The following is a 144,179-nucleotide window of genomic DNA, read 5'->3' on the forward strand; positions in this document are numbered from 1 at the left end:
CCTGCATTCCTCTTGGACATCAACTTATTTGTATCTGCTTCACCTTTTTCTCTGCTCCAAGCACGTTTTGAGTTAATCAAATTTTAATCGTAGGCTAAAACTGCCTCTTTCAGGGAATCCCAATTTTGTTCATTCTTCCAATTATTTGGCAGTCTGATTGTCCTTGTCCCACATTCATTTATTATCGGAGGTAAGACCTTGGCATCGGGCTGCTCAGACTCATTCTATGACTTTTATCATTCCCAAATGTTTCACTTTTATTTCTAAGTCTTTGACTCGGTCTTTCTTCGTACATTTAATCTGTTTCAATTTACCTTCTAAATCCCCTCTTAACATTTTGAGCTTAGCGGCGCTCAATGAGCCGTTTTCAGGAAAACCAAACTCCTTTGACCAGTACATGAGGTATTCTAAACACCCGTTTCCATATTTCTGTCCCATCACATCCACTATCGGACCCGAGGGCTCCGCGCTCTTACTATCTTTACCACCCATCTTTCAGGCGTGGATACGTTAACGTTACCTTTACAATACAACCGTCGTCGTATGGCTTAATTTCTTTCCCAAGGAAAAAGTTTGCAAAAACCTTATTTGAAGTTCACGTTTAATTATTTGTCACGATCTTATTCTATCAGTATAGAATTCACGTATTGGCGCACAAATCTTATTCTATCAATTACTTGAGTAGAATTCACGTTTAGCGCATAACAACGGTCTTACAACAAACCTATATCTGTAGTCAAGCGATCTGTGTTACAATCTCAAAATGTTTTTATTCTGAGTTAAATCATCACCGTATAACACAATCCTGTTTTCTACATAAGAAGCGTGCAAATAGTGATATGCCAGAAAATGAAAAAGGGAGTTTACATGAACCACATTCGTAAAACGAAACCACGAACGTCAAAAACAATTGTTACCCAAATAATAAAAAAAATAAAAAAATTACTACTTGACCATTCATCTGTGTCTATTAAACCATATGACCTTCGTATAATTTTACCATTACTTTTACAATTGGAATTTTAACTTTCTTACCTGTTTGTAGAAATTAATTCTTTTTCGTTGGATTCGCGTGCCGTCAATCAGAAACTCCCTCAGGTCTGCCGGTTCTCTCTCTCTCTTGTCTAATGAGGTATAAGACAGGAAACTTCAGTTGTGGATTCCTGGGAGAGGCCTCTTTCCCCCGGTCAGTCCTTCTGGAGCTCTGATAGACAGTCAGCGAATCCTGCCGACAACGCCAAATTGTTGTGGAATATTTCTATGAATAGTCGGGAGAAGAGTGTAAAATGTTTCTTATCAATGTCAAATGAAACAGAGTCTGGATGAACGATCAAAGTTGTAATAGTCAATTTATTTGCTTGCAAGCAAAGAGAACACAGTCTCACAGATACATCACCGTCATCTGCAAGAGGTGCTCTGACGACACATTCAAATGCATGGACATTTATACCCAGCAGCATGCTGTTATCTTGGTTCGCAAACAAGAATAAACAGAAGAAGGAAACCAGTCAAGGCAGATGTTTTTCTTTGAAGCATAGTGTCCTGTCTTTACGATACCCTGAAGGCGCTTTTACGGCCTGTTTACAAATCCCTTTGTTATCAGTTTGCCCCACAATAAACCATGGATACACCCAGTCAGATGCGTCCTTTGATGTCACTGTGACCTGGTCAAAGAGTTAAGTCACAGTATTGCAGAGACGGAATAAACCTGTGAACCATCACACATCATATATGCCTGCAGAGGGTCATGCCCTTCAGCTGATGCCCATCAAGGGAAATACCGCAATCATGACCCCTGTGTGTGTCCCCGTCTTTAAAGACAGAAACAATGCACAGGAACAAACAGATAACAAGATAAACAAGGTTTAGTGCCTGCACTTCTAAAACTTACATTCTTTAACCCTAAAGCAGTAGACTGACATATTTTCCCATAACAATAGGGAGCAGTGGGCAGTGATCGGCGCCCGGGGAGCCAGGGGTTCAGTGTATTGCTCAGGTACACTTCGACACGTGACACGTCCCAGTCGGGGATCGAACCGTTGACCTTCCGGTTCCCAGACGAAACTGGAAGTCGATGCGGCTCGGAGGCGGCAACGGCAGGAACTGGTCAGACTGCTGACAGGACACGGGGGAGCTGAAGTCATCTGTGGCCCCGCGGAGGCAGCGGCCGGAACTGGAACCCGCTGTGGCTCGGTGGCGGCAGCGGCCGGAACTGGAGCCCGCTGCGGCTCGGAGGCGGCAGTGGCAGGAACTGGAACCCGCTGCGGCTCGGAGGCGGCAGCGGCAGGAAGTGAGCAGAGTGAGCAGAGAGTAATGAGCTGACGAGGTGGGTTGACTGGCAGGTGCACTGAATAAACTGATTAGGTGAGTGAGAGATGGCCAAATTCGATAATAGTGGCAGAGCTGTGACACATTTAGCAGCTGCAACTCTGTTGCTTTTAGCCTGGATTAAATGTTGAACTTCTTTGTATTTGTCTAATAGTTTGCTCTTTGTTTGTAAAATATACCGTTTTGCCGACAGCAGACTTGTCTATGTTTGCGAATGGTCACATATTGCAAACGCATAGCTAGATTGAGAAACCCTGGGTTGATTTACCAGATTGACAACCACTTTCGGAGGACCGCTTATTGGATTGCAGGTGTTAGGGTTATTTAAGCCAGACAACGAAAATATACCCTGGGTAAGTTGAACTCGCTTCGTAGTACAGGCCCCAGGTGAGCAAGAGGTCTTGTTAGTGAAGGGCTAATGAGGGACAGGTGAAACTAATCAGGGTGAGGCAGACATTCAAAACTGGCAGGAAAACACACTAAGACAGGTAGTGAAACGAATCGAGAGAAGAGGTTATTTACAAAATAAAACAGGCCACACTGAACATGAGTGATATGAATAAAACAAAGAAAAAACATGGAGCAGGGCAGATTATCACTCAACAAGCATGACTTTATAAAAGTCTTGGAATGAGAACTTGGCTGTCACAGGGTTGACCATCACTCTTGTTTGTAATAAGACTGAAAAGAGTTAAAAGAAGTTCAAATGAAGACACACAAACAGTCATACATATTTCAATCAAATCCCCAGGCTCGTTAGAAAATGAAGGTTAATTGGGGAATTTTTTCTCAAATTGTCAAATTGTTTTGAGACCCAAGTTGTTATAAACCAGAATCATCCTTAAACACCCAAGCCAGGTGTCTACGTAGGCATTTCACTATAGGGCAGTAACATTAGATGCTGCATTTAGGCAGATGCCTCTCTATCCATCTCTGTTTCAGCACTTTGTTATCCGTCTCATATAACTCCCTGAGGTTCAATTCAATTCAATTTATTTTTGTATAGCCCAAAATCACAAATTACAAATTAGCCTCAGAGGACTTTACAATATGTACACGTTTGACATCCTCTTGTCCCGGGACCCTCACATCGGAACAGGAAAAACTCCCCAAAAACCCCTTTAACGGGGAGGAAAGAGGAAGAAACCTGTGGGAGAGCAATAGAGGAGGGATCCCTCTCCCCGGATGGACAGAAGTGCAATGATGTCATGTGTAGAACAGGATAGTGAATTACAACACATTCAATGTAATTACAGCACATGCAATGTATGACACAACCACGAGAGGAGGCAAGACCTGGTCCAGGTTTAACCCGGATACACAGGAACCTGTGAGGTGAGAAAGCACAGAGACTCTGGTGAAGAAGCAGGTCAATAATGTGCATTAATGGTATCGGTAATATGAAATAGTAATGTGAGTAATAATAAAAGTGATATTAGCAGTTGGAGTCAGCAGGGCCATGGTAGGAGGAAGGACCAGGGTCCAGATGAAACCATGCTCCATGGAAACCTGTCAGGAGAGGAAGTACAAGGACTCCGGGGAAGAGACAAAATCAGGACTGTGCATTAATGGTATCGGTAATCGGATTAATAATGTTAATAATGAAGATCGTAGTGTTATGTGGGAGTTCGCAGGTAGGACCCAAACGCAAGACCACAGGAGACAGAAGTTACTATGAACAGGTTTTATTTCAAATGTGTGAAGGTGTGGAGCCCGTGGTCCGACACCAGAGTGGCAGAGCGACGGTGTGAGGCCCGTGGCTCGACACCGGAGGGCTGGCAGCTTGACGGCGAGAGTAGTCCGTGTCACACAAGGAGGGCAGAGCGGCGGAGTGTAATCCGTACATACAAGGAGGGCAGAGGACGCCACGGGGTTGACGCGGGTGAAAGACGGTACGACCTAACAACCCCAGACTGCAGGGCCAGAGCTTATGTAGTGCCAGGAGACTCATTAGTGGGCCCTGAGTCTGGTGTGTCAGGCAGCAGGAGGTGATCAGCTGGAGTGTCCTCAGCTGTGCACACTCAAGGGTGTGGCCATGGGAGGCGTCAGGTCAGACAGGGATCCTGGATCCTGACACGTAGTAGGTGTCAGCAGGGCCATGGCTGGTTGAAGAACCAGTGTCCAGATAAAACTGTGGTCATCCTGTGAGGCGAGAAAGCACAAATACTCCGGGGAAGAAGTAAAGTTAGTAATGAGCATTAATGGGACATCAATGTATACAGACGGAGGTGAAGAAGAGGAGGAGAAGAAGAGGAGGAGGAGAGAGGTGCTTGTAAGAAATTTGAGCAAAAAACTGTGGTTAGTAGATATAATAAAAGTGTTTAATAATTCATAATTAAGAATTCATAATTGGTCATAATCATAAGGGTTTTGGGAATGCATAATTAAGATAAACATAAAGTGTTGTAAGATTAGGAGCTAATAATACATGAAGCTTCTGCCAAGTTGCAGAAGTCTAGCTTTTATACTGAAGGATTATCATAGAAGGAATTAAGCCATAACTGAGGATTTGAACGTGTTAGCTGCTCAGGGAGAGAGAGATGTGGAGATAGGCATTTACAGAAGTGCGTAGAGTAGTTGGCCAATAGAAATTGAGATAGACGGGAGGGGAGGAGTCGCGAACGAATATGTGGGCGGAGATAGAAAGTGTTTTTCTGCCTCTTTTAGCGTGTGGTTCCCTGGGACGGCTGTCCTGGGACCAGAGGTAGTTTTTTCCAAAGTGGGTTAATATTGTAATATTTCATAGGAGTATGTACTCCAATGTTTAACTGTAATCGTACTTGCATCAGTGGAATTAAATTCCTTATAATTGTAAACCAGTCTTGGTAGATTTCTTATCGCAGCGTGTAGACTGTGCAAAGCAGCGGACACACGTGCTCTGGCCTTCTCCCTGTGGTGTGAGGTCTTAGCCTCCACATGCTCAGTGTAGGAAGTCCCCCTGTAGTTTTTGCCTATACCAGTTTGTCCATGGGCCGGTTCAAGGCAAGCCAGAGCCAGCCCTAACTATAAGCACTATCAAAGCGGAAAGTCTTAAGCCTACTCTTAAATGTGGTGACTGTGTCTGCCCCCCGGACTGAAACGGGAAGCTGGTTCCACAGAAGAGGAGCTTGATAACTGAAGGCTCTGGCTCCCATCCTACTTTTTAAGACTCTAGGAACCACAAGTAACCCTGAATCACTGGATCGCAGCTCTCTAGTAGGGCAGTATGGTACTATAAGCTCTTTACCATATGATGGAGCCTGACCAATTCGGGCTTTGGAGGTTAGTAAAAGGATTTTAAATTCTATTCTAGATTTTACAGGGAGCCAGTGCAGAGAAGCTAATACAGGAGTAATATGATCTCTCCTCTTAGTTCTTGTTAGTACACGAGCTGCAGCATTCTGGATCAGCTGGAGAGATTTAAGAGACTTATTAGAGCAGCCTGAAAATAAGGAATTGCAATAATCTAGTCTAGAGGTTACAAAGGCATGAACTAATTTATCTGCATCGCTTTGAGATAGGATGTGCCTGATTTTTGAAATATTATGTAGGTGAAAAAAGGCAGTCCTAGAAATAAGTTTTATCTGAGAGTTGAAAGACAAATACTGATCAAAGGTAACTCCAAGATTCTTGATGGTGCTGCTGGATGCCAGTGCAATGCCATCTAGAGAAACTATATCATTAGATAACTGATTTCGGAGGTGTTCTGGGCCTAGTAGAATAACTTCAGTTTTGTCTGAGTTTAACATCAGGAAGTTGCAGGTCATCCAGGTTTTTATGTCCTTAAGACACGCTTGCAGTTTAGCAAGCTGGTTGGTTTCGTCTGGTTTGATCGATATATATAATTGAGTATCATCTGCATAACAATGAAAGGTTATAGAGTGTTTTCTGATAATATTGCCTAAAGGAAGCATATATAAGGTGAACAAGATTGGTCCAAGCACAGAACCTTGTGGAACTCCATAACTGACGTTGGTCTTCATCGAGGCTTCATCATTTACATAAACAAACTGAGATCGATCCGATAAATAGGATCCAAACCAGTTCAGTGCGGTTCCTTTGATGCCAATATAATGTTCCAGTCTCTGCAACAGGATGTAGTGGTCTATAGTGTCGAACGCAGCACTAAGGTCTAACAGGACAAGAACAGAGACGAGTCCTTTGTCTGATGTGATTAGAAGGTCATTAGTTATTTTTACCAGAGCTGTCTCTGTGATATGATGCTTTCTAAATCCTGACTGAAAATCCTCAAATTAACTATTGTTACACAGAAAGTCACACAACTGATTTGCAACTGCTTTCTCAAGGATCTTAGAGAGGAAGGGAAGGTTAGAGATCGGTCTATAGTTGGCCAACACCTCTGGATCCAGAGTGGGCTTCTTAAGAAGAGGTTTAATCACAGCTACTTTAAAGGACTGTGGTACATGACCTGTTACTAAAGACAGGTTGATGATATCTAATAAAGTTGTGCTAATTAATGGTAGCACTTCTTTAAGCAGCCCAGTCGGTATAGGGTCTAAGAGACAGGTGGAAGGTTTAGACGTAAAAATTGTTGAAGTCAGTTTGTCAAGGTCAATGGAAGTAAAGCCATCTAAACATATATCAGGGTTTACAGCTGTTTCTAAGGTTACTCTATTTGTGGAAAGATCGGTCGAGGGCAGGAGATTATTAATTTTCTCTCTAATAATAATAATTTTATCATTAAAGAAGTTCATGAAGTCATTGCTACTGAGGTCTATAGGGATACTCGGCACAACAGAGCTGTGACTCTCTGTCAGCCTGGCTACAGTGCTGAAGAGGAACCTGGGGTTGTTCTTATTTTTCTCTATTAACGATGAGTAATAAACTGCTCTGGCATTATGGAGGGCCTTCTTATATGTCTTAAGACTGTCTCGCCAGAGTAACCGAGATTCTTCCAAGTTAGTGGAACGCCATGTTCTTTCAAGTTTTCGCGATGTTTGCTTTAATTTGCGGGTTTCAGGGTTATACCATGGAGCGAATCTCCTTTGTTTTACCAACTTCTTTTTTAAAGGAGCAATAGAGTCTAGTGTCCTTCTCAGTGAGCTTGTAGCACTGTCGACAAGATGATCAATCTGGGTCGGACTAAAGTTAGCACAGGAGTCCTCTGTCACATCGAAGCATGGTATCGAGTTAAATACAGACGGAATCACTTCTTTAAATTGAGCTACGGCACCATCAGATAGACATCTAGTGTAGTAACTCTTGCTTAACGGTGTACACTCCGTTAGTAAGAATTCAAAGGTTATTAGATAATGGTCCGATAGAAGAGGGTTCTGTGGATAGACTATTAAATCTTCCATGTCAATGCCATAAGTCAGAACCAGGTCGAGAGTGTGGTTAAAACAGTGAGTGGGTTTCTGTACATTCTGACAGAAACCAATCGAATCTAATAATGAAATAAATGCAGTACTGAGGCAGTATCGACATCCACATGAATATTAAAGTCACCTACAATAATTACTTTATCTGTTTTAAGGACTAGACTTGATAAAAACTGAAAAAATTCCGATAAAAATTCAGAATACGGACCTGGGGCCCGGTACACTATAACAAATATAACTGGCTGTATTGTTTTCCAGGTTGGGTGTGAAAGACTAAGAACCAAGCTTTCAAATGAGTTATAGTCTAGTTTAGGTTTAGCGGTTAATAATAGGCTAGAGTCAAAGATGGCTGCTACTCCACCTCCTCGGACGGCGCCTCGAGGAATGTGAGTATTGATATGACTTGGAGGAGTTGATTCATTTAGGCTGACATATTCATCATTACTCAGCTAGGTTTCAGTAAGACAAAATAAATCAATATGATTATCTGATATTAGCTCATTTACTAGTAGAGCTTTAGATGACAAAGATCTGATATTTAAGAGTCCACATTTAATTATCCTATTATGTTGTACTGTTGCGGTAGTTTTAACTTGGATTAAGTTATTTAGTTTCACTCCTCGATCGTTTATTTTTGATTTAATTCATTTAAGTGGCCGTGGGGCAGACACAGTCTCTATGTGGTTTTGCATGAGTAACTGCTCTAATGGAAGCTCAGAGGAGTGTGTAAGACTGCAACTCTGCTTCCTGGTCTGATCTCTGGGTTGCATGTTATCACCTAACAGACTGAAGCCAGGAAGAAATGTATCAATCAATATCATTCTGTGGTTTCAGTAATCCCTGCCTAAGTGTAATAGGCTGCAGAGATCCATTTTTTCTACAAGCTGACTCAGTCAGATAAAAAGACCCACCAGGCCTTTTTGGTTGCTCCTTCCTTGCTGTGCTGCCCTTGATCAGCCCAAGGTGGTGGATGCACACAGGGACCACCCCGAGATTAAAAGAGCGTATTGCTGCCTTGATCAGCAGGAATTAACTCTTGCATGTCTTTTAAAAATATGTAAATGCACAGAGAACTGCAGATGAACATGATTACATGTACATAAACAGGAGGTAACATCATATGGCAGAATAATATGAATCTAATTTGATGACACAAGAATACACACGAATTGAAATAGCTATCCATCACTGAATGTGTGTACACATTTGCTGAGACATGTGTGCAAAAGTATTGCCAAATAGTCACACATGTACATATTTCAAGGAGAGACGTCATCAAAACATAAATTAGCAATCCCCGTTCATCACAAATGCGCCAGCACACAAATAAAGAAACAGAAAAAGCCAAAAAGTTAAAGTAGGAATGACCCGTCATTAAAACCAGATCCACAGAGTTGTGTGTGTTGGTTTTTTCGAACCACTGGTGGTGATGAGGGATAAGCCGACACCTTGAAGTCGTGATGTTGCTGTCGTCAGTGGGCGGCAATGTGCGTGCCAGATGAGTCCGGCCATTCACTCAGTATCACTACCACATACAGTAAAACTCCCACAAGACCCTCTGAGACACTTCCTGTCAATCTCCATCTGTCTTTCTCCTCCTCGCTCCCTCTCTCGGCTGTTGCAATGGTGTGCAGGAGGGCGATGGAGAGCGTTTGAAGGCTGGCGAAGAGAAGGAGGGGCTGGACAATGGATGGGCGTGAGAGAAAGGAATGGGGCCGTGGAGAAAGATAGGGTCATCCCAATCTTTCTCCATGGCCCCATTCCGTGGAGAGTGAGGAAGGAGCAGGTAAAAAAAGGAAGGAGCAGAAAAATAATGGAGAATGAGAAATATGAGAGGAAGGGAAAAAAGGGGAGGAGAAACCAAAGAAAGGGGATGGTGGGTGTTTCCTCTTTTGTTGTTTCCTTCGAAAATAGCTTTAGACCCTGAGCTTGGCTGATAGCACTGCTACTGGCAAACGAACACCCATTATACATGCATACATACACACACACAGACACGCACTCCTTTTGCTTGCTCTACATGGGAATCATCATGGTAACAAAATGTACAGAACACAATCGGGGTGGGATATTTTTAAGTTTCAAAGGCATGGAAGCAACAACACGGATGACAAAGGGAGAAAGAGATGAGAACTGGGGAGAGAGAGTAAGAGCAGAGACTTAAAGAGCGAGAACGAGAGTTACGGCAGTCTAAGTGCAAGCGTGTGCGTGTGTGTGTGTGCGTGTGCGCGTGCACGTGCGTGCGTGTCTGTCCAAGGTCAGCCCAGAACTATCTGCATGGGTAAAGGGGAGAATAAGGGAAGGATGATAAAAGTATAGGAGGACATGGTGGAAAACACATGAAAGTTTTGGTTTCATTTGTCGAGGTTTTGAGATCTCCAACTTTAAGATTTCTGCCTCCACCGCATCATAATGGCAATGAATGCACATTTAATTTTATTTGTAAATTTGCAAATCCCCTATCTTAGAAGTGATTTTACAGTTCTGTTGTGTCTCAGTCATCTCCCACTCCGCCAGTGGCCTTGACGTCTTGAAAAATGCAGCTGCAGGGAAGGCAACTGCAAACTACGCTGTGTCTTTATGTAAGGATAATATGTAAATATGTAATGTAACGATACTAATATTTGTCCTGTGTTAAATCATAAAATGACCATCAGAGATTAAGGAAATATTGGCTTCTCCGACAACTATGCTACAGCCACGATGTTCCTAAATTCCCATTCAGAACGTTATTTTGTGTTGCCCTGTGTGATCCCGCCCACTGCCCATTTCGACAGCCAATCGGTCTACTATTATGGAGAATTCTGTGCCAGTCAAATTTACATGCATGCGCACGTTGGTTTACACAGCGACACAGACAGAAACTGACTATTATCACAGACACCCACACACAGACATGCGTTGTGACCAGTTCCTATGTGCACAGTGTGGGCATCTCTCCTCTTGCTCCATGTGCAGTCAGTAGGTGTGGGACAGGCAACAACATTTGAGAAAACACAATGACGTTTCACAATCTGTGAATTTCATCATCTGTGAATACGCATGGTCTGAGAGAGAGTTCGAAATTTGAGAATAAGAAAATATTGATGAATCCCGGATTTGAGCGTACAAATTTCTGTTTAAGCACAGTGTGCACCAATGTGAAAGAAGTAATATTCACAGAAAGAGCCAGATCCACATACTTCTCCTTTTTTAAATTCAACACATTTTCACTCCCAACTCGTCAAATACCGCAGCTTGGAGAATGGCCCTACACTTCATAAATTTACGCTCTACGTACCCCTCTAGCATCAGGTTTGGCTGTATTAGGGACAGCGTGTCAGTTTCCACTTGTTACATGCAAATTGTGTCTTTTCAAAATAAACTTCTGATGTAGGTTTACTTAGTTTGTAGATTTACTTGGTTAGGTATAGACAACTAAAGTACTTGGTTAGGTTCAGGAAAAGATCAAGGTTTGGTTTAAAATAAGCATATCATTAATTTATTGATGTGTCTTCTATACGTATCAGACTAATCAAATCCAGAATTTGTGAGTTGTGCTGTCGGCATTCATGTAACACACACTGCAGCTTATGTACATGCACACACATGTGCATATATGCAGATAAAGTGTTCAGCATGTAAATGTGCCAGCACAGCTGTACACACCAGAGCTCAACTGTCCCATTAGATGTAGTTGTAGGAACATCACCCATTAGTTTGTGGACTGCCATTTTGAAGCCTTGAGTTTGGTATTTTGGCCATCGCCATGTTGGATTTTGGCCATCACCATCTTGTTTTTTTGCAACCAGTGAACAGAAGTGACCATATTGGCGTGTGGATGAATGACGCCATGCTAGAGGCGCCGCGCACTGCTCTGTTAGCGATCTGTCAATCACAAGGTAGCCACACCCAAAAGCATACCCTGCTTTATCGTCTATTTTACTTACATTACATAATTTACTGGATGAACAGCATATTTTATTGAAGAAGACTTGAAACTAGCAATTCAGACCATAAACTTTAAAATGTTTACTGATGTATTAAATCAAGTAAGAATTAGGGACATTTCCTCATAGACTTCTATACAATCTGACTTATTTTTGCAACCGCAGGAGTTGCCTCTTGATGGCCAGTAGAGAGAATGCAAGTTTAAGGCACTTCCGCAATTCATTCATGCATCCTTTTTAAATAGATGGTGGTGGTGATGCAGTGACTACTTGCACTCTCATAACACAGTTAATTCCTGGAAACGTGTCACAACTCCACTTCTGTCCGATGACTGCAGTCCTACTCCAAGTCAGCTCCATCAAAACAGTTTGCAATTCTTCACCCAAATAAGTGTAAGCTCTGTGTGTAAAAATCCCAGAGTGAAATTAAACAATGCACTAGTGTGCGTGATTGCATCGTCGTGACTCCTCGTCTGAGAGCACACACAAAAATGAATATTTCCAATCATTAGGTCCTCATGGTGAGCTCAAAGTGCCGAGTGTAAGCCCTCCTTGTGTAGATCTGGACTGAACTGACAGAAAGGAGGCGCACAAGTCCCCACAGATCTCCAGCTTGACTTCTAACATCTTCATTTTTGGACCAATGATCCAAACTGAAGACGACAGACCAGCGTTGTGTGCAGCTGCAGATAGGGGAGGTTGAGCTCCGCATGCATGTGACTTTTACCATGACGATATGCCTGAAAAGATAATGTGATGATCTATGTGTTTTGCTGCCAGGTTAGCCCACCATCTCCTCCCAACCCCTCCTCCTCCAGTTCCTTCATTGGCGCTCTAACTTATTAATTTCTGTCAGCTGGTTTTCCCTGCCATTTAGAGATACTACCAAATCACATTATGTCTGTCATGGATTATATGTACAGGCAATACATCTCCTTGAGGAAGAAAGGAGAGAAAAAAAAGTATCAAAGATGTTCTTACAATCACCTCTAAGTGAATAGGTGGACGTGTTTGTGTGTGAGTGTGTATGTTTCCATAACACATGTGATTTACGGTAACAAAAATGTGTTTCGCTTCACTGACAATCAATCCCCACCCCATGTTATATAATTATCAGGATTATTAATCGTTAAATACTTTTTTTATTGAAAGAAACGAGAGATGCACGTTTCAGATGTTACCTAACTGAGCCGATGAGCCCAGAATCTGAAGGGCTATAGGGACATAGGACATAGGCAGGCAGAGGATTTGAAGCTGTCACTTTGTAATTACCTCAGCAAATACAGGCTTGAAGAGAGTTGACTGAAGTCTTCCAGTTGGACAGCCCTGGGAGAAAATTTGAAGTGACAGACCACATAACACAGCGTGGGATGTAAATAACTTTAACTCCCCCCCCCCCCCTCTTTCTCTCTCTCTCTCTCTGTCTCTCTGTCTCTGTCTCTGTGTCTCTGTCGTAAAAACATGGATGATACTTCAAGGATTTTGAAAGAGGAAGAGATGAGCCGAAATGAGAGAATATCCCTTGCTTTCATCTTCAGAAAAAATCTCTGACATCCTCTCTCACTTGGTTTGATGAAAGTCTTTGGTTTTTTGGTGTTTTATCCTCTTATACGAGGTGTATATATTATAGTCTATGCAACACGCATACACATGCGCGCGCACTCACGTGTTTTGATGAACACTGGCACCCAGTGATATCATTTTTCTCACCAGAATGTGAGTAGGTGTCATGAGGTGTGTGTGTGTGTGGGGGGGGGGGGGGGGGGGGGACTTTTCTCAGTGCCAGTCTGCGTTGGAGGGCCTGCATTTTTCATTCTGCGTCCTCGTCAAGTACAAAAGATATGTTCTTCCCACCGGCCGCTCAGCTTCATTTTGTTGTCCAGTACTTATTTCACCACCCCGCTTTTCTTTGAGCTCGCAGCAGGTTGTTACTGAGAAAGCAACGCTGTTGTTACAGCATGTGTGTGTGTCAGTGTGAGTCCAGCATTGATCACTGAAGAAACACTTCCATCCATCTGTATGTTTTGTGGTATATCTTTAAAGATATTTTACTTAAGTAGAAGTAGCTATACCACAGAGTAGAAATACTATTTTACAAGTAAAAGTACTGCATTCAAAAAAGTATTTGCATCAAAATATATTTAAAGTACCAAAAGGTAAAGTACCCATTATGAACAATGGTCCATTTCAGACTAATATATATTGTGATATATTATAATTAGTGATGCATTTATGGGTAAGCATTATTAAAGCTAATTTTAGCTACTTTATAGACTGCTATGTAACTTAATCCATGATAATACATCAAAATGTATTAGATTCATATTTTGCATTAATAATCTGAATCTGCAAAGTAACCTGTAACTCATTTTGTCAAATAAATGGAGTAAAAAGTAAAATTTTGGCTTTGGAAATAGATAGAAGTTGAATTAAAGGAAAACAAGTACCTCAAATGTGTACCTAATGTACTTACATTACGTTACATTCCACCACTGACGTTCACACACACACGCATACATACATACACGTGCACTCTTTCAAGCTGCACCATCGTGCCTCTGGCTCTATACCACCAGTTACTCACTTCTTTCTCTCTTCTCCCACTCTCCTTGCACCTCCAACTCTCTGCCTGGCTCGAGTCCAGCTATAGATTGTTAATTATGGTTTGCACGTGATGCTCCGTCTTGCCTCCAAATACTACAGCGGTGTTCTTTGGCAGACATCAAAGTGTCTGTGTTTCATTCCACGGGGATTAGTGATGGTAGTGTGTGATAATGCCCCTCCCTGCTCACTGAATTAAACGCCCATGGCTGGACGCAGGTACTGGGAGTCTAATGAACACACACTCACACAGGCAGTCATACACAGTACATATCATTAAACAAGGAAAAAGAAAGATGCAGAGACATGACACAGGAAAGAAACAATCCGTACATGTTACAAACAGAGTAAGAGCATGCTGCAAAGAAAACAGACTCATTTCAGAAAAATACTATTCATCCGTCATGATTAAACTGTGGACTACACATCCAAGCAAACTCTCATTCCTTTCATCTGTCTTCCCTCAGAAAAAAAAAGCTGTATGTTGGTCAATATGCCCACAGAGATCCGCAGTACATTCACTCATCTCTCATCTTACACACCCATGGCAAATTGGAGTTTTAAACGGCTTGTTTTTGATCATTCCCCGCACTGATAATTGACTGTTGGTTGCTGTCTCTACTCTGTCTGTTTTCCTCTCCTTCCACCAACAAACTTGATGAAACCAGAATTGGTGAAAAGAAAAAACAGAACATACAAATAAAAAATATCTGGTTCAAGAGCAACTCTCGCCATGATTTGTACAAAGGACAAATGACAAGTGTTTATAGGGCTGCGGAGAGTTTTAATGTTCAGTTTGTGTTTTCTCTCGACCGAGAAGGTCTCGGGAGACGGCAGGAAAAACAGCCATGAAAGGAAAATTACAGAGACAGACAGAGGGAGAGGCCGAAGGAGAGAGAGCGATAGAAACTCGTCCTTGGTGATCAATGCATGTTCTATTGTCTGTTCTGTTCCTTTGTCCACAAGGACGAAGGCAGAGGAGAGGAGGCAAGTGATGCATATGAACAGTGTTTATACTTCCTATACCACAAGCTGGGTATTAAAGTATATGCACTTCTGCTAGCATGTCTGTGTGTCATACAGGACATATTACACTGTACGTATATATAATAATATGCTGACATTTACTTTTTGCTCTTACAAAACACTATTAATCATCTCATAGCCTTAAAGGATCATTTCAGTCTACAACCTGGGTCTTACTTTTGTTATCTTCGCCATTTCCACAGGTAATAAAATTGTACTGACCATTGATGAGATCTGGGAACACGTGACATCGCTAAAAATAAGTAGGACAGGGCAAGAAACACAAGCCGTTAGAAGATCAGTATTCCTTTGCAATCTGGACGTATTGCTGACATTTCTGATGTTCTGACTCTTGGTTTTTCTTCTAAATAAAATAGTTCAGATTCAGCTGTAATTGTCGGCCGATATTAGCTCATGACGGATATATTGGGAACAAAAACTACACCAAACAAGTCATTTAACCCTGTAATTTGATCCTATAAAGCCAGTATTAAGAGATTATAGTTATATTGACCAAATGGGCTAGTGATGTGAAGCAGGTTTTTTTTCTAAGAAAGAACGTAAACATAGAGCCAAACACTTGCTTGAAATTAAAAAAAAAGGGATAAAAGAAACAACTGTTTGCCTGTTAGGCCAAGTTAGAGGAACTGTGGAAGTGTAACCTGAATCATTTATGTGATTATTTCTGCTCTTCACAGGCTTTAAATGTGTCTTGCTTACTGACAACACTGTAATGCTCTCATCTGTTTGTTGTCATGACATCCCCATCAGTTGAATGACATGATTCTGCCGTGTACAGGCATTCACGGTCACTGCCTGCTTTTGGTGACACAGTGTGTGTGTGTGTGTGTGTGTGTTGGCGTCTATATAGCGTGTGTATATGTGTTGGGGGGGGGGGGAAGACTAGAGGGAGAAAGACACAGCCAGCCAGATGGACAGAGACAGAAACACCTCAACAGAGAGATTACCTTTATTTGTCCTTGTGAGCTGGTTTAACAGGACACGGTGGTAACAGAAAGATAGATAAGGATGTCAACAAGAAGAAGAGAGGGAGTCTGAGGGAGATAGTGAAAGAGGCAAAGATAAAAAAGGGCATACAGGAATAACAAAAAAAGAAAACGCCAAAAAACGAGTCTTAGTAGCCAGACAAATACCTCTCTCCACCTGTAATCACCTCCTGCAGGTCAGCTTCTGCCTCACCCCGACTCATCACAATCCCCCAACTAACACTGAGCCAAGCCATCAAACAGCTATCTCTTCTTCTACCTCCCCTTTCCTCATTTCTCTTCTTTCTCTTTACACAGACTGAAAAGACCTTGATGTTTTTCCAATAATTGGCAGCAAAGGTTGACTTTTTTTTCTCCACCCACCCTCCCTCTTTTTTCTGTTTATCTTTTTCTCTCTTTTTTTGCTCTTCCTCTTCCTTTAGAGATGAATACTTGGCCCGGGATCAAAGGCAGACCCAAACCGATCACTCTGGCCACCACAAAGGGGCGTTGGGGCGCTGGCGTGGGGCCAGGTGCTGCACATGGCCACATAGCCAGGGACAAGCCATGCAGATGGGGCCTGCAGAGCCCTTGTCGCCTCCACCCCCACTCGAGAGGTCAGTGCCTAAAGTATCAGAGTGTGTGCTTCCTGTCAGATGATCTAGTCTTATGCGTCTGACTCCCTTTTTGTCTCCATCTGTCTTTTTCTTATATGTGTTTCTCATAGTTGGTTTGTTTACTTCCTGCAGCTGCCTTGTGTTTGTTTCTTTCCTCACCTATCGCACACTCTTCTTCTCTGACTCTCCGTGTTCTTCTTTGCTGTTCCAGAGTGCGGATCCGAGAGAGACTGGCGGCCTGTGCAGCGGGAATAAAACCAGCTGAGGTAAACATCTTTCCCCCACGGACAGAATCCTGTTTAAATGTTTGAGAAGACCCGACTTGAGTTTAGTCAAACACTTCCCTCTACCCTCAACAGTCCTTGTTAAAATATATAAGTGTTGCAGCCAAATACAATGTCGCTGAGGCCAGTACAAATAAATCGCAGTGGAGGACACAAAAAGTGGGATAGATAAAACAAATGAACAAGCCCACGTAGTCCAAATATATATGCAACACCCAGCTTGCTTTTCAACTGACACGTTTGCAGAATTCCTCTGAGGTCAGTCAACATGATGTTACTGAGTCAGAACAGGAACATTGGACTCTTGCGTTACAATAAAAGATTCCTGGACGTGATGACGTGAAAAGACCCTCGTGAGAACCTTTGTTCAGAACCTGTGCTCTTCAAAAAAGAACAATATTTTGATTAAACATTTCCAATACAGCTCTCATCTGTGTTACAGTTGGGGAAGGAGCCATTTATAGACATAAGAGCACACAGTTTACTCCCATACAGCTTTTTGTGAGTCTCTGGATCCATATTTGTTTGGACAAACCTTTATCAGGTCTTGCAAGGTCTTCAAGGGAATCCGTCCACATTTTGTTGCTTTCTGTAACAAACTCCTGTACTTCTTGTTAAGAGATTTCACTTTTGCCACAGTTTATGTAGTACTCTTACTATCCTGACCAACTTAAAGAGAAGTGCAGCAGCTAAATATTTGACTAAAAGTGAGATATGTTATAAAATTATTTGGAACAATTTTCAACTTAAAAAAGGTGTCCAAATGTCTGAAACCAGCAAAACATCCAGGACGTAAAGGAGCATACATACATTTTTTGGAGAGAAAAAAAAGACAACAGCAGTATTTTTCAACACTCTGCTGTCATGCATGAATCCCCGGCCATATGTTTAAGATTAGATGTACTTTTTTGTTAGACGAGAACACAGTCAATAAAGTTCTGCTGCTTCCCCGCTGGTCATGAATCAACTGGGCTCTGTCCACACCCTCTCCTTGTGGTCTTAATTATATTAAGCACAAGACAGCAGCCATTACACGAGTGAAGAATAACACAACATTTATAATATGAATGATGGTATTAATCACATTCGTTTTAATGTTTCTCATCATGTATGTGTTAAATCTGTGTATACCTGGAAAGAACAGATTGAGGTCAAATTGAATGCTCTAATGTGTTATGTGTCGGTGTCTATATATTTCTGTTTCTCTCTTTAAATTAACTTCTTGTCCTATGCTAAAGCAGCACAATGCTAGCATTTGGTATGAAGCCTCTTTGAGGTAAACACAATTTACCATCCAAAATTGAAATCTGCCTTAATTCATTTTTGATCACTAGAGGGCAGCAGATCAAGATGCAAACACATATTTCATATTACTTTATAAAGCTGATGGCTAACATTTTAGCAAACAATTGACTATTTACAAATCCAAAAGCCACTTCGCAACATTGGTATCAATTTGAAGCTGTGGTCTGTCCACATGACCAATTAGATATTCACACTGTGATAGCTCCGTGTTGGTATTTATCAACAGCAAAATATAGCTTGCTCTTAAGCTACTAAATGCTCCACAATGTTCACTGTCTAGTTGCTAACTTTGTCTGTCTACTGATGGGTGCTGGGCAGTCAGTTTATCAGAACCCTTTTAGCTGAAATCATCTGAATGCGGCTGCTGAATATGAATATAAAAACCAAAGCAATGACCAACTAAAAGATGTCTGTAGAGTCGAGGATGGTATTATCTGTGGGTTTGTCACAAGGAACGACCCCTTTAATCCATCCATTGTTTTTGTAAAATTTTGAATTCCTGTTTTATTTAAATAATTTTCTCCCAGGTATCCTGTATCAAGACATCTACCCAATTGATATAATTTCTGTTCACTTCTATTTATCTTCAGTATATGTGTAACTCTAAACTATTTGGCTTGAGGGATGACATTGTTGTTTTATTAAGCTACATTCTCATCAGCTTCTCATCACTTTAATTTGCTTCAATAGGGAGCATGGTACACAATATACTTACCAAACATTGGGATTTTATCAATGTGATTATGAACATTTTAGCATGCTTTAGCTTTTAGCTCTAGTGTAAATCCAATCTCACAGAGCGGTTAGCGTGGTTGTTGCGTGAGTTTCTGACCTAGGAAGACCAGGTTCCCGTAAGCGTGCAAATCAATATACAGGTCTGCCTTAAATCCCGGGCCAGGTTTGATGATTTAGTGGGGTTTTTTGCTTTTAGCTCCATTTTTAAAACTTAGCACTATTAGAATCCATTTCAACAAACAAATATCGAAGCTGACTACAGCCTCGTACGTATTACTGCCGCCTCTCACGCTGACATGGGCGAGTGATATTCGATTGAGTGTTATTGTAACTGCCTCATGATGTATGGCTTCAGCCAGAGTGGGATATAACCATTTTTATATACTCTGATCGTTACTAGGCTATATAACTGCAATAAATACACCTAATGTCATGCAGTAAATGTGAAAGACCACAAAACATTAAGCTACCAGCGATAACAGGAATTGTAGATCGTGAAGATTTGGAAAGATGTCATGTTCCTGATCCTTTATTCGGCTCAAATTAAATATATGAATTTGACAATCATTTGATCTTTAGTTGCTTTCAAAAGACTGTGAAAAGCATAGGTTTCTGTGAGTAAGTCCACTGTGTGTAGTGCAGGTAATGCTAACCCCCTGCTATGTAGAGGTAAATAAAGCCAACTAAATAAAAGAACATGATAGGCTTAATGTGACCATTATGGAAAAAGCAGTTAGTTCCAACCCAGATAATGGCCCATTTAACACTGAAAGCTCACTAATTAAAAGAGCATAAAAAATGATAATACAGCTACCTAAATAGGGTCAACTGGTTGGTTGTTTAGCTTTAGTGGTAACTCTTTGGCTGTTAGAAAATTATGAAAAGAAGTCTGATGTTGTTTTTCTGTAATAATGGGCATTATTTTCACTTTTATGTGTTCCCCCAACAGAGAAAATAGGCCTGATCTCTCCCTTTGTGGCTGCTCCAACTGCTCACTTTCACCACCCACACAGCACATTTTCCCAGGCAACAATGTTCCTCCAAAGTTTACACACAATAAATAACGATATGCCCAAAGCAGTTAGCAGTGGCCCCGCTCTCCGTTTCCTGGCTGGAGTTGAAATGAAATGGTAATTTTGACTTGAGGAGGATTTCAAAGGGATGGCCTCTACTTTTCATCTGGGTGCATACCACGAGCTCGCCGACACATTCACGCTGGGATTTGACCAAAAGAAGAGAAAAAGAAAAAAAAGAGAGAAAAAAAGCAGAATTTTAAGTTTTTCTGTGAACTTCCTTCTTTCTTTTTTCTGCCATCTCCCCACAGAAAAGGAGATGTAACAATGCTGAGATCTCTCCCCCAGATGGACAGCGTTTATATAAACAACCATGTTCAGGGAGCATTTGATTGATGTGTCATTGTCTAAAGATTGTTTCCAGGCATTTGAATAGATAATTCAGAGTATTTGATGTAGACATGTTTCTTCAAAGGTCAGCTGTGGGGGAAGAGCAGGGGTGTCCTCTATCTCTCATGCTATTTTTGCACCGAAGGCTCCAACTAGCCTGACGGCTTTTCACGGGGGAGATTGACTGACACTTGAATCGTCCTTCTGCTCAAGATTACAAGGTGGTTTCCAAAACCCCGTCCGAGATCTATTCACAATCTCTGTTATGCAAAATACATTTGTCTGTCAAACAAAAAACCTCAACACTGTGTTGATGTGTCCTGTGCCTATTTTCTGTTTTCTAGGTCTGCCTACAGTTTTGCAGTGAGATTGGATCAAGACCAAAGATGCAGTGGAGGGATTGGCCAAGAACTCCATTATCTCAGCAACAAGGAATGAGAAAGGAATTAAAACATCCACAACAAGGTCTGTCACACACCAGCCGCACTGGCTCCTATCTTCCCATGTATATAACATCTTATGCCGCACAAAATCCACTTTGAAAATCAAAACAGCCTCCCACTTTGTACAGTGTCTTATTTCCTTTCACAGCGCTGACCCAGCAGCCACAGCAATATCAAGGGTACACTTTCCCTGAGTCGGCCGATCACATTCCATCGTCAGTCAGCCATGAGGGAAACGTCCGTGTGACAAAAACAGGGTGTGGAAAAAAAAGAGCAAAAAACAAAGTGGTGTCTTCATTATCTCCAAGCTCCGCCGCCCGTGATCGAGGCCAGGGTTAATTGCTGTTGATTAGACGTCAGTACGCATGGCTGAGTGAGCCCACAGATCTCACTGAGGGGACCACAGAGGGAGAAGAGGAAAGGATGAGGTCGCTCACAGACAATGATGTGAAATCAGTATCAACTGTTCCTCCTCGGTGGGTTCAGCTGGTCGGGAAGTAGATAAGGAATGTAGATGAGGCAACATGTGATCGGCCTCTGTGTGTGATTACTTTGGCCCAGTTTGCTGGTTGTTGCGTAAATTAGGAATTTTGTGACTCAAAATTTGAGGTTGGAAACATATGCCATGAAGAAAAGAAGGTAACCATGGGCATGAAATAATACTCAAACATGCTAAAATATTTTTGTTGTCAGATGTATTGCAGTTAATAATTTATTCAAAGATCAATAGGGATGTTGGTGTGCTGGTCTCACGGTCAGTCCACCATTTTGGTCCTGATTAAAATATCTCTGCAACTATTTAATGGATTGCCATGAAAATGTGCACAGATCCCCGAGGTGCCCAGGAAATGAATGCTAATGAGTTTGTTGATCTGCTGACTTTGTTTTCCTCAAGCGCCACCAGGTCAAAGTTTTTACTTAAACTGTGAAATATTTTAACATCTACTAAACATTTAGCACGGACATTCATGGATCCCAGAGGATCAATTGTACGAACTCTGATGTTCGCCCGACTTTTCCTCTAGCACCACAGTCATCATGGTGATTTATTCACAAACATTTAAATTCCCCTCAATACGATAAGACAAGCATAACATTTGGGTTCATGAATGCATACCTAACTAATGCCACTCCCATCAGCTTCAGCTGTACTTTGTGTTTAGTGCTAATTAGCAAATGTTAATGTCTGAACGCACAAAACTAAAATGATGAACAAGCTAAACATTATAACTGCTTAACACCTGGATGTTAGCATTGTCCTTGTGAGCATGTTAGCATGCTGATAGTATTTCGTTCCAAACACCTTCTTTTGTATCTTAAGTCCGAAGTCCACTGATGCATTGATGTTCAGAAATTCACACAGATTTACAGACCCAACACTTTCTACTTATATGAAATGAAAACCGCCATCACTAAGACTTTAAGGCTGGCATGTCGCCAAAGTGATGTCTGTCTCCGTTTGTGTGTTATAGATAAACAGGCCCCTTGGTCAACCCCTGGTTGTATTCATCTTTAATGCATGATTTCTATCGGTCTTTTCCTTTTGTAGCCATAATAATAACGACAATAGAGGTGCTTCAGACAAAGGCAGGAATGATAGGCAGACAAGGGAGGGCAGTAAGTTGTAACCTTCACACCCTTCGCAAAGTGTGAGCTCGCTCTGTTTAAATGTACAAGATCAAAGGGTGCGTCGCAAATTCTTGTAGCTTCCACGTCATTTGATGTTTCGGGGAGGCAAATTATTGTGGTGATTACAGTAGCTGTACACAACCGGTGGAGCAGGCCAAACAAGGGTCCTTGTTGTGACTCTCAATTAGTGGTGTGACATCTCAGCACCCACCGTCTAAAAGCCATCCCGTAATGAGAGAGGCTGTTTGGGCTGATAAAGTGATTTGGCTTGGTGGGCCCTTTCATCTGCACCGCAGTGGGGTATTTGAGGCTTCTGGGTATTCTCTCTGCATATCCTCACACATTCCCTTTATTGTGACAATAGTGCCACAGTGTTCAGCGATTCAAAGAGGCTATAGGCCTACTGCACTGTGAACAACTTTAAGTCGATTGTCATATAGACGTGTCACTATGACTTGGGTGCTTCTATAGATAGCATTTACAAGGATATACTAAAAAATGCAGGCCTGTATGGGTGGCGCTTTAAATCATATAAAATCATATAGACTATTTTATTCGTTTTTCCCTGAGCACCTGTACTCTGAACAGTTTTTAGTTATCACGCCATTAGCAGTATTCTCATGTTGTCTGAATATTCAAACACCCAACCATCACTGTAGTTGACGACGCCGGCGTTGTTTTTTTGTTTTGTTTGTGTGTTATTGAAAGCCACAGGGAGTTGAAAGGATAACTTTGCCTGTGGGAAGGACGGAGCACCAGAGGATCAGGTTCAGCTCTATTTCTGATAACACTTTGCATTCTGCAGGCACCAGTGACAGCTCTGATGCCTCGTTTCATTGTCTCTTTCATGTCTTCAGTATAAGCAGCAAGGCCGGGATGGTGGTAAAGCGATGGCTAGCGGACTACCACAGCAGTGAGAGATTGAGATGTGATGCGTTTCTGCCAAGGTGATGAACAGAGGCACAAGAAGGATGTTAGTTTTCAGAGACTCCAGGTTGTCTCTTATATGTAAAAGAGGTAAAACTATGTCATGTACAATTAGCATCATGCCAGGAATCTTTCACTGTGGTTGTACTGTATGTGTTAGAGAAGAGCTGGCTCAATATGAGGGTTGTTATAAAACATCAACTTTGTAGAAGCAAGCATTACTTGAAGGATAAGTTTAGTGATAGTCTATATTTTTCTTTTTGTCAAGGAATCCCAAGAAACAAAAACAACAATCAATTGACCAAAAAGTATTATATCCAAAACCTGATATATGTTATTCCCAACCCAGTTGCCATAATACACTTTTGGCATTGTACATTGCTGCAAACCATGGATACTTTGCCCTGTTTCTAAAAATTTAAGTTTTATTGAGGGACAGACTTTCACGTCGATTTTGGTGTTATCACGGGATTTATTGACAGTAAGAAAATGAACAATATTGTCAGCTTTAAAATTGAAGTGCATGTAAATACTGTGATTGTGAGCTCAGCAAGATGAAGCTCAAAGACAGGGTTAAGTTCATCAACACAATTTTGTGGGTTCTCTGAGCTCAGTACCAGAGAGCACATCTCACACTCTGAAAGAAAGTTTCTAAACCTGCAATGTCCCTTTCCTAGCTTTATTCCACTCTATGCAGGGCATTGTGTTGACCTGGAAACAGCTATTCACTGCTGTGAGAAAGCGGCCCCTGGAACGCTCCTTCTCACTGAGAGAAACATATAACAGTATTAGATCTAGTTTAATTACACAGGGGCTTGCGGATGGGCCCCTCTTTTCTTTCGGCGGTGAAAATGCTTTGCGTTTGTTGTCGGTTCAAGGCTCTCTAAAGGATGTGCTGGCATGTGTAGGGTTCTGGCAGAGAGGAAACTTGCGGTGGGGGGGGGGGAGGGGGGTGGTGAACTGTTATTGTTTGAAAAGCGTGTAAGCGGCCTTCACAACACAGCATCCACGGAAATGAAGCAAAGACAGCGAGAGAGAGAGAGAGAGAGCAAGAAAGAAAGAGGCAGAGAGAGAGAGCAAGAAAGAGAAAAAAACTCTTGCGCAGCTTTGACTGATGACTTAACAGGCGAAACCGAATTTGTCTTTTGCTGGGAGATGTCAGATGCCTTGCCAGTGAGAGAGCGAGATGGAAAGAGGGGGGGGGAGAGAGAGAGAAAAAGCACACCACAGAATATCTCCTGCGTCTTTTTTGCCCTTTCTTTTCTCCTCCGGTTTAAGACGGCTCGGTGAATGCAACAACATCAAAGGCATAGCACTCAGAATGTACATTGTTGTTCCAGTAACCACATGAAACAGAAAGGGAGCATTGGAGAAAGGCTGGGAGAGATGGAGCAAGTTTCTTTCTTTCCTCGTACAGAAATAGGGAGCTATGGAGGGAATCGGTTTAGAAACGGTAGAAGATTAACTCTTTTATCTCTTCATTTCAAACGTCCTCCATATCCACATCCTCCACCAGCTAACAACTGTCAGGATCTTCATGCCTGACCAACACCACTACAAAGCAGAGGTGTCTCCTGTATTAGGACACATATAACTCCTCCACAAACAGAGCTGATGAGAGTATAAATAGAGCCAAAGAGGAGGTTTATGTAGCCTCAGTCCTGACTCATTGTCATTAAGAAAGCCCTCTGTAATCGGAGCTAAACTTAGAAAGCTACGAGCTCTTACTTTTCCACAGGCATTCCACAGTTGTACAAAAGAGGAGCATAACGAAACAGTCCCAAACTTGTGCCTGAACGTAACAGGCTTTATTCCTGCCTGGCCTTATCTTCACACAGACCACCCAGGAGCAACAAGTCAGTTCTCACCTTTAGAGTGTGTGCGTGCACGAGAGTTGTACTTTATAAGCGCAAGTGTACGCCTGCGTCTGTATACAGTCCTGTGTTTGTGTGTGCGTCTGTGAATGAATGTGTTTTCTGTGTGTGTTTCTACCTCCCACCATCTGGGCCCTGTTTGGAGAGATTTTCTGTAAAAATCACAGTCACGCCGTGGCAGGATTACCACTGTGAAAAGCAGCACCTGGAAGAAACTCAGTGCTCCTGCTCCTCTCCCTCAGATGCTCAAAGAAGTTTCTGGCTTCCCAGCTTGAGGCAAAGGATTTGTTTTTGACCTACATGGGCGTCCTAGGCCTCATGTTCCCTTCAAAAAAAATCAAAAAAGCAAAGAACACATCTCAAATTCACACTAGGCTACATCCAGCAAGGTTACAGTACCACCATATTACAGTAGATAAACGTGTGTGTGTGTGTGTGTGTTGTTAGATCCTGGGATAGTTCTGGCCCGATACAGGGCTACTTACTGACTCAGCTCTCTATTAAAAGATTGTCGAGCTGGTGTTCTGGCGAGGGAACTCGCCTGGCTCCGCTAACTGCCGTTACTCCCGACGTCTACCCTGCTTCCTCCGGTCTGAGCGCGCACGGCCGAGAGACCAGTCCTGGCCCCGGGCGCTCCCACCAGTCGCGTCGGTTATGGCAGCTTCTCTCTTATGGATCCGTGCTCTTGGTAAATGCCAGGTTAGGTTTTAACGGCTAGGATTACTTCTTTCTAAAACCGTAAGGGGTTGTTAAGTGGATTCGGTCGCTAGGATAACCTTACAGAACTCAGTTGTTAGACATACAATGGCTTTAACTTTTTACTGCCACGAGGAACTTTTTACTACTTGAGCAAATGAATGCACTGGAGAAATTTACTTTAAATGCAGATTAGATATTTATTGCAGGTTATATTTAGTTAGTTTGCAAGGGTTAAGCTATAGCTCACATAAAATGTCACTACACTTGATTCGTTACTTTAATTTTCTTCTTCGATTATACTCATTAGTTTTAGATGCCGAGACGGCTCGGTTGGAGCTGGATTTCCAAAGGGGCGATGAAAAGGTTCTTTTGGAGTTGTTAGGAGCGAAGGTCCGGCCAGACCCTCGGTCCTCCCGCTCTGCAGGGGAGTCCGCTCAACAGTCCTCAAAACTCTTCTTGACACCCCCTTCTTGAGGTCTCAGGCTGCCGCATTGTGCCCCAAGTAATCCTCTAGGAACTCATCGTCGTCCTCGGCGGTGATGATGAGAACGTCGTCTTCCGGTGATGATGGCTCTGATCCTTGTTTCCAGCTGTCGATCACCACCAGGCCATCCAGGCCTGGTGGCTGGAGATCCAGGAAGGTGTCGTCATCTTTGGCATCCCTCAGCTGCTCGTCCAGGCTCAGTACTAGGGCTATCACATTCTGGTCCAGAATGCTGTCTGGGGAGAGGGAAGCCGGGGTAGGGAGTGGGCTGGTTGATGCTTCGTCCTCGGACCCGCGATAAACCGCTAATCTTTCAGGGATAACCTCCACCAGCTCTCCGCAGTCCTCGTCGTATCCCCACATCCCCATCAGATTTGGTATTATTCCTACGGTCTCCGTCTGGCTGCCCATGTCTCGGTGTTCCACACTTGTGATGCTTGCTGCGTCGGTATCTTCTTCTGGAGTTGGTGCGCGGTACAGCACCGCTGGCAGGCGTGGTCCAATGACGACGAAGCGGCCATCGGTGAGGTGGGTGGTGGACACTCGGGTGCCATCAGGGTACTCCCATATTTTTGTATATACTGGGCAGTATATACCATCAGTGTAGAGCAGGACCCCTGGTGAGGTTCTCTCAGCGGAACTCCACACGGCTTTTGCCTTTGTCTCTACTTCCATACAGTCGACCACATTCATTGCAGGTATATAAGGGGTACGTCCCTTGCAGAAGATGCCGCTGGCTGCTCCTATCGGGAATTGCCCCAGGTAGCACTGGGTGCACCATAGGGCCTGGGTTACCTCCCACAGGTGCAATATCTGCTCCGGGAGGATCCCACAGCAGATACAGCGGGCATCCTCCTGAATGATGTTGAACACAAAGACTTCATTAATTATTACATTTTCAGCGCGTTTTTACAAGCAAAGCTAGCAAGCAGGGGGTGGTCTTATTTTCATCCTTTTTTAAGGCCCCCTCTCAGCATTGGAGCGCTTTGTAGAGCGCCTTTCAGCCAGAGAATGCAGCCATGGAGACGCCAACACCATTGGAGGAGGTGTTAGGCCTGGGCTTGTAGGCCCATCCCTTCTTGGAAACAGAGGCTCATACATCATGAGCCAAGCTGCTATCCCGATCGATGATTCCGAACCCGCCCAGTAGATGGCGACAGTTATGCCCCAACCTATGCCCCAAAGAGCAATGGCGCCAATCTTGTGGAGCCAACGCCCTCTTCCTCTTTCCTTTATAGCCATGGTCATGACCACGAGGTACGCCAGTTCTGAAAATGCCATCATGGCCTCGACGATTGCCGAGACCAGCTTCAGTGGGTTGTATAAAACTGCAGCGACGTCAATCCCCAACCAGATGATCACCATTCCGGCCTTTACTAGACCGAAGCGAGTGGAGTCGATGTGGACTCTCCCCAGGAGGTAAGTAGCGAACCAGGACAGGGTGAGCCACATTGATCCTCGATAGATGTTTTCAATCACTGTTTTCAGACACCCTACAGCTAGGGCTAGTATTCTTAGCGGCTGATCTACGGACCATTTGCCCATGCAACAGTAGAAGAACCATATGATCTCAAGGACCCAAAAGTCCAGTTCGGTTAATCGGATCACTGGCCTGCAGATGCGTGCTGCGTCAGAGGAGTTCAGTTATACTCACTCCGAAGGTGGTCATTTCTGAAGGTTCAGTGGTTGTGGCCTTGGTGGCGTTGGTCATCTTGGCTATTTAAGATTATTTGTTCTTTTTTCAGTATGAGGCTCTTGGTTGTGGTTCCGGGTCTGCAATGGCTATGGCGCTCCAGTGGTTCACCCTTTATAGGTGGGTAGACTCCTCCCTTGTCCGTGGGAGGAGTCTCTCCTTTACTTCTCCTTTTTCCTTCAACTTCCCCTTAAAGCACGAGGCAACAGTGGCTGCTACCCCGCCCTTAATGGCGGCACAGATTATTAGGCCCACGATCACAATTCCAACGATCATCATCAAATAAGGCCAAAGCCAGGAGAACAAACTCCCCATCCAGCCCCTTATGACCGTGAATCCTTCTCCAATCTTCCCTGCCAATTCTTCCACCACGATTGTTGCGGTCCCAACCATGGAGGCTCCTGTTAGTTCGATCCAACTGCACTCGTGTTCTCGTCGGCCGCTCCCGCAACTCAGCCAGTGTTCTTCTGGCTCGTAGCACGTTCCATTCCCATAGAGGCGGTTAGCCCCTACCCATTCAAATCCTTTGTCTTCTTTACCCTCGCAGAGGCTTTTCCTGAAGGCGTGGCCCTCAGCTAGAAAGACTGTAGGGTCTGTTACTGGGGGAATGATTTGGCCGTTCACATTCACTCTGTCTTTCATGCGATGGACCAGGATTAAGTTGGTACAGCTGCTGGTTAGAGGCCCTGACCATCTCCATTTCTTGTCTTTATCCTTCACCCAGGTTACCTCTTGCACGTGGGTTTCATATTCAGCTCCATAGTGGTTCTGGCAATGGTCTTTCCATCCTGGCACAGTCTCACAATGTCCCCCGGCCAGGCTGATGTTGCAGGTCGTGTTTCCTCGGTTGCATTCCATCTTCCAGGGCCGCGGGCCTATATATGGTTCTGGTCGGCTCCAAACCCCAGGCCAGATGTCTCTTTCTTTCGAGTATACTGTAGCTAGGTACTGATACTTCACCCAGTAGTTTGTGGTTTGAGTTAGACATGGCACCACCCATTCTAACACTTCATCCTTCTCTAGGCCCCACCAGGTTGAGCTGTCGTCCCTGGTGTGTGCCTCTTTCCATGCCTGCAGGGTTCCTTTGATCGTCTGATTCGTTGTCAGGCCCGTGCAGTCATATAGCCATGTTCCCCAAGCCCGGTACAAATCCCCTCTTGGGGCTGTCATTAAATCCTCGGGTTTCGGCAGCTTTTGTACATACATATCGGTTGTCCTTGGTCCCAAAAGGCCGTAGCTTGCTCTGGAGTATCCCTGCGTGAAGGCCCCCTTGAAATGCGTTAGCGGGGTTATCCATATCCATGGCAGGGTGTTGTTGCGCCACTCCTCGTGCTGGGCATTAGGTAGGGGTAGATAGATGTTCTTATGAGCCTGATACTGTGGTTTGTTTACCGGAGTTATCACGAAGTTGTTCTGCTTTTCGCAATAAAATAACACATTCCAGAAGCACTTATCTAGGAGAGGGAGCTTGTTCGTTTTACAATGCCTCGTCCATATCCTGCTCCTATTTCTCCGAAGACTGTCACTCGGCTTGAATTGTGGCGGCGGCTGCCATTCTTTGTCCTCTTGATTGTCCCCTTGAGCCGTAGGTAGTACTTCCTCTTCTTCCTCCTGCGTGACATTGTCGGCTCGGCTTGTGGTGTTGTGCTGCTGGTGGTTGGTGGTGTTACCTAGTGGCCTCACTTTACTTTTAAACCGCCGGGGTTTACATCACGGCGGTGTGGCCTCACAGGTGAGATTGTAGTGTCCCCAGAACATTCCTTCTGCCGGTAAAATCGTCAAACACGTATCATTGCGGTGGCTCGCTGCATATGTTACCTCGGGTTTCCAGTATCCCTCGTTCCCTTGCTCTGCCCATGAGACACATGCCCATGAACAGTACCAGCCTGGGACACCGTTTTCGGGGTAGATCCAATTACACTGTGCCCTTTTTTCTTCTTCTGCTTTCTTCATCATTATCGTAATCTTCATCTCCGCTCCCAGCGTAGATACGTCATGTATCCTCCATGTCGAATTCTCTATTACCTTCTGGAATTCACCTGCCCAATCTGCTCCCTCACCCGTCTCCTTAATTTTCTGTTCCAAGATAGTCATCCATGCGATGATGGTAGCGGTCAGGTTCGGTGCCGTCCCACCCCCTTCTTGGACTTGACTGGTTGCATTAGACCCAACCTCAAGGTCCAACTGGGGCGAGGTGCTCCTCCATACAGTGAGTTGGGAGAGAACGATCGTTCCAGATTCAACCGTCCAGCATGTCTGGTCGAACCTCTTTGTGGTAGTGTGGGACACCCTTACATGAGTGAGGGCCCATGGGACACTATCATAGTAGTACAGTATAGCCAGGACGATGCTTAGTCCTGTTAGTACTGCTACTACTTTAGCCATTAAAGCAAATCCATAGTCGTTTTCCAGTCCGTAGTCGTTTACTTGATTGTTCCAGTCGCTTGCCTTTTCGTTTTAATGATGCGGGGGTTAAGGTTGAGGAGCGCCTAAATTCTTGAACCCTCCCATGTAGAAGTGGGAGATCCATGGTGCGCGACGCTGCAGTGTGGTGACCGGTAGCACCGGGTCCAGAGGCGGAGCGGTACAGCCGGAGCTGTGGCTCGAGGGAGAGTCAGGATCGTACTGAACAATCTTACCCTTCAGGAGCTGGTGATATAGTACCGATGGGTGTCGGCCAATGCTGAAGTCCAGCCCCCTCCACACCCACTTGTAATAGGTGACTACTAACGAGAAGGGGCGTGGGAGGGGTCCAATGCAATCCCCGTCCGCATCAGCACTCAACCCAAGCCATACGTACGCCTCCATGTCCTCCGGGTGGGCGAGGTTCCGGACTTGAGCGAGAGCTGCGTATAATGGCTGGCCGTCCTCCATCTGGAGCTCCGTCACTTTAGCCCACAAATCTGAGCGATTCACCTGCGCGTGCATCCAATTCCGCGATTTGGTAGGAGGCAAATCCCTCATGCGCAGGCCCGGGTCCGGGTTCGGTGGGCCTCGGCTCGGCAGGTGGTAACTCACTGTACGCAACTGCATGTCTTGGTTCTCAATAACACAGCGCGCTCTGTTTTTCACGTGGAGCGCTGTGCGGCGCTGCATGATCGGGCTGTTGGTCCAGATCATATTCTCACCCAGCCAAAGATCAACATATTCATCTTGCAAATAATCAGCATAGTTAGGACCCCACCGCAACTTCAGCATTTAGCTTTTCACGTTGATGAAAGCGGTATTCAGGATCCAGGGGGACAGGTCAGGACAACAGAGGACCGGCTGCATCATCCATGGAGATGTCCACCGGACCATGGCTCTGTCGTACTGGAGATCCCATCCTGTGCGAAACGTTCTCTGTAAATCCAACTTCCCTGGTACACTCAGGTCCGGGGAGCGCTTATATTCACCATTGCCGCAGAAATAAGCGCCGGATCCACAGAATCCTTTTCGGTATGCAAAATCTCTTAGGGGTTTGTATAAATAGACTTTTTCATTCGGCAATTGCAGATATGGCCTTTTTCGTGGTCGGAGAGACGGAGAGACTCTTTTTCTTTTCCGACCTTCTTTATTTGGTTGGTTTGGCAGCGACATGTCGACAATCAAGTTCTGTTTTCTAGCAACGATTCTTCTTAAGCGCTGCTACTGCGAGCCTTTCCACCCCGCTGCAGTTTGCGGAATGACTTCCGTGCCCAAGCGGTTAAACCCCTTGCATCTGTGCGTGGGTCTGGAGGAGGCACCGCCTCATCCGCTCTGGTCAGCTCCACCCCAACGGAGTATACACCGTCGAATGGGACCATCACGGTCCTCAGCGTCACCATGACGCGCATTGTGTGGGCCTCCCATGTAGGCGTTGCCGCTCTGGCCGCCCAAGAGCCCGGTAGTTGCAAAACACCGTCTCTTCGCCACCCCTCGGGGGTGACCGTGAAAATCGTACTCTTCTCCTTTGTCCTGGCGCCGGTGTGGTAGAAGGCGTCCAGATCCGTGATGTTATACAGGAGATTCGTGCCTCGAGCACCAGCCTCTGTGGGCACCGGGGCAAGCTCATGTATTGGCACGTCTGGATCACAAAACACGTCTTCTATTAACAGGTGCCAGGTCGTAAGTTCCCAGGGCCCCAGCCACCCCTGGCGCGTCGCCATTTCTAAGCGGCAATCGGGTAAGTTTGCTGCGGTGGCGGCGTACCCTGGTGCATCAGGGTCGCGGTAGACCCTGAAGGCCGCTGGGATCTGTACGGAAGCAAGGGGCGGGTAGGTAACCTCGGCCTGAGCTGGGCTGTATGGCCAGTTCCTTTGCACCAACTCCTTCCAAGATCCCCTGGGGCCAGCAATCCGGTTTCCTCCTGCTTCTTGTGGGTCGCCATCGAGTGGGCTCATAGATGGTGCAGAGGGTTTCCCAGTCTCCTCGTTGTGAGACATTTCAACAGGAGCTGCAGCACCTTCACCTTCCCATGAGGCGGGTGCCAGGGTTTGTATTGGCTGAAGAAACTTTCTCACCTGCCATCCCTCGGCGGTTCCAGCTTGCACCATTAGTCCATTTTGCTGGAGTACGGAGCAAGACGCACAGAGGTGCAGCCTGTGTCCATCCCATTGGCAGACACAGTCCTTAAGGTTCAGCTTCGTCCCCCGTAGATCCCACTGGATGACGAAGAGCAACCTTGGTGACATCTCTATACGGCATGAACCGCATACATATGCATCCATAACCTTCATTGGTTTGTGGGTCATACGGTTAAATTCTTTTCTTCTTCCTGTGACCCGGAGTGGTTTCTTGTTTCCGGGTCCCTGCCATGCGATGTCTAGGGTGGTCGGCAGCAGGCAGACCACACAATCGTTCTTGATTTCTCTCCATGTCAACACTTCTTTTTCTTCTGAGAGAAATCCTTTCTTTGCATATCCTAACTTCTTCAGGGCTCTTCCTGCCCAGAGCCCCGTAGTACTCCTTCTCATGTTAACCACCCCTTTGACATTGGCCACTCTGACAAAGGGTGGTGTTGTGGAATATTTCTATGAATGGTCGGGAGAAGAGTGTAAAATGTTTCTTATCAATGTCAAATGAAACAGAGTCTGGATGAACGATCAAAGTTGTAATAGTCGATTTATTTGCTTGCAAGCAAAGAGAACACAGTCTCACAGATACATCACCGTCATCTGCAAGAGGTGCTCTGACGACACAGTTCAATGCACGGACATTTATACTCAGCTAGAATGCTGTTACCTTGGTTTGCAAACAAGAATAAACAAAAGAAGACAGAAGATAATAAAAGATGTCAAGGCAGATGTTTTTCTTTGAAGCACAGTGTCCTGTCTTTCTGATAACCTGAAGGTGCTTTTAAAGCCTGTTTACAAATCCCTTTGTTATCAGTTTGCCCCACAATAAACCATGGATACACCAAGTCAGGTGCGTCCTTTGATGTCACTGTGACCTGGTTAAAGAGTTAAGTCACAGTATTGCAGAGACGGAATAAGCCTGTGAATCATCACCCATCATATATGCCTGCAGAGGGTCATGCCCTTCAGCTCATGCCCATCAAGGGAAATACCGCAATCATGACCCCTGTGTGTGTCCCCGTCTTTAAAGACAGAAACAATGCACAAGATAACAATTCACAAGATAACAGATAACAAGACACCTGGATCCGAAATTTACTAGAATCATTTAGAAGACACAAGGTTTAGTGCCTGTTCTTCTAAAACTTACATTCTTTAACCCTAAAGCAGTAGACTGACATATTTTCCCATAACAGTGGTAAAGCTTGTATGTTAGTGGCCATTCTTGAGTTCCTGGTTTTCTCCTAGTACGGAACCGGCTTCAGCTGCCCTACTCCTTGGATTCCTTTATTCTTAAGTTGAACAGTATTACTGTCCAATATCTTGACAACTATGTCGTATTCATCGTACTTGGCTTTGACTGCAGAGTTAGAAGCACCGACCTGAGCCTTGATCCAGACGCGCTGTCCTACTTGAAGTGGCACCTTTTGCTCAAGCTTGGGTTCTTTATCTTCTAAGCCCCGCCCCACCTCTTGTGACGTGAAGGGGCGGCGCATCAGCTCCTCCGCAGGGGAGGGCCTGTCACTTCGGTAGCGGTCGTTCAGGGCTTTGGCGATGTCCAGGGTCTTAGTGCTCCATTCTCTCGAGTTGGCATTTTTCCCAATCCAACTTTTCACCAAGCCAATGGTCCTTTCCACCACCCCGTTGGCCTGGGGGGTGTATGGGGGAGAGTAGATCCTCATTACGCCATGCTGTTGGCACCACTGGTCCACCTTTGCGTTGCGAAAATGCGTTCCGTTGTCAGTCCTGAGCTCCTTAGGCACCCTTAAGTAGCCACAGACTAAGTAGCCACAGACACTGCCTGCACCACCTCCTTCACATTCTCTTCTGGGACTACCCGTCCTTTGGGCAAATCTTCCCACTTCTCGATCCCAACAAAGACAATTTATCTCATCTGGACGAAACGATCCACTTCTTCGTTTCCTTGCCAATGAGTTCCTACTCGCGTGTGGGCCCTCTGGTGCACCACTTCGAGCTCCATTGTTAGCCGCAATTCGGCTATTTTTCTCCATAGGTTTTCGTGAGCTACTTTCTTGTTTTTAGCACTCTCAAAACCATTTTCTTCCCATATGTACAGGTCTTCGTTAAGGGCCTGAGCACAGTAATAACTATCAGTTATGACTCTAGCTCTTTTCACCCTTCTTCGCTCCAACTCGAGCAAACCTTCCAGTATCGCTGTCACCTCCCCGGTCTGGGCACTGCCGGGGACTTGGCCTCGTTGTCTGGAGCGCTCCTTCTCATTGTGCTTGAGAATGAAGCCCCAGTAGGCGTTGTCGTCTTGTCCTTTTCGCGATCTGTCTGTGTATAGAGTCCACTCTAACGGTTCGGATGGCGTTTCGTCCTGTGTCGTCTTTTTCTTACTCACGGGTTGTGCAGGGCCGATTTCGAGGTCTGGGTCCAGCAGGATGTCTTCCCAACGCCCCCACCTCGCGTTCGTTGCCTTCGTGCTCTCTACCGTGGCTTTTCTGAGGAATCGATGGACCTGGCTTTGCGTGAGGACCCTGATGCCCTGCCCCTGAGCAAGGTCTTTCAGGGTGCTCCAATACCTTGCCAGAACTGCCAATTCCTTCTCTTCTGCTGGATATTTCTTTTCCACGGAGGACAGGGTGTAGCTCCACAAAGTGACTATTCCCCCGCCTTCGTTGCACACTTTTACCACTGCGTCGTCGTCGTTGCAACTGACCTCTGCCACCAGCTTCGTTGTCAGGCTTCGTGGCTCCAGCCGCAAAGCTTCTTTAATGGCTGTCCGTAGGTTTTCCAAACTGTTTTGATCCGTTGCAGTCCATTCCCACTTCTTGTGGGCGTCTTCTGGCTTTTCTTTACTTAGTTTTACATACAACGGTCTTGCATACTTCTGGTAGCTAGGGACATGGTCCCTAACGTAGTTGCAGAGTCCCAGCACCTTCTGTAGTTCGTTCAGCGAGGTTGGCGGGTCGATCTGCTCCACTTTCTCCCGGAATCCGTCCGAGAGTCCCAGGTCGTTGGAGACCTGGAACCCCAGGTAGTTCACTTGGAATCGTCCAAATTGGCATTTTTTCAGATTCAATTTCAAGCCTGCCGCTGTTAGTCGTTCTGTGACTTTTCTCAATTTTTGCAGATGTTCTTCTTCGGTGTCATCTGCAATGAATACATCATCGATGTATATGGTTGTCTCTAGGCCGTCAAGTAGGTCCATTACGGCCGACTGGAAAACATTCGGAGAGTTTTTGTAGCCATGCGGTAGCCGTTCCCAGACGTACGCTTTACCTTTGTGGGTGAACGCTGTCTTGCCTTGGGAGGCTTTGGCTAGCCTCAGCGAGAAAAATCCGTTTGCCAGATCTATGCAGGATTTGTACCTTTTTAGTCTCAGTGTTTTCAGCGTCCCTTGGGGGTTGATCAGGCTGGCTCGGTTGGCGACAGTCCTGCGGTTGAGGGCCTTGAAGTTGATAACAGGTCTCCATCCTCCTCCCGATGACTCAGGCTTTTTGACTGCCTGTATTGGGCTGTTGGTGATGGGATTTGGCTCCTCGCGCACCACCCCTAGTTCACTGAGCTCCGTGACTACCAGGTCCATTTCTGCAACTGCCCCTGGATTCAGGGGGTATTTGGAAAGTATGTCTTCAAGCATTTCTTTTCCCTCCGGGGAAAAGTCGCTTTCTTCGATCTTTTGCTTGGTCACTTCTGGAACGTCCACTGGTTTGTGCCACTCCTGTGATAACGATCCCATTTGGATTAGTTTTGCCCGAGGATTTCTAGTCGCTGTTTTATTGGGGTTCGATTTTCTGGGCTGCTATGCAGCTCTTTTAGGTCCGATATTGTCATTAAATTGTAGGGTCCTAGAGCCCATACAACTCCTTTCCAGACGCCAAACGGAATCTTTTTGATGGTTCCGTCGGCTAGTTGAACAGTCAGGTGTCCTTTTGTTTCAAGGCATTTGCGGGTCATCGACACTTCAGCACCAGTATCTACCTGATAGGGCAGGGGTGTCAAACATACGGCCCGCGGGCCGGACTCGGCCCGCCACGTCATTTTATGTGGCCCGCGAATCCGCCAGCAAAAAAAAAATAATAATAATTTTTTTTTTTTTTTTTTTTACAAAAATTTAAAGTTAGATGTGAAAATAAAAATATCCCCATGGTCGAAATTATGAGATAGAAAGTCGAAGTGATGAGATGGCATGTTGTCTGTGTGCCGACATTAAAACTATCACAACAGGTGGACAGGAGATGCAACAGCCCATAAAGAGGATTTCCAACAAGTTTCTCAACATGCGTACTTCTCTGTACTGAAACGCCATCAGTCTCAGCCCAAGTACTGTTCCAATTCAAAGTTCACATCGAGCCAAGCACGGTCCTAATGCCCGGATGTGGCTCGCTCTGCCCATTTTACCCGGGATGCATCGGAGGTGACTTGTCTGTACTTGGGACAGCCAAATATCCCAGAATGCATTTTGCACCAGCAACAGGAAACAATGGCGGAGGAGAAATCACACAACTGGAAGTACGTGTTGTGGAAGTCACAGATATCCCGGGAAACTAAACTAACTATGTTAGGAGTAACGTAGTTACATTTACACCGTCTTACATTTACAACCGGCCCTTTGAGGGCGACCGTGATGCTGATGTGGCCCCAGAGTGAAAATGAGTTTGACACCCCTGTGATAGGGGATTCCATCCACGTTGGTATATATGTCGTCCCCCACCCAATAGGCATGATCCACTGTGACCCGCGCCCGCTTAGCCATTACTTTCTCTGCCCTTCGCTCCCAGCTTCCATGCGGGAGACACAAAGGGCCTGTTTCTGCTCTGTTGTCAGCTTGTTGTAATCCTCGGAAGAGAGATAACCGCTCTTGTTCGCTGGTGGGGGCCATGGCCCCTCCTGTTGTTGGTCAGGCGGGGTCCTGTGGTAAACGCCCTGCCTCTGATACCCTTCTTGCCTTTGAGCACCCTGCTCCCTTTGGTAGTGTCAAGAAGAGTTGAGCCCACAGGGCTGCCTCGGTGTAACATGTGGGCACATTCAAGGGAGAGTCAGGATATAAAAGCACAAAGCATATACTCAGAATAAAGTGTAATCAAAAGATAAAGTGTATGAATTATATAACGAAATGTTTAATCAATATGTAACGAATGTGTAATGCATAGAGTGATTTAACAATTGTAATAAGTGTTTAACAAATGTCTTGTGTAACCGGAGCTGCGATAAAAGTGTTTGTCAGGATGACTTGGCAGAAAATAGGAAACAGATGTTATGGGTGGGGTTAGGAAAAGACTGTTGCAAGAGATGAGTCATAGAGGCATGAGTCAGGATGAAGCCTGGACATGTCCGGACATGTTCGAACCCAACGCCCTCTCCAGAGGGTGGGGGGATGAGATCATGTATTGAACAAGGGGGGCCGACAAAGCCCGAATGATGGATAAAAGGAGACGTTTGCAGGCAATACACTGGGATTTCAACACGGGTGCCGTCCAAGTGCACCGATGAGGAGATACGGACGATCGCAACTGATGTATTGAGGACTTCGTCTCTGTTCACGGAAAGAAGACCGCTGTTCGTGGACAATAAGATTTAAAGACGGAGGTTTCCTCTCCCCACTGCTCGATTCTTAACAACTGGACAACGGAGAAGACGCAGCAGCCCTAGAAAGACTTTGTACTGAGTTTTGAGGACTGTTGAACGGACTTCGCTGCGAGAGCAGGAGGGCCGAGGGTCTGGCCTGACCTTCGCTCCTAACAACTCCAAAAGAACCTTTTCATCGCACCATTGAACATCCAGCTCCAGCCGAGCCATCTCGGCATCTAAAACTAATGAGTATAATCGAAGAAGAAAATTAAAGTAACGAATCAAGTGTAGTAACATTTTATGTGAGCTGTAGCTTAACCCTTGCAAACTAACTAAATATAACCTGCAATAAATATCTAATCTGCATTTAAAGTAAATTTCTCAAGTGCATTCATTTGCTCAGGTAGTAAAAAGTTCCTCGTGGCAGTAAAAAGTTAAATCCATTGTATGTCTAACAACCGAATCCACTTAACAACCCCTTACGGTTTTAGAAAGAAGTAATCCTAGCCGTTAAAACCTAACCTGGCATTTATCAAGAGCACGGATCCATAAGAGGGAAGCTGCCATAACCGACGCGACTGGTGGGAGCGCCCGGGGCCAGGACTGGTCTCTCGGCCGAGCGCGCTCAGACCGGAGGAAGCAGGGTAGACGTCGGGAGTAACGGCAGTTAGCGGAGCCAGGCGAGTTCCCTCGCAAGAACACCAGCTCGACAATCTTTTAATAGAGAGCTGAGTCAGTAAGTAGCCCCGTATCGGGCCAGAAGTATCCCAGGATCTAACAGTAGCCTTGCGGACCCCTCTGGAATCCTGGCTCACGCTGGTAGCCTTGCGGGGCTCTTTGGAATCCTCCTGGCTGCCTTCTTGGTGTCTGTGAAGGGCCGGGTCCCTCGGTGGGCCTCGCGTTGTCATACGAGGGCCTGGGAGCCGGTGGCTTCGGTTGGTTTCCTTTCTCTCTTTTGTCTTCCAAGTGCTTTTTCTTCAAATCCCACTTTCTTACTGTTTCTTGGATTTGTTCTGTGGTGCTTTTGTTGATGTTTAGGGTCACGAAATCGATGTCATTCATTAGGCCCTTCGTCAGCTTCCTAAGGGCTTGCACACTTCTTTCTGGCGGAATCGCCTGTTGCAAGGCGTACCATGCCTGGGTGAGAGTTTGCCCTTTTTCTAAGCTTTTTCTTGCCTTGTCGATTTGTGACTCCTCATCTTCGCAGTCTTCCAGCACTAATCTTCGGTAGTGCTGTTCCGCGGTTTCTTCGGGACCCATCGGTTGGTCCGTCACATGGGCCAGCCACAATCTTTTCGCCTCGTCGTTTGTGGAGCTGGATTTTACCATAAGCCATTTTTGCGTCAGATATTCTTGCACCGATTCTTTTGGGTCTCGGTTGGCCACCATCGCCTTGATCTTTTTGAACTCACCAAAGCTCTGGGTGGAGGCTTGCATCTTTGTTATGCCGTCATTGTCTTCAGCGGTGGTGAGGCAGCTGCTTTGTGCGAGGCCCTGCCCTTGAGATGGCTGTTCGTCTTCGCTGTCCGAGATGTCTTTTAACAGCGCTCTTTCTTCCTCCGCAGCCAGCTTCCAGGCTGCTTTCTTCAGGCGTCGTAGCATGACATCGTACACGATCGCCACAAAGCCCGTGCGGAAGTTACCCGTCAGCTCCGTGGCTTTTGCAAGGGAGCCGTAGGTCGGGGTCATCAGAAAATTCTCCCATTCTCCATTTGTTGCGTAGACCATTGTTCCCTTCATTCCCTCGAGGTCGTGCAACCATGTCCCTGGAACATCATAACTTGTTTGGCTGACCTCTGGAACATAGGCTTTTCTTCCGCCTTTGGTGGTCATGGGCCCATATTGGTCATCTCTGGCGATTCTTTGTGAAGCCGAGAACACTGAATGAAGGGGCAGTGTGTTCTTCTTGCCTTTTCTGCTTCCCTGCTTCAGGTCTGTTACTCCTCCGGGAGCCTCGTATTCGATTGAAGTCAGGCTTTGCACCGTGTCTTCTTCGTCTGAACTTTCAGCTGCGGTTTCTCCCTCGCCCTCCCTCTCTGGTCCTTCGGACGGTGAGGCCGGCTGATTTGGTTCTGGTGTTCTCTTTGGAGTTCTGGGACTTGCCCTGCTCCCGTCTGGACTTAGGAACCTTATGATGGACCCTTCTCCTCCTGCGTCGTAGTGCATTCTCTGCAGGCCGACAGAGTCCGCTGGGCTGGTGATCCCACGCTGTGATCTTTTTGGCACGGGGGTTTCCACATCGGTCTGCACCGCTACTTCTCGGGGAGAGGTGATTGGAGTTTATTTTTTCTTTGGAGGTTTCTCCTGGCTTGAGCTGACTTGTGGACGTCGCTCATCTCGTCTCGACGGACCGGGTGTCGATTCCTGGTAGCCCCTCTGTTCTGCCGCTTCTTTCTTTAATCGTGCTGATGATGGGAGCCGTGGCAGAACTGCTTTCACAGCTGGGGCGTTTTCATCCTCGTATTTTGGCTGTCCTGCCCGCCAGTTGTTTGGTAGGGTTTGCCTGCCTCTTTCACCAGTTGCTTTCTGAACCGGGAGATATGAGGCTTCAGATGTGAGTTGGTTAAGACAACCAGTTCATGGCTGTCTATGTCCCAAGGCTCTCCGTAGTGGTTATATGCGGTCAACCCTGTCTGGTTCGCATACTTTTTGGTACCTTCGGGCATCTTTCTTAATATCGGAAGATAAGCTCGGGGAGCGAGCATGTCTTTTCTTAGACTGAGCTTTCTTGAACTACCCTGCCACTGGGTCCTTGAACTCCTTCAGGACCTTTCTTACTGCAGCGGGAGTCCCGGTTTGGAAAGAAGGCGGGAGCCGCTGGTGCCTCTCGCCTTCGTTCAGCAGTGAGTCATCCCCCTCCATTTCGTCCCCGTTTTCACTGCTGTCTTTGTCTTCCTCTTTTTCGGACCCGGAGGATGCCTCTGACCGCGAGTCCACGGAGGCCTCGGTGTCTTGAATGCTGATCCGATCTTCGCTGATAGCCTCAGTGTAGCATGGTTGTTTGGCTATGTATGCTGCTATTTCGTCTTGCTCTTTTTTATTTTCTTGGTAGCGGGAGGTGGCTTTTACTTTCTGCTCTATAGTTAGCCACCCCGCTCCCATTTCTGTGGCCAGCATCTTCACGACCGAGTCGTATTCTTTTGACGGGCTAATTATGGTGACTATTTTTCCTTTAATGACTTTCATTACCACGAGCCACCAACGTAGCCACTCTCCCACTTGCTTCTTGCCCTTCGGGGGTCCTTCACACCCTACTACTGCTGCCACCATTCCTGACGCAAGGGTGAGGGGAGCGAGATAACCCCCCTCCTTTGTGCAATAATCTTCTACTTTTTCTCCCACCTTCTCCTTATCTGCTTCTTCATGCAGGTCGATTAGGTGTTGTTGGACAGAATCGTCCCACGTGGCCCATCCTTTTCCATTTAGGATGATCTGATGTGGGACGTTGCCTCTGTCGTCTTGATCCGGCTTCGGTCCTCCCGATGCCGCTCCGCTTGCTCCAGCGCCGTCCTCCGCCTGGTCCTCGCTGCCGTCCGCTGCTTGGTCCTGGGGCGATGTCGCTGGCACGTCCTGCTGAGCAGTCGTCGTCTGCAGGCTGCCTTTGTCGCCATCGGGTACGTTCTGCGGTTCTTCCATCTTGGACTTTGTCTTTGTCTTTGTTGTCTCGAGTCGCCTTCCTCCCAAAGCCTCTCGTCGCGTGTTGAGGAAGGGATGGGATCAGGCTCTGGTCCCTCTACAGGTCGGATGAGTCTGGTCGATGCTCCCCGTCGCCTGCGGCTTCTCCTGTGCTGGCTTGTAAATACCACACACAGCTTCGATTCGTGGATGTCTCACAATCGGACTTCTTCGAGGCTTTCTACCCAACGCCTCACCTCAGGTCTTTTCGTACACGAACGACAGCCTCTCTCGGCTGCCGGGGTTCTTCTTTTGGACTCAACGTACTCCTTTTCCGTCGAGCCCCACGTTGGACATCACGTGTTAGATCCTGGGATACTTCTGGCCCGATACGGGGCTACTTACTGACTCAGCTCTCTATTAAAAGATTGTCGAGCTGGTGTTCTGGCGAGGGAACTCGCCTGGCTCCGCTAACTGCCGTTACTCCCGACGTCTACCCTGCTTCCTCCGGTCTGAGCGCGCACGGCCGAGAGACCAGTCCTGGCCCCGGGCGCTCCCACCAGTCGCGTCGGTTATGGCAGCTTCCCTCTTATGGATCCGTGCTCTTGGTAAATGCCAGGTTAGGTTTTAACGGCTAGGATTACTTCTTTCTAAAACCGTAAGGGGTTGTTAAGTGGATTCGGTCGCTAGGATAACCTTACAGAACTCAGTTGTTAGACATACAATGGCTTTAACTTTTTACTGCCACGAGGAACTTTTTACTACTTGAGCAAATGAATGCACTGGAGAAATTTACTTTAAATGCAGATTAGATATTTATTGCAGGTTATATTTAGTTAGTTTGCAAGGGTTAAGCTACAGCTCACATAAAATGTCACTACACTTGATTCGTTACTTTAATTTGCTTCTTCGATTATACTCATTAGTTTTAGATGCCGAGACGGCTCGGTTGGAGCTGGATTTCCAAAGGTGCGATGAAAAGGTTATTTTGGAGTTGTTAGGAGCGAAGGTCCGGCCAGACCCTCGGTCCTCCCGCTCTGCAGGGGAGTCCGCTCAACAGTCCTCAAAACTCAGTACAAAGTCTTTCTAGGGCTGCCGCGTCTTCGCCGTTGTCCAGATGTTAAGAGTCGAGCAGTGGGGAGAGGAAATTCTCCGTCTTTAAATCTTATTGTCCACGAACAGCGGTCTTCTTTCCGTGAACAGAGACGAAGTCCTCAATACATCAGTTGCAATCGTCCGTATCTTCTCCTCAGCGCACTTGGACAGCGCTCGTGTAGAAATCCCAGTTTGCAGTTTGCAAGCATCTCCTTTTATTCATAATTTGGGCTGTCTGTTCTGCCCCCTCCTCTCCAACACATGATCTCATTCCACCACCCACTTGTGGGCGTTTGGTTATGGACATGTCCAGGCAAGTCCAGACAAGTTCAGACTTATCCTATATTATGCCTCTATGACTCATCTCTTGCAACAGTCTTTTCCTAACCACACCCAATAACATCTGTTCCTAACTTCACTCTTTTTGCTAACTCATCCTGACAAAACACTTTTCCTACATCTCGGCTCCGGTCACACAGAACATTTGTTCATCAGTTTTTACATTTGTTAAATCACTCTATGCATTAAACATTTGTTACATATTGATTAAACATTTTGTTATATAATGATCATACACTTTATCTCTTGATTACACTTTATTCTGAGTATATACTTTGTGCTTTTATATCCTGACTTTCCCTTGAATGTGCAAGCATGTACCAGAGGCAGCTCTGTGGGCTCAACTCTTCTTGACAGTGTGTGTGTGTGTGTGTGTTTACGCCATACATATCATATTTCCATGTTTTTCTTTAATGGCAGTCCAAGGCATTATCCACACTGATTATCCACACTGAGATATAAGCCTGTGAATGAAAGAGTCCAATAATCCCAGATGGAAATTGAGTCGCCGCATCTCCACAGAAGAGTTCCCATTAGAAATAATCTTAGTCCAGGATTAGGCACAATTAAAACTGTTTTGATGTTCCCACACATACACATGTGTAATGTATCCATAGTTGTGGAATTTCTTCATAGAAATTCCTTATGCAGCATTAGTAACTATGTCGCAACTTTATTTGTATGCAACTTCATCAGCTGCAAAGGGACACTAGGCAAGCTCTCATAATCACTCCTGTAACTGAGGAGAACATCCAGTGTTACATGTTTGTATGTCAGCAGCTCGACTGCCTCTCAATATCCAAGTACAGTCAGATGCCACTAGGTGGCCCGCATCTCAGGCGAGGCCCTTAATAGTTTGATATAAAATGCTTTTTGGGTCCCTCATGAGTATCTGTCAGGTTTATTTTAACCCCCTCTGCTCTTGGTTGAAATCTTCAAAACTATTGAAGTAAACTCTCAAAATTGTTATCTGAGACAAACTGGGATAAGAAAAATACATTTTGAATTCATGCTGCAGATACCACGTATCTAATACCAGTGTTTAATTGATAAGCTGTATGTTTCACTGTGTGGAAGTGACTGGGATCATTCTTTTTTTGTGTAAGGCAACATCAGGATTGACTTAACATTGTTTCCTAACTTTGTAAAACAAAATGTAACAAATAAATAAATACGTATGAATGTATGAATTATTATGTATGAAAATAATGGTTTCCAAAACCAGATCGGACCATTGTCACCAATCCAGCTATGTGAGTTCATATCAGACCAAAATCAGACATTACGCTTAGTATCATTGCAAATAACACCTTAGCCAGCTAACACATTTATGAGTTGTCTTTGACAATTTATCAGTAAATGATCATGTGTAAGTGTCTGAGTTAGTGATTAGTATGCCATGATGTTGTTGATAGATGGAGGATTGGTGAGGATTGGTCAATATTGTGTGTAGCTCCAAGCTGGAGCTGTTGCCTGTCTTTCTTTGTGGTGAGAGTTGAATAAGGTCTGTAAATAGATACCCTGTATTCAGAGCTTTTCACTGAGAGAATGTGCCTATATATACAGAGTTCACAACCATCACAATACAGTAATTCAAAAGCTTAGCTGGTCTCTCTGGTCTGGATCTCCTTCTTTCCTTCTGTTTCTATGCATGACTGTATATATTTTTTCAAAGAGTGTGTATTTCTTTGAGCTGTACCATGATTGCACACACAGTCTCCATTCATGTCCCCCAGCCCCTCGACCCTACAGCCCCACGTGTCACTGTTAACCATTTTGTCGTTCGCCCTCACTCTTGAACCACGGACCCTCAGACTGGTGTCTGGCAGTGTCAGGGTCTAATGTTGGTGACATCATCCTTCACAATGAGTCCACTGCCACCTCCAGCTCTACTGTCCATTGTCCGCCTGACAGTGAGCGGCCTTGTTCTGGTGGAGGATGGCGCTGGCGTGGCACGCTCCCTCTGTAAATGATGAAAGAGAGCGAGAGGGCTTCGCTGAAAGCGCGGGCCTTGTTTGGCCGACCGCGCTGGACGCTGAGCTGATTGGAAGGCGCCTTTCTCCCCTGACAGTAACTTCTGTGATGTGTGGAGATAAAAAAAAAGAAAGAATGTGTTTGATGTCTAGATTTGTATAAATACCCTGATGTTAATCATTTTACAGCGTTAATCACATTTGACGATAACATAGATCCTTGTGTGTGTGCGCCAGCATGAACAAATCTATTCTTTGTGTGTAAATATGAGCCATGGTATACATGAGCATGACTGTTAGTATGTGAGGATTTATTGTTCTAACGGTGAGTTTGGAAGAGCATTCAGGGTTCTGACGTCAAACAAAAAAAGCCATCTTCAATCTCCTCTGCAGGCTTTACATTTTTATGACACTCCCGTGTTTGTTTTATCTTGAGGATGTGGGTCTCTTTTAGTTAACAAGGGGGCGCGTGATTAAATCTTCACATGTAGTGGTTTAACAACATGCAATTAAACCCTGCCACACAGAGTAACAGCCATACATACTTTGATAAATCCACATTTAAGAGATGTAACGAGAGAACTTTTCCATTATTCGCTGGTGATTGAATTTGCTGTCTCAGTCATTAACCTGTTGTACATACTGTACATATGGATGAACTGATTAGTGGAGATAGTTTGTATTTCCCGGAATTCCACAGGGATCCACATCTGGAATGGATTTTTTTTTTTTTTAGTACGTTATGAAAGCTCCAGGCTGCTGAGCTGAAAGCTCAAATGAACAACAGCAGCTCACATGTTGTGATTTTTACCCAAATTCTCAGAGTCAGGTATAGGAGAGTCGCTCCATGGTGGTTAACATGTAAGCATCTGGCTGCGATATTACTAAGCTTCTAAACAACTCTGATAAAGTGAAGCGAAAGAATATTTTTAGCCTTGACTGAATGTCTTTTTTTAAAGCAGATGTCTTGTCCATCTTTCACAATCTGTTCTATTAGATATTGATGTGTGATACATTTGATCTGATGTGGGTGTTTGATCATCTGTTATACCTTTACTTGCTGAGACAGTTCAGGGTCTTTTGTGATGTAAATTCAACATCCTATAGCCTGTGTCCTTTGAAGGATGGAAGAGGCTCAGACAGACCTAGACAGAGATTTTTCTCAGGAATTCACCGTAGCTGTCATAGAGACGAAGCTCGCCCCTCTCCCTTGTCAAAAAAAAGAAGAATCTTGCTTGCTTCCACACCATATGGAGAATTGTCCCAATTTCTTTTTCCTTTATATCAAATGCAATGCGTTTCAAGTCAAACCTTTTGTAGCATATACCACATGCGATTTGGGCTCTTGTGTGGCGACGCAAACTTTGTGACTTTTTGATATTTCGGTGAGTGCTGTCTGACAAGTTTCTGTCACTCACACTTTTTACCTTTTTTCTCTCTCCACCAGCAAACATATTTTCTACCCCATCGATTGATTAGCATACATCAAGCAACTGTCGTCATGGCAAAACTTAATTAGAATCTTCAGTACTTTCCCCGTGTCTTTCAACCAGCAGCTCTCAGCCACATCAACACTAGACACGCTCTGCGCCAGACAAAGTTAAATTGAAGCACACTCTAACACTATATATAGATAAAATGTCACATCTTTCAAGAGACAAGGCACCTTCGAAGTCGTCAATACAGAGCGCGTTATCACGGGCAAAATAACTTTGAAACTGGAGAAGAGAGTAAAGATGAAACGATTATTCTCTCTTCCCACTTTGTGCTTGAAAGAGGGAAAAGGCGAGATTATTCTAAAGTGGGTAGAAGCATTTAAGGGGCTTTCTTTTTGATCTGCCTGTCCGTCAACGAAAACGAAGAGCACCTCCTGATGCTTCTGATCGTTAGGTGTCCTCAAAGTGTCTCAAAGTCTCTTTGTTATCGCTGAGTGCGTCGATTAAAGGGAGGAATATCATTTATTCATTTTGCCATTGAGCGAAAGAAAGAAAGGATTCAAGAGCTTAGCGTTCATTTTCGTCAAACTCTCGAGGTGCGGTGATGAAGTCAGCTTTCTTTTGAGAGTTGAGGTAAAAAGATGTGGAGTGAAAGTTTTTGCTCTGCAAATTTTGAAAGGCCCCATTGAGATGAAATAAATAGTGATCACACTTTATTAAACTTTTCTTTTAACAGCACCCTGTAGGACGACAGTTCTGAGAAGCATTCTGTCGAACAAGGTTTTGCTGATGGTCGTAGCTAATACATAAAAAACCACACAGATACACACAATCTCTCTTTCTATTATATGATATATCTGTCTGTCTCGTACACACACACACACACACACATACTCAGACTGAGAACATATACAGTCTAGTGCATGTTTACTGGTATATGTCAAATTGGTTTTAAAAAGCATGCCAGAATCAACACACTCAGGACAATGCCACATTCGTTGTCGCTCCGTTTTCCAAACACGTCATCTGATTCTTTAACATGCTTCTCAGTGTGGAAGTCCCTTCCATTCCTACTGTTTCAGTTATTTATTTATTTTTTTCAAATACTCAGTCCTGTTGCGAGGTGTCTCTTAGAAGTTGAAAAGTTCTTTTCAAGCCCGAAGTTTTTTCCGTCTTCACTTTTCAACTGGCAAGATGAATATCAGTGGGACAAAGCACAGAAAGGAAAGGCTTTTGACAATACTTCTGAAGGCCCAGGAGCTCGTCCTGTCTCTCCCTTTTGCAGTTTTCCCATAACTGGCTTTCTCGTGTGGCTGCTAAAAAGACACCGTATCAAATGCAAACTGAGAAGTCACAGTCTTTCAAGATACATCAGTGGGGCCCTTGTGGAGATGCTGCTCCGCTTAGGTTTTTCACAACTTTTGAAAAATGAGAAATTGGTGCATTCTCTCTTGTGTTATCAGAGCTGCTGACAGTAAGTTCATGTTCTGTATGTGTAGAAAGACGATGCCATGAATACATGACCCAGAGCAGAGTTGAATTTTGAGGTGCGACTTGTCAGACTTTTAACTTCCACAGTATGATGCGATTTGTATGTCATCTCTTTTATGAGACAATATATTGCTGTCACAAAATCACAGAAGTGGTGCTTACTTTTCTATATAAAGCAGACCTCTCTCATTCATAAAGAAATGTGTGTAACGCTAGAGGAATGGACGACAGCATTTATGTTATAAAACAACATAAATGTCCAAGTTTGTTTTCTTTTCATACAGGCATGAGTTTCTCTTTGTAACTTGTGCTGTCTCGACAATCTGTGTTGGATATTTGAAGTCCAAACAGTCAGTGTTTCACATTCACCAAGGCTGGGGGGCCTGTGGTTTAACACTTTCAAGAATCACTTTGTGCGGCGGCATCGTGGGGCAGCCTCAAGAAAACCTGAAATAGCTGAAACTAGACCTCTGTGCAAATAATCACCCTGGGCCTCTGTAAACCGTCATGTTTATGCATTGTAAAATGTGAAAAGGAATGCTTTAACATTGTGTGGCATATGTATTTCAAGGCTTTGAACGTTGGATGGTATCCGAATTTGACCCACACAACCACAGGCTTTTGCTCTCGCCTTTTGACTGAAATATCATTCAGATTCCACTGGGACTAAAAAAAAGCAACCTTTTTTTGAGGCTGCCTAAAGAATGTCTCTGAAACAATTCCAAAGCTGCTTCCATGTATTTAGCTGTCACTGCCGCAGGGTCAAAAACCTTCCACCAACTTCTCACTTTTCTAAGTTTTCCTTTGGTGACTATGCTTTTTTGAAATTACACAAGAGGCTTTGAATGGTTTGTCTGAGTCCTGACTTCAAAGATGTTCTAAATCCATAGAAGACATATTATAATCCTCCACTAGAACTGGACATGCAAGGTAACAACAGAGCTGCTTACATAAACTCACAGTGGGACATATTTAGATGTTGCATCAACCTCTTAAAGGAGTTTGTAAGAAATAATTTTGGCAGGAGTGCAGTCGCCACACCGGTTATGTCTTTCCATGTAATTTACTTCATTTGTAACACACCTTCTCCTTTGATCTGTGGTTTTGAAAGCTTGACTGCATGACACACACAGACAAAGATGCACCCACTCCCTGTATCCTCAACAGGTTATATCACCTTCAGTAGGTCTCAGGCTCAAAAAAACAGACTTTGGTGGTTCTACTTTTGTAGCTTCTCTCCTTATGTGTAATTTACTTATTAGTGTCTTTTGAAACACACAACTATTTTAAATTGTCCAAGTGACTCCCAAAGGCCCCAATGTGTAAAGGACATTTTGTCCGATTCTAAATAAAAAATGTAATGAAATTCAAATTCTCATCACTTTTTTTTTTAACGTGACAAAAACTCATCACATCGAATACAGCAGATTTGTCAGTGGACCTACGATCAAACTATGACGCTCTACGTACTCCTCTAGCATCACTTTTGCATTTGTCCGTTTTCCATCAGTTTATTTAAATAAATGTCCTTGTTCGCAAAAAAACAAGTTGGTTAGGTTTAGGCAACAAAATAAGTTGGTTAGGTTGAGGGAAATATTGTGGTTTTGCTTAAAATAAGTGTGTTTGTTACGGCTTTGATCTTGCTTCCTCGGCGTATACACACACATTAGTACGCTCCCACGTGTGCACATGTATGCAGTTACACACACCCAGGTGAAATCCTCTCTCCTTTTGTGAAGCATTAAGGTGATTTATACCGGGCAGAAAAGCAAGTAGGTTGACATTTTGGAACTTTGGAGCTCAGAGGGCACTTTGAGAAGAAATATGATAAATGATGTCATGTGGTATGTCTTGGCAAGAATGTTGAAAAAAATCTGTGTAGCTGCTGAACTCTGGGCAGAGTAGCTTGTGCGTTCCTGTTCATTTGACAACATGCGCTTGTTTTATAAACACTCCATATCACAGATTATCACACAGCTCACTGAGTCACAGAGCCAGCAATAAATGAGCTTCGGTGTGGGAACAACCTGTAGATTATACAACCTTCTAAAAGTTATACAACATGAGAGGATTTGTAGTTTGTTTTTTGTTTACTTGTAAATATCAAGTATCAAGTAACGCTTGTTTATTACAGGTGGCAGCTAATTTTTTGGAGGAAACATTAGAATAGAGCTCACATGCTGCGATGGGTGAGTACATGTTTACGGCTTTAAAGTTGAGTTGTGTTTGTGGTCACTTGAGTGTAATATAAGGCTGTCATTGCAGCTTTCAGACAATTCATCTGCATTGTGATTACCTTGAAAAGCTTGTTCATGGTACCGTGTTGTATGGTGTCGTGGTCCTGCTGTCAAGCCACTATCCTCAAACCTCTAACAGAATGAAATGAAAGGATAATTCCAAATAATTATAACTTGGGTCTTATTTTCACTGTTTTGGTCATCATTTCAGGTTTCAAACAAACTTGGCCGAACTTATTTGGAAGAAGTAAAAACATGATGAACATTAGAATGATAACTTGCCTATTGTAAATATAAATCACAATGTACAGATCAACTTCTTGGTTCAACTTTGACCTTGTAGATGTCACTTTGGGCTTTGGGGGATCATGATGAGCTTGTTTCACTATTTTTCTATAACAATGAGCGATTTATGCATTAATCGAGATCATAACACATCATTGGCAAATTAATTAACAATAAAAGATAAATGATTAGCAACTTTTCAGGTGCATTTATGTTTCAGTTTTATCTCTGGATTAAGTAGGTTATATAATCTAAACTCCTGTCTTTTTCACAAACCTGTCTGAAGGTCATGTTTCTTGACTCGTCTCTGTGTGATAGCGATGTTGACATGTTCCCAGATCGCAGCATATAATAAGTACAGTATTATTAAAACTGATAGAAATGATGGACAAAACTATGAATATAAGACATAAGTTACAATAAACCAGAATGATCCCTTTCCCTTTTATGAGAAAGACAAACAGCTCCTCGTCGTCACCCACACTGGAGTGATTGATACACACAAACACACACACACATTGTGATCACAGTTAGGCACACGCATGCATGCAAACGTTCACGTGGTGATCACAGACAGGCACACGTGCATGAACACACGCACACACTTGCATTTTCTTAATGGATGCACACTGTAATCGCTCTGCTAATGACCTGCTTGAACTCTGAATGAAACTCAGAGGGTGAGAACAAAAGATAGGGGGAGAGAGAGAGAGAGAGAGAGAGAGAGAGAGAGATACAGTTGAAACCATGCAGTGTGTGAACATAGCTGCGAAGCTTCTTCATTATTGAGTTTGGGTAACTGTTATGACCCTGATACATATAATGTATTGAGGTTTATTAGTAATAGTAAGTAGCTTTATAATTGATTTGATTTGTATGTATTGTATCGATTTGGGCGTCAAAACAAGTTTTACCCTAAAACTAAATTCACTGTAAATAGCATGATGTTTATTAGTTGAGTTAATATTTACAAGCTGCAAATCAGAGAGACATATTTTCTATTTGTAATAAAACCAAGACATGGGACTGGACGTCACTGACACTATCTTGGCCCTCTTTGAGAAATGTATCCTTCATGTGTACATTTTTAGTCCGAAAACATATGAAGCAGTTTCTTCCTCTATAGCTGCTGACCAGCTCTTCTTGATTTTGGAAATCCTTGGTTACTTGCTGTATTCAATGTGCTGCACATCTGCCTCCAAGTTTTGTCCTGGTTGTTGTGTCTGGCTGGTGACGAGCTGCTCTTATTGTGACCCATTCACTTCCTAGTATTATTTATTTTGTATATTACTAATGTGTTTTGTCTTGGAGAACTGGGCTTTGTTTTGTATTCTAATGTTAAAGGAATGTCTCTGTATGGGGTTCGAGGCTGAAGTGTTTGTGCTACATGGACCTCCGAACAGAGGTTTTTCAGAGCCTACCATGTTCATACCACTCTCGATCACCACTTAGCTTCAGATGAGATGGCCATGTCGTTGTGAAAATACTTGTGTATTAGAACGATCAGATGAGATAAAGATGAAAAATGAGAGGCTCCTTTAGTGTGTGCCTTATTGTTGGAATGCTGTAAACGCACGCACTCTCTCTCTCTCACAGGCATGCAGGCTCTCGCTCTCTCTCTCTCTCACGCACGCACACATGCACGCTCTCTCTCGCATGTAGGCACGCTCTCTCTCTCTCTCTCTCTCTCACACGCAGGCACGCACGCTATCTCTCTCGCACGCACGCACTCTCTCTCACACCCACGCAGGCTCTCTCTCTCTCTCGCACGCACGCACGCTCTCTCTCTCTCACACGCACGCACGCTCTCTCTCTCGCTCTCTCTCACACGCACGCTCTCTCTCACACGCAGGCACGCACGGTCTCTCTCTCGCTCTCTCTCACACACACGCTCTCTCTCACACGCACGCTCTCTCTCACACACACGCACGCTCTCTCTCGCAGGCATGCACGCTCTCTCTCACACACACGCTCTCTCTCACACACACGCACGCTCTCTCTCGCAGGCATGCACGCTCTCTCTCACACGCACGCACGCTCTCTCTCTCACACGCACGCACGCACACTCTCTCACATGCACGCACGCACGCACGCTCTCTCTCGCACGCACGCACGCACGCACACTCTCTCACTCTCTCTCTCACACGCACGCACGCACGCACACTCTCTCTCTCTCTCACACACATGCATGCACACTCTCTCTCTCTCTCACACACATGCATGCACACTCTCTCTCTCTCTCGCATGCACACACACTCTCTCTCTCTCTCTCTCTCGCAGGCACGCACGCACGCACTCACTCACTCGCTCACTCGCTCACACACACACACACTCACACAGTCATTTCAGGTCTTTTAGAGGACCCCCCCCCCCACACACACACACACACACACCCACCCCATTTTAAAATAAAAGCTGCACACACATGATTTGTTGCAGCTGTTACGTGTTGCAGCTCGGCCAATCAGATATGAGGATTCTGATAAGTTTCTGATTCGAGTGACATTTACACACACCGCGACACAAGAGGGAGAGACGAGGAAAGGCATGGCAGAGCAGGACAATAGTCATGTAAGCTAGGGATTCCCAAAGTGGGGTGCCTCTAGGGGGTGCGCGAGAGGAAAAGTGTAATGGCGGTCTGATGGTGTAATAATATTAAATATTTAAAAAATGTAATTTTAATTTAAAAACTGTCAGGTGGGACATCTGAAGCTATCAGTCGTAAAAGAGGAGAGGGACAGAGAGAGAGAGAGGAATCGGAGGCGAGGGGAACGGAGAGGTGCAGCACAGACAAATCGGGAGCACATCGGCCCATCGCGGAGTCAAGGTGAAAAAGAGGAAACGAGAGTGAGCATCAGACTGGGAAAAAAAAGAGGAAATATGATGAAAAGTATCTGTGTCTGGGCTTCACTTGGATTGGCAACGCAGACTGCCCAAAGCCACAGTGCGTGGTGTGCAGTGAGGTTCTGGCTAACAGTCTGAAGCTCTTATTTACGTCGCCACCTGAACACCAAGCATGCCAGTGCAAGTCAAAAGCCCCTTACATTGTTTATATCGAAATTGGAGGAGTTACAAAACAGCCAAAAACAACTGCAGTCTCATTCATGTTGGGTCTATAAATGACGCACTACGGGCTTCATATCTGGTTCCAGAATAGCGAGAAAGGGGCTACCGCACACAATCGCCGAAGACGTGAGCTTGCCAGCTGCCAGAGAGATGGTGGAATGTATGATTGGGGAGAAAGAAGCAAACATGTTGGACATGATCCCGGTGTCCAACAACACTGTGTCGCCGCATCGATGCTTTGTCCGAAGACATCCTGGCTACATTAGTCGCTCATTAATTGTAAATTAAATGTGATAATCTGCCTCTGAGCCTGTGCGTGTGTGCTCGCATCCGTATTGCTCTTTAAAAGTGACGCCTTGTGTCACTGAAAGTTATTGAAACTTTGTTGCAGTGTTTCAGGGCGTTTTCACACCTTCAGTTCGTTTGCTTTGTTGCAGTTGCTCCTTTGTTCGGTTTGTGTTCACACTGCAACATTTAACAGCGGACTAAATCTTGTAAACAAATGCCACGCGCGAGCAAACTGTTCTCTCATTGGTCCGATTCTTATGCGGCTATGAAGGCTTAAAAGGCTCTGTTGCTTCTTTTTTTTTCTTTTTTTATTAAGGGGGGGGGGGTGCGCGAACCCGGTCGGGATGTAGAAGGGGGTGCGCGGCCTAAAACGTTTGGGAACCGCTGATGTAAGCTGTAAAAGATAAAACATAGTACAATCTCCAAATGAGAAAGTTTGCCAGAGATATCAGACTCTCTCTCTCTCTCACTCACTTGCTCACTAATTATTTTCTCTCTCTCTCTCTCGCTCTCGCTCTCTCTCTCTCTCTCTCACTAATTTGTTCTTCTCTCACTAATTCTTTCCTCTCTCTCTCCCTGTCTGTGTCTCTCTCTAATAGAGTCATTCAAGTCTTAGAGAGTTTTAGCAGACCCTCTCCACACACACACACACACCCCATTTCAAAAGAAAAGCCCCAAAGAGTGAATTCTAATTGAAATGCTTGTGATGAAGCCAGGCATTTAATAACCTCTGTTTATGTGTGTCAGACATTATGATTATGTCTCCTCTCCCCCTTTCCCCCCCACCCAGCACCACCCTTTCAAAATAAAAGCCCCATGGATTAACTGTATTTAAACAAGCTCAAAATTAGGCTTTTTTGTTAAAAAAATGAATGCTCTTACTAATACTGCGACAACTACTACTGCTGCTGCTAATATAGTATTACTACTACTGCTACTACTACTTCTACTATAACTTTTGCTGTTGCTACTATTAGTACTACTGCTACTGCTGTTACTGCTACATCAATATTATTACTACCACTACTGCTATTACTACCACTACTACTATTACTTATACGACAACTGCTACTACTACTACTGCTATTCATGCTACTAAAAGTAGTAATACTACTACAGCTATTAGTACGACTGCTACTAGTACTACTACTACTGCTACATCTTCTACTGCCATTACTAGTACTACCACTACTACTACTGTGATATTAAATACTACGACCAACACTACAGCTATTACTATGACCACTGATACTACGTCTTCTACTACTTCTTCTAATTACTAATACTTCTACTACTAAGAATACTTCTACTACAACTACAACTTCTACTACTACTACAAATATCACTACTACTACTAGTAGTACTTATTCTAATGCTACTAATACTTCTACTAATAATACTTATACTACAACTTATACTACTACAAATATCACCACTGATGAATTTTTTTAAGCCACAGAAACTGTTCAAATATCAAAATGTTCAGCTCTTTCAGGAGAGGGGTGATATGACTTTTCATATTTGTAATCTTTAAACTTTTGAATTATTAAGCTTTTTGCACTTTGTTTTTGAATTGGATATCTATTTTCAGCAGTTTTTGCGATTAATTTCAGTTTTCAGCATTCCAACGCATTTTCAGCAGGAAATACTTTTTCTAGTTGACTTTACTCGTTTGCTTGCTTTACTCCCTTTCGCTTCTCTTCTGTTGTACTTAAGCTGATCAGCCAATCAGAGTGCTTTCTCTCCCTGACTGGCGGCACCGCCGATTCATCATTCTGAATTTGCACTAAAAAGCCGCCGACGCGGGTAGACTAGTGCCAACTGTGCGGGACACACCCGCCATTGATGAGTCAGGGCCTGAAGACAAAGTGACGTGTTGGGATCATTTTCAGTTGCTACAACTGAAACATTTATTTGGATCGGGAGCAGTTGGTCTTCAAATAAATACAGTTCATGTTTAAAGTAGCTGTTTATCTTATAAGCACCGGTTGACTCCACTAAATGCATGACAGGAACAATTGTGACAAAACAACTGTGATTAGCAAGCTAATATCCAACTAGAATATTTGAAGTGGGGATATCCAGTGATTGGCTTTTTTAATTGTTCTGCACCTCTCTTCCCCTTGAGGGAACAATAAAGGGTCAATAGTAGAGAGAGAGGAGGGGAAGAAGGGTGCCAGATCTACACTTCCTGGGTCTCCGCTGCCCCAGAGGCTTTTCAGGGCCTCCTTACATGGGAGCCATCCATACGTGGGATTTGCATGAAACTGACTTTGATGGGATCTCCCTGCAGCTAAAGTGCTGAGACACAATGTGTATTCATATTCACAACAGGGCACTGCACAGTGGATGAGAAAGATCTTCCGGGTGTCATCTTTCTCATTTTTGCACCACAGCATGCTGGGTTTGTTTCAGACAGCTAATATGTAATGATAATGAGTGTGACACTGCAAACAAGAGTGTCATACCTGTGCCAAATGTGCTCCAAATGGTTGTTTCACAGTGAATATATAGAGTAGGCGCAAGGGAGGATGGGCAGGATGGAGGATAAATGCAGTCAGAAACTAGAGACTACAAATAAAGATGGAAATAGAAAAAGAGTAAAAATCCAGTAAAGCCAACAGACAGCAAAGTAAAATCGACAAACAGATACGGGTGAGAGGAGAAGGACATACAAAGTAAAAAGGACAGAGCTACAAAACAAAAAGATGAAATTAATGAATTGAGATACTGTGAGTCCTGGGGTTCAACTTCTTTTTTTCCCCTCCCTCCTTCTCTTACGGTAATCCCTCCAGTAGCAGTGAGCTGTTAGGCTCCTCCATAAATCAGCGTTTGTATGAAATACCAGCGGGAGCCAAAGGTCAAAGGAGAAAATTAGCAGCTGTCTTTTCCTCTCCTTTCATGTTAGCCGCGGGGCTAATCGCCAAGTGCGCCATCAGCCTCATTTCCACTTTAAAACAAACTCCCCGACAAGCTGGGGAGGAGCTGTTTGCCCCCGCTTACATTTTATGGCACTGGATTTTATTATGAGGGGGAGGAGGAGGAGGAGGAGGAGGAGGAGGAGGAGGGGTGGGAGGGTGAGGGGGTCTCTTACTCCTGGCTTTCTGTCAATCCTCTCCTTCTACACTCAATTCATTTTTTCTTCCGCCGATCCCATCATTTTCAGGTGTGGTAGGGCAAACAGTTGAGCGTGCTCCTCTCACACTGCTTTGTTGACACATTTCAGCAGCGCTGGAGGAGCGGTGATGATTGGCGGCCTTTCCCTCTGATCGACTCCAAGCTGGTGCTACTCATTAAGAGGAGGCCTGGTGAACTCTGTTGACCTTTTCACTCTCACAGTCTGTGTTATTCTCCTGCCCTGCTGTTAAGACTTTCCAATTTTGAAGTGGATGTGGCATTATTGGTTGATAGTAGAAGGAAAGTTTTAGTAGCATTTCCAAATGTGTCTAGCATTGACGTCTATGATTTAAAACTGAAAATAATTTTCTGATTGCTAGCGTCCTCTTGTTCTGCCCTTACTCTGTTCTGTTGGTTTTATTTTCAAAAAACGTTTTGTCCCTTTACACGAGGACAAATAACTGAAACAGCAGACCTTATGTTCATAAATACATAGGTACAGTCGCCTTGAGCTTACTTCGCCATTTCCAAACATAGTGCATTAGTGTTTCTATTGGAGCACATGTCATCCACTTGGTCAAAGTTGAACAATGACGAGTTCTGACCTGTGAATGCGAGGAAGCCAACTAGAGATCCTTCAGAAAAGAAAATGCATGGCTGTTTGTCGTTCAGGCTTAAATTGAAGAGGGAAAACAGGAAACAAAAATTTGTAGGACATAAATGTAATGTTACCACACATTAAGCCTGAAGCTTGCTGTTTGCATGAAACATATGATTTACATCAGGGGTGTCAAACATACGGCCCGCGGGCCGGACTCGGCCCGCCACGTCATTTTATGTGGCCCGCGAATCCGCCAGCAAAAAAAAAATAATAATAATTTTTTTTTTTTTTTTTTTACAAAAATTTAAAGTTAGATGTGAAAATAAAAATATCCCCATGGTCGAAATTATGAGATAGAAAGTCGAAGTGATGAGATGGCATGTTGTCTGTGTGCCGACATTAAAACTATCACAACAGGTGGACAGGAGATGCAACAGCCCATAAAGAGGATTTCCAACAAGTTTCTCAACATGCATACTTCTCTGTACTGAAACGCCATCAGTCTCAGCCCAAGTACTGTTCCAATTCAAAGTTCACATCGAGCCAAGCACGGTCCTAATGCCCGGATGTGGCTCGCTCTGCCCATTTTACCCGGGATGCATCGGAGGTGACTTGTCTGTACTTGGGACAGCCAAATATCCCAGAATGCATTTTGCACCAGCAACAGGAAACAATGGCGGAGGAGAAATCACACAACTGGAAGTACGTGTTGTGGAAGTCACAGATATCCCGGGAAACTAAACTAACTATGTTAGGAGTAACGTAGTTACATTTACACCGTCTTACATTTACAACCGGCCCTTTGAGGGCGACCGTGATGCTGATGTGGCCCCAGAGTGAAAATGAGTTTGACACCCCTGATTTACATGCTCAGCCCCAGCAGTTATTTTCTCACGCAGTCGTTTTTTAACAATGCATACATTACAATACAATAGGTTTTTATTGAAGTTGCGGTAGCTTATTGAAGTTATATTGTGGAGAATGAGGAAGCCATTGACCATGACTATCAGCTTCTCTTCTATTTATATTGAAGTACTTTTCAGTATATGAGTGGAGAAGGCAACAGCAATTGTGTTCTGTTCCTTTGAGCATGATTGGTTGCCTCCAGGATGTTGTTCCTGCACTTCAAGTTGGACACTTGATTCTTTGAGTAGTGCGTCCCGCTAGCATGTTTTCTTTGCTTCTTTTTTCTCTGTGCTCTTCTCACTGATTTGTAATGGGTGGGGCTCGGTTGGAGAAATGTGATGTCACGTACTTTTGAGCACCAATTAGGATTCAGCAACATTTTAATCAGAACCTGATGACAGTTTGTTGTTTGATCGCTGCCAATGTAGCAGTTGCGTACTCTCCGTTGCGTTGTGTTTAATTCAGGACACGATATATTTTGATGGCTCCAACCAGACGTTTATTCATCGGACAGAATATAGCTGGTAAAAGACAGAACAGCTTCAGTCACTCTCATAGACAACGTTGTGGTCACAAGCTCCGGAACACATGAAAACAGCTTGCTTCAGACTAGCTATACATGTAAATAAAATGACATTTCAGTGCAATATACCTGGTAAAAGACAGAACAGCTTCAGTGACTCTCATAGACAACGTTGTGGTCACAAGCTCCGGAACACTGTTAAATCAAAAGGGACAAATACTTAAGCTAACTGTGGTTAGCATGTTACTCATGCTAAATGCTAAATCAGTTAAAACCATTTGCTCTTGAAATTATAAATTAAAACAATTATACGAACAAAAAGGGACTTCTAGACATCTCTATATATATCTCTCTCTCTATATATATATATATATGTACATCAGACATCGAATGAGATGTTTCACAACAGAGCTTGTCACAGGTCAACCTACCATGAAAACAGCTTGCTTCAGACTAGTTCATGAAAGCTGGGCGCACAACTAGAGTCTGCAAGCAGCCAGCAGACGGCGCTGTTACACACAACCCACTTGTCTCCATGGGGAACTAATGATACATTGTAAATGATATTTAAACAAGGAAATAATATGTAAATGATAAGGATTAGCAATAACTTAAATAATATAGTAATACTAGCAACCAATGGCCAGTGATGGCAAGTGGAATCATTAACTCTGTTACACCAAGAAGATCTGATCAAACCACAGCTCCAGTTTTGACGAGGACTTTAGCGTAAGTTTTGGACATGTCAGTGACAGTGAGTCACTATACATTCGTTACAAGCATAATGCCTTTTCAAAATAAACTTCTGTCTTGGCAGGAAGTTAAGTTTAGGAATCGAGGGTGGTTGACTTTAACTTCACTGAGTAACGACTCACATGACTAGCGACTCATTAGACTCACTTTACTGAAGACTGACGTGACTAAATTTGAACTTTACTTTTGGTTTTGCACAGGACACCTTGAGCGGTCTCCTGGACAAAAAGCATTCCTTCGACTATCTCGCACTTTATACTGCGTAAATTACTCTGCCCGTAATGGCGCAGGTGGTTGCATCGTATATATACACACTGAATGAGCGACAGTGTCAGACGCAGAGGATTACTTACCAAGCTGCGTTATTTAGCATGTTAGGAGTGAGAACGGTTGAGAACGGTTGCACAGCCTGAGCAATAACAGAACACACAGGCTACATTTGTGAAGCCTGTGCTGATAACAATAGATTGTACAGGTGTTTCTGTTATTGCTCCGCACTTGAATCTTTGTGTCTTTGTCTGCATTTCTCCTCCCTTTCTCTGCTTTTTCGTTCTTTCAAAACCTCAACTTTCACTTGTTTCTGGCATGACAAGTAAATTGTGCTCCTAGATGAAAGTGTTGTTGATGTAAATCGTCAAGAAATAATAAATGAATAAAAGAAGTAGATATATTTCTGTATTTCACTTCCATCTTTTTTGGAAGACCCTCATGCCATCCCTCTCTTTCTGTCTCTCCTCCTTCTCTACACGCTCTCTCCATCATTTTTTTTGCCCCCGCAGCAACGACTCAAGAATGACCTGATTCGATTTTGGTCGTCAGAGGTCACTGTGACCTCACATCCGTCCTATTCTCGTCAGCGCCATATTTCGCGAACGTCTTGAGCGAATTTCTTCAAATTTGGCACAAACGTCAACTTGCACTCAAGGATGAGCTGATCAGATTTTGGTGGTCAAAGGTGAAAGGTCAAGGTTACTGTGACCTCACAAAACACGTTTTTGGCTGTAACTCGAGAATTCATATTATGTCAGTTTTCACACAAATATCTTAAAATTATGAAATTATGACATTTTGGACAGACATACAATACAACTGCGAGGCAGTAATTTTTGTTTTCTCTGTGGGAATGTTTTCCCTGTGGGTTGTCAGAGCAGTCAGTGAGGTGCAGAGCAGCAGTGCTTTGTTGACGTTCCTCTTTGCCTATCTGCTGTGCTGTGTGTTTTGAAACTCACCCTCCCTCTGCACACCTGCTGAGTAGCTGCATGGCACTGGGAAACATCCCACAATGGGGTCAAACCACTTTTATCTTGGTTTTAGTTATGGATTTAGAAACTCTTTCAGGAATAAATGAACAATATGCAGCTGGCCAGAGCTGAGGTCCTGGAGGATTGCTCTCTTTTGCTATATCCGGGACTTCCTTTATTCACAGTATGTGGGTTTGACTCTTCATGTTGTAACAATATCATAGCCTCGCAGAAGAAAGTCAAGAACACACACATACACACACATTTATATTTAAAATGTAATGAAAGCAAACAGAAGTAGGTTATATGTAACATACGTGGGCATACACTTGGGTGCTTGCACGCACATAATACAGTAATATATATGCAGGTTGTTTTTAACTTCATGGTCACTATCTTTGCATATACAGTTTGTACAGACACACAAGGTTTGTCAAAAGTGTGGCAACTGATAGCTTCTTACTAAGACCTTCAAAGGTTTTTGTTTTTTCGCACTCAAATTGTTGCACAAAATGAAAATCACAATTTTCTTTTCTTTGTAATTGCAGTTTCTAATTTAGTATGAGATACTTTGTGGGACTGACAGTGTGAGGCACAGCCTTAAAAGTGCATGACTCACTTTGAACCATGAGAGTCTGCACAAGTGCTTGTTAACTTTCTTGTGAAATCCAATATTGTTGTTGTGTTCCTTCCCTTTGGTTTTGTGAGGATTTGTGTCTAACTCTGCTGTATTTCCCTCAGTAGTGTCCTCCTAGGAGTCCCGCCCACTGCCGCGGCTCTCTCCGTAGGCACAGCTGTGCCTCATCTCCGGTGATCGCTTCCAGCTGACATAAATACTCCTGTCACTCTCATCCCAGTTGTCAGTCCATCCGTTTACCTACCTGGTATTCCAACCCGTGAGTAGTCCCGCTGTTCACTCTCTCCCGTTGTCTCTCGTTTCTTCAACCTGCCTGCCATACAGTGTCGAGCCTCGGGTTTTCACCTGTACGTAGAAGCCTTCCAGTTCGTTCCTCGGAGATCAACTGTTTAGTCTTGGCGTTCCTGTGTCGAGCCTCGGGTGTCACACAGACGATCCAGCCTGCCTGCCAGCCGCGGACGCGGACCGGGCTCTTCCCGGCTAAGGATTCGAGCGGAGCGCGAGGACGCGCCTCCGTAGTGACGTTTGACAGTTTGCCTGTCGGCTTCGTCTGCCGCTCCACAGGATTAGTCCCTCTCCGCTTGGAACCGGGCGGAGGCGTGGAGACGCCTCCTATTGACTTTGTCCATTTCCTGTTTTTTCCCTTGACTGAGAGAAATAAATGAACTTTGCTTTTGAAATAGAACTTTGCTGTCTGAGTCTGCATTTGGGTCCGTGAAACACCCCACATCATAACAGAACAGACTGACCATAACAATGGACCCAGCAGCCACAGCAGGATCTCCACCTGCAGATCCCCTGCAGGTGGCGATCACAAACCAAGGAGTTCTTCTGGGACAGCAACAACATCTGCTCCATGATATGCGGGGATCCCAGCAAGCCATCGGATCTCAGGTGGCTGAGATCGGCAGCATGGTGCAGGGATTCGCACAGCCCCGTCCCTCCCCCCTGGATTCTACGGCGGGGGACATGCAACTGGTCCGTGAGTCATCTGGTCCATCTCCTGAACCTTTCCACGGAGACATGAGGGCATGTAGAGGTTTCCTGCTCCAGACAACGTTTGTGTTTAAGCCTCCGTCAGGGCTCTGCTAGCGCCGCGGAACATTCCATCGACTTTCGCATCCTGGCCGCTGAGTCCGGTTGGGAGGAGAGGGCGCTACAGGGTTTTTTTCTCAGCAGCCTGTCGGACGAATTAAAGGACAGGCTTGCTGTTCTGGAGGAGGCGAGGACGCTGGAGGACCTGATCACTCTCACCATCCGACTGGATACTCGGATGCAGGAATGTCGGAGAGCGCGTAACAACAGGTTCCCGGCTCCGGTTCGTCAGCCAGTAACCACTTCCGGTCACTGGGTCCCAGCTCCCCCTCGCCACCGCAGCCCAGGCCACCAGCACTCGCCTGCTCCAGCACCTTCTCCCGAGGATCGGGAGGAACCCATGCAGGTGGGACAGTTCCATCTGTCTCAGGGAGAGAGGGAGCGACGAATCCGTTCAGGAGCCTGCCTCTACTGCGGCAAGCCAGGTCACCGTATCCCTGTCTGTCCGGTGTGCCCAAAAGAGAGGGCTCGCCAGTAGGAGTGGGAGGACTGGCGAGCGACTCCACCCGACTTCCCCGTTCCAAGTCCCGTCTCACACTACCAGCTAAGTTATGCCTGCCGTCCGGTGCTCTACCAGTCTTGGCCCTCATTGACTCTGGAGCAGAACAGAGTTTCTTGGACTCCTCTTTGGCCTTCGCTCATGGGATTCCCTTGGAGGAGTTGGAATGCCCTCTTCAGACGACCGCCCTGGATGGAAGTCGTTTGACCAATGTCACGCACCGGACTTGCCCTGTTACCCTGCTTGTATCAGGAAACCATCAACACGAGATCCGTTTTTACATCTTCTCTACGGCCCTGACACCTCTGGTTCTGGGCCATCCTTGGCTCCGGGACCACAACCCACAGATAGACTGGGCAGGAGACAGAATCATCGGGTGGAGCCCTAGATGTCTTTCGAGGTGCCTCAAGTCCGCCATTCCCCAGCAGACCTCTTCTCTCCACACCCCTACAACTGGAACTGATCTCACCTCGGTCCCGTGGAGTATGCAGATCTCGGCAAGGCATTCAACAAGGAACGAGCCCTTTCTCTGCCACCCCACCGACCCTACGATTGTGCCATTGAACTATTCCCCGGCTCCACCCTGCCCTCCAGCCGACTATACAACCTTTCCCGACCGGAACGCGAGGCAATGGAGACCTACATCACAGACTCCCTCGTTGCTGGAATTATCCGCCCATCATCCTCCCCGGTGGGAGCGGGGGTTTTCTTCGTGGCCAAGAAGGACAAGAGTCTCCATCCTTGCATCGACTACCGAGGGTTAAACCAGATCACCACCCAGAACATGTATCCGCTACCCCTACTCGACTCTGCTTTTGAGTCCCTACCTGGAGCCACGATTTTCACCAAGCTAGACCTCCGCAATGCCTACCACTTGGTTCGGATACGGGAGGGGGACGAGTGGAAGACCGCTTTCAACACTCCCCTGGGACATTTCGAGTACCTGGTCATGCCATTCGGACTTACAAATGCACCAGCCGTTTTCCAGGCTTTGGTGAATGACGTGCTCAGGGATTTTCTCAACCGGTTTGTGTTTGTCTATATCGACGACATTCTGATTTACTCCTCGAACCTACAAGAACATTGCCACCATGTCCGTCAGGTCCTTCAGCGCTTACTGGAGAACCAGCTCTTCATCAAGGCAGAGAAGTGTGAATTCCATGTCACCTCCGTACAGTTTCTGGGTTTCATCATTGAGGAGGGTCAGATTCGCAAGGACCCGGAGAAGGTGAGGGCGGTCACGGAGTGGCCGGTCCCCTCTAACCGGAAGAAGCTCCAACAGTTCATTGAGTTTGCAAACTTCTACCGCCGGTTCATTTGGAACTACAGTCAGACGGCGTCACCCCTAACCAGACTCACCTCCTCTAAGGTGGATTTTTCCTGGTCCCCTGAGGCCAACCGAGCGTTTAACATCCTCAAGGAATGATTCACCTCAGCCCCCATCCTAGTGCAGCCAGATGAGAGCTGCCAGTTCGTGATCCACTATCCACTATGATGTGGGCAACCGGGAGTTACTGGCCATCAAGCTGGCTCTGGAGGAATGGAGACATTGGTTGGAGGGGTCAGTCCACCCGTTCATTGTATGGACCGACCACCAAAATCTGGAATACATCCATTCTGCCCGGCGACTGAACTCCCGCCAAGCCCGCTGGGCTCTGTTCTTTGCCCGTTTCCACTTCACCATCACCTACCGCCCAGGGAGTAAGAACATCAAGCCCGACGCCCTCTCTCGTCAGTTTTCCCCAGATGAGGCTAACCCAGCGCTAGACACGATTGTTCCACCCGCCTGTGTCCTAGGGGTCCTCACCTGGGCGATAGAGTCTGCAGTGCGGGAGGCTGAGCAGACCCAGCCAGACCCAGGAGGTGGTCCTCCAGGGCGTCTGTTCGTTCCCCTTTCCGTCCGTTCCCGGGTCCTACAATGGGCTCATGACTCCCGTCTCTCCGGCCACCCTGGGATAAGACGTACGATCAACTGGCTCCGGCGCTCCTTCTGGTGGCCATCTTTGGACAATGACACCCGAGCTTACGTCTTGGCCTGTACCACCTGTGCGCGCAACAAGGCCTTGCACAGACCCCCTGTCTGACTATTAAGACCTCAGCCGGTTCCCCACAGGCCTTGGTCGCATATGGCATTGGACTTCGTCACCGGATTTCCCCCCTCCGAGAGCAACACGGTCATCCTGACCATCGTGGACCGGTTTTCCAAGGCGGCTCACTTTATTACCCTTCCCAAGCTCCTGTCGGCCCGTGAGACCGCAGACTTGTTAGTTCAACATGTCTTTAGACTCCACGGCATCCCTATGGATATTGTTTCTGATCGGGGTCCTCAGTTCTCCTCCCAAGTTTGGAAGGCGTTCTGCCGCAGCCTCGGTGCCACTGCTAGCCTCTCCTCCGGCTTTCACCCCCAGACCAATGGGCAGACCGAGAGGCTTAACCAGGAGCTAGAAGCCATGCGCCGATGTGTAGTGGCGGAAAATCCATCGTCCTGGAGTCGTCACTTGGCCTGGATAGAGTACGCACACAACAGCCATACCTCCACGGCAACAGGTCTCTCCCCCTTCGAGGCCTCCATTGGCTACCAACCTCCCCTTCTACCCAGCCAAGAGGTCGAGATCTCCATCCCGTCTGTCCAGATCAACCAGCGCCGATGCAGAAGAGTCTGGAGAGAGACTCGTGCCGCCCTACTTCGTTCTTCCGAACAGAACAAGCGTCTGGCTGATCGCCGCCGCACACCCGCCCCCACCTATCTTCCCGGCCAACAGGTCTGGCTTTCCACCAAGGACATACCCCTACGCACTGAATCCAGGAAGCTCTCTCCCAGATTCATTCTGTCACGGGAGTTCACGGGTAGGACCCAAATGCAGACCACAGGAGACAGAAGTGAATGTTAATCAGGTTTTATTTAGGCTGTGCGTGCAGGTGTGGAGCCCGTGGTCCGACACCCGAGCGGCAGATTGACGGTGTGAGGCCCGTGGCTCGACACTGGAGGGCTGGTGAGTTGACGGCGTGAAGTCCCGTGGCTCGATACTGGAGAGTAGACAGATCGACGGTGTGAGTCCCGTGGCTCGACACCGGAGGCTGGCAGCTTGACGGCGAGTGTAGTCCGTTTAACACACGGCGGGTAGAGCGGCGGAGTGTAATCCATAGACCACAAGGAGGGCAGAGCGGCGGAGTGTAATCCACAGACACAAGGAGGGCAGAGGATGCCACGGGGTTTCAGCGGGTGAAAGACGGTACGACCTGACACTCCCAGACTGCAGGGCCAGAGCTTATGTAGTGACAGGATACTCATTAAGGGGCCCTGAGTCTGGTGTGTCAGGCTGCAGGAGGTGATCGGCTTGAGTGTCCTCAGCTGTGCACGATTAAGGGTGCGGCCATGGGAGGTGTCTGGAGGCAGAGGACAAACAGAGCACATGGCACACCACAACAAACAGGGGAATGACAGGACACATGAGGAGAGGAGATCAGGGGAAACACACACCGGGTCAGACAGGGATCCTGGATCCTGACACATTGGCCCGTTCCCCATTGTCTCCGTTATCAACCCGGTCACGGTCAAGCTCAAGCTCCCGCAATCCATGAGGATCCACCCTGTTTTCCATGTGTCTCTGCTCAAACCCGTTCACTCCAGTCCTCTGAACCTTGGTTTTGAAATAGAACTTTGCTGTCTGAGTCTGCATTTGGGTCCGTGAAACACCCCACATCATAACAGGTTTGCTGTTAGGTCTGTTGAGTTATAGTTACTGTGCAGACTATACACAGTAAACACTGCAAAAAAGGAAAAAATAAAAAAGGGTGCATGTGTAATTTGTATGAATAAGTATGTTTTATGTAAACGAACCATGTTTTAAACAATCAATAGGAGAGCCATTCTTGAATCTAATCAATTAGAAGCTGGTGGAGCGGAGCGAGCCACACACATAATGTAACACTTAGGATAAATAAATACAACCCACCATCACCACACATGATTTGCAGGTAATCATCTGCCAAAACATCCAGTTGACAGCTATAATTTTATGGATTTTCATGAAAAGCATATTTCATTGAGGCCATTTGCATCTGCATGCATGCATCTGCATGCATTAATCAGACATGTTTCTACATTTCTGAGCTCTGATACACTAAATATCTTTTACAGATTTTTTCATTCCAAAGCACTATGCTGAACACTCACAAACAAAAAGACTTTTTCGTCCAGCAATACAATGAGATATTGTTTCCAATTGGAAAGATAAGTGAATGTTGCCTGGCCCAAGGGCTAAACAGAAGCTCTTTGGGGATAAAAGAGTATTACTCATGCCTATGTTTCCTGCTTTATCAGCCATGGCGTTGCTGTGAAAGCAAAAAAAAACAAGAACACTTCTAACTTTGAAAAAGTTCCAGTTTGAAGTTGTGGTTGTTTCAGCAAGTATTTCTAGGAATTTGACACACATGCACGATTTAAGTCCACAGTGTTCAATGCATAGACGGTGTAAAATATGGACGTAGTCTGCGTGACGCCACTCATATACGTTTCTGGAGAGCAGTTGTTAAGCTCAAAGTGGGTGGCTCCGGTCGTTGCCATCTTGGCAGTGATGACACAGCCTAACTCTGGAAATGAGCAAAGATGTGGCTCTTTGGTGACCACCTGTCACTCAAAGCAGCCACGACCTTAATGATGCCTAACTTTAAGCCTTAGTATCATTTAAACTGGTATGTTGTATAAAAAATTCACCCCCTTACAGTTGTCATGGGAATGTTAGCTATAGAGAACAAAACATTTTTGTACCAGGCTGTAAACATGTTTATTTCTCCTGTAAAGTTGGGCATTTTATCATGGAGGGTCTTTGGGAATTGACCCACTTTTGGAGCCAGCCTCAAGTGGCCATTTGAGGAACTGCAGTTTCTGGCACTTCCACATTGACTGCACTGAAGGTTGCTGCTTGGTTTGGTGCCAATGCAGGAAGCAGTGTGCCTTTTATCTAGAACGGTGGAAAGTAAGTTTGTGTTGGTTTTGTGAATGGAGTGTAGCAAGTCCTTTTCATGTGTCAGGCCAGAGTTTGTGTTCTGTCACAGAATGACTGATGTTATTTCTTAATTTAAAATGAACCACAATCATTAACTATAATTTGTTTTCCATAATCATGATTTTTTTTGCAAACCTTAAACATAGGTTGCTGTCATTGTCATGCATTCACATTCGAGTTTGCTCCACATAATTCCAGGATTTATAGAATTATCCAATAATCACCAATATTATCTGCCAATAAGTACTACTTCCTTAAGTTTCTGTGACTGAGACTTGGGACCACTGTCTCTATTTAAAGAATATTACAGCAATGTATTTGAGACCCTTCCAGTCTCTCTAATTTGTAAATTTTTACCATTTTAACAGTTGCATTTGTAATCCAGAGAGCAGCTATTTTGTAGCTTTGGAATTTACAGCTGCTTTGAAAAATTCACGTATGAACTTTTTTAAAGCTGACAATCTGCTAATTGGCATTCAGATAAATTTGCTGGTGTAGCTACCTTTATAATTGCAGTCAACTCACTTCAAGGTTAGGGTCCCTATACATATGGTGTTTGCATTATTTTGTCCACCCTTTGATATCTATGCTCCCATCAACCTCAAATCCTATGGTTGTGGGTTTTGTTGTTGTGCCCTGTGAAATGATTTGTGAAAAACAGTAGGAAGCAGCTGGAAGCAGGATGGGATAAAAAAACTGGTTTTACAATGACAACAAATCCTGCGCATCGATTCACACAGGTGATGAAATACACGACTGGTTAGTGCCAACCACACATTGAATTGTTTGGTTTTCTTGCCACAGAATCTGACACTGTGTGGACACAACAATCACCCACACTTCTCTGTTCAAGCATGTCTGAAATGGCAGGATGTGGATATATTGATATAACAATAGCTGGCTGTAAAGATTGTAAATCAAACAGTGAACCGCTGTCATGTCTGTGTTTTGGTTTTATGGCGTCACTCTTGTCTCTTTCTGCTGTCTTGTCCAGAACTGAAACAGCTAAACAAGGGATCATTTGATCAATAGGGCCATTTAATTTGCCTTATCAGCACATGGATTTGCTGTCAGGCTGAGCCGTGGCCAGTTAACCGTTGTCAGTTTCAACCAGCGTTCCTCTGAAACAAGTTTTGTTCAGCCTCTAATAGGCCTGACCGTTGCTTCATATCAAGCATTTTTCTACATCACTTGTCTGATACTCATTAGGGATGGCTAACGGAGCTCAAAGTGAACACACATTTCCTTCGCTTTCGCAATCAGAAGAAGAATCACTTGGTGTGTCAAGCATGATAAATTGACAAACATCATGAATAAACACAAAATTGTTTTAGTGGAATTACTGCGGGAACAATTGACCCAGTAATACAGAGCATTCATTGCAGGACGACAACGTATACCAGATTATGTTTAGTGTGATTGTAATTACACTCTAAAAATCATTTGTGATGAAAAGTTTTCTATTCTATGCATTCATGCAATGAGGTAGTGTGCAGAAGGTTGTTTAACAATCAGTTTCAGCTGTACATATTATCTTGCCCAGAGGAAAGACAGACACACATTCTGTCTGTCTGTACATGCTGGCTCGGCAAACATTTGCTCACATCAGATAGGGTTCCCGGTTACCAGAAAGGTTTGCCAAGCCCAAACGGATTAGGCCGAGCATCACAGACATTGTTTCTATACATTATTAAACTTTTAAGACACCGAAAAACAGGATTGTAAGAAAAAGAGGGAGAGTGGGAAGAGAGAGTAATTATTCATCCTCAGCACTCACCCGTACCCCCACACCTTCTTAACCAAATCCCTCACTCAAATTTCAAAAGATGACCACTTATCCTTTTTTAGATCTTGTTGAACACCTTACCTGACTGTTGTTGAGACTTTTGATATATTTAGACTTTTCCCAAAAGTTGGAATTAAAGTTTATTTTTTTCAAATTGGGCAGTTTAAAAGGAATGGTCTTAACACGCCATAACAAGCGGATGAATGGCTGTCTTCTCAAACTTTAAGGGTGTTATGCACCATGTCCAACTTCAAAGCCCGTCTTAACTCCACACTTTAATTGTATCTTCTTCAAGGCTGTGTGCCTGACCACCATCTGATTCTGCTGACAACTGCACTCCTCTCTTCTTCATGCTCATCCTTCTATCTATTCACTCCTCCGTCTCCGTGTTACTCCCCCCCTCCCCCTTCCTTCTTTCCTTTAGCTCCTCCTGAGTCTCTCTGCTACAAGTGTCAACTCAGGCACAAGCCCTCAATTACTTTTTTGAGTGTTGACATCTACCACTCACCCTTTAACTCATGCAAACAGAATGATGATATTTGTCCCTCTTTTTGTCTCTCTCTACCCACTGTATTTATTTCTCTATCACTCTTTTTTTCTATTTCTCTCTGAGCCTACAAACAGACATTCACGCTTCTCTCCATATGGGCTTTAATTTGCCATTGTCCCCCAAGATATTCCTCGCTCAGGCTTGAGATAAAGGGATAATCACTTCAAAGGGAAGCTAGGGGGGGAGACTGCCCCCTCCCTCCCAGCTGAAAGGACAAGTGGACAATACGCTAATTGTGAGGGGGAACTGATCACAGGGTCTGTTCAAAGGGATGCCTGGCCACGCCCCCTCCTCCCTCCAACGCACTTAATTTTATTAGTGTTTATGGTGATGCTTCAGCCAAAATTATCACTCAAACCCACCAAAGCCTTTGAACTACAAAATATTGGGTTATTTGCAATTAGCCACCCTCTCTTCTGTTTTTCTGTGCTATTTTAGCGCAAGTGTAGGATTTGAGAGGAGGAAGGGGCGACAAAGCGACCTGTACAGCATGTATTGTTCACATTGTGGGAACATATACCATGGTCTGTGATGGGATGCAAATCCAAACGTTTTTGTTTTTTTTACGAAAAAGCGACAAAAAAGGGGAGAGGCCTTCTGTTTGACTGATTCAACTACTGATGCAAAATCCAAACATGTCTACAGTACAATAATTAACAGAAAGAAAGACGATTTTTCCAACAGACCCAATCCTACACACTACTATAATTAAACTCCTCTGTCGGTTTCCATGTATCCTGTTGTGACACCTGAGAGAAGTGAAGTGCTTACTTTCTCTGCGCTTTTAATGCAGGCTCTAATTAAAGGGGTTCTCTGTTTCCAATCTGTGGTGACACAGCAGATGCTTTTAATTTCTTCCCAACTACGAGCTCTCAATTAGCCTCCAGGTCACCCTGTTTTATTGGGGCTTCTAGCAAGTCAGTGGCGGCACTCTCGTCCTGTATTGTGCTTTTAAAGCATTTGGATCTTCCTGTGAAATGGTTAGGGCCCCAACAAAGGGGTCAGGGCAGGGTCAACATCAAAAAGGGGCTTCTTGTGGCTACTTTACAGCACCCTCTCTCTTTTGTCACTGCTAAACACAAGAGTGGGCATTCAAGGGTCAACAGGTGTGGTCCCATGGGTTTGGCATCTCATGACACTTTCCAAATGGATAAAAAAAAAGACATGCAATTTGTATTTTTGGTTGATTTGGTGAAATGCATTAAAAACAAAAACATCCCCAATAGTTGAATAGTCTGATCTTTGCTTGTCATTGGAAGGCGACTGAGCAAAGCATGAACGAAGATTCCTGCCTGTCAGCAAAAACTAAACTCTGTGGACTCCTTTTTTTTCTTTTGCAGTGATATGTGCGGCCTAATTTAATTTGAGTGAAGATAACGTCTTATCCCGAATGAGAAATATCTTACTTTTAAGATTGTCCTACACTTCAAAAATTACATTTTATAACCCCTCTATATCTCAATTCTCCTTTCAAAGCTGACTTTAAAGAAGTTAGTGCGCAGATAACAGTATGGCTACATATTTCATTGCTTTAATGTGATCCTCGCCGAATCAGTGCAGTGCCCCTTGAACATCGGCGAGAGCGACGGCTACTGACCCATTTTGTGATTCTGTGTTCCATCTCGCAGACAGCGGGCACTTCCCATTGCGAAGTGTTGGAAGCTTTTTGTGCGTTTTGGGTGCTGGATTGTTTGGATTTGTGGCAGCGATGTTTGTTTTACAAAGCCCTCCAGTATAAACAGTGGCTATGAATTACCTCTTCATATTCTGTCACATACATGCGCGCACACAAATGGAGACAGAGAAAGACACCCCACTGTCTGCCATCAAACGGCTTTGTGATAACACCTTGCAATGAAAATCTCTCAAAAGATTTACATTTAAAATAAGCTGGACTGAATCACCAGACAAGCTCACAGCATGCAGGAAGTGGTTGGCAGGATGTCAATGTAATCAGCTAGACTCCTGTTATTTACCAAGAAAACAAGAAAGGCTTGGTATTGAGCAGGCTTGCTCTTATTTTTATAAGAAAGCTGGAGTGTGTTAAAATCCCTCAGCAACATGTGTCAGAACTACAAGTTGGCTGCATGATGCCGTGAGAAAGTATTGAGCATCTAAATTGAAAATAATAAGGGTCCATGGTCAGTCCGTATTTGTATTCCATACTGTGTGTCCAGATTTGGACAAATGGACAAAGATGCTGACACAACTATAAATCTACATGGGAACTGCTGCATGCCTATTCCTCTATGTATAACTCAACATGAATGACTCACCACTTGAGGAACTCAGATAAGTTGGATTTCATTAGTTTCCTTGTCCTGTACCATCATGAGAGTTTTGTGAATTTGAATCGTCTGACTTATATAATTACATTCTCCTTTAAAGTTGATTTTCAACATCAAAGGGACAATATAGCCTTTGAAGTACCATGGGATTGGATCACTGTCTAACCCACTCTTTAAGATTCTGTCACAATGACATTAGGGAAGTCATGTGAATTAAAAGACCAGAGAACAGCTCTTGCCTTTGCTCTCTGTCCAATTTCAATCAAAATGTCATGCTGTGCCATTTTCCCTGAATGTGGAACTGGCAAGTGTGTTAGGTTGACATCTTTGTGGCTAAAAGCCTGTGACTAATATGTACGTTTTTGACAGTTACACTCTATACAGGATTATCAAACCAGTGCTAAAACTTAAAGAAACTGCTTTGAATCATTGTGGACATTGTACAATTATATTTAAACACACATTAGTTACTGCCACTCCCCTTACTCTGCTACTTACTCTGCTACTTTTGTAATTAAAATGGAATATTACTTGAATTACATGAGGATAATGCGCCCAAACTCCCTATGATTTGTAACCCAATAAAGAAATAAGAAAGAAGTATCTTGCTGTACAATAGGAGATAAATACCAGAATGAACTGTAAAATGTATATAGTTCACCCGATCATAATGGCTTCTCCTCAGCTATGTGAACACACTAAACTCCCTTCTGTCACTGGAGGCCAGAGGCAACAAAAGTATCGCTGTTGTTTGCTTTGTGTTTCTATTGAAACGTTGTGTAGTAACAGACGGACTGTAAAAATAATGCTATAGAGTGGTCTCGTGGGACGTCACAGTTTAGCTGTCGGCCATGTTGGAGTACACACAAAGCCACGGCTGAGTCGCATAACCTATCGATCATGGTGAACTTTTGTGCTGTCTTTGCTTGTGGCAGCAGAGCTGATAGACAAGAAATCATTCTTTAGTTTGCCAGCGGTCATTACACATCAAGGAAATGACACGAAGGAGCTATCCAAGCGACGTCACGAGAAATGGCTGTCACGCATCTCTCGAGATATAAAGGAATAGAATTTGGCGTACACTAGAGTATGTGCGGATCACTTTATAAGTGGTCAGTGATTTTATTTACAAATTCGTTTGTGAACAGTATTTAATAAAGGAAATATAAATTAAACTTGGACATGAAAGGTTACCGAAGCTTCATCGGCCCGTGACATCAGTCGGTGCCAGAGACGTGTCGAGCGTGTACAACAGGCGAAACACATAGATGCAGCCTCAGCATTGCTTGATATGAGTTTAACGTCAGATCATATATATATATATATATATATATATATATATATAATGTATATAATGTATATATGTGTATATATATAATGTATATAATGTATATATATATAATGTATATATATATAATGTGTATATATATATATATATATATATGTGTATATATATATATATAATGTATATATATATATATATATGTGTATATATGTATATATATGTATATATGTGTGTGTGTGTGGGGGGGTGAAGTTAGGGGTTAGTTGAAAGTTAATTCCTACACACACGCACACAATGACGTGCATGTACAATGTAAACAAACACACGTGTCTGTTTGCACTGAGTAAACATTGAACATTGCTAAATATCTGACCAGATCTGTATATATTTGCCCTCCCAATGACGACCGTTGCTTTGACGTCTCGGACCCATCCACTGACAAACTGATTATAAGCGTCGAGCCCTTTGTAGCACTCCAACTCGTCTTTTGTGTGAGGACTGGGGGTGTTCACGAGATACGCGTAGATGTTGGCGTAGTTTACCGATGGAAGATAAGTAGGATCGGCACTGAAACGATCTGCACTCATCGTATAGGGATCAAAGTTACCAATAACCTTCAATTTGGCCAGGTAGCGAACCTTTGATGCACTATCCAGTGATTCAAAGTATGGTATTTTCGCCGCACTTCCTTGTTTACTCCCACGCCATGTATGTACTCCAACATGGCGGACAGACCTCGTAACTAAGGAGATCGTGACGTAGGTGAAACCACTCTATTGGCGCGGTAGATCACTTACTTCTGACGCTCCAAAGCCTCGGGGAGTTGGCTCTAGATTGCCTGTCTTTGATAAGGTCCTGGCATACATGTAAATCCTTTCCCTGTCTTGAAAAGTTTATGAAACGTTAATGAACGTCTAAACGCATGGGGTTGCAAACGAGGAACAGTTGAGCTGACAAATGCTATAATTTGTAGCCGTTTCCCTTCATTTATCTTTATTCTAGTTCGTTTTATTTGTGTGTTAAACTTATTTCGTTGGTTTGCCGCGAAGACGAGGCGCTGTGTTTCTATGTATCTTCAGGGACCAGGCCAGCGGTTCGTTACTTTGAAGTCCACAGTTAAACCTTCAGCCCAGTTGGTTTAGAAACAGCCCCGAGGATTTATACCGCCTGCTGTATGACTTCTTGAAACACTACCTGGGGAGAAAAAGTCGAGGGCGAAACGTTTCCCTCCCTTTATTTGCAGCTGTATACAAAAATCGTCCAGTGTGATAGGACAGTACAGGGCAGAGGACAACGCCGAAGCGGTTACAGGCACAGCCTGTTGTTGGACTACTTTACTTTCCCGTTTTCAAAAAGGGAGGCTACTCTGGTACATGGATGGTAAATTGTCGGAAAGCTGTTCCACAGGCCCCCTCTCTTGGCCGCTTTGATGTGCTGCTGCTGAGCTTTGAAGTTGAGAAATGCGGGCTATGTTTCTTGTTTGTGGGCGAGAAATACGGTGAGATAGATAAGAAGCTTATGTGTGTGTATGTTAGCTCAGATAAAAACCGAATATTTGTCGGGTGGTGCGTCTGCTAGCTGGGAAAAAAAGTGGGATGTATTCTTCAATCGGAGCCCGGAGCCCCCCCCCCCCACCTCCTCTTTTACCTCCTCCAGATTTTGACACCCCCGATGATCGACATAGGGACTGAGCCAGCCTACTCTGAGGTCAGTTGTTGAATGGGACAGGGTACATCAAACTACAGAGCTTGTTTTGCAGCGAGATAGGACACATGTGGCACGACGAAGGCTTTAACGTTAAATAGTCCTTTGTCGCTTTTTTTGTGCTGGATTACTGCTGCGAGAGTTTGGGACTGTATTCGACTCTACTGTAAACGGAGTAATAGTTCAACTTTTCAACGGGGTTTTACTCTGGTTGGATATGCTCTGCGATGGTAGGTTTGTTTTACGTGACCGCAAACCACATGTGGTATGAGCTGCGGTGTCCGTTTAAGGTTACAAGTCTCTTTACATTTGGCGCTGAGGCTCCGATTAAAAAAGATTCAGCTCCTATACGAGTTTTAACCTATCGAGTCTTTCTGCCGCGTTGGTAGTTCAGACACGTTGCCGGAGCTATGGCTTTAATAATGTCCTGTAATAGCCTATCTTGGGTAGCATTAAGGCGATTGATCGCTTACATTTTATGCATGAGCGACTGCCTTTTCCCGCGGGGCTTTTTTTTTTATCCCTCGTGCATTACTATACGTTTAAGGTCACTGTGGTGCAGATCAGATGCATTTCCACTCTGTCTGTACATTTCTGGGATGGTGAGGACAAGTGTGGGCTCCGAGTGGAAACGAGTATGTGTGTGCGTGTGTGTGATGCAGACAGGGGTAGGGTACGGTCGTCCGAAACAGATTGGGAATTAATTGGAGTTGAAGCCTGTGACATGGACTCGTTAGGAAAACACGTGTAAGCCAGAGTTGTGAGAATGCGGTTTTTGGTGAAGAATGGGACTGTGTGAGATGATTACTCTTGTAAAATGTATTTTTGATGTGACAGATCAATGCACGTTGAGAATGTAGGTTGATCTCTCATTTCGATTATAAATAGATAAATGAAACGAAACGAGCCTTTCATATTTCCTTTCTCTGTGAACCCGGCGAGGGTTTTTTGAAAGGGACTGTTTACTTGATGTCTTTCCTTGAAGTTCAGCAGGATCTGGCTTTGATTAGATCAATACTTTGTGTTTCAGAGTGAAGAGGAGCTGAGAAGCTCCCCCGCTGCTTTTAGAGAGTGAGGAGGATTAGGCTGGAGCTCAGTGGAGGCACGACAGCACTCTCACACAGGCAACCGGAGCTGGAGCCATGAGCAGGGCGCTTACGGAGCACATCAGCAGTAGCTTCCGAGAAGATGCTCCTCGTCCTCCGGTACCGGGGGAGGAGGGAGAGGCGTCATGCTACAACCCCAGCAGATCTGCCAAAATGAGAGCCCAGAGCAAGGTTAAAGATACTCCCGCCGCCGCGCCTCCCGGCTCCACACTGCGGAGGAACGAGGATGGACTCGGGGAGCCAGAGGGCAGCGCGTCCCCGGACTCGCCCCTAGTCCGGTGGACAAAGTCTCTGCATTTTCTCCTGGGCGACCAAGACGGCGCTCACCTCTTTAGGACCTTTTTGGAGCGGGAAAATTGCGTGGACACTTTGGACTTTTGGTTCGCCTGCAACGGCTTCAGGCAAATGGACTTAAAGGATACCAAAACGTTGCGGGTCGCCAAAGTTATTTTCAAGCGGTACGTCGAGAACAACGGCATTGTCGCTAAGCAGCTGAAACCCGCCACCAAGACCTTCCTAATGGATAGTATTAAGAAACAACAAATAGACTCTGCCATGTTTGACCAGGCGCAGACGGAAATCCAGTCCAACATGGAAGAGAATGCATACCAGATGTTTTTGACCTCTGACATATACCTCGAATACGTGCGCACGGGCTGCGAAAACGCGGCGTACATGAACCACGGCAGCCTCGGCAGCCTCAAGCTGATGTGCGGATACCTTCCTCCTCTCATAGAGGAAGAGGAGTGGAGTTGTAATGACCTGAAGGCAAAAACGTTAGGGTCTGTGGTTGGACTGTCTGCGAAAACCCTGAGGGCTACTGCTACCATCCGGACAGCAGCTGAAGTGCTGGAGAATAGTTGCAGGTAAGAGCACGCATGCCTGTGTTGTTACATTTCAGTGAGTGTGTGTGTTTTTTAGTAGCCTCTTGCTTACTCCTCGTTATTCCTTCGTTAGTTAAACTACAGTGGATATGTGGCAGTTTTCACAAATGCGTAAGAGAGAGATAAAGGCACTTGATCAAAGAGTCTCAGAGGAACATGCCTGTGTATTTGTGCCCTCCTGCCTTGCAGTTAGTCAAGGGGTTGGAGGGGTGGAGGGGCGGGGTGGGTAAAAAACATCAATGGTTCTGAGCCTTCCTTTTAAGTAAATGGTGTCTTGCAGGCAGCCCTCTGCTGGCTTGCCCAAGTTTCCTGTGCTTTGAAACCCTTCCTCCGGTTCAGGCACAAATTCAGACACCAAGCCTCATGTCTGTTAAAGCTACATGAAACAGTGTGATGCTATTGTAAAGTCATGCTGTTTTTTTGTGTTGTTTTTTCTACTCCAAAGCCATATAGTTATTGTATACTATCACACAATCTCTTTGACCCAAATAAATGCCAATACAGAGTTAAGAGAATTGAAGCAGTCAGTGTTTTGCCAAGCGGCGATATTGTTCTGTTGGTCAGAGATGAAAGCAGATCTGTTTCCTGAGAGCTCGTCCCACATGTCCAACAGCTGAAATCTTGTCAAGCCAGGAACATTTTCAAAAACTGGATTTTATGCATGAGCTTGCATCAAAGGGCACTTAAAAAGTTTTTCACTTAACCACTTTGTCCGTATATATGTGGACGCAGTTGTTACTTATAGGAGTTGAACAATGTCTTGTTGCTTTGGTTTGGTAGAAAGGGGCAATTCATAGATAATCCATACTTTCCTTCTGAAGTTCACGAAACATTTAGGGCAGGGCTCTCAAACTCATTTTCACTCCGGGCCACATCAGCATCATGGTCGCCCACAAAGGGTCGGTTGTAAATGTAACTACTCGTAACATATTGTTAAATAACTCTCTGCATTCACAGTTTAAAGTAGTCTTCAATGTACTCACAATCCATTTCCATGGTAAATGTACAGTAACCAGTCGAAGAGCTGCTTCTAACTGTTTAAGTATCTCATCATTTTGACTTTCTATTTCATAATTTTGACTGTCAATCTCATCTTTTTGACTTTCAATCTCATAAATTTGACTTTCTATCTCATACATTTGACTTTCTATCTCAGAATTATGACTTTCTATTATAGTTATGACTTTCTATCTCATAACGTCGACTTTCTATCTCATAATTTTGACTATGGGGATATTTTTATTATTATTAGAAAAAAATAAAAAAAAGATTTTTATTTTTTTTTTGCTGGCGGATTCGCGGGCCACATAAAATGACGTGGCGGGCCGAATTCGGCCCGCGGGCCGGGAGTTTGAGACCCCTGATTTAGGGGGACTGGAAATTATGATTTTGATAACAGAGTAAAAAAACAAACAAATTGACTAAGTCTAATAACTCAACCTAAACACTCCCTTGATGATTTCTTCCTTCATGTGAGCAGATGTCAGATAACATCATAGCACAGTTACTCATTTTCTTGAAAGGGCCCATTGAGTTAGGAACCAATAAGCACAGGGTTTGTTGACATGTGGGCATCTCCTGGTTTCCTGGTGTGATCCCCCGCATTCTTGTTTTTCACTGAACGAAAATTGGGAGGGAGAGAGCCCCCTCTTTTCCTTTCCGTCACCCGCGCTCGCCCCCTTTCCCCCTGCCCCTCACCATCTCTTTCGGTCAACCAATTTCCATCTCAAACATGTGGAACTAATTTTGCCACTGCACAGATTCCTTTTTTCCTCTCTTTTTCTGAGAAACCTCCAAAGCCCAACTCCAAAGTGATAGAAAAACACAACAACAAAACATCCTCAACTCAGTTCCGCAGCTTCAACCACCAATCCCCACTTTGCCATAGATTGTGTGTGCGCGTGTCTCAGTGTTTTTTCTTCCTCTTTCATTTCTATCCAGCACTTTTATCTCTGCTTTTTGAAGAATCTGTCTGACAGAGACTAAGCATGCTTTGGAGAGAGACAGGGAGAGACAAGAGGAGGGGAAGGGGGAAAGACAGGAAGGGGGGATCATGAAAGAAAGAAAAGAGATGGAGAAAGAGCGCAGGGGGGGGGGGGTACAGAGAGCCCAGCTGTGCTAAATACCTGACTCTTTGCGCGGACCTTCCAAAGGTCAGGTTTGTGCTCGGGGCCTACGGCTTTAGTCATGCTGGGGTTCTCCTCTCAGCACTCCCGGCAGAAGGCATTCTCATAAAGAAAGGGGCCCTCCTTTCCCCTTTCCCTCTCTCTCTCCCTCCCTCTCTAAAGCTCAAGTTCCCCCTTCCTCTTCCCCCCTCTTCCTTGTCCACCCCCTTCACTACTGAAACAGGAATGCAACACAGCAGGAGAGAGTAGAAGACAGAGAGAGGGAGAGACTTTAGAAAGGAAAGCAGGGTAAAGGAGGGGCCCCAGACTGGATGATAGAGAGGGAGAGATAGAAGTGGGAGTGTGGACAAGAAAACACTCCAAGGAAAGAGAGAGTGGAGTTTCAGAATGGGAAAAGTGCAGGAGTATGGATGGGCCTGGCCCAAACAAAAGGGTGGGAAGATAGCACAAGAAAATGACATAGGGTGGGAAGATAGCACAAGGAAATGCTGTTGTTCATTCATACACAGGCTGGCTGCTCACTTCAGCCACTCCAACCCCCCCTCCCCCCAAACACACAGCCCCTGTATGTGAGGGAGGAGGGACATGAAAGAGAACCCATACCTCCATCTCTAATATTGTTGTCACATTCCTCTGACCTCAAAAGTCTCACGAAGGTGACTTTAATTGCAGAAATCTAAAGAAAATGACAACAAAACAGCTCTAAGCTGTCACACTGGCCTTTCAAATTGGATAAAAAGAATAACAGAAACAGGAAACACAAAGCAAGTAAACGTTATCCAGCTGTCAAATCTCTCCACTGTCTTCATTTCACACAGCAGCCGAAAGGGACATCACATTAAGACATGGCAAATTTATTCCTGGGTCTTTTTTTGCAGGTCCCTACGTCGAGGAGACCCCGCCAGCCCCTACTTTGTCAACTCCGGCTACATTTTTGCCCCTGCCACCAGTGCCAACGACAGCGAGATCTCCAGTGATGCTACGACAGACGATTCCATGTCCATGACGGACAGTAGTGTGTAAGTGTTTTTTGTTGTTATTGAAATCAAAAAGTTGATTGCTCAGTTTAATTTCAACCAAGATTACGTAGCAACTTTAAATGGCGATTTCCATTCAGTTGACCACCGCAAAAACTCTGAATTTTATTGTTTCAATAGTATCCGAACGTGCCTGGTTCAGTCAGACAGGAAAAATGTTTGGCCTTGTAGTCCAACAGAGTCAGCATTTCCTCAGGCCAAGGGCACTGTTGCAAAATAATGGTCCGTAATGTATTTTAATTATCCTCTATTATTGACTCCAGGTAATTCTATTAATGTGTAGTTGTTACTGTGGCCTCCAGGGAGACAACTCTGGGGAAGTCATTATGTCTGAGGACCTTTTGAAGTTTATTCTGATGCGTTGCAGGCTGGAGAGAAGGGTGAAAAAAGAGAGAATGTCTTGATGTGGGTGGGGGCGTTGCCTCATTTTCCTCAAAGTTGAAATGTATCTATCCCACCCACCCTTCTGCCACAACAGACTTGTTTTTTTTCATATTATCTAATCGCTTTTTCCCTTTGAAGAGCTGGAGGAGAGGGGGAGGGAAATGGCCATTCGGGCCTCAAGACAAACTCATTGAAAAATGTTGGCACCAAATGAAAGGAGGCTTACTCACATGGTGGGTCGGTTTCCTGCCACTGGCCTCTGCGGCGTGCTGAGATCATGTGTCTGTGAGGCTTTCACAGGGGTTACTCATTTCTAGACCTTGGGACAAGGCATGAGGAACTCCCCCTGGCCAGGCGAGGGCACCCCCAAAAAAATATCACCTCACCCACCCAACCCTCCACAGCCTCTCTCCTCCGCCCGCCGGAGCCAATAGCAGGAGTGGTTGGGCTCGAAGTGCAAGGGAGTGAGAAAATAAAGTGCACGGAGTATAAAGGGCTTAACTGAATCGCTTTCAGCCTATTGTTAGGTGAGGGGAGCTTAGGGGGATAAGAGGGTGGCTGGCTGCTTTGAAAATGACTTGCACAACTGAATAGGAGATCCCCATAAAGTAAGGGCCCATGAAACCATGAAAGAGCCCACGGCTGTTTTCTCTTTCCCAACCTGGACAAAGCATCCAGCCGTCACATGGTTCGCCAGGGTGGAGACAGTTTGGATTGATAAAAACATAGTCAATGATTGGGAAATTGTCGCTCTGACATGTGACTTGCAGAACCTGTTTAGGGGAATGCAGAAGAAAAATAGATTCACTGCGGAACACCGTGATGTGTCAAAGTCATATTCTTTTAATAGTTCCCACCAAGGTCTTTGACACAGCGATCTCTCCTGCCCTTGTCCCCAGCTCTCGTTTCTCCGCACCCCTAACTGATTTTAACAAAAAATGCAGCTTCTTCCTCTCATTCGACAGAACAATTTGATTAGTGTGTCCTTTAACAGTGGTTAAAAGTCACACTGCGAATTTGAATCTCATTTCCCAGATAAAGAACTAGAAGAGGAGGATTTGTGAAGGGGGGGGGTGGAAGAAGAGGCGGGGGGGGATTTCTTTTCTCTTTTTGCTTATATCTTATTTATGGATTTACTTGGACGCTGGGGAATGCTGCTGCACCAACTTCAAACATTACCTTATCTTACAAACCAGCCTTTTGATGTTGCTGAGATCAGAGGCTCACAGCACAGTGCTTGCCAAACGAAGATGGCAGTGGGTGCATATGTGCATGAGTGTGAGATTTCAAAGAGGCAGCAGAAAAAGTAGCGTTTGGGCTAGGTCAGACACTTCTGAGCAGCCAAAACGGCCAAGATAATTGGCCCAGCTTTAGTGGCAGCTGACTGGAAAAAATGCTAGCAGACACAGAATGAAAAATGGAGAATAAATGCTAAATTGTCCGGAGACTTTTTGAATTCCGAGCAAAATCTCTGGTTTTATATTCATTTATCAGAGCTACAAAGCCAGCAGAACCTAAGCAGCATTCGCTAGCCTGTTGTACTTTCCGATCCTAATCGGCTACTGAGTTCATCGCTAATTTGTCTGCTTTTTAAACAACCGCTGTCAGAGTTGACAAGCACCGATGTAATCTTATCGGTGAGGCTCTTCTTTTGAAGCCCACAGTGGGATGTTTAGCATATCTCTACCATGGCGTGTTTTGTTTTGTGTGTTTTGTTGCCTTGGCTTCAACGGCTCTGTGGCCTTTTGATTTAGATGTAATGTGCCTAGTGGGTGGTTGCTGAGTGGTGTTGTGTCGGTCACTTCAATGATGAACTGTCTCCCAAGGACTCTTTGTCCACAAAGATTGGCTAATGGTGCTAATGCACCAACAGTTGGTGTGGAGGTACTGTGACCTGCATGATGAGTTGCAGTAAATGGTGAAAAAAAAAAACTCGATAAATTGTAATTAAGAGTAATTTGAGTGTTTTTTTTAACATGTAATATCTTTTGTTTTTTAACAGAGATGGAATCCCTCCATATAAACTGGGCACTAAGAAGCAGCTCCAGCGAGAGATCCATCGCAGTGTCAAGATCAATGGCCAAATAACGCTACCCCACTTTCCTGTAAGTCCTACTTCCTTAAGTTCTACTTCCTGTCTCAGTGTTTCCTTTTTTTTGTAATCTGCTAAACTCAAACTTTTACACACTGACAGACAACTGGGTCCTGATTCCCTCGAGGAGTTGTGCTTTTATTTTATTTTTTTCAGAGCTCATGTTGTGACAGAATACTATATTTCATTCCCCGGCTCATTTTCATATAAAAGCTCCGGTAAATGAAAGGTAGGATTTGCATACCACTTCACTTCGTCTGCTGCTGTTTCAACCCCCACCCCGCCCCCTCTTCCCAGAAGCTTCTGTAGGGCTCTAAATATAAACTTGTGTTGTCATCTTTGTGTTCCGTCTCTGTTACTGTAGTATGTCACACAGCGTCATAGCTCCATATCTTTTATGATAGCTGTGGTTATAGCATAGGCAATAATTGATACGGTGTTAATGGTAACATGAAGATTACTCTTTGAACTCACTAAAACTACAGTTTACATCCCAACAGATGAATACGAGCCAAATTACTATTCAATTCCACTTTTGTCTACTCCCACCCTGATATCTGGTCCCATTAGTATTTAGGTCATACGGCGTATGTGCTTTGAATTCTTGATTTTGTTGACCTGCTGAAGGTTTAAAGAACTGGGTTATCACAGATTGACACAGGTTAGGAGGTCTGTTTGAGGCAAGAAAAGTTTTGTTCTTTTGTCTTCATATCCAAACACAGGTATATGGACGAGCTGTGCAATTGTCAGTCTGTTACGCCTTTTTGCTCTCTTCCTCTCTGTCTTTTCACTCTCTCAATCTTTCTCTCTCTCTCTCTTTTCCTTTCCCACTTGCACTCCTTTAATGTCTCCCTCCTGATTTGGAGATGGCTCTGTCTCCCATGATGCACCAGCCCCAGGCAGCGGGGGCCCCGTGCAGGGCTGGTGCTCCTTTGCCAGCAGCTCTGCTTGCCTTTCTTCTTCCTCCCTTCATCGTGTCTACAAAGAGATGAGAGCAACAACAAAAAAAGAGTCAAAATCAAGAAAGCCAGTGTGCCAAATAACAAAAAAGTAAGAAAGGGAGAGGGAGACGCTGGTGCATATAGTTAAAGAAAAAGGAGGATAATGTGACTAGAGTACCTCTGAGCTGCCCTGCATGCAGCTGGGAAATAAATTACTACTTCCCCTCAGATCTTCCCAGTATTTGACTCCTCTATCCTCTCCCTCCCTCTTTTCCCTCCTTCTGTCTCTCTCTCTCTCTCTCTCTCTCTCTCTCTCTGCCACCATTGCCACTTTACTAACGCACATCTCAATCCTCTCCCTCTTTTTTCATGCTGTTAATTTTGTCCCCCTCTCCCCTTTTTTTTATTCCCCTCTCCTCACTCTTATCTGTCGATATCTGGCTTTTATTTGGAGATTTAAAGCCGCGTGTCCCTCCCACCCCTAGTGTGCGTTTGATGTTTGACAAGGGCCCTTTGAAGTTTACTGACTTCAGAGGCTGCCTAGCTGATGGCTTGGTCGGGCTACAGAGGGTGCAGGCAGGGGGCCTCCCCTCCGAGCGAGACCAACTGCTACCCCGCCATTGCTACCCCCTTCTCTCCTCCTCACCCACCAGCCTGGCACTGCCAAGGGCACTGGGTATGAGATGATCTGGGGAGGGATGGGCAGCGGAGAAGGTTCAGGTTAGCTCGAGGGCAAGGGCATCTGGATTAGGCCTTTTGGAATAGTAGCAGGCTTTTTTTTTTAACGAGATAGGACGGTGGATTAATGCAACATATTGCATCCGTCAAAAACACTACGCAGTTACACTCTCGCACACACAGACACTAAATTGTCCTTCCCCCTGTGTTGTTTATCCTGCAGAGGACACATCGGCTGCCTAAGGAGATGACCCCTGTTGAGCCCTCAGCCTTTGCTGCCCAGCTCATATCGCGGCTGGAGAAGCTGAAGCGAGAGCAGGACACCATGAGCTCGTTGGAGGAGAGGCTGCAGCAGATCCAGGAGGTACGGATGCACACAAACCTGTTCTCAACAGCCTGACACTTCCACGAATATTAAGCTTGGCTACCCCTTGGAAATTCTAACTTGTATCCAAGTTCCATATTGCACTACAAAAGCCTTTATGCCAGCTTTAGTATGTCGAAGAACAGGGGAAAGACCAAGGGATTTGAAAGTCTGTCTTGGTTTAGCTACTTCTTCCCTTTTCCTCTCTGTCCTCCACTCCTTCATCTGGAGGAACTTTCAAACTTATATTTCTAGACACACTTGAAGCTCCTTCAAATAGTTAGCACTTAGATACTCTCCAGTGGCACGTTTGCTGAGTATGTGCAGTGCCAGTCTCTTTGTGCAGCACAGGCACACTCTGCATTATAGATGAAGCGCACCCAAAGCCTGTTAGCGAAGATAACAGTGCGGCAAAAAGGAAACACAAATCAAGTTATCCAGGCGTTTGCTCTCACTGACTTCAGAGGACGAAAGATATAAGTTGGTGTAAGTTGAGACATGAATTCCTCGGCTTGCTGCCTTTTCCACATGTGACTGTGTATGAATGTTTTCTCAATCGCCTTAACTTTTTTACTCTTTTCTTTGCCTGTCTAGGAGGAGGAAAGGGAGGAGAGCATTGACCTCACCAGCAGCACGTCCCTCCATCACCCTCTTTTCCCATCTGGCAGCCAATGCGAGGAAGACCCCCAGGCGATCCTGGACGAGCACCTATCCCGTGTACTGAAGACACCTGGCTGCCAGTCACCAGGTGTGGTTCGGCACTCACCGCGCTCACGCTCCCCAGATCGGACAGATGCTTTGGTGTCCTCTGGCCACAGGCCCTTCTTTGGTGCGTATCCTGGGGCCGCCAAGGCTCTGATGACAGGCAAGCAGTCCACTAAGCACATCCACCACCACTACATTCACCACCACCACGCTGGCGTCAAGACCAAGGAGCAGATTGAGGCCGAGGCGGCTCAGCGCGTGCAGTGCCTCTGCCCTCCAGGGGGCGCCAATTATTCCGACTTCATCCCTGCGTGAGTATAACTTCTAAACTCCGCTGAGACTAGTTGTCAGTCAACTTAGTACATTAGCCCTTAGTACCGTAGATTTTTTAAAAGAAAATTGTCACCGTGGTAAAGCTGTTCCATGGTCCTAACTTGCCTCTCCTTCTTCCTCCAGTCGCTGCAGCACTTTGTCCAGACGACCAGTCAAAGACACCGACGAGGGCGTGTCTTCGCCACGTCTTCCCCTAGATGCCACCGACCGCTCTCAGAATGTTTGGCAGTGGATCCTAGAGAGTGAGAGGCAGGGCAAGCACAAGCCACACAGGTGAGTTTCGGTCAGGAGTCGCCACGTCCTCATTTGTGTCTCGAGTTCCCAGCTCATGTTGGCCGTTTTTATCCGAACAGCACTCAAGGCCTAAAGAAGTCCAACCCGCTTGACTCCAAGACTCTGCCCGGTCGGACTCACTCCTCTTGGGGTGGAGGCGGCATTGGCAGTGGGGCTCACCTCCGTGGCCATCACCCAGGCCACCCGTTCATCCAGGACCCGGCCATGCCACCCCTGCCCCCACCCAACACCCTGGCACAGCTTGAGGAGGCCTGCCGCAGACTAGAAGAGGTCTCCAAGCCACCGAAACAAAGGTACACACAGATTTACATCGAACCAAAACTGCCAACATATTCCCCATCTTCCACATTTCACTGACCAGTTTAGAATACACTGTTTTGCATAGTCCAGTTTAGTGGTTTCCCTTCCTATTGATGTGATTATTGATTGGTCATTGATGTCTGTTATTTTAACAGGCATTCAACAGGAGCCAGCAGCCTTCAGAGAGACAGGAGCCACCCAGCAGCAGCCTTCCCCACTGCAGGCAGCCCGCTAGCCAGCCCCGGACTCCAAGCAGACGAGTATGGGCTTCTTTCTATAGCTCAACGTTTATTCATTTCTTTCTCAATTGCTTTCTAGCTATTAAGCTTTTCATATTTCATTCATCATACACTTATTTTTTTTTAGGTTTTCCTCTCCGAGCTTGTGTTTTCACCCGCTTCCTCACAGATTTTCTCGCTCTCCCCTTCAAAGAGAGATGTTGTGAGTCAGCATAGCTATGTCTTTGAACTCCTCTTCTCTTGCTTTTTAATCATTTAAGATTAAACATGCTTTAATACGGAATCCTAACTACCCACCCGTCTCCCAATACACACACACACACTTACCACTGGAACCCAACAAAGATGTGTTAAGTAGCCCTTGGTAACTCAAATTCATTGGCCCCCTTTGTACATTTGTTGTTGAATGGGTTGAGTATTTGATGATAAGCTACAGCCACCTGACTGTGAGGCCTCTTTTTAGTTTTAATTGTTTGACTCTTGGGTGAGCCAGCTGTCTGTTGGCATCCATAATTAATTATTCTCTTTGTCTACATTCAACAATGTGACTCCTTCTCCTACAAGTGCAGCTGTTTGACACCAGTTTTCATTTTTGCATTTTCAGGTCTAAAGAGCTAATGATCACCTACTTCTTCTGTGGTGAGGAGATTCCTTATCGCAGCGTGATGAAGACCCACTGCCTCAACCTGGGACACTTCAAGGAACAGCTCAGCAAGAAAGGCAACTACCGGTAATTATGAACCACTGACGACACACAAATCACAGTACTGGCTCATACTCGGATAGATATTTCTTCACACCTGTTTGAATGAGGGTGGTGCTGGAGCAGGATTAGTTATCTGTGTATGTATGTGCATTTGTTATTGTACTTGTATATGCTTGTCTGCTGAGTGGCAGTGTGAAATATTGGAGCCTGATAGTTGAAAATAAACTGGGCTGATCCGCTATGCTCAGAGCTTACAGCGAGCGGGGGGGGGGGGGGTGTCTGGAGCAAATTTTTTCTCACATCTGGTACTGATTTCCATGGTAAGGCAGCCTTAATAAATATGGCTTTGAAGACTGGGCCATTTTATTTTGTGCACAAAGACCATTGCGAGGCCTTCAAATTCCTCCTCCACACTATTGCATCAGGCATTAAAATCAAATGCCGCAAGCGCCGTCTTCTGTTAATGACTGATTGCAGGTAACAAACCAAAAATACCTCCTGTCAATGTCAGCAGATGAGGGGGAATTGTTAAACAAAGTAAAGACTAATTTAAAACATCACATGACATTTTCAATCAGGATGTCCAGGCTTTATTAAGTAACTGTTCCAGTGCGGCATAGGTTGTATGCCACTGAAAAGACACAAGACCTGCATGCCCATGACATCAGCATTAGGTTACAGCCACATCTGCTTGTTAGGCAAGAGAGAAGGCCTGCAAACAAGTCATTGCACCGCTGCTATCCCATAACTCTTCAGCGAGCGAATGAGAAGGGGGAGGTGGGGATGAAGCGTCTGGCTTCAATGACAGCAGAATGTGTGGAGTTGGTTAATTTGGACATGGCAGCGGTACAGTGGAGAACAGTATGCTGCAGCTCTGCCAGACAATATTAGTGCCAGATGTTGCAAAGAGAGAAAAAAATCCTGCCACATAAAACATGTTCCAATAGTAAGACTCCTTCTGTCACTCTCTGTCTCACTCTCCGAAAACAAAGTGATGACTTTGAACTATTTGTGAGTGAAAATAAAGCATTCTCTTTTGGAAAAGAAAATCCAGCCAATTCAATTGAGAAGGGTATTGCATTTATTTGGTTTCTACTAATGACGATGAAAAGGCTAAAGCTAAAGCTTCTCTCTGTTGTTGAAGCTTTGCTGAAATGCTATATCATTAAACAACGCCATCACCCCTCCGACTGAGGCATTTTTCCATAACAAAGCTTATCATTAAATCCCCTCCCGCTGATCTTTTGCTGGGTTGAAAGTAGAGAGGAGAAATCATTAGGAGCTCCAGGAGACTTCACAGTCACTGGGACCAAGCTAACCCTGAGAGTTATCTCTGCTTGAGAGAAGAAGAATAGTGGGCTAGCAAGGTGACCTGTGACCTCCAGGAGACTGTCTGAGCGGTTGCCCCCCCCCCCCCCCCCCCCCCCAGGGTAAAGCCCCTCAGGCTCGGCCCACATCCAAGCTATCACACCCACTCACTGAGCCAGAGAAGGCCTGCGCTTGGCTCCCCCCCCCCCCCCCCGCGCTTTCTTCCCTTCCCGCTCCCCTCTTTTTTCCTCTGTTCTCCGCTGGTGATCGGAAAGCTGCCCGAAGTGTGTGTGTGTGTGTGTCTGGGATGGCGAGTGTGGATAAGAGAGAAGCACAGGCCGTGTTTATGTGCAAGCAGCGGAGTGTGTTCTTGCAGTCACAGGCAGACTCTCAGGCACCTGAAATGCCAACCTGTGTGACAGAAAGGCCCTTCATTTGACAGCCAGGCCAATTAAAAGCCATGGAGATACAGAAAGAGAGGGTCGCTGCTAAAGAGAGAGAGGGGGGGGGCATTAAGACAGCCTCTAATTAACCCTTCAACTTTAATAAGACCTTGCAGGTAGGGTTGGGTATCGTTTGGGTTTTTTACGATACCGGTGCCTAAACGGTGCCTGAATTGATATACCGGACGTATAGGAACCGGTGCCATATTGGCACCGAGTTTCGGTACCCAACCCTACTTGCAGGACAGATATGCATCTGTAGAATGGTCAGGAGTGGATGAGGAGACAAGCACACAGGGATGAACACACACACACACAGACGGGCTGTTTCTAGCAGCTGGAATTATCACAGGGAGTGTTTAAACAGAGGGTTTAGCTCTGTGCAGCGGTGTGATGTGGAGTCGGGCTCTGCCTTTGAAGTGTGCAGGGATGGCATTGAAGGCTATGACTAAGTTGTTTTGCGCAGGATCCATTTCTGGCTCTCAGAGTGTGAGTGTTTGTTTTTGATTTGGACTAAAGGGAGTTGTGCGCGAGCATGTAAATGGAAGTAGTTGTGTAGGTGCCTCAAAGCGGTTTAAAACACGATGAAATGCATCAGATGCACTCCTGCTGCCACTCTGTCAGTTTTCATTTGAGTTCAATTTTTATTTTATTTTTCCACGTACACCTACGCTCAACACTTTCTAATCACGGGCCTCGCTCTTTGTTTTGTCCTCCATAGGTACTACTTCAAGAAAGCCAGTAATGAGTTTGAGTGTGGTGCCGTGTTCGAGGAGGTGTGGGAGGACGCCACCGTGTTGCCCATGTATGAGGGCAAGGTCCTGGGCAAGGTGGAGAGAATGGACTAAAAGCCACTTTGTTGCCAACCACCCAACCAACCAACGCCCTTCCCCGCCCAACCAAAAGCTAAACTGTCCCTAAAAAAACAATTGAGCAAGAGACTCTTTGTAATTAACAAAAAATACTCTGGACTCCTGTTTTTGTTTTCTTCTATTTCTTAATATTAAGCTAAACAGAGTTAATATATCCAGCACAAGAGGAGTGTTTGAAGGAAGACGAGCCAATGAAGTATGTCGAACCCAGAGGAGGTGCCGCCCCTCCCTGACTTTATCAACCAATCAGCCTTAGAAACACAAGGGAATGACACGAGAGACTTAAAAAGACCAATACAAGGATGACGATGATGAAGATGATTGGAGGCCAGTGGGGGGAGACCTGCCTCTTCTTGAATATAACCACTGAAGATATAGATGACTGTTTTGTTGTGATGTGATGAGAAACTGATGGTGCGTTCACGCCAAGTGCAACGGACTAGCAGGCGCTGAAGACACGGTGCCACCAACCTGCTCTTAACGCCACACTCCAACATCGTTACAAAAACGTCTGTACATGTGCATATACATACATGCATATATGTATATATACATATATTATATATATATATATAGAGATGCTTTTTGTCTTGAGTTGAAAGTTTTTAAGTATTTATTGAAAAGAAAACCCCAACCCACTCTTTTCCCTGTTTTTAAAAACCTGTGTCCCTCCCCCTCCCTATTCCAGCCAATGGGCAAGCTGCTTTGAATGTTGGGAGAATACTGTGGCAATATTGTTAAGTGTTTGTTTTTGTCTGTTTTTACTTTACACAAAGGATGTGACACTAGCCTAGCACCTCCCATCGCCTTGTAGCCCTGTCTGATCCAAACTAACAACCTTAGCAGCGGTCGTGTCTGAGGCACACTCCCTCCTCTATTCTAATGGTCAATCCCAGTCTTATATGCTGCTGATAATTTGTAATGTTTGTCACACTAGTATTTCCTCTCCCTCGTTCTCCCCCTCCCTCTCTTTTTCCCCTCAGTCCGGCGACAGAGCTCAATCTTTTTTGTTGTGCCTTTGTTTGTGAACCAGGCATTGCACGAGGGTAGGGGGGTGAAAACAGTTGCAGATACCTGGAGCACAAGCTGTACCATCTAATAATGGCAGTGTTTACAGCCCGCACACTAAAATAACTTTTGCTAACAAGAACAAGTGAGAATGACTTCTCAACGGAAGTCAGCTAGTGTGTCAAAAAACACACAAGAAAAGAAAACAGAACATTGAAGAATTGTGGCTCCAATATCCTATGAATGTTGTTACAGTAACATCGTATATAGCAGAGCTCCTGTATACATTGTAATTATGCATTCGGAAGTATGGATACTGACACATGTGATGCACACACACACAGTATCTCTGGTGTTTTATGAGTACAGCACCTGTGCCTACATGGATGCCATACCATGTGCTACCCTGTTTCAGGGTTTTAATATATATCCCTTGGTTTTCAGAAGGGTTTTATGTTGAAAAGATATTTTTATGCTTTTAATAATATCCTGTAATCATCAGTTTTGTTTTTACACCACGTCCTTTTTTGTTTTTGTTTCATTATATCTAAACTGTAAATTATACATTATATAAAGAGTTTCATTTAAAGATTTCCATGGACCTATAATTATTGTAATTACTGAGAGATGTAGCCTTTATTAAAGTTTTATATTTTTCAAATGAAAGCTGTTGTGCCTGGATTTGCTTCTTTCATGATTATCCAGAATAAGCTGTCAATGGTTTTCACTGCACTTCTAATGTCATCACGATACATTGTCTTATATCATGGTCTGGCTGAATCCTCGATTAGCTAGCTAATGTTGTTGTTAAACATACTTTCAAATTATATTTATTGTTTATTCAACCGCATGCAACGTTAATGACTTTAAATGATTATAAATATATCTGGCTCAAGTAAAACAGACTTTATTGCCCGTTGCCATGTCGTGTCTAAGGTTCGTCCTATTTACTGGAGTAGTGACCAACGTTTCCATAGCATAAGAACCTTATGGGCTGGTAATGATTGTTCCAGGTATTAGCAAACCCCCAGGTGTTACCACGGATTGTGAAACGTTTTGAATAGCAAAACGAATGAAAATCTACATATACGGTCTTAATTCTTCTTGCACTGGTCGCATTGCAGATCTCATGGAGGCTGGTATGGTATGTGATGGTAGGTGGAAGCAGCAGAAAGTGCCAGCAGACAATTTGTAGAAATCCAGACACATTTCAAACCACTCAAACGGGGTTTGGATCAGATTTTCAGAAATCACATGTGGGTTTTTTTTGGTTTTTTTGCTGTCCAGACTTGCAGTCTTGATTATATCCAGACTAAAGCAGTCTGGATACAATCTGGATATGCAAAAGAAATGTTGGGCAGGCAGTCTGAACGAGGCCTTAGACAAGTCCCATACAATTGTAACATCCTTGGTATGATTCTGGGCAGAGACCCTTTCTTGTGTGTTATATCCTCTCCTGCTAAAAGCCAAAATATTATCTCAAACGTATCAGTCTGATAAAACCAACCAAAAGCATCAATATCAGCTGTTTAATTGTAAATGCCACACTTTAGCTAAATTTGAAGAAATATTGAATCGTGAACACCCTCACTACACCTTCAGTGAAATAGCCTATCTATTGGAAATGGAACTTGCTAAGTAGGGCAGTATGTAACCTGTTGTTAAATACGTGAATTATTCTTGACAGTTACCAGCTTTCTGTATAACCTCCACGTCTTTCTCAGTAATGAAATGTTAGCGTCGTCCCCATTGAAGCGGTACAGTAGCGCTGATCATACCACAGCACAGATTGGAGGTGGACAGGTGATGAATGAAGATAAGTCTTGTGGTCGCATCACACAGTCAGGAGTTTCACAACCTTAAAAACGTGTCTTTGTGCCGGAAAAATAATGGAAGTTTAAATTTGTGAATGCAAGCTGTTAATTCACTGCGTAAACATAAATCACTTCAAGCCTGCAACCTTTTGATGTGTTACAGTCCCTCAGTGGTGAAATGTGCGCCTTCAGTATTCAGCACTGTATACAGCACTTAAATGGGAGACATTAAGCATGGAAACGGGGGCATCGGCTAATTGGTCCTATTAAAGAGCAATGAGGACCAGCGCATACTCTCTGACAGTCAACACAAACATTAATGAAGCAGACTGCATCCCCTATTAGAGGGCCTATAGCCATGTTTGCCTCAATTATTTCAGCAGTGGGGGGGATAATTCAGTGGTGGGGAGTGCGCGCTGTCTTCTGTGTGCAGACTCACTCACTTGTATGGCTCACTTCAAATTGTTGACATAATAAGAGACTTGCAATTGGTGAAAAGCAGAGGTAGCCACATAACAAAGATAACAGCAGTCATTACTGACAAGCTTTCACTTCCCACAAAATGATTTTCTCATTTCTTTCTCCCCTGGTAGCTGTTGCTGGCAATAAGGCAAAAAAAGAGGAGAAAAAACAGACAAGCCACCAATGCTTGTCACATCTACCAGATACTGTAGGTTTTTCTCTTTCATAAAGCACATACACCTCCTTTTTCACCTTCAAAATTTATTTTACTGCAGCCACCCCTGAACAGTTTGTATTTTTAACACCACAAATAGCAGGTTAATTTCCCGGACTCTTTTCATCAAAGGCACAGTGTGGTGAAACTTCAACACATGATCAATGCATTACATACTCCCCAAAACCTTAAAATCAATTCCTCCATGCTTTTAGCTTGACAATGAGGAGGGTTTAATCAGGCTGAACCAGCCAGTTTCTGTTGAACTGTGGAACAGGGCAGGTGTAGCCCTCCACCCTCCCCGCCTCTCCCCAACTCTATTTTTACAGCCTCTTGCCTCTTGGGGCTCCGGCTTTGAAGGGAAACCTATCCAGGAAAATTGCTTTCATTTTTCCCCACCGTAGCGTTGATAGATGGACATTGACTGTCGCATTCCCTTTCTTGCACATCAGGAGCTCAGAGCTCAGAGCCCCCCCCCCCCCCCCCACAGTCTTCTCTCAGCCTTTCTGTGGCATTGCAGTCCTAATAGGTGCTTTGTTGAAGTGCAATGCAGGTTATACACAGGTTCTGAAGTTCCTGCTTTCACTGAAACATGACTTTTGACTCCTCAAACAAAAATTTGGATTTGAAGCACACAATTCTTTCACTGTGTCTTCTCATCAATGGGGAACATTTCTGTGGTTTAACTTTGATTTCATTGGCAGCATACGCTTGTCCCCCCCACCCCCCCATACACGCCTTATGTCCCATACGCCGCTACCTTCATCCCTGTCTTTGCTCCGAACAGTGGCATTAATTTATCCTTGCATTGTGTTAATTGGCATAGCATGGTTTGGGCTATTGTAAACATGGCTGTGTGAGACTGGTATAAAAGAGGCACCAGTCACTCCCCAGGCTAAGCTAGTGTGCACGGCAGGCAGGGGCTGCTGCCTATTGTGCCGGTGAAGCCTTTGTAGATTTGCAGTGGGCCCCCTTTTTAATCGCCTTCTCATACACCGCTTGCCGACTCGCTTTGCATATTTAATTGCCAGGTAAAATCATTTTTTCGACAATCCGTTTAATTATTTGATTGTACAGTAACCGTAAAGAGTGCGCGCAAAGAAGAGGAAGGGATAAAGGGGGATAGAGAGAAGAAGAGAGACAGAGAGAGAGAGAGCAGCAGGCAGCAGAGCAAGAAAGAGGTCTGTTGCCAGAATAGACATCAAAGCTGTGCCTTGATGTTAATGTTGAATGGGCATTAATGGTTTCTGAAGGCAAGAGATTGCACAGAAAAAAAGAAAGAGAGAAAAAATATATAAACCCTCCTTTTTCTCTGACAATCCCGCCAGCAATCTCAGTAAATGCATAAACATTGGAACCCAGTGCCAGATAGAGGGGTTGAACAGAGTGAAAGAAAGTGAGAGCAAGAGAAGCTAGTTGGATTGTTCACTTTCATTTCCTGTAATGACTGAAGGGGGAGTAACAGATAGAAGATGGGTCAAATGGCCCGATTTGAGGCTGGCAGTGATTACGAGGCTATCGCCATGTTAAACATTTAGGTTTAAAGACCAGAATACACTTGTCTGTTAACTCATCTGAAGTCACAAAGACACTCAATACACAATACATCAGGTTGTGTGTCATTCGTATAACTAAAACTATTAGCATGTCATTTTGCATGCAGGTAATCTTCTAAAAGGAAGCATCGTGCAAACTTCTTTTGGTCCAAGTATTGGATAGAGGCCTATTGAGGTCCTGCCCCTGGGAATGAGAAAGGGCTGGTTTGACATGGTATAATTATAGGCAATATCAAACTTAAATTGGTTTATTTGTTTGGCAGCCTAATAAGCGGAAACCACAGAAGTGACGGTGAAAAGTTGATCGTGAACGTGTTAGCAAACAGTTGCCTGTTCACTCATCCAGCAGACCCAGAGCAGCAGTAGCGTTCATTTAGAGTCGTGTTTCTGGTCACCTGCGGGTCGCACCATCCAACTACGGTAGTCTTTACCAAGCCTGGCCCTAACTGCTAAATTGGTCTTTGTTAAGACCAGTCTTTAGAATGGACTTTACATTGATTGCACCAACCAAACTTCAGCCTAGTCTTTACACGCATGGCCTCAGCAATGCGCCTTCATTTGAATGTCCAGGCAAATATGGCTAGCAGCATGTGTTGCTAGGATATATTGTTCCCGTTGTCTCCCTTTGTCTTGCTAATGTCTAGCTAATCATTTATCATTTGCGGTAATGTTATAACGAAGGATCAGAGAAAAAGGAAGAGCCAAAGCATCTGTTGGTGTGCACAGAAGTAAGTTTACAGTTTCAGTAATTACTAGTTGGAAAAAAATATGTGAATGTCCTCCACAGGATGGAAGGATACGGCATGTAATACGACATTTGCATTCTTGAAACGAACTGTAAACAGTGGATTGCTGTCCTCTCTCCTGTAACCAAACACCTGAGCATTGTCTCCTGTTTCATGGTGTGTGCGGTGGGGCTGAACAGTCCAAGCTAGGGGCTTTAACTGCAGCTTACCTCTGAAACTCATCCAAAATCACCTTGATCCTCTTTTCAGCTGGCACTGCTGGAGATCTCTCTCTCTCTTTCTCCATCTCTCTCTCTTTCGGTCGGTCTCTCTCTCCTGAAGTCTGGCTGTCTGCTTCACTCATCCACTCTCCCCTTCTCTTGTGTTGTCATTTTTACTTATCTTTTCAGCTTCCCTGAACTATCTTGTTTCTCTGTCATTCTGTTGTGAGGCTGATGTGTATGTGGGTGTGAGGGTGTTGTGGGGGTTTCTGTTATCTGGAGGGAATATCTAGATTCAACATAACCTCGACTGGAATGCATGCTTTTTGAGAAAGTACATAACTCTGCTGCTTTCACTGACTTTCCACCCCACAATCGTTGTGAGATTACGTGCACAAGATATGAATTATAAATAGAAATGGGAATTTTCTATCAACTTGTGATGGAAACTATTTATTTTTCTGGATACAAACATAGTAAATTTATAGCGAAATGATGTCTGAATATTGAGTGACTATCAGTTATCCTACAAAAATACATATTTCCAGGGAAATAAAGAGGGCTTTAAGCAAGATGGATCCATACAAGCTGTTCCACCTGCTCTAAGATGTTGCTCTGTGATGATAACAAAATATTTTGTTATAAATTTGTTGTTCAGAAAATACTCACCTTCGGATCGAACGTGAAATCCTGCACCAAGACAACTAAAACAACATATTATGTTCAATTCTTTTTACAAAAAAAGCCTACTTATTAGACTTGTTCTGGAGCTTTGAATGCATCTGATATTCTTCATCAGCAGATGGAAGTGTCTCAGTATTCATCACGTGGCCTAAGTATGGACAAGAATTAACTTTTTCTCTTAAATAATGAATCAGGCAAAGGGGCTGCCGAAATGTTGATCAATGCACATTGCACATTGTCCCTTTGCAAATAAAAAATGAATTAAATTTTGTGCAGATTTCTTGAGAAATTGTGGATCAAATTGTGGATTATTTCGTGGCTGTCCACACAAACTCAGACACCAGAAAGTACATAGTAGCCTTCTGGCTGTCTCTGCTTTGATTTAAGAAGACTCTTTTTGGACAGCTATTGTCATTTATTTTGGGAGCATCCATCCATCTCGTTCCCTTTCTCTCTACCTCTGCCAACTGAGTGTCAGCAGTGGATATACATTACCTATTTTGTCTAACTACCCTCCTGTCGGGTCTCAAACCACCCCCAAGGGAAGCCTGTGTTCTTTGGGCAAGATAGCGATTTGGGCCCAAAACCGCTGTCAATAATGGGAACAATTTGGCTGGCAAGGGCCATATTTACAGATCGGTGAACCACAGCTCCATTTAGCAGGGTTCTTTCGTCAGTAAACACCGCAGGACGGTATCTTTCTCAGATCTCAAGAGGAGGAATAGAGATAGAATTATGCCATGCGCCCCAAAGTTGGTCTATGCCAAACCACCGCTCGGACCGCCATTGTTTCGAACTTCAGGATGGCCAAATGATCAGATAACACAAGTTTGTTGTGGCAAGCGACTGGGTCGACATTCCTCAGTGACCCAACGGAATGCAGTCCCTCGAAAGGCTTCGCCTGTGGCCTCAGTTTGGAGGACGTGTGGTATATTTTTAATCCATCAGACTCTTGTCTTTTTTTTGTCCTGAATATTGTGAGCGGCATTTCTAAAAATAGAAAGCGTTGTGGTTTTTTACATGACTGCTCCGACTGAATCCCTTCGGGCCATTGTACACACACAAAGTACGTTAATATGTCAAGATATGGCAACTTTGAGTCTTGTTAACACGTTGGCCCACATTACATTGCGGGCAGCTTGGTATGCAAACAGAGAACTGGTTTGGAGTTTGGGGTCAGAAAAGGCTTTGAAGCTAAACATACTTCTGTCATAAAGTTATATCTGGGGCAGATGAGACCAATAAACCAGCTCCACACTGAAGCCCTTGAAGTCCAGTCATGAGTTGGAGGCGTAGGCAAGTGGGAAAACTCAAATTCACTACAGATAAAGGCTGCTTCTGCAATTTTGGTTGCCTTTTTGTGCAGCCAAGCAGTTCCTTTTAAATATATTATTTTGCTTTCAGTAGTGCAAAAGCTATTTTTGATAAGATAACTGGGATAAAGACAGAACACAGTTCTCATTCAGGCGTCAAGAAGAACAATCCATGAAAATGAATGTCGCATTGTTGTTGCTAGAACCGGATTTGTTAGATGTTTGCTGCTGTGGTTGGTCTTTCTTTTGTTTTGGTGTGGATGTACATTGAGCTGGCTGATTTAGTTGTATTATTGTCATATTATCACAGTTTATTGTTGCAGAAGTGCAAGATGAGATTGTTTCAGTATTGCTCTTGCTCTTGCTGTGCACATGTACACCTACAGGTTCTGATGCTGTAAATGACCCTGTTCGTATTTTGCTTCACAGGTTAAGATGACCAGAATTAACATCGCTAAAGTAACATTTTAATATACACATATGTCGCAAATTACAGCTCAAGCTAATTAAAAAAACTGTTTATGTTCCAAAACCCCAAAATGAACCACAAAGAACCTTCAGCAGCGTCCAGACATTGTCATCCATACATTGGTGTCTCGCTTGGGTGTGGCTGCCAGAGACAGTATTGAATTGAGCTCTCTTTTAGAAACTGGGGAATTTCTCTTTGCTTTTATCCTAAGACAGCCATAATGCTTCAGTGTTGTGCCTCACACATACCTTCAGGTCCGCAGTCCATTCCCCAGACGGCTGTGGGAAATGTGGTGAGGCCACTCTGGGTTTGGAGGCCTCCCAGACACCACAGGGATAAAAACTAGCCTCCGTCATATGACGCAGTCATGTGTATCTCGCGGAACTGGAGTTCTATGAAGAGGAAAAGAAGAAATGGGTAACAGAAGATTTTCATCAATTCGATCAATATAATGAGATACGGGTAAATCCAGGTTGCATACAGTATTTCATATAGTGATTCCATAATGGCACCATCTTCTATCTCATGTCTGTTTTTGCATCTAAGATGGAAACCAGATCATCATTTAGTGGTTAAAATGATCTAAATCTTCCTTTTATTTTTTTCCCACAGATTTTCAACATTCAAAACAAGTTAAACCACACCAAGAGTTTACACATGCCTAACTGAACATCAGAAAACCACCTGGGTTGTGGGTGCGAGAGGCCTCAAGCCTGACTGTTTCAAAGACACTCTGCCTGGCAAAGCTCGGGGCTTAGTCGCCATTGTTTACTCTTTACCCACAGAGCCCAGCACCTGTTAGAGATTGAGCTGTACCCAGCTGCAAGCCATTTTCATCCAACACCCAAGAAGACTACCCCTGAAGCACAAACATTAGGCTAATCGGCCTTGATGATGGGAAGGGACTAAGTTGGATGAGAAGGTAGAAAGTTGCCGGCACAAAATGGCAGCCTCCAAGTGAATTTGTCTGTCTCCAAACAAGGTAATGGACAACCGCACAATTCAGCTGTCTCTTAATGAGGACTGTAGTAGCACTGTTTTTCCTTGTTTGTGTTCTTCATCTCAAATGCCACTAACTGATGAGCCGTCATGGCCCCCCTGTCACGACAAGAGGCCACCATAGTGAGGAAATGGCTTCACAGTCTGCAGGAGCCCACAGCAGCTCTGTTTTAGTTTTTTTTGTTCGACTGTCTCCCTGTCGCCAGCTTGTCCCTCTTCTCCTTTGCTTTCCACACACAGGCAATTAAGTCAGTTTCCCAATTCTGTGATGTCCTCCAACGTACTTTGTTCTTGTTTTTTGTTGTTTTCCTGTTCCTTATTTTTTCTCCCTCTCTCCCTCCTTTTTGCGGGTTTGTTTCTTGGGTGAGGAGGTCGAGGCTGGGGGCGGAACAGAGAGAAGAAGAAAAACGAGGGGGGGGGCTACATTTTCAGCTTTATGACTAACCACATGTGTTTCTGGGTCTTTGTAGTTACATGTTTCTCATGGAAAAGAGGGAGGTGGAAGGAGATGACGGGAGAGGAAAGACAGGCATATGGTTCTTGTTTGTCGAGTTAAATTCAGAGTCGGCCTGTTTGTTTCCTGCAATGAGCAGAGGGAAATACCTTCTCGTAATCATCTTCAAAAACAACAACTAGTTTCTCTCATTAGGAGCCGAGAAGCTTTATTTTGATCTTCAGAAGGACATTCACAAGATTTTGTAAAGTGAACATCTTTGCTTTTTAAAAAACTCTTCCTCTATCACAGCGGTTCCCAAACTTTTTAGGCCGCGCACCCCCTTCTACATCCCGACCGGGTTCGCGCACCCCGCCCCCCCCTTAATAAAAAAAAAAAAAAGAAGCAACAGAGCCTTTTAAGCCTTCATAGCCGCATAAGAATCAGACCAATGAGAGAACAGTTTGCTCGCGCGTGGCATTTGTTTACAAGATTTAGTCCGCTGTTAAATGTTGCAGTGTGAACACAAACCGAGCAAAGGAGCAACTGCAACAAAGCAAACGAACTGAAGGTGTGAAAACGCCCTGAAACACTGCAACAAAGTTTCAATAACTTTCAGTGACACAAGGCGTCACTTTTAAAGAGCAATACGGATGGCGAGCACACACGCACAGGCTCAGAGGCAGATTATCACATTTAATTTACAATTAATGACCGACTAATGTAGCCAGGATGTCTTCGGACAAAGCATCGATGCGGCGCGACACAGTGTTGTTGGACACCGGGATCATGTCCAACTTTTTTGCTTCTTTCTCCCCAATCATACATTCCACCATCTCTCTGGCAGCTGGCAAGCTCACGTCTTCGGCGATTGTGTGCGGTAGCCCCTTTCTCGCTATTCTGTAACCAGATATGAAGCCCGTAGTGCGTCATTTATAGACCCAACACATGAATGAGACTCCAGTTGTTTTTGGCTGTTTTGTAACTCCTCCAATTTCGATATAAACAATGTAAGGGGCTTTTGACTTGCACTGGCATGCTTGGTGTTCAGGTGGCGACGTAAATAAGAGCTTCAGACTGTTAGCCAGAACCTCACTGCACACCACGCACTGTGGCTTTGGGGAATCTGCGTTGCCAATCCAAGTGAAGCCCAGACACAGATACTTTTCATCATATTTCCTCTTTTTTTCCCAGTCTGATGCTCACTCTCGTTTCCTCTTTTTTCACCTTGACTCCGCGATGGGCCGATGTGCTCCCGATTTGTCTGCGCTATCCCTTCCTCCTTTTCGGTCTCCTCGGTCTCATCTTCCTCTGACTCTGGCTCGATTTCTTCTCCCGGTCTCTCCCCAACGCACCTCTCCGTTCCCCTCGCCTCCGATTCCTCTCTCTCTCTCTGTCCCTCTCCTCTTTTACGACTGATAGCTTCAGATGTCCCACCTGACAGTTTTTAAATTAAAATTACATTTTTGTTTTATATTTAATATTATTACACCATCAGACCGCCATTACACTTTTCCTCTCGCGCACCCCCTAGAGCAGGGGTTCTTAACCTTTTTGACCTCGGGGCCCAACTTTTCAAGTACAAAGTGTCCCGGGGCCCACTCTGACTATATGCATCAAAAGTGTCAGACAACCTGTAGGTCATACAGAAACAGAGCAGTGGGCCTTTGGAGTCAGTAAAAATTTAAGATTTTTGTCCGCATAAAATAAAAAAGTATCTTTCAGTATAAATAACTGCCGGTGGTTGTATCTGTACAGGTAAAGGACAGTATAGGGCTGTAACTACACTATCAGTGAACAACTGCCTCAAATTTGAAGAAGATTGGACAAAGTATGACCATTCTACAGTGTTTCTTCCATGAAGAGATCCAGGCGGAGCTCTAAAAGGACATTTGGAGACCCAAATGGACACATGGTACCCACATGATATTCTGACACACTAAAGGTGTTTCTCCCTTTATATTTTGATATTATATTATTTTCCTTTTATTTTTAGCCTTTGCAAATTGCAAAAACTATTTATATATGGTCGAAGACATGGTGTGTGAGTAGCGGACTTGCTGTGCTTAATGGCTGCGACAGAGCGCACGAACGAGTATGAGAATAGCTCAGTTACGCAAACGTTGGTTGACGGCTTATGGAAGCGGAGGATAAGGTTTGTACTATAAGTACTAGCGTTTTCTGAAGGCAGTAGCTCCATGGTAACATCCGCTAGCACGTTGTCGGGTCTGTAATGTGTCTTTTTCCGTCGAAATGCTGCAAGATACGACTTGCAGCGGTTATGGCGACTTTGGACAGTGTGTGTGTGGGCTCCTTTTGTGGAGAAACCATAAGAAATGAAAGAAAATCGATGATTTCTTTGCAAAGATGAGGATTTTGGGCATGCTGGGATACCAAACACGGACATGTTTTGTGACGTATTTGCGCAAACAAGCCGTAGGAACGGAAGGGGAGGGGATCGAGGATGCCGGTGTTGAACAGGCAAAACCCTTGTTAAATAAATGAGATGATACAATGTGATGATCACAAAGACATTTATTATCATGTGTATGTAAACCTGCATACACAACAAGAAGCCCAACAGGCTTTCCCACGAGCGTTGGATGTTTCGTCGCTTGGTGTCGCTTTATTTTGAAGGCTTCAGTGCTTGGTTTGATAGCATTAGCCCACATTCCACACACTGAGCCCTCGGCTCTGCCTCGTTGCCTCCGTTCACAAAGCCGTACTTAAGAAAGTCAGGGTTGTACTTGCACACACATTTAGACTTTTGGGGGGTATGGCACCACTGTCGTCTTCATTTTTTCTTTTTAATAACTTATCCATAACTTTCGCTACAGGCTAGCGACTAGCTGAGTGTCTTCTTCTGCTTATTGCAGCTTGTTAAACAACTGACTGACGCATTACCGCCACCAGGTGGTGGGAAGCTGTATTGTAACTGAGCGTCTCATGGATAACAGTAATATCTCTGGTGTCTTCAATTGATAACCTATGCGGTCCCGCGGCCCACAGGTGCAAAACTGAAAGGGCATGATTGGGCCGCGGCCCTATGGTTAAGAATCACTGCCCTAGAGGCAGCTCGCGCACCCCCAGGGGTTTGGGAATCCCTGCTCTATCACATTCTGTTTCTCTCCCTGGCTGAGGCGCAATGGGGCACACTCCCCTGCTGCAACTCTTACACTCTGTCCGCCTCGGGCACCTCAACTGCTGGCACTGGTCTCGCCATTATAAAGCCTTCATGAGAACCAGAACCAGGTACTTTGCTCCCCCTTCTTCCTCTTCTTTCTCTGAGGTGTGCCAGCGCCTACCCACATGGTGGTTGTCCAATTGCCTTGTACGGGTGGGAGTTGGGGTGGGGGGGCATTCAATTCTACTTTGCACACCTTTGGCTTGTAATCTGCTCAACACCAGACTTTACATACACTGTGGGAAGTATCGCCTGAAATCCTCGTAATTTCCAGTTTGTGGGAGGTTTTGAGTAAATTTATTGGACCTGTTGGTCCTCTTTATATAGGCGGATCTCCACCCAAACACACACTGAAAAATATCATGAATCAGTAATTCCAGGTGTTATTTTGTGATGCAACAGCAGTTTGGAGGTTTTTGTCATGTACTCTTTTTGGTTTAGCCACTTTCCCTTCACCATATGTAATTCCTTCTGCAGTAGTTTGGTAATGATTTAACGTTCAAGAACCTTAAACCAAACCAAACATCTTAGTCAAAATGTAAATATCTCTATCTATTTCAATTGATTTCTCCCTGTGTGACTGTTTAACATAAAAGCACAAATCACAAGGTAAAAACCTCACTTCCTCTTGTTCCTGTAAGATTGACACCAAATCACTTTGTTTTTGATGTCTGAAAGGTTTTCACTTTCTTAGTCAAGTTGTTTGTAGATGAAGTGGAAATATCTTAAATGGGTATTGTGTCATATCTTTGGACCTGTTGATACTCAACAAATCATAAATATATCAATCGTGTGATGGAGGAACACACAATATGTCTCATTCACAAACGTTTTACACATAAATCCGGCATTCATCCACATTTTCTTACCTGAATTCTTCTATTGTAGTTTTAGAATGAAGCTTTTAATTTCTATTGTCACATTTGTTAACGGCACCCGAAACAAATACAATTGTTTTATGTTATTTTGGTTATATAAATGTCATTTATATTTGCTAGAATGCCCAATTAATAAAGCGTTGTTGTTTTTTTGAAAGGCCTAATGCCAAAAATATGGAATGAAGCGGAATATCTTATTAGATAAAAACATGGAAATTATAACATCTATCTTCTTTCTATACATTTTGACTTTTGGACTTGACAACGCTCCGGAGTTATTGAAAATGTTTGAATCACACATGTCAGAAACAATGCAGCCACTACTGAATTAATATTCAACTAATAGTATAACACTAATACCATTGTGGAGTCAGGTCTTACAATTACAGAATATTTAGATATGAAAAAAAAGGTGTGCAGCATTCAAACGTTGATTTAGAATTGTAATGTCAGCATTACGAATGAAGCTTAGAACTATTGGGAACAGTCCTCATACAATTATTTAATAACCTATATTACCTCTCGGCAAATGTCCTTCCTGGATGTTCTCACCTTCACCCTCATTTCTTGGTCATATTCCACTTATGGATGTTTGTCCAATAATTGCGGTGAGTCTCTCTTCTCAGGCTGACAGATCAGGTCGTCCTTGTCCTCCTCCTTCACCTGCTTCCATATGTTTCTTCTGTTGTGTTATTCCTTTTATCACATCAACTTTAAGATCAAACCATTTCTGTTTTACTGGAGCTACAGTCCGTTTCTCAGGGGACACAACTTTCACTCGGTTACTGCAGTCCCATGGAAACACTTTGGAAAAGTGTGCCTTTTCTGACTTCCACTTGGACACTATTGTCTCAACTTCTTAAGTGTTTTTTTTATTTTTATTGAGGGGCCAAGCCTCTCTCTTTTACAACAATGTTACCGCTTGCTCTGTGATAAACCTCTGGGCAAAAGTATTTCCTTATAGAGTAATGGGGGTGTGGCAATATGCTGATTGTGAACAGTGGGCACAGGCCTGTCAATTTAGAATAATTGTGATTCACTAACATAGGCATTGAAAAAAACAACAGCCTTTCAAGCAAGGATACACATTACATATGGCAGTGTGTTCTGTTACACCTAGTCTTTCTGCTCACTATTCAACTCTACAATTGTTATGTTTGTTCTATTCAGAAAGCATCAGTGTGTGAAATTAGTGTAAAGCTTTATTTGGAACTTTATTTGAAAGCTTTATTCAGATCAGCTAGCTAATTATTATACACCATAATTACAGTATAGGCCAACAGATTTAACCCTTTGTACAATTTACTATCATTAATTCTACAAACCTTGAGTGTGCAATAGTTTTGACATGTTACAGTTTTTTGTTTTGTTTCTATGTAAGTGAAATTGTATGGAGCTCATTTGGAACCAGCCTAGGGCTCAAACAGGAAACGTGTTGCTGTCATGCGTCTGTGCGTAAGCAATGCTAGCAAATCACTTCTGTGAAATGTGCCCCTGACTGACAATAGTTTTTGTATGAATATTTGTTTTTTGGCATCTGGTAAGTGGAGCAGTAGGGATGTTAGCTAGGACAAAGAACCACAGTGAGTGATGACAGATGAATGTGGAACAGATGTAATACCATTAGTTGAAAAAATCTCGGTCTTGAGCTTCCCACTGACAATATGTGACCTCAACAATGCTCCCAGATCCAGTATTCCTTTGCTTGGATGTTATTAAATTCATATCAAAGAACAATTTTGTTAAATGTTATGTGAATTTTGAAGCAAACATTTTTGACAAACATATGACAAATTAAATGTGGTAAAGCCAATGAAATGCAATTTGTTTCAAAATTTACCAAAGGAAACAACAATACAATTTTTAAAAATCTTTTCTCTGCACAATCTTACACAACAACTCCACCATCTTTGCTGTAGACGCCACTGCAGAGGGCAACAATTTGTAGAAAGGCACAGATTTGAATTGAAACTAAGTATTGCTATATTTAATGTTCAAGCAGTTTGCTTGCATGGTATTTTATTTTTATGGTTTAAGGGACTCCAATCAGTGGAAAATTATAAAACAATAGGTTTATAAGACACGTCAGAACTCAGCCAAACATCAAAGAGTTCATTCAAAACAGTTCAGCACCAAATGAGTCCTAGACATCTTTCAGGAAGTATGGCCTGTGGTTTGTCGAAATGGGACACTGAAAAGGCAAACATATTATTTATTCATGTGTTGATTTGGTGGTTTTTTTTGTCCCTCTTGTCACACTTCCATTTCAAATGTCAAAGGATCTCATTTGGGTTGTGTCAAAATGCACCACGTGGAGACAGAGAAGCTGTTGTCACTGCTCTCACAGATTGAGACGGCACTTTCAGAGGATCCAAGTTTAGCAATAGCTTTAGCTGTAAAGTCTTTGGAATCTCCTCATGAATATGGACCATGTTAGGGAGAGGAATTATCCTGCTACCCACCTTGGAGCGTTGAAAGGAGAAAATAAGCAGAGAACGTGCAGTGAGTGGAGGTGGGAGGTCATGTGTGATGGCGGACAAATGCAAACTAGCAAAGCGAAAGAGAAAGATAGTCAACATTACTTTATTTGCCTGGATGTAGGCTGATGTAAACAAACGCAGAGCTTATGAAAGCTTTTGATCTTGTGAACCGTGAAATCTTCTCAGAGGAAAATTAGGCCTCACTGCACGGAAGGAGGAGGGGCGCAGAAGGGAAAGGCTCATGGGAAAAGATATTTAGTCGGAGATTGGGAGTTCCAAGCTATTAAATGAACGTCCCCCTTCTGACTTAATTTGATTCGGCTTAACACTGTTTTCCCTCAAATGTTTAACCCTGAGGAACTCATAAGGATTGGTATTGGTGGAATTATTGTTCCCTCATCAAAGTGGCAGAGTTGTAATCAAGCCCTTTGTAGTTTAATTGTCTTCATTCAATGGCAGGTCCTAATGGCGAAAGACCATTCAGCTGGGGCATACTGCGGATAACAAGGCACCAATAACTAGATGATTAGTTCATTTTCACTGTAGATGGGGCTCATAATGATAGATACGGAAATCTGTGCTGAGGCGCTGTTCTTTTCATGTGAGGAACCCATTGAGCAAGCTGATTTTCATCAGACGGCCACATTCCCAGCCCCAATTCGGGGGGGGGGGGGTGAGAGGCGGTTGGGTGATAAAAAAGGAGGATGGGGGGGGTGAGAGGCGGTTGGGTGATAAAAGAGGATGGGGGGGCTACTTGAGAGACAAAAAAAAGAAGGAATCAGTTGCTTTGCCCATGAGCTGCACTTTTAGTGTTTATTCCCCCCTCACGTAGCTCCCTGGTAGGATGTGTGAGTTTGGTGTAGAGGTGAGCAAGCTTCCCTCCCTCCCCCCTGGAAAGCTTGTGCCCAAGAGCTATCCATTTGAACTTCAATGAGAGGCCGCCTTCTTGTGTGGACTTGAAATAGGCATCTTTGGGAAGATGTTAGAAGTGCCCGGGCATGCCTTCTTTACCTGATGTGATGTGAAGCCCACTTTTGTTTGATGATTCCATACATAGATACAAGCTGGTATCCTTGGCTGGAAAAGAGTGTGACAAGGAGCAGAGAGGGGATTTACATAGCGGCATCACACCTGTTAGAGTGTGTTGCTGAGGTATAACTATGAGAGAAAGTTTGTTATGGTGGTTTGTCATGGTGATTGGTCCTTCTTTCCATGATGGCCTTGAAACAGTTGTTTTCTAATGCGACTACACCCATAAGAATCAGGAGAAAAATCAACTCATGATACCTGCGACGTTTCAAACCCCGGCTCTTCACACATCCGGTGTCAGATCACTGTCTCCTGCTTCCCCATGCAAGCTCACCCTCGTCTAGCCTAATTAGCATTACCTTATTTAACCGACCTCTGGTCAGAGTTCTGCATGTGAGTCCTGCATTTTTTTTCAGTTGGTCTGAACACAGCCTTAGTGTATGTCTCAAATTCTGAACCTATCCTTTAAATACCCAGTCTTCACATTGCAATTGGATAGAGTGATGGAAATGTCCCTATGAAAGTTTCCCTATTTCAACATTCACTCCTCCCATTTGTAAATCCATATGTCTTCAGTTCAGTTGAAGATTTCTCTACCAGATGTGTGGCGAATGCTTTAACACTCAATGCTGAATATCCCAAATTTCACAACACAATTTTTGGACTTCGTCTGAGCTGGTTTCTGTGGCATGATAAAATATCAAAGGTTTCCCAATCTGAGTTTGTTTGCCTCTTGAAATGCAGTCTTTGTCTATGTGCTTTGTAAAATCTCTTTTTTAAGAGCAGAAGAAGTAGCCCTAGGATGACAGGCATCATGTTAAAATGGCCAAGTAGCAAAAAGTCACCAAAAAGCACATTCTGCATTACTTTTGATGGAGACTCGCCATTGAACAAGTTCTCCTTTTAAGATCTTTTCATATCATAAAGAGAGAGAAAGGGCATAAGACAGCAGACAAAAGAACCCAAATGCAGAGACTTCAGTTCTCCCTTGAAGATGTTAAAATTAGTGTCTTAAAAAAAATCAAAGTCTCAACATTAAACGCTGAAAGAAGCTTGAAATGTCGACACTGCAGTGTTTTAGAAAAAAGGACATAAGATGAGAGATACTTGCAACAGACTTTGGTGTCACTTCAAAGCTTTGACTTTAAGAAAGTGAGCTAATATAATACTGATAGGAGGATCTTTACCTGGCTCTGCTGACCTCGTCTGAGGCTTCTGACAGTCCAGCCACAGATCCTGGGACCGTGCCTTCACACCATGGGGTAACGGGGGCTGCGAGGGTCCGTGGGTCGAGGGGGCTAGGCTTGACGTGTAACCCTGGAGGTCGTCTTTGGTCTCTTGCGCTGTGATGGCCTCTTTCTTCTCTTGTTATGCTCTGAAAAAGATGGCCGCCTTTGAACTCCACAGTAGCTATAGAAACGGCTGGAGTTCCTCCACTTTAGCGCTTGGCTGTCAGTGTCTGACTGGGCCATCGTGATGGGCCAGCATCATTAGAAGCCGGCGCACACAGGACACACATTGACACATTTGCTGACACAGGGTATATAAACAAGGCCCCGTGGATGTGTTTGTTTTTAGGGGGGTAGGGGGGTCATTTTAATTGGCTTGGCCTACGAACTTACAAGCAACAGAGGCCTGATGTGTTTGGACCGCTGAGAACTCACTTTTTCATGTCACACATTTAAGACTTTGCTAACAAAAGAAAACTTTCACATCTCTTGTTAGCATTCAATCAGGGACAAAAACTCATGGCAGTACAGTTCCTCATAGTTCAACAGGATGTCACATTGGTAAAAGATCAAAAGTTACCATCTGCTGTGTGACTCGATCATGATAGAGAAGATTGATAAATTCATGTAATATTACAATAAGCACTTGACATCTTCAGTCACTTGTGTTCCCTCACAAGCCTACTAAATCATAAAACCTTTCTCCCCCTCAAATTTTTGTCAAGACTTTAATTTTCTAGTCTGTGGAACTTCAAAGAACTGACGATTCGCAAGTCCACATCCCTCCGAGCAGTCCGTGAATCTCCATTCTTTCATTTCGACGGCCCCTTCAGTAAGTATGTGCAATCGCCCCACTTTTCAAACAGATTCGTTTCCCATGCATTTATTTTAAATGAATATTATTAGCTGGCCTGGCAAGAAAAGGTTCTTATACTAATCCACAGGAATCGCAGGCATTTCCATTTAATGCCTACTTATAGGCCATTCTTTAACGACGATTTGCCTCACAGTCTTAGCAAATGAGCTCTGCACCCCAGACTCCTGCGCTCATAATTTCATTGGAAAGAAGAAGACCCCCCCTCCTCTTTTTACTTTGATCCCAGAATGTTTTTTTGAATCTGCTGGTTGTGTATTTGAACATCAATGGAGATGCGGTTGCAAGTGCTTGCTTTCATTATTTTTCACAGAGATAAAATGAAACAACAGAGGGATGGGAGGGGAGGTGGAGAAGGGGGAGAAGGCATGATGGGAGGAAATGAGGCAGGGTAGGTGACTGTCCGGGATGAGCCTCACATTGCCGGGGAGACAAAGTGTGTCAATGTGGAGTCACATCCTTATCAGATTGTGTGTCATGCTTATTAAAATCGCTGACCCCCCTGACAACCCCGCCATAGCTCTCTTCACTGTAGCTCTCTGTCTTTCTGTAGTCTCATCTTTGGGCTTTCTGAGTAAAGAGACAGAGATATCTGTGTCTGAATTCTTTCATATTTGGGGGAAGGTACTGCTTCAGCCCTACTGCAGCTACCAGTCTCAGCCGTGTTGTCTATAGACCAAATGTTTTTCTTCACTTTAGGACACTGAAATTCCCATTTGGACTATTCTCATCTCAGTGAGGCTGGTATTCCTGGTATTTTAACCTGAAAAAACCCAAAATATCTGAGATGCCCAGGCTTTGGATTTGACCACTATCATTCCAAGAAAGGATTGAGATAACTTTTGACCTTCAATTTGAATCCTCTGTCCACCTCTAGAGTGGCACTGTGACTGTGGCGAATGGGGATTGAGGCATCCCACCAAGGTATAATGAGTGATGGGGCTTCTTTGAGTCCTAGAAAGCTTTCATCTTCAGTCAAGGTCTCTACTGGTAGACTGCACTTTCTCTCTTCTTGTTCTTCTTTGTCTCTTGCCTTGATGTTTGATGGTGAAGACAGAGGAAAATATCTTTTAATATGGTCCCTATTTGATTATTGCTCTCCTCACTGTGAGGCTCACATCATGCATCCCTTCTCCCTGTGTTCACGGTTTCATAATTGGGATACCGTCACTGAACCGCAGGAACCAATTTTGTCGGTTGTCATCGTGTGTGCTAGAAAGTTAGCGAGGCAACCTTTTGCGTATGCAACAGTTCAGAATCATTATTGCTCCACCTCAGAACAACCCTCTGAGAGAAGCTTTTTGGGGGGCTTTAAGAGCACAGCAAGTCACTCGGAGGCGAAGAAAAGATTGCAAGAATTGTGATAAAAAAGAAGCGAACTTGAAAGGAAAACAACAAAGAACGCATTTGTTCTTTCTCGCGCTTGCACCCTCAGTCTAGGGTTCTAATCTCTTATTGTTTCAGACCCAAACAGAGACAAAGGAGTCACAGATCAAAACAAATGACTATCAAGCTATCAAACAAGCACCACCCTGCGATGATTCCAAACGCTGACTGCGGGAGAGAGAGAAGAGAGTCAGAGTCAGGCGGGTCGGTATTGTTTCCAGTCACTTTGATGCAAAACTTAAAATGCTGGCAAAGAAAAAAATTATCAAAAGTCTGTCATGAAAGAAAGAGAGCGGAAAAGGAGAAGAGAAAGAGGGGGCGGCGCAAAACATGCTAGCAAGGTTTGCATATGTGCACTCGCCTTTGTTTCATTAGCGGTCCAGCTGATAACCTTTATTGAGCCTGATCTGGAATTAAACTCGTGGACCAGCGGTGCTTTGAAGCTACAACTGGCTCTTTTCCTGTTTGTGCTATAAATGCAGGTTGTGGCACGAAGATAAAGCACTTCTGAATGATATTAAGACTTGAAAGTCCCTTGGCTATTCACTGGTACATATTTGATGTTGTTCTTTTGCTCTTTGGCTAAATTAGCATATCTCTTTCAAAGCCCCCACCCCACTGACAAATGTAATCCTCTGCCATCATGTGTTCACTTAAAGTCATAAATGATAGAAATACATTGTGTCCGCCACTGACACATCAAAGTACGATAACACGATTAGCGGTGATGACTGGTGTTTGTATTCTCCCCTCCCCCTCTCCTCTCTTTGTTCCTCAACATTGTACCAGCACCCATTTGCTCCCTCCTGTATTTTTGTCTCTTTCATTTCCGCGTACATCATAGCCACTGTTTCAAAGTCGTCTTACCAGTTGCGGTGGGGTGAGACAACCTTTGCCTCAGTTTGTTCACTTTCATTCAGTCTCTCTCCAGAAACTGCTATCACCATCTAATTTTAGTAGCGATCACATCGTCTCTCGGCGTGACAGCTCTCTCTTATCCCGCTCCTTTCTCTTCCCAAATCAAGTCATGTGCGGCGGGTGACAGGGCAAATGTGCCGCACTACTGTAGATGAGCAGTAGTCTGTAAGTTAAACTGCAAGGCACATTCTGTGCCTCATCACAGTTCACACATCAAAACAAAAGGCAGTGACAGCCCCATTGTGATCTATTATTTAGCCCCCACCGTATTTGATCACTAGCGTGTGCCATAGTGATGATCATGCAGATTAGGCCTGTTTCTTCCAGCCGCCCCACTAAACTCCTTTGCTTTTATTGCTTTCGGATCTTCATTTTTTTTTCTTTCTTACAAGTGTTAGTATGAGCCAAATATGGTGATTTGTCAATAATAATATGTTTCCAAAAGGAAGTTTGACCCTGTCGGTCATTAACAATACAATAACAACTTAAGCAATATCTAAAACTGCATTTACACAAGGTGTGCAGTCCTGGGGCATTTTTGTGAATGCGTATAGTCCACCTAATGTGTTTGTCAGTCACATGTGACTTTGCACTGGTAGTATTAGCTTGCTGGTTAATTTATGATTTTCCACAAGTTATCATGATTTTCAAAGAAAGATTTCCTTCCTTCCAGGATGACACTCTTTTTCCTCTTTCGAAGATAAAAATCGACTGACACTTGAGATGGGTAATCAATCACTGTCTGCGTTTTTTTTAAACTGCTCTCATACCAGATGATGGATAATTGTGTATGTCCCCAGAGTCTGTTTAGAAGCAAAACTCCCTTTTTATATCATGCACCCTGGGAATAATCAAGAAGATGAAGTTCATTAGTAAATGGTGCCTTTGTATCACACATTCAAACAACACATTCAAAGAATATTTTATGAGAAATTGTTTTAAATAGACATGGATATATCCTTTCAGTTCCTATTTCATTTCGCTAAAGTTGAAGTCGAAAAAGGTTGTGTTAACTTATTTTTGTTGCCAATGTGGCCAAGTCTCTCATCTAAAAGCTCTCATTTATCTAAAGAGACGACCTGGTTACATAAAATAATTTGCTTTTGTTACTCATGAATCATGAATTCATAATGTTTGTTTTACTGTGTAATGCAGGGATTTTAACATTTTCCTTGTCGGTGCCTTCAAGGACAAGATTTGAGAGTCAGCCGCCAAACAGCAACCTTCATACTAGAATAAAAAAGGAAATTATTTGTATACTTTGGATGTCTTCCATGTTTGCTTATTGTTTGTCTTTGATTTTCTGACATCACTCATGAATGCAGTGATTGTACCAGCCGACCAGAATGTGTCAGAGTGTCCTTGAATGCATCACCAAGAAGAGTTTTGAATTTTGCGGTCGTATTATCACACAGCAATATTTTAAAATGTTTTACTTATCTTAATCAAGTTTCCTTCGCATAACATTTTCACACTATTAAATGAATGGATTGATGCCCCTCCATTGTAGGAAATCAGTCTACAAAATGATATGTCCTGGAAGCTGGTTGGCATTAAAATAGAGAATACATGCCTTGTCATTAATAGTACAGTTTAAGAATGAGAAATGTTGTTCAAGCTGCCTCAAAACATTCCTCACTTCCTCTTTTTGTCTCCAGTCTCTCTTTTGCTCTAATTTTGTCTCTTTCATTCTTCCAACTTATGATGATGAGTCACTCGTTATTTAGGCCCAGACACTGACAAAAGAGAGGCTGTGGGCCACAGGATATTGTGTCTGAACATGAAAATTGTCAACAGAGACTACTCATTTTTTCCCTTTAAGGCTGACTCCAAAACAAAAGGTAGTTCAGGTACTTTATTAGGTAAATTATTCCTGAGAGGGCTGAAGGGACACACCAATCAGAGCTAATCTCACCGCTCCCTTTAACCTTAACCACTCAGCTGTGCAATTGTTCACTCAGTAGAGAGAGCAACTCTGTGTGTAATTAGCGGAAGACCCCTTTATGAATGGAATTAGCATCATCTTTGTCCTCTCACCAGGAGTATAGCCCTAATTACCCATCTGCATGTTCTAAGGGAGGCCATACACAAGGCAGGGGAGGACAATTGCATGCTGGCCCCTCTGCTGGCCCTCATTTGCTGAGCTGAAAAAAAAAATGATTTAGAAAAAACACAGACTTTTGTCCAGCGAAATGAGGGCAAACTCTCAAGTGCTAATTGAAGTCTGACTGAAGATGGGTCTCGTTAATTTTCTTCCACCGGGTCACACTGTAACCCCCGGCATGGCCCTTTATATCAGTGGCTGTGTGTTTGACTAAGTGTGTGTATATGATGGTCTCTGTGTGTGTGCACCCAGTGTTTTGGGTGAGATCATTTTAAGGGGAGAAGTGGGGGCGCCCAGAGATTAAAGTAACAATCCAGTGCTGGCTGCCTGCACAGCACCCAGCACCTTTTTGATTAAAAATGCTAATGTGCCTTCTTTGTGCTTTGATGTGGGACGAACAATGGTGGCGGCGTTGGCAGGGGGAGTTACTGTGAGACGATGTAATCCTTTATTTGTCGCCATGCAATGACACCCAGCTGAGCGCTGTGACAGTCCAAATCAATCATGTCACAGGGAGCCGCCATGAGTCCGCCAGCTAACTATCCCCCCTACTCCTTAACTTACAAAGCTGCGCAACTGTAATTAGCTTCCCTCTCTCAACAAGGTTCAGAAGAAAGGGACCAAGAAAGATATGAAAGGAGAAACTTCTTCAGCAACAGCATGAAGTGCAGGCACTGAATCCACTCATAGGCACTAGGCACAGGAAACACATCACACTATCACACAATCACACAATCACACAATCAGGTGTTTTAAGACAAAAGAAAACCTTTTCATTAGACATATGATGGACATTTTAGGTTGGGGAAACGGCTAGCCTCTGCTGAAACAGAAGAAGTACTCATCCTAAATTGTCTCATATACGTGTTGTGTTTTCGTACGTCGCCAGCTATTCACTCTACGGTTTTGTTCAGAGGATGTGAGTTTTCCCCAGATCTAGCCTCTAGGTCTGAAAAGTGAAGCCAATGCTGAAGTGCCTTAAACTTGCATTATTTCTAATAGTCAGCAGGGGGCGACTCCTCTGGTTGCGAAAGATGTCCTGATTGTATGTAAGTCAATGAGAACATGACCCTACTTCTCACTTGATGTATTACCTCAGTAAACATTGTAGACATGGGTTTATAGTCTCAATCTAGTTTCAAGTCTTCTTCAATACAGCATGATGTTTATTTAATCAATAATAGTCCCATTTAGAGTAAAAATGCCAAACATTGTACAATAATTAGGGCCGGCGGTGGAGCCTCTCGACTTCAAACTGGCTAATAGCATAGCATCAGCCAGCTCCAACCAAGCTCTGCTCCATAGGCTGTGATACAATCGTTTCAGATTTTCTTCAGGCTGGTTTTGTTGATTTGAAGCTCGTCATAGTCTAAAAACGTTACGTTTCTAAATAAAACCTGTGGAGCTAACATAAGCAGAGTATGTTAACACATCATTAACTAGCTTTCGCACTTCTATGCTATGCTAGCTACTGAATGTATTGAATGTAAACACATGCTGCTTTTGCTTTTCAATGATTGTAACAGTGAATAAAGACCTATCTGGTCACATCTGGGCTCACAGTTTCTTTAAACTCAATCACTTTTTTATCATTTTGCTTCTGCATTAATTATAGATTATCTGTTTCACCTTATTACAATCCAAAGAATCATATTCACAACACCTGAGCCGTAGAGACATTTTACAGTTAGTCCACTGTCAACCCAACTGTGGATAGAGACTGTTTCACTTTTCAGACACTCGCATCCTCCTATTGTATTGCTCACTTTCAGAGTTTTGACCAAAATTTCCTGGCATGTTTACAATGTTTACTCTACTTTCATCACGCCGTGACTCTGTTTCAAGACGTCTCCTCAGCTTGAAACCATCATCGTTGTCACACCCTGGCGATCTGTCGTTCAGCTGCACACGCACAAAGCTTGAAGATATTCTCTTTAGAGAGCTGCGTGAATGTGTGTGTCTGTGTGTGTGTGTGTGTGTGTGTGTGTCTGAGAGACAGAAGAGGGGGTGATGGGATATGAAGTAGAAGGGCTTTTATCAGCCTCTGAGTTGGAAGTCTTTGAGGGCCTCCTCAGAAGCTCAGCATTTCTTCCATTGTTCTATTTCCATCCCTCGCTTCGCTCCTGTCACATGTTAAATTACAAAAGGCCTCCTATACCCCCCTCTCCCCACCCATACCCCTCCTTTTCACTCATATCCCACCCCTTTTCCCCATGTTCCAACCTCAGAGAGGCATATAACCCACTTAGATTATTCTCAAAATACTTCACAACTTTACAGTGTTCCCACCGCAAATTGGAGTTCAGGCAAAGAACTGGAACTGGAAAGCTGAGGTTGTGAACTTCTTTTGGTGCGATGCAAGAAAAAAAAAACGAATCTCCTAATTTAACCCTAGTCACTTCCTTATACAGAAAACGATGACCCTGTATACTGTAGCTACACTGTGCCACACACTGTGCACACACCCTAACAGTGTTATGGGACTTGCCTTGTCTTGAACAACACCCTCCCCGCCTTCGAGTCCGTTAATGTAAAAATGTGAAGATCAGTGTAGCTATAACATGATGAACACACCTCACTCGCTCACCATCTAACCTGAAGGATGGGTGGAGAGATTCAACCTGGTGTCTGCGTGTTATCCTCCAGCAAGACTGTGTGTTTACTGTACACGGTGAGGTGAAATCCTATCACAATGAGCGCTGACTCCATGTTTCTCTCACACATGCACACACATGCACTGATATCTGAGACCTTGAAAAGCCTGCCTGCAGGCCTGCACCCGCTAACAGGTGATGCCGATGTGACATCTCGGCAACAGGAGACCGAGCTCCTTCCTTTGCTCTCCTTTCTCTCCTTCTATTACCCCTTATTTCTCCCTTTATCTTATCGTAGCTCCTCTGCCTTGTGCTTTCCCCCTGTCTTTTGCTTTTTCCTTCATCCTGTCCCCTCTTTTCTTTCCCTTCTTCCCCTGTTATCATCGTCCTTTCCTCCATTTCTGCCCTACGGTGCACATTGACTTCAGGTTTCAGTGGTAGACACAGGAAAAAGAGGATTAGTTGGCTATTTCCCTAAACATAAACTGCAGCAGGTGTATTGGAAATCCCCCCGTCTTTCTTTTATGTAGCGGAGATCACCTTTGATTTTTGAGACGCATCGCCTGAGAGCATGTGAAGTCAAACTGTGAGCGAGAGAATGCAAATAGAGTTATATCTCTGTCACGGATACGTCCTAAACATTAACCGTAAGTCGCCAGTGTTGTAATAGCTCGTTGTACCAGAGTGCACCAATGCTCCTCCCTCCTCCTCTGTGCACCGACCTCGCTGATCCTCTGTCCGATGTAATCAAATATGACACCAGCTTGTGCAAACAACTTGGCCATGTTATCTGTGCCGGTTTCCTCCCCTCACTCCCTCCTTTTCCTCCCTCCCCTCGACTAGTTTCTATTTTTTTCATTCTTGCATCGGAGATAACGAGAGGTGATTTCGATCCCTCTGTATTCAGATGCTGGTCGGCGAGATCGTTCCTCGTGTCGCCGTGGCGTGTGAGAGTTCACGTGCGCGTGTGTGCTCATGTGTGTGGAAGGTGAATAAAGGCATCTTTGTTGGTTGCAGGTGTGTGCTTGTGCCAGGCAGGCTTCAGCGGAGGATCCGGAGAACAATGGCTCTCTGTTGGAGTACACACCTGAGTCAGAGAGGGGAGGGGAGAGGGCCTGATCGCAGGAAGATTACACAAGAGCAGACTTCATTAAACCTGAGGGGGGTAACGGAGAGATGGCGGGAGGGAGGGGAGGGAGAGATAAAAAAGGTGCAGGAACGTAGAGGGAGGAATGGAAGGAGAGAGCAACGTGAAGGGAGAGAAAGAGGGCCAAATACCAGGAGAAGTGAGGGGACTGAGGGAAATGGAAATGGCGGGTGGAGGGTTAGAGTCTCAAAGTAAATGAAAACGAATGTATGAGGACAGAGAAGTCAAGGTTACTGAGGATGCAAAGCAGGTGCAACTTCACATATTGACTCCATTTATTGTCTACAAGAAGCATGTGGCCCTATGTGCATGGCGTGATGAGGCCGGAGGCGACACGAACCACATCCTCTATGTGATGAGTAAAACGTCAAATGTCCAGATGAGGGAGCAGACAACAGCACAGTTATCAAACTTGACTTATGCTGATTCAAACCTGTATTAATTGATTTGTTTAGACACTTAGGGAAACACAACAAGCTGTGAACACAAAATTTACATATTATCACCTTATAGAGTTGATACAGTGGCTTATTTACACAAAGAAGTGTAAGAATTGTTCTGGTGTCCTGACAAATATTCTCTCTGTTTTGTCTCTTTCCACCAAAACCTAAAGGACATAAATGGACCTTCAGCTGCTAAATGCTCCTCAGTAAGACTGAATAAAAAGATACAAAAATGTTCGATAGTGTAGAGTTGGCTGATAATTCCCTATGGGTTATCACTATGAAGGACTTGCAGTGCATTCATTATTAATAAAATAATATTGATTCTGGCAGCTTTAAATACAGAATGATTAGACAACAGAGAATTATTTTGGCTGATTCAAGAATTCCAAGTTTATCAGCTGGCTTTTTCATCCTGTAAATCGTCATGTTTTGACCGTCAATGGCGGTTGTTATTATTTATTTATTTATTTATTTACCTCCAACTCTCTCTGCAGAACAGACGATCATTGCTGCCTGCATCTCCCCAACCATTATCTCCACCATATTCTTTTCTTTTTCCTTTTTTTGTTGTTGCTGCAAATCAACTCACAAACAAATAGCATTACTAGATTCTTCCACATATATATTGTCTTAGTCATGTTTTTTTTAGGTTTAACTAAACAAATGTTAGAGGATGCATTTTAGCAGAATTCTGAAGTTGTCAAATATGAAAGCTCATTACAGTACAGTCATTCAACGAATCAGTAAAATAGGTGGAAATTGATAAAGTAAAACAACAAAGATTGAGTCAAAGTATCTTTTGAAGGTTTTATTCAAAACAAACCATGCCACTAACCTTTCTGACTTCATAGGGGTCAGTAGTCAGAGGCAATATAGACCTATACAGACATTTTGACTTGTCATAGCAGAAAAAGGCACAGGTTGAAATAATAAATTAATTATCACAGCATTCCACTTAGTATCTCTTTTCAATTTGAGTTTCACAAAGAGATATATTCTGCATGTTGATCTCATTCTCTTTAAGGTCATCTCATACATTAGTGAGCTAATGTGTCTTGTAGGGAGTCGAGTATATCATGAATTACTCTAGACATTTCAGACTGTTTAGCGCTGAAGGATTACAGACAATGATTAAAGGAAAAAAATGGAAATTTCATTCAAAGGCTTTTGTCACTAATTGATGACATGTTCACGGTAAAGTTGGATAAGAAGGAGGAGAAGTGGTGACAAGACGACGAAAGAAAACTGTATTGAAAAACTTTGAGAGTAATTTCGCTCCTCGTCTCTCTCCCGCTCTCCCTCTCCATCCTCCAAACTTCCCTCCCTCCTGTCTCTTTCTGCAGAAGTTCAGAAAGTCAAAGCATCCCTACTTTCACACAGGATGAACGCTGTTTCTGTCTCAACTCCTCAAACATGAAACGCAAATGGTATGTAAATGTCGTCTGATTCTGTTTAATGTATCCGGGGTACAAGGTGCAAAGAATGAAAGAGTCTTCTCCTCTCTGCCCATCAAGCATTGCGGTACACCTTTGCAGGACAGTGGACCCCCTGCTGGGAGGATAATAGGAAGAAATTGTTTTGCTATGAGATGAAGTGATGAAGGGAAAAGTATGATTTTTCAAAGACTTTGCCGCTCCTCTTCAACACCCTCCACGCGTTCCTTCTGGAGTGCATGAGAGAGAAATTGTCGAGCACTAATTGAGTGATAGCTGATTGTTGAAGTGTTCATCTTTGATGTTTTTCTCTTTTTTCTGGGCATGTAAATGAAACATCAAGAAAGTGGCTAATGTTTTGCGAGGAATTAGGATGAAGTTGGAGTTTGAAGGAGGATAGTTTGCGTTTGTGTGTGTTTCTCCATGGATGTGTGTGCACCAGTAGACATGCAGCTCATGGAGGAGGTTGGGGCAAATGAAAATACCTCTGTGTATTAAAGGAGGCAGCTGACCCATTCAGGCGAAAGCTCCTAGCTTGGTTTTCTGCAATAGTATACAGATCCTGTACTTAAAGTACCAATAAAATCAGTTAAACATATTCCATTACAAATAAGAAATGTCCTGTAGCAAAGTGTACTTGGCCATTGGTTCTATCGGTTATGGCATTATTACATTCACCAAAGTAATTGACCTTTTTTACAGCAGACATTTAGGCTTGTCATGGGAAGAAAAAAGTAGTAACAGGAAAAGCACAGGTGTAATTGATAATATTTAGGTGAGTGAGTTCACACATCCTGTTATCGTACATGCTGGCTCGATGTCATGGCTTAACGTGAAACTGAATAGAACTGAGTCATTGTTGACTAAATTTATTTCACCTGTTTTTCAAAACTTCCACTTTGAAAAAGGGCTATTGCTGAGATCAGGAATAAAAACATTGTCATGACTCACACACAGAATTTCAGATAGCAGTTTTGTGTGCTACTTTCCAGGAAGCGAGAGGCTAAATAGGAAAAGATGTATTCTCTATGAAAACCATGTGCTATGAAGGTTATAAAAGCATAAACAATACAGACTATTGCTGTAGCTGCAGCACAATTACAAAGACAGACTTTCACAAACATGTACGTATATATATATATATATATATATATATATATATATATATATATATATATATATATAATTTGCAATCTGTAAAGCTGCTTCATCAACTTTAGTGTTAGGAACAACCGGAAGGCCCGAGCCAAGCCAGGTGACCTACGAGATCAAAGAGGGGATGGGATATTAATAATTTAAGTTAAAAAAATTAACCAAATGCAAATGTTAAGAAGCCATCTAACTAAAAATACAACTACGATTGTTGAGACAATGCCATCTAGGTCTAGTGAGTCTGGGTCTTCAGAGATACAGTTGGCACAAAACTTCCAAAGACACAACAGCTTAAATCGTTAAAAAATATGTTAGCTTGAAATATTGCAAAGATTTTAACTTTTTTTAAATGAAAAGACAGTTTTGTTATGTTAATGACGTGGCTCTAGAAATTAAGATCAGAACGCCCCAATTTCTCACCTTTGTGGTACATTCCAGTAAGCGAGAGGCTAAATACCAAAAGATGTATTCTCAATAAAAAGGTTGTACATCGAGACTACAGCTGCAGCACAGTGACAAATAAACTTCAACTTTGTTAGTCACTATGCACTCTTTCAACATAATTTTAGAATAAATGCTAATATTTTACACTGCACTGCTACATCAACAAAGACTGCATGTGACTAGACTGGCAGGCCTGATCCAGCTGGGATTGACTGCAGAGCACATGAAAGAAAGGGATGGAGGGATGGAGTGGTGAGAGCAGGGAGAAAAGCAAGAGATGAACAGAAACACACACTGGGATCCTGCTGTTCACAGCAGCAGGTGCAAAGGAAAGGGGGGGGGAGAGCATGTGAGGGGGGAGTGTGTGTGTGTGTGTGGGGGGGGGGGGGTGCTAACATATGGGTAGCATTCACTGAATCAAACTCAGTCAACTAAGCCAATGAGGTGGCGTCGCTACATGGGTTCAATGCTCGTTACCACGAGGCTTTTCATTATGATCCATTGAACTTATAGGCGCTCTGATGACGCTCTGGACTGTGAGAGGTAGTGAAGCCAACACCAATAACAGCAGAAAGGCATGCACTCAACTCTCTGCTGCCCGCTGTGTGAAGGTAAGAAAAAAAAAAGCAGAGACAGCAGCGAGTGACTGTCGATTACAAAGACACATCAAGAAATACCTTTTGACCGGGTTAAAGATTGCGAGTGCCAGCATTTTCAAATGCTTGCTGTAATTATTTCATTCTATTGGAAATATGTGATCCATGTGGCCACAGCAGTCCACTTTCTGCCTGCTCGCTCCTTTCTGAAGGCTTTAGGGTCACACCCAGTTCTGCAGGCACCAAACTCACTTCAGTTTCAGTGAAAATTTGGTCTTGAAACCTTAAAATAGCTAGCTTGTACCCTAACAAAGATTTCTCAAAAAACCCCAGAGTAGGGAAGATGGAGCGGGGAATATATCAAATTACAGTACATCAGTCTTGAGCAGAGGCATCTTTCTTGAAGACTGGGCGTTGACAGACAGCAAGAGAACAGGCAAGGGAGGATAGCTGAGGATCTCTGCCTTTGATGAGACATAACAATATCCAAATCCCCGACGCCTCTTATTTAAGTTACTGAGGACTCTAAAAAAGGGAAGTTCTTCCAAAGTCGCTCAGAAGCTTGTGCGCTTTATAGGTGAAGGGAGGGAATGGAGGGAGCAAGATGTAGAAGGGTGGGGGAAAGAAGATAATGTTTATGCATTAGATTTTCGAAGCACTTTTTTCTGCAAGGAAATTCAGATTCAAAGGTGTACTTCTTGCAGGAAGATCTAAAGCAGGGATTCCCAAAGTGCGGTGCGCGCACCCCTGGGGGTGCGCGAGCTGCCTCTAGGGGGTGCGCGAGAGGAAAAGTGTAATGGCGGTCTGATGGTGTAATAATATTAAATATTTAAAAAAAATGTAATTTTAATTTAAAAACTGTCAGGTGGGACATCTGAAGCTATCAGTCGTAAAAGAGGAGAGGGACAGAGAGAGAGAGAGGAATCGGAGGCGAGGGGAACGGAGAGGTGCGTTGGGGAGAGACCGGGAGAAGAAATCGAGCCAGAGTCAGAGGAAGATGAGACGGAGGAGACCGAAAAGGAGGAAGGGATAGCACAGACAAATCGGGAGCACATCGGCCCATCGAGTCAAGGTGAAAAAAGAGGAAACGAGAGTGAGCATCAGACTGGGAAAAAAAGAGGAAATATGATGAAAAGTATCTGTGTCTGGGCTTCACTTGGATTGGCAACGCAGATTCCCCAAAGCCACAGTGCGTGGTGTGCAGTGAGGTTCTGGCTAACAGTCTGAAGCTCTTATTTACGTCGCCACCTGAACACCAAGCATGCCAGTGCAAGTCAAAAGCCCCTTACATTGTTTATATCGAAATTGGAGGAGTTACAAAACAGCCAAAAACAACTGGAGTCTCATTCATGTGTTGGGTCTATAAATGACGCACTACGGGCTTCATATCTGGTTACAGAATAGCGAGAAAGGGGCTACCGCACACAATCGCCGAAGACGTGAGCTTGCCAGCTGCCAGAGAGATGGTGGAATGTATGATTGGGGAGAAAGAAGCAAAAAAGTTGGACATGATCCCGGTGTCCAACAACACTGTGTCGCGCCGCATCGACGCTTTGTCCGAAGACATCCTGGCTACATTAGTCGGTCATTAATTGTAAATTAAATGTGATAATCTGCCTCTGAGCCTCTGCGTGTGTGCTCGCCATCCGTATTGCTCTTTAAAAGTGACGCCTTGTGTCACTGAAAGTTATTGAAACTTTGTTGCAGTGTTTCAGGGCGTTTTCACACCTTCAGTTCGTTTGCGTTGTTGCAGTTGCTCCTTTGTTCGGTTTGTGTTCACACTGCAACATTTAACAGCGGACTAAATCTTGTAAACAAATGCCACGCGCGAGCAAACTGTTCTCTCATTGGTCCGATTCTTATGCGGCTATGAAGGCTTAAAAGGCTCTGTTGCTTCTTTTTTTTTTTTTTTTATTAAGGGGGGGCGGTGCGCGAACCCGGTCGGGATGTAGAAGGGGGTGCGCGGCCTAAAAAGTTTGGGAACCGCTGATCTAAAGGATTCTTTCTCCCTCTCCCTGCTATTGCTTGAGTGACAAAGTCTCTCTGTAGCTTAGCCAAGACTTTGTATGCACATGGTAACTGAGCGTAAGTAGGCCCTACATAGCTACAGTATACCCGAGGGGATTGAGTGATTGAATGTATAAGTGTATATTTTATATATAATGTTTTCTACGCTCAAACTACATATTTGACATCAAAGAGAACAGTAACGCTAAAGTAACACCTCGGTTAGGCAATTGAATGCTACTGTTAACTTGAGTCTAGCACTCTGTCGCCCACAAGCAATGCCACTGTGCTCACAATGGAGTCTGAACCTAGCGCTGTGCTAGCGCTTATCACTCCAAATTCAAACTCATCGCAGCAATATTAGCTAAGACTTTTTTAAAGTGGAAGTTTGAACTCGCAAACTTGAGAGGCAGAACACTCTAAAAGAGCTGAAGGAGCGGAGATCAGAGCGTGAGGGTGTGTGCATGTGTGTGTGTGTGTGTGTGTGTGCACGCTTGCGTCGGATAGTTGCTGAGCGTAGCACTCGTACATACGTGTGATTAAAAATTCAAATGAGCGCCTTTAGAATCGATGGAAGGCTTTGAGGCTCCGTAATGAGGCTGATATATGAAGTTTAAACATTCGGAGCCGCTAGAAGTGCCACCGTGGAAAAAGAGACAGAAGAGAAAGGGGAGGGAGGCAAAGAAAAAGGGGAAGATTTGTGGCTTTGATGCAGGGATATCACCGTGGGGCATGGCTGGTTTGGCTGGTGCTGGCTGGTACTGGGATCCGGAGTGCTTTCACAACGTTTGCAACGTTCCCCAAGACACGATTTCGAGCAATTCCCCGCCAACAGTCCAGGACAAACTGGGAGGAAGGAGGGGAGAGAAGCGGAAGGGAAGCAGAAGCGGAGAAATCATGTAAAGAAATAAAAAGTGGATGGAACCGGAGAAAGTGGTACAGAGTGGATAAGGAAAGTGGGGGGAGTTGAAAGAAAGAAGAAGAAGAAAGAAGAAACCATTTTTATTGTCATATACATTTTTACACATACACGAAATTTGACTACTGCATTTGACCCATCCCTGTATATAGGGAACAGTGGGCTGCCATTGATCGGCGCCCTGGGAGCCGGGGGTTCAGTGTATTGCTCAGGTACACTTCGACACGTGACACGTCCCAGTCGGGGACGTGAAGAGTGATTAGGTAGAGGAGGGGAACAATGAGAGTGACAAAGAAGTGCCTTCTACTATATACTGGAGTAGTGTGGACTAGGCATGATTCCTAGTCCACACTACTCCAGTTTTACTCCATCTTTGCTACGTTTACACTGAGCAGCTACACTACGCCGGAGTTTTGGAGCACCCTAAACGGAGGAGCCTGAAAACTCCGCCGAGGTTGGAGGTATTTGAAAACTCCGGGGTTTTGGTTGAGTGTAGACGGTCGGACACGGATGTGTGTTCGAAAAAATGAGCCCACACCCGTGCTCGCTACTGGATTGGTTATTACCAGCCATGACGTCTCCGTCCCTGATTCGTCACACTCACTATCACGTGACCCGTACCCGGAAGAAAACAAACAGCCGGACGACCAGCAGTGATTCACTTCAACATGCATAACGAATGGCAAGCAGCTATTGTGGAGTTAAATTCGTCATTTTACAGTGCTGCTATTGCCTACAGGCGGAGGAGGCGAGCTATTCTTCGAGCAATAAGCGACAATTCCCGAGTCCAGAGACGCTATCAGCCATACATGGAGCGCCGGTTTTGTGCACGCTGTATTACCTGTTACGTACTAGCAGCTGTTGTGCAGTAAAAAAGTCTGCATTTATGTGGAGGAAGCAGCTGTTATTCTAGCAATTAGCGAGCTGCGTGACCATCGGCGATCAGCCCCCACGGAGCGGCTGTCTGAAGCTACCGTTAGCAATAAATAAATGAGTCTTTCAACTCTCAGATAAAACTTATTTCTAGGACTGCCTTTTTTCACCTACGTAATATTTCAAAAATCAGGCACATCCTATCTCAAAGCGATGCAGAGAAATTAGTTCATGCATTTGTTACCTCTAGACTAGATTATTGCAATTCCTTATTTTCAGGCTGCTCTAATAAGTCTCTTAAATCTCTCCAGCTGATCCAGAATGCTGCAGCTCGTGTACTAACAAGAACTAAGAGGAGAGATCATATTACTCCTGTATTAGCTTCTCTGCACTGGCTCCCTGTAAAATCTAGAATAGAATTTAAAATCCTTTTACTTACCTACAAAGCCTGAATTGGTCAGGCTCCATCATATCTTAAAGAGCTTATAGTACCATACTGCCCTACTAGAGAGCTGCGATCCAGTGATTCAGGGTTACTTGTGGTTCCTAGAGTCTTAAAAAGTAGGATGGGAGCCAGAGCCTTCAGTTATCAAGCTCCTCTTCTGTGGAACCAGCTTCCCGTTTCAGTCCGGGGGGCAGACACACTCACCACATTTAAGAGTAGGCTTAAGACTTTCCTCTTTGATAGTGCTTATAGTTAGGGCTGGCTTGCCTTGGACCGGCCCATAGACAAACTGGTATAGGCAAAAACTACAGGGGGACTTCCTACACTGAGCACCTCTCTCCTCCTCCTCTTCTTCACCTCCATCTGTATGCATTGATGTCCCATTAATGCTCATTACTAACTTTACTTCTTCCCCGGAGTATTTGTGCTTTCTCGCCTCACAGGATGACCGCAGTTTTATCTGGACACTGGTTCTTCAACCAGCCATGGCCCTGCTGACACCTACTACGATCTTCATTATTAACATTATTAATCCGATTACCGATACCATTAATGCACAGTACTGATTTTGTCTCTTCCCCGGAGTCCTTGTGCTTCCTCTCCTCACAGGTTTCCATGGAGCATGGTTTCATCTGGACCCTGGTCCTTCCTCCTACCATGGCCCTGCTGACTCCAACTGCTAATATCACTTTTATTATTACTCACATTACTATTTCATATTACCGATACCATTAATGCACATTATTGACCTGCTTCTTCACCAGAGTCTCTGTGCTTTCTCGCCTCACAGGTTCCTGTGTATCCGGGTTAAACCTGGACCAGGTCTTGCCTCCTGTCGTGGTTGTGTCATACATTGCATGTGCTGTAATTACATTGAATGTGTTGTAATTCACTATCCTGTTCTACACATGACATCATTGCACTTCTGTCCATCCGGGGAGAGGGATCCCTCCTCTATTGCTCTCCCACAGGTTTCTTCCTCTTTCCTCCCCGTTAAAGGGGTTTTTGGGGAGTTTTTCCTGTTCCGATGTGAGGGTCCCGGGACAAGAGGATGTCAAACGTGTACATATTGTAAAGCCCTCTGAGGCAAATTTGTAATTTGTGATTTTGGGCTATACAAAAATAAATTGAATTGAATTGAATTGAATTGAATTGAATATTCAGCGCTACGAGTGACAAACAGACAACAACACAGAGGAAACGAGTGAGAGACGAGTGAGAGACGAGTGATCGACGCTGATTCGTTTTACTTCTTCCGTTTGGTAGCCTTGAGAGACCATCAAATAACAACATTGCTTATCCAACATTACAGCTTCAACTTGAAAAGTCATGTTTCTGGACTGATAGTACTTCAGTTTTAAAGTATATCAGAAACGAGGACAAGAGATTCCAAACCTTTGTGGCGAACAGGATATCTACCATCCGAGGAGCAACTGTCTCACAGTGGAGATATGTTCCTACCACACAGAATCCTGCCGATGAAGCCTCAAGGGGATTCAAGATGGACCATTTGATGACAAACAGAAGATGGATTGATGGACCTGACTTTCTGCGGAAAGCAGTGGAGGAGTGGCCTGCTCGCAGCTTTGGTTCTAACATTGCTGCTGATGACCCAGAAGTAAAAAAGGAACTTATAACCAATGCAGTGATTGTTGAAGATGCACCAAATGCCACCCATCAACTGATAACATACTTTTCTGACTGGAAAAGGTTAAAGAGGTCAGTAGCATGGATTCTGAAAATAAGAAGAACTCTACTGGAAATTAGTCAAAAAAGGAAACAAATGAGCCATGAAGTTACAGACATGAATGGCAACAAATTGGAACAGGAAATGCACCAAATTAAAGCTGTGTTAAAGGGGCAGAGTTTGACTCCAGATGATCTTTCAGGAGCAGAAAAATCGATCCTTCGCTTCACTCAGCAGGAAAGGTTCCATGAGGAATTGGCGGCGTTAACATCTGGCAAACGTGAAGTGAAAAAGGATAGCACCATTTACAAGATGGACCCGGTTCTGGAAGATGGATTACTTAGAGTTGGAGGGAGATTGAGTAAGGCAGCCATGCCTGAGGAGACAAAACATCCAGTCATCTATTCAAAACCCAACATGTATCCACTCTAATATTAAAGCACATTCACAAACAGGTGGGCCATGGTGGAAGAAACCATGCTCTCTCCAGATTACGGAGGAAATACTGGATTACAAGTGCTAATGCAGCAACAAGAAAGATCCTGTCCAACTGTGGCTTCTGTAAGCACCATAAAGGGAAGTTGTGTGAGCAAAAAATGGCAGACTTGCCTATTGAAAGACTCGTTCCTGATCTGCCTCCATTCACCAACGTCGGAGTTGATTATTTTGGGCCAGTTGAGATCAAGAGAGGACGTAACCTTGAAAAACGCTATGGAGTCATATTTACATGTACGGCATGTAGAGCAGTCCACTTGGAAGTTGCCTACTCTTTGGATACTGACTCATGTATCAATGCTGTACGCAGGGTTGTTTGTAGAAGAGGACAAGTCTCTCACTGACAATGGAACCAACTTTGTTGGTGCTGAAAGGGAGTTGAGAAGAGCTCTTGCTGCTTTAAATCACAGGAAGATACAAGCGGCTTTTCTACAGGAAGGAATAAAGTGGAGCTTCAACACACCAACAGCTTCTCATCATGGAGGTGTATGGGAGCGCATCATAAGGATGATACTTGCCTTTGCTACAGGAGTGCCAAAGGTGGAGTAGGAGAGACGGAGCCTTGTTCCGGGAGACATTGTACTTGTTGCAGATGCTACAGCTCCACGTAGTTCCTGGTTACTCGGAAAAGTTCTAGAGACCTATCCTGACAGGAAAGGAGTGGTGCGATCTGCACGAGTGCAAACCAAGACTAGCACGCTGGACAGGCCAGTGACCAAACTTTGTCTTCTACAAGAAGCTGAACCATAACAAAGTTATTAGGGACCTCGTACCCTGAGGGGAATTTGGGGTTTTTGTTTGTTTTGTTTGTTCATTTTATTATGGATTTATTGGCTCCATTATATAAATATCTGTTGAATTGTTTATGCCCTCCTGCCATTAACAATTAGGGGCCGGTGTGTTGGAGCCATAATGTAGTTTTGTTGTTTTATTTTGTCTTTGAGGGAAACTCATGCAGTTCTGACATTGAACAGTGGGTGGCACATTAACTTAAATGTGCATATATGTAAGTGCCTGGTAATGAGGACCAGGTGTGTGTGCGGATGGGAAGCTCACAGTTTTTGACCGTGTTATCGTATCGTGTCCAAGTAACGTATCCTGTATTCTGTTACGGTGCCAATGTGTATTTGAATAAAAGGATCAACGGATCTAAAGAAAGACAGCGCATTGGACATTGAAATGTTTGTGGAACACGCGTCCGAACAAGTTCACCCGTTCGCCCCACCGTGACTTTAGGATATAAAAATGGATATTGTTAAAGTCACTACAATGTGTAAGTGTTGATTTTAAAGTAAAGTTGATGAGAGAGAGAGAGAGAGCGAGAGAGAGAGAGACGCAGCGCTGTAACTACTGTTGTAAAGTCTGAAAAATAAAACTTCTAAAACTTTCCACGAAGTGTGTCTGTTTGCGTTTATAGAGGAAGATCAAATACAACCTTTCAAATACAATCTTTCATTATTAAAGACTACTTTGGCATTTTTTTTAACCAAGCGAGCAATCTACTTCCTGTTTACACCGTGACGCGCATGCCCAGTGTACGTTAATGGTCACGTGCTGTCTGCCTTCGAAGGCTGCCGTGTGGATGCAGATCAACTTGAGAATAATGCTGAAACTCCCGTGTGGACGGAGATCGTTTCTATTTGACAACTCTGCATCCAACTAGACACGGAGTAGTGAGGACATGGCATCAGTTCTACGTATACACCCGTCAATCAGATACATGTGCAAACACAGACACAATAGCACAAGTATAGCAAAAGGGGGTTGAGGATCTGGGACAGACGGAGGACGGTATTAGTTCACATGCTACTGTGTGTGTGACCGTAATCGGATGCGGACACACATTCACACTCACACACACATACACACTATATCTCTGAAAGCAGTGGGAGTCTAGTGCCACTTTGAACTTGCCTACCATTAAAAGCCTGACAGAGTTTTGAAGAGGCCTTTTGAAAGGGAACCTGTGCATTTATGATGTAAATGTATTTTTTCCAACTCTTTCTTCTTCCCCCCCCCTTTTTTATTTTGACAGCCTTTGAAATTTGTCATACGCACATCCAATTTAACAGCCAGAAAATACTTCTTTGGCCCCGTTTTCTCTTTTTTCGCAACAATCCATTTTCATATCAGCTTGAAAGGAACTGGCTGAATATATTTGCTTGATTTTCTTTAATGTGATCATCACTGCTCAACGTGGAGTTATATTCCTTTAGTAAGGTAATTTTCTGTCAGATTTACTCTCATAACCAATTCTTCAAAGGAGGGGAAACAAGCAATTTCTCAAACGTACAACAACTTCTGCAGTCCTTGTGTATAGCCTTCGCTCTCACTTTAGACTGGCTGTTTTAACCTTTCCTTTTATTCGTGGCACATGTCCCCTTTAACTGCTCTGAATTTCAGCATTTGAAAACAGTTTTTGGTGTTTCTTTTAACCCTCTCGCAGCTGAGTCAATTGCCAGCATACATGCTCTCCATTAAATTGTCAGTCTCGGGCAAGGTTGAGGACAATGTGAGGATGTCTGTATTGTGGTAAACATACACATACGCCGCACATCTTGATTTATGTCCGATGTCAATGTCATCACCAATAAAAAAAATAATCTGACCTTTTATGTAGCAAGGCAGAAAGTAAAGGTCTGGAGGCCTACTCACAAAATTCTCAATCTTTTATGAAAAATAGTGCAGCTGTGTTATTCGTGTAGAAAACAGTTTTCGCGATGACTTGAAATATTGTTCTTGCTAACTGAGCTACAGTATCCAAAGTGAGCTAGTTATACAGATATACATTTTTCTATGGGATGTATGATGCGCATCAGAACAGAAGGCCTGTTGTTTTCTATGTAAACACACTTTTGACTTCTGTAAACAACATGATGCGGTCAGTCAGTCATCCTCCAGTGCAGCAGAGAGAAGACAGTTAAGAAATAGGCACATTTCTCGAAACAAAAGACAGGATATCTAATTAATTGTTTCATTGTTGATTAATGCGTCATTTAATCTATAAAATGCCAAATAACAGTGAAAAATGAACTCTATAATATCCTAGACCTCAAGGGGACGTCTTCAAATGACTTGTTATGTGAATCATCTACGACTTGCTGGAAAAGCACAGATTCACGTTTGAAAAACCAGAATCAGAAAATGTTTGACAATGAAGTCCAGTAAGTCCTGTTGTTGTTGTTTCTTCACCATGACCATGATCTTTCACCTTGACTAAGTTTTGTAAGTTGCCTATAGCCTTGACCATACCTCAATCACACTTTTCACCACCATGACCACAATCTTTCCCTAATCTTCATATTACTGTTTTTGCTACGTAAGCCTGGTCTCACTTGAATGAATGAATGTTAACAGCCCTTACAACAGCAAAGGTAAAGTAGTGATGCATTTAGTTTTACTGCCTGCACAGTAGATGTGTGACACTGTGCATAAAAGTGTCACTGAAACCTAGAAAAGTCTGCCTGGTCGGTGCCTATTTTATACAAAAAGACAGTAACACTTCTCCCTGTCTTCTGGACGTTATGTTTCAACATCTGCTAGAATAAATGCAGCCACTTTAACATAAACATTTTCCTCTTAGTTACTCGTATGACCCATCTATATGAAGTTATCTGAACTTAGTAAACCCACTCCAGCACAGGGATTTGTGCATGTATGTGTCTGTTCCAGCTCGAAACAGCACTGGTTTGGGGAGGAGGGGTGATGGGTTGACTATAGTGTTTGGGAGGGGGTTCACAACGGCTGGGGGTTAACCGCACTACACTTGCTTTCTCACCTGTCAGTAACCCCCCCCCCCCCCCCCCCATACCAAAACCAAACCACAAGTTAATATGAAGATTTGTTGCTTTTTTTTTACCTTCATTTAGTCAGGATAATTCCAATGTGATTTTGAATCTCTTTTACAAGGGGTGCTTGGCCAAGATGGCAGCTTAAAGGTTTCTCACAAGCACCACATGAAAACACAGTTGATAGACCTAAAAAAACTGAACAGTAAAAAGTTTAAAAACAACATAAAAACATTTAAAAAATTCACATTAGATATATGCAAAGTTGCCTCACTCACACGCATTCTCACACACACACTCGCCTAAAAAGTTGTCATGCAGCATTGGTTGTACTTAGCCTCACCCTCTTACCAAAAAAACAAGATGGTGACGAACAAAATGCCGCACTGGAGGCCTCAAAACCAAACCTAACGGCTTACGTCACGGTGACTTGGGGCGGCTGTGGCTCACTGGGTAGAGAGGGTCGTCCGGCAACCGCAAGGTCGGCGGTTCGATCCTTGGCTGCTACGCTCAGCTGCCCACTTCTCCCAATAAGCTAGGGATGGGTTAAATGCAGAGGACAAATTTCATATATGTGTAAATGTATATGACAATAAACTTAAAACTTAACTTAACTGACTGCGTCTTTGGTTTGGCTTCTTGTGTTGTCAGCCTGTTTAGAAAAGGAATGTTATAATGTGCACTGAGGTGTCTGCTTAATGACATGGACAATGAAGAGTTTTATTTTGTTCTCGTGAGAACCAAAGCATACAAGACATATTGTGTACCAAATATTTAGACCATTATGTGTGACTTCAAGACAAAAGTATAGAAATTACACACAAATAATAAAAATCCGTCACCTCAACCTGATTGATGCCTGCTTCCGAATCCTTACATGTCTGCAGTAGACACATCGGCAGCATAGTGTGGTGACGTTCTCTCAACAAGTGAAGCGACACCTTCAGACATAAGATACCTATTAGAGTTGATGTGTATCTTCAGTGGGGGACCACCTATAGGTTGAGAAAGATACTTTGAGCTGTATCCTTCACTTATCCACTGACACACACCCGCACGCTGTGTTGTTGTGCCCATCTGTGGTGGCTGAGTCTTAATAAAGCCTAATCCCTGTTGTGCGTCCTCTCTCTGTTCCACAACTCCTGCTGGTCGTCTGTCTCAAGAGTGTCGTAATTTTCTGTCACAGAACTCATCAAACCAGCCACCACACCAAGCGCTGAGGGGGACGGGAGACTATAGGTAACACAGATCAGTGTCAAAAAGAAGGGGGAAAAAACATCCCTACTTCCCCTTCTGGGGGGGAAAAAGATAAAGTCTTAAAAATAACGGCGGTGGGCAAAGAAACTGTTTTTCACCCAGCTTTGTTTAGGTTTCTTCTTTTTTTCCAGAGAAGAGGAAAGGAAGGGAGGAAAAATTGCTTGGTGGTTGTCAACGGTTGAAGCTGCAGCCGCACCTGGCATCGCACGACTCGTCTTTGATCACTTGTCGAGTGAAATTCCGCCACGGGATTAAAGTGAAGGAGTGGGCAACCGAGGGTGGGAGGACTAGAAAGAGTAACAAAGGAGGAAAATAGAGAGAGGACGACTTGTCTGAAACGTAGCACTGTGTGTTTTGAGCCTTTAATGTTGCACGCACTGCCCTGTTGGCTGTAATTAAAATCAGCATCGAGGCTCGAAATATTTTATATTTTTCTTTTGACATGTTACTTGTCTATTTATTTGTCATTTTACAACAAAATTAACAATTAACATGTAAGTTAGCACCATGACTCTACACACAGATAGATCATATATATAGATCATAAGAACAGAAGAAAACTAGAAAATGCATTTCCTGCTGAAAATGCGTTGGAATGCTGAAAGCTGAAATGAATCTCAAAAACATTGCTGAAAATAGATATCCAATTTAAAAAATAATTGCAAAAAGCTGAATAATTCAAAAAGTTGAAAGATTACAAATATGAAGTTATGTCACCCCTCTCCTGAAAGAGCTGAACATTTTGATATTCGAACGGTTTCTGTAGCTTAAAAGAATTCCAGCAGTAGTGATATTTGTTGTAGTAGTAGTAGAAGTATTATTCGCAGTATAAGTATGAGTAGCATTTGAATAAGTACTAGTTGTAGCAGTAGTGATATTTGTAGTAGCAGTAGTAGTATAAGTTGTCGTCGAAGTATTTGTAATTAGAAGAAGTAGTAGAAGTAGTAGTATCAGCAGTCGTACTAATAGCTGTAGTAGTATTAGTACTGGTTATTAGTACTGGTAGTAGCAGGAATAGCAGTATTAGCAGTTGTGGTATCAGTAATAATAGTAGTGGTAGTAATAGCAGTAGTGGTAGTATGTATGGTAGCAGTAATAGCAGTAGCAGTAGTAGTAATAGTAGCAACAGCAAAAGTTGTAGTAGTAGTGGTAATACTAGAAATATTAGCAGTAGTAGTAGTTGTCGCAGTATTAGTAAGAGCATTCATTATTTCAACAAAAAGCCTAATTTTGAGCGAAACGTTTAAATACAGTTAATCCATGAGGCTTTTATTTTGAAAGGGTGGGACTGGGTGGGGGAGGGAGGGGGAGAGGAGACATAATCATCATGTTTGACACATAAACTGTCAGGATCCAGGATCCCTGTCTGACCTGACGCCTCCCATGGCCACACCCTTGAGTGTGCACAGCTGAGGACACTCCAGCTGATCACCTCCTGCTGCCTGACACACCAGACTCAGGGCCCACTAATGAGTCTGCTGGCACTACATAAGCTCTGGCCCTGCAGTCTGGGGTTGTCAGGTCGTACCGTCTTTCACCCGCGTCAACCCCGTGGCGTCCTCTGCCCTCCTTGTGTGTACGGATTACACTCCGCCGCTCTGCCCTCCTTGTGTGACACGGACTACTCTCGCCGTCAAGCTGCCAGCCCTCCGGTGTCGAGCCACGGGCCTCACACCGTCGCTCTGCCACTCTGGTGTCGGACCACGGGCTCCACACCTTCACACATTTGAAATAAAACCTGTTCAGAGTAACTTCTGTCTCCTGTGGTCTTGCGTTTGGGTCCTACCTGCGAACTCCCACATAACAGAACGACCTGACCCCCTGTGGCGTCCTCTGCCCTCCTGGTGTGTACGGATTACACTCCGCCGCTCTGCCCTCCTTGTGTGACACGGACTACTCTCGCCGTCAAGCTGCCAGCCCTCCGGTGTCGAGCCACGGGCCTCACACCGTCGCTCTGCCACTCTGGTGTCGGACCACGGGCTCCACACCTTCACACATTTGAAATAAAACCTGTTCATAGTAACTTCTGTCTCCTGTGGTCTTGCGTTTGGGTCCTACCTGCGAACTCCCACATAACAGAACGACCTGACCCCCTGTGGCGTCCTCTGCCCTCCTGGTGTGTACGGATTACACTCCGCCGCTCTGCCCTCCTTGTGTGACACGGACTACTCTCGCCGTCAAGCTGCCAGCCCTCCGGTGTCGAGCCACGGGCCTCACACCGTCGCTCTGCCACTCTGGTGTCGGACCACGGGCTCCACACCTTCACACATTTGAAATAAAACCTGTTCAGAGTAACTTCTGTCTCCTGTGGTCTTGCGTTTGGGTCCTACCTGCGAACTCCCACATAACAGAACGACCTGACCCCCTGTGGCGTCCTCTGCCCTCCTGGTGTGTACGGATTACACTCCGCCGCTCTGCCCTCCTTGTGTGACACGGACTACTCTCGCCGTCAAGCTGCCAGCCCTCCGGTGTCGAGCCACGGGCCTCACACCGTCGCTCTGCCACTCTGGTGTCGGACCACGGGCTCCACACCTTCACACATTTGAAATAAAACCTGTTCAGAGTAACTTCTGTCTCCTGTGGTCTTGCGTTTGGGTCCTACCTGCGAACTCCCACATAACAGAACGACCTGACCATAATGGACCCATCAACCACAGGAGCAGCTACACTGTACGGCCCTAACAGTCTGCTGGAGGAGGTGAGAAGTGTCACTGCTGAGATTTCTCGGATTGGCTGTTTCGTGCAGGAACTAGCCCGGACAGTCAGGTCTCCACCAGGTCCAGCACCTGCACTATTCCCTCCAGTCCTCGCTCCGCCGGTCTGGGAATCCCCGGTGCCGGTTCCAATTCCCTATGACGGAACACTGGGGAGGTGCCAGGGCTTCCTGTTGCTTTGCCAACGAGTGTTTGACCGTCGGCCTCAGACTTTTGCCTCGGATGGGTCCAAGGTCGCCTACGTGGTTGGATTACTGCGGGGAAGGGCTTTGGACTGGGCTGCGAGAACATTAGGTTTTGATCGGCCTAATACTGTGGGTTATGTGGACTTTGTGGCGGCTCTGATGAGAGTTTTTGACCCTCTGGGGGACTCTGATTATATGGCCAAGCACCTTCTCAGCCGGAGAGGGAGCCAAGCAAGTGTAGCGGAACACTCGGTGGCCCGGCCGACTCCGGCTCCCCGTATTCGGACAGCATTGCAGCCAGCTCCTGTTCCTGTCACCTCTTCGCCGCAGCCAGCTCCGGTCCCTACCGCCTCTGCGGCACAGCTTTCCCCAGTCCCGGCCGCCACCGTCGCAGTGCAGCAGCGACCTCCAGTCCCGGCCGCCGCCGTCACAGTGCAGCAGCGACCTCCAGTCCCGGCCGCCACCGTCACAGAGCAGCAGCGACCTCCAGTCACGGCCGCTGCCGTCCCAGAGCAGCAGCGACCTCCAGTCCCGGCCGCTGCCGTCCCAGAGCAGCAGCGACCTCCAGTCCCGGCCGCTGCCGTCCCAGAGCAGCAGCGACCTCCAGTCCCGGCCGCTGCCGTCCCAGAGCAGCAGCGACCTCCAGTTCCCGCCGCTGCCGTCCCAGAGCAGCAGCGACCTCCAGTTCCGGCCACCGCTGTCTCCGTACCGCGGCGACCTCCAGTCCCAGCCGCTGCCGCCTCTACGCCCGCTCCAGTTCCGGCCGCCTCAGCGCCGCAGCCAGCTCCAGTTCCTGCCGCCTCTACGCCGCAGCCCGCTCCAGTTCCTGCCGCCGCAGCCAGCTCCAGTTCCTGCCGCCGCAGCTCCAGTTGTTGCCGCCGCAGCGCCAGCTCCAGTTCCTGCGCCGCAGCCAGCTCCAGTTCCTGCCGCCTCTACGCCGCAGCCCGCTCCAGTTCCTGCCGCCGCAGCCCGCTCCAGTTCCTGCCGCCGCAGCGCCGCAGCCCGCTCCAGTTCCTGCCGATCATAAACATAAACAGAGGTTATTAAATGACAGGCTTCATCACAAGCAGTTCAGTTAGAATTCACTCTCTGGGGCTTTTATTTTGAAATGGGGTGTGGGGTGTGGGGGAGAAGGGGAGAGGAGACAGAATCATAATGTTAGATAAACACAAACCGGTTATTAAATAACAGGCTCATCACAAGCATTTCAGTTAGGATTCATTCTGTGGGGCTTGTATTTTAAAATGGCGTGTGTGTGTGGGGGGGGGGGTGGAGGAGGGGGGAAAGACCTCTAAAGATCCCTAAGACCTGAATGACTGTATGAGAGACACAGAGAGAGAGAGGGAGAGGAGTGTATGTGCGCATGTGTCTGTGAGTCTGTGTGTTTATCAACATCACTAATTGGCTCAATCGCGAACACCTGTGTGCCTGAAGCCATTTCATGGAGATAAAACAGGGAAACATCTCTCAAACAAATCATCAAAACTCCCATAACCGTAGCTCCTATTGCTCCGATATTAATAATTGAGGGGAAGAATGAGTTGAAGAACAGTAAGAATGAGTTGAAGAACAGTTTCTGTAAAAATTGTGTCTGTAGTGTAAAAAATGTGGCTTAACTGGCAATCTAGAAATGGGGTCCCGTGTTCTGTGGAAGATGTTTTTGAAGCAAAATTTAACATTGGTCTCTATGGAGGAGAAAGTTGGTTTTCCTCTCAATTAACGGCTTCCGTGTCAAATGTGGAAATCTGTGGGATTCCACAGTAATTTTTCTACAACAAGGACAATATTAGCTACTTCTACATCCAGAAATTATGCATGAAGAGTGAAGATTGTGGACACAGTGGCAAAATACAAATGTTTTTTTCACAAGAATCTCAAGCTGCTCTTCACTCTAGCGGTAACATCATGCACTCTAATGCTGCGTTCACACCGGTCGCGTTGATTTTTTGACGCGCGTCGAGATTACATACAAAGTCTATGCACAGACGCGATGAGACTGGCGCGCCGCGATTTTGCGATGCCGCGGCGCGTTGGACGCGTTATTGCAGTGCGGTGGACGCGGTGGACGCCGCAAAATCGCCAACGCGCGAGTTGAAATTTTTCAACTTCAGCGACATAATCGCGTGACGCTGTGGCGCGATAGCCTATCAGCGTTGAGTTGCCCCCCCTGTCATCACTGGCTTCCTGCCGTTGTTGAATCAGGAAATAAATCCTGTAGCCGTCTGTGTTCACCCAGAGCTCTACGATACCTCATATCAACAGAGACCGGACCAAACTATGTGTATACATGTGTGTGTGTGTAAACCATATGGTACAAACAATGAATAGACGCTGCCGTATTTACGTCTACGTGACGTTATTGAGTGCTGGTGGAGCTGCTACGATGTTAGCATAGCCTAGCACTGATCCATCAGAGCTCCATTGAGAAGACCAGTAACCTACAAATCGGCGGCATCATTACGTCGTTATTTTGGAGTCCCTTTTTGTCGGTTTATTGCCGTTGAATCACAGCCAAATCAGTTTATTTTGTGTTCCTACAGCTGTAGTAAACAGCGACCGGTGGCTTGCTAGACACAGTGAATAAAAAGTTAAATTGCTGCAGTTCAGAAAGTGTAAAATATATCAAAAAGCTGAATAATGCGGCAATAGTTCAGGGTTTTCTCAACATTTGAAAGTTGAAATGGTGTCTTTAGCTGAAAGAATGAGGAAGTTGAAGGATTTGAAAGTTGAAGTTTAAGAGGATTTGAAAATCTTCTCCATAGAAACCAATTCAAAAAAAGTTGCTAAAAGCTTAATAATTCAAATAGTTTAAAGGTTAGAAATATAAAAAGTCATAGCAGAGATGAGCTGAAGGAGCTGAACATTGTGATAGTTGAATGGTTTCTGTAGCTTAAAAAAATGAAGAAGAAGAGTTTCAAAAAAGGGGAGACGGAATAAATAGTGGAATGAATGCTTCTGAAGAACGTTGGTCTGCAGACAGGAAACAGCCGCTCCAAATGAATGCAGTTCCTCATTGATAGTCTGGATTTTATTTCAGTAGGAACAGGTTAAACAACAACAAAACACTGAATGATTCAAACAATTATATTTATAATTTACATGGAAAATAATCTAAATAAATTAAATAATAATGAATACAATGTATGTAGTGGTATTACTTTTACTCGTATGTAGACTAGTCAAGTAAACAACAATGTGAAATGTGAAATATCTGTTACCAAAACAAACCTCTGGGTACAAACCAACAGAACTCCACAGCAACAAAGATCAGGAACAACTAGACTTATTCTCTAATGTGGATTTTCACTACCGGTAGTTGTTTTTTATGTATATTAACCAGAATGCAGTTTCCTTTAATTATGTTAACTTAATCATGAACTTTTACAAGAAATTATATATTTGGAAATTGACCAGATTTAATTCGAAATTATAATTTATTTTACCAAATGTTTGTGATAGAAGTGTAACTTTTTCAATCACAACTAAATTATGTGCATGTCTTTTTCAATTAAATGTTCAATTTTGTTGAAAAAATCTCTTAGTATATTTCAAATGTTTTGTACTGTTTGTACAAACAGTAATAGTATTCTATAGATCAGCGGTTCCCAAACTTTTTAGGCCGCGCACCCCCTTCTACATCCCGACCAGGTTCGCGCACCCCCCCCCTTAATAAAAAAAAAAAAGAAGCAACAGAGCCTTTTAAGCCTTCATAGCCGCATAAGAATCGGACCAATGAGAGAACAGTTTGCTCGCGCGTGGCATTTGTTTACAAGATTTAGTCCGCTGTTAAATGTTGCAGTGTGAACACAAACCGAACAAAGGAGCAACTGCAACAACGCAAACGAACTGAAGGTGTGAAAACGCCCTGAAACACTGCAACAAAGTTTCAATAACTTTCAGTGACACAAGGCGTCACTTTTAAAGAGCAATACGGATGGCGAGCACACACGCACAGGCTCAGAGGCAGATTATCACATTTAATTTACAATTAATGACCGACTAATGTAGCCAGGATGTCTTCGGACAAAGCATCGATGCGGCGCGACACAGTGTTGTTGGACACCGGGATCATGTTCAACCTTTTTGCTTCTTTCTCCCCAATCATACATTCCACCATCTCTCTGGCAGCTGGCGAGCTCACGTCTTCGGCGATTGTGTGCGGTAGCCCCTTTCTCGCTATTCTGTAACCAGATATGAAGCCCGTAGTGCGTCATTTATAGACCCAACACATGAATGAGACTCCAGTTGTTTTTGGCTGTTTTGTAACTCCTCCAATTTCGATATAAACAATGTAAGGGACTTTTGACTTGCAATGGCATGCTTGGTGTTCAGGTGGCGACGTAAATAAGAGCTTCAGACAGCTGTTAGCCAGAACCTCGCTGCACACCACGCACTGTGGCTTTGGGGAATCTGCGTTGCCAATCCAAGTGAAGCCCAGACACAGATACTTTTCATCATATTTCCTCTTTTTTTCCCAGTCTGATGCTCACCCTCGTTTCCTCTTTTTTCACCTTGACTCCGCGATGGGCCGATGTGCTCCCGATTTGTCTGCGCTATCCCTTCCTCCTTTTCGGTCTCCTCCGTCTCATCTTCCTCTGACTCTGGCTCGATTTCTTCTCCCGGTCTCTCCCCAACGCACCTCTCCGTTCCCCTCGCCTCCGATTCCTCTCTCTCTCTCTGTCCCTCTCCTCTTTTACGACTGATAGCTTCAGATGTCCCACCTGACAGTTTTTAAATTAAAATTACATTTTGTTTTTATATTTAATATTATTACACCATCAGACCGCCATTACACTTTTCCTCTCGCGCACCCCCTAGAGGCAGCTTGCGCACCCCACTTTGGGAATCCCTGCTATAGATGTATATGATGTAGATAGAAGATTGAAAGATTTCTTAAAAGATAGATCAGGTACCAGTAACCCAAAGCAAGTGAGTGGATCAGAGGATCAGTGGAGAGACAGAGAGTGGGCGAGATGAGAGACTCAGGTTTTCGTTCAACAGACAGGTTGTGATAACCATGTAATTTACTTCAGAATATAGGATTTCAGAAATCAGTTTCCAGTAATTTGTTCAGAAGTTTTTCAGAAGGTTCGGTAGGTTTGGAAAGTTCGGTAACAGCTAGAGTGGGATAGAAGGGGGATACAAAGAATGAATTCCAATATCAAAGACAGAGCGGTAGATTGACAGGAAAGCTAGAGGAACCAATGCTTAGACAGAGTTGATAGAAGGTATAGGAAAGACAGAGAGCCAATATGATAGAGGAAAGGGGAGACAGCAGGACACCTGTAAGACACAATAAAGACACACATTAGACAGCAGTCTGAACAACAAACTAAGTAACTTCTTGTCAGGATCCAGGATCCCTGTCTGACCCGGTGTGTGTGTCCCCTGATCTCCTCTCCTCATGTGCTCTGTCATTCCCCTGTCTGTTATTGTGTGCCATGTGCTCTGTGTTTGTCCTCTGCCTCCAGACACCTCCCATGGCCGCACCCTTAATCGTGCACGGCTGAGGACACTCAAGCTGATCACCTCCTGCAGCCTGACACACCAGACTCAGGGCCCCTTAATGAGTATCCTGCCACTATATAAGCTCTGGCCCTGCAGTCTGGGAGTGTCAGGTCGTACCGTCTTTAACCGGCTGAAACCCCGTGGCATCCTCTGCCCTCCTTGTGTCTGTGGATTACACTCCGCCGCTCTGCCCTCCTTGTGTCTGTGGATTACACTCCGCCGCTCTGCCCTCCTTGTGTTTGTGGATGCGCTCCGCCGCTCTGCTCTCGTTGTGGTCTACGGATTACACTCTGTCGACTCCAGTATCGAGCCACGGGACTTCACGCCGTCAACTCACCAGCCCTCCAGTGTCGAGCCACGGGACTCACACCGTCGATCTGTCGCTCTACCCGCCTGGGGTTAAACGGACTACAATCGCCGTCAAGCTGCCAGGCCTCCGGTGTCGAGCCACGGGACTCACACCGTCGATCTGCCACTCGGGTGTCGGACCACGGGCTCCACACCTGCACCCACCTGTCTATAAATAAAACCTGTTGAACATTCACTTCTGTCTCCTGTGGTCTTGCTTTTGGGTCCTATCTGTGAACTCCCGTGACACTTCTACCCTAAGCGAAAAGTTCAGTGAAGTGTCTGCTCACATGATCATAATGTAAACACATCATGACAGTATAACAGGTAATAGTGCACAGATTTATGTGAAATATCATGAAATGATATGTATATGATGGTAGGAAATGATGGTATAGCTGTTTAGAAGTCTCACATTTTCACTAACTACAACTTCACTACAGTGTGTTTAAAACCTGCAGTATTAAGTGTTTTAAGTAAAAGTGTTGATTCACATGTGAACTTAGTGTCAAGTTACCACGGAGACACCAACTCTGATCTACAGTTAGAGACGGGAAGGAGGAGGCCAGAAGAAGTGGAGAGAGAGAAAGAAATGATCTTTACTTTCCTCTCAGAAAACCAGTGTGTCACAGCTCATTTCAATCTAGATCAAACTGTTATTCAGGGTGGGTCATTTAGTGTTGAGTACGTAATGGATGGATGTAATTCCTGTTGAGACTACATTAGGATGGGAAGTCATTCTTAATGTAAACCAATGTAATATTAGTTTAGTAACAGCAAAATCATAATTCATGTGTGTGAACATACACTTCCGAGATGCAAGGAGTCACAGTGATGGTCTGCAATCAGAGACAGAAAGGAGGGGGATAGAAGGAGGAGCGGGAGGGTGAAATGTTTAGTTTAATTTCAGAAAACCATCATTACAGCTCATTTTATTTCCTTGTTAATTATCAAAGTCTCATTCAAGATCTAGAATTTCCCAGGAACTTATGTTAGTCTTCAATATATATATTTAAGTTGCTTTAGAGAGAATAAATCACACAAAATAAATGAATCTGGTGTCAATCTAAACAAAAGGAAAAAGGTCTAAGATAGAGCTGCAACAACGAATCGATAAAATCGATAATCGATTTTTAAAATAGTTATCATTATCGATTATCAAATTTCATAATC

The 144,179-nt window shown here is 44.4% G+C and overlaps 1 protein-coding gene across 3 annotated transcripts; it reads left to right on the forward strand.

Moving 5' to 3' along the window:
* Positions 1-20,883: 20,883 nt before the first annotated feature.
* On the forward strand, positions 20,884-92,656 carry LOC306784724 (axin-2-like). Of its 3 annotated transcripts, none has more exons than XM_079278822.1 (11): positions 20,884-21,000; positions 77,207-78,148; positions 81,171-81,311; positions 83,716-83,818; positions 85,648-85,788; positions 86,383-86,804; positions 86,950-87,099; positions 87,180-87,413; positions 87,576-87,680; positions 88,264-88,389; positions 90,838-92,656. In XM_079278822.1, exons 2-11 carry the CDS (start codon positions 77,319-77,321, stop codon positions 90,962-90,964), a joined length of 2,379 nt encoding a protein of 792 aa, XP_079134948.1. In that variant the 5' UTR covers positions 20,884-21,000; positions 77,207-77,318; the 3' UTR covers positions 90,965-92,656. The 3 variants fall into 3 exon arrangements, with proteins under 3 accessions (XP_079134948.1, XP_079134947.1, XP_079134946.1); XM_079278821.1 differs by lacking the exon at positions 20,884-21,000 and adding an exon at positions 75,729-75,970; XM_079278820.1 differs by lacking the exon at positions 20,884-21,000 and adding an exon at positions 76,201-76,406.
* Positions 92,657-144,179: the final 51,523 nt, after the last annotated feature.

The sequence above is a fragment of the Melanostigma gelatinosum genome (assembly GCF_949748355.1).
Source record: "Melanostigma gelatinosum genome assembly, chromosome: 11".
NCBI classification, from domain to species: Eukaryota; Metazoa; Chordata; class Actinopteri; order Perciformes; family Zoarcidae; genus Melanostigma; species Melanostigma gelatinosum.

Coding starts and splice junctions, on each gene's coding strand:
- LOC306784724 (XM_079278822.1), top strand. CDS start 77,319: ATGAGCAGGGCGCTTACGGAGCACATCAGCAGTAGCTTCCGAGAAGAT. Junction 87,414..87,575: donor TCCAAGCCACCGAAACAAAG/GTACACACAGAT, acceptor TTATTTTAACAG/GCATTCAACAGGAGCCAGCA. Junction 87,681..88,263: donor CCCGGACTCCAAGCAGACGA/GTATGGGCTTCT, acceptor TTGCATTTTCAG/GTCTAAAGAGCTAATGATCA.